The 121682-nt window shown below is 40.0% G+C and overlaps 5 protein-coding genes across 21 annotated transcripts in view; 1 reads left to right on the top strand and 4 right to left on the bottom strand.

The window, feature by feature from the left end:
• CLDN11 (claudin 11) overlaps positions 1–2303 on the bottom strand; it is a 10768-nt gene extending 8465 nt beyond the window's left edge. The window contains exon 1 of the mRNA XM_052804759.1: positions 1820–2303. Within this exon, the coding sequence (XP_052660719.1) occupies positions 1820–2045 (226 nt within the window). The 5' untranslated portion in view covers positions 2046–2303. The remainder of the gene's footprint in view (positions 1–1819) is intronic.
• A 3606-nt stretch (positions 2304–5909) lies between these two features.
• Positions 5910–25940, bottom strand: SKIL (SKI like proto-oncogene). Of its 2 annotated transcripts, none has more exons than XM_052803800.1 (7): positions 25781–25940; positions 23114–25048; positions 17558–17655; positions 15903–16135; positions 15443–15684; positions 14113–14337; positions 5910–11074 (listed from the first exon to the last, which is right to left on the bottom strand). In XM_052803800.1, exons 2-7 carry the CDS (start codon positions 24218–24220, stop codon positions 10913–10915), a joined length of 2067 nt encoding a protein of 688 aa, XP_052659760.1. In that variant the 5' UTR covers positions 24221–25048; positions 25781–25940; the 3' UTR covers positions 5910–10912. The 2 variants fall into 2 exon arrangements, with proteins under 2 accessions (XP_052659760.1, XP_052659759.1); XM_052803799.1 differs by having other exon boundaries at positions 15897–16135; positions 25781–25938.
• Positions 25941–32478: 6538 nt separating this feature from the next.
• On the bottom strand, positions 32479–65884 carry PRKCI (protein kinase C iota). 4 transcript variants are annotated; one of them, XM_052804353.1, is made up of 18 exons: positions 65799–65884; positions 54485–54606; positions 49802–49891; positions 48413–48463; positions 47137–47222; positions 45666–45806; positions 44744–44798; positions 43959–44017; positions 43326–43502; positions 42238–42335; positions 41109–41195; positions 40363–40498; positions 39273–39360; positions 37986–38111; positions 37804–37883; positions 36654–36743; positions 36243–36358; positions 32479–35105 (listed from the first exon to the last, which is right to left on the bottom strand). In XM_052804353.1, exons 2-18 carry the CDS (start codon positions 54597–54599, stop codon positions 35018–35020), a joined length of 1683 nt encoding a protein of 560 aa, XP_052660313.1. In that variant the 5' UTR covers positions 54600–54606; positions 65799–65884; the 3' UTR covers positions 32479–35017. The 4 variants fall into 4 exon arrangements, with proteins under 4 accessions (XP_052660313.1, XP_052660312.1, XP_052660314.1 ...); XM_052804352.1 differs by lacking the exon at positions 65799–65884 and adding an exon at positions 62269–62442; XM_052804354.1 differs by lacking the exons at positions 54485–54606; positions 65799–65884 and adding an exon at positions 50925–51032.
• On the top strand, positions 65880–105687 carry PHC3 (polyhomeotic homolog 3). 10 transcript variants are annotated; one of them, XR_008237603.1, is made up of 16 exons: positions 65880–65949; positions 69364–69511; positions 70276–70434; positions 71869–71946; positions 73539–73697; positions 75403–75501; positions 79232–79472; positions 80936–81813; positions 83261–83411; positions 85108–85361; positions 86209–86365; positions 90590–90704; positions 91938–92088; positions 92180–92411; positions 92569–92669; positions 96880–97040. XR_008237603.1 is itself a non-coding variant. In XM_052804345.1 (15 exons), exons 2-15 carry the CDS (start codon positions 69386–69388, stop codon positions 97032–97034), a joined length of 2955 nt encoding a protein of 984 aa, XP_052660305.1. In that variant the 5' UTR covers positions 65881–65949; positions 69364–69385; the 3' UTR covers positions 97035–105687. The 10 variants fall into 10 exon arrangements, 6 of the variants coding, with proteins under 6 accessions (XP_052660305.1, XP_052660307.1, XP_052660308.1 ...); XR_008237604.1 differs by lacking the exon at positions 92569–92669 and having other exon boundaries at positions 65881–65949; positions 92205–92411; positions 96880–105687; XM_052804345.1 differs by lacking the exon at positions 92569–92669 and having other exon boundaries at positions 65881–65949; positions 96880–105687.
• A 584-nt stretch (positions 105688–106271) lies between these two features.
• On the bottom strand, positions 106272–109675 carry GPR160 (G protein-coupled receptor 160). 4 transcript variants are annotated; one of them, XM_052804356.1, is made up of 3 exons: positions 109379–109675; positions 108800–108949; positions 106272–107755 (listed from the first exon to the last, which is right to left on the bottom strand). In XM_052804356.1, the coding sequence occupies exon 3, from the start codon at positions 107699–107701 to the stop codon at positions 106682–106684; it is 1020 nt and encodes a 339-aa protein (XP_052660316.1). In that variant the 5' UTR covers positions 107702–107755; positions 108800–108949; positions 109379–109675; the 3' UTR covers positions 106272–106681. The 4 variants fall into 4 exon arrangements, with proteins under 4 accessions (XP_052660316.1, XP_052660320.1, XP_052660318.1 ...); XM_052804360.1 differs by lacking the exon at positions 108800–108949; XM_052804358.1 differs by lacking the exons at positions 108800–108949; positions 109379–109675 and adding an exon at positions 109018–109108.
• Positions 109676–121682: the final 12007 nt, after the last annotated feature.

The raw sequence follows: 121682 nt of genomic DNA on the forward strand, positions 1-121682 counted from the left end.
AATATATTTTATATATATTATGTATATATAATTTTTAATATATATCAATATAAGATTTATATATAAATAAAAACAGGTCATTACTTGCATGCAAAAGAAAAAGACCAAGTGTCAGATTTGCTCCAGTGCCTGGTGAGCCTTCACACAGTCTCAGCAGAGCGAGTACGCTGGCTCTCTTTCCCCTCTTACTAACAAAACGAAGCTGCCACATGCAGAGATGGAGTTTCGTGATGCCTCAAATGATACCAGCAAACAGGGGCCTCAAGCAAGTCCCGCTGACATACGGGTAAGACACCAGGAATGAGGATTTTACTGTTCCTGGAAATGCAGACTCTACATATATTGAATATTTGCTTGATTTTTTCAAGAGGAAACTTAACAAACAAAGTTACCTGAGGAGTTCAGGGCAAAAGATGAGACCCTAAACAAAGGAGATGGCAGTGCCCAGTGTGGTTTCTGTGCAGTCGATCCCAATTAAACAAGAATACAAACACATTCATTTTAAAGACTTGACTGAGGCAATGTAAGACTCTAAATACATTTCATCTATTGGGCACACCAGGATAAACTTCCCTCTGATGGAAAGCTATTGGTATCAAATAGGTTACAAACAGAAGCATTTGTTTGTGATTTGTTTCTGCTGGAGAGAAGCATTGCTTTCTGCTGCTGAAAGACCTTTCATTCAATAGTGTTTCTTCAGGGCAGGCCTTTTCTCTGTCTCCTGTACCAGATCATATTGAACAATGTTAGCAGTAAGGAATGTAAACCTACTAAAATAAAAGTATACACACACAGAGAAAGGGAGAATAGGAGCTAGTCTGAGAGATTCAATATTGCTAAGCACTATGTGATACAGACTATGCTCTGTAACAGACAGAAATTCGGGAATAATCTTTCCAACCTCTGGTGAAATTATTTTCACAACAGCTTAAACAAATAAATAAGGAAACTTGAAAGAAAACTACAAGGAATGGTTATTTCTACCCTGTCAGCTCTCGAAGAGGCCTCTCTGACGTGCTAGAGGAGGTGCAATCTAAACTATAGCAGAATGAACAAGCGCTACAGAGTTAAGAGTGATTGAAACAGGTAAGATCATTAGCTAAACTTACAAGGACAAGACCACACAAGACTTTGGCAGGTTGAATTAGCTCAAAAGATGTATTAATACTGATTAAACACCTTGCTTAATTTTTGCTTTGCAGTAAACTAGATGAAAATCACTATATAATTAGAAAAAACCAAGACAAGTTAAGTATCGTTTCATCTGTTTGCTGTGTAAAAGTTCTGTCTTCCCTTACAACATGTGGGAAGCACAAGACCATCAAGACTAATGATGATCTTCCAAAGATTAAAAGCCATAGCAGCATTAATAATAGACGCTGCAAGATTCGTTATACTCAAAACCATTTTAAGGAATAGAACCTTAACATTTGTAATAGTTCATCAGCCTCTCAAAGCAAAAGTCAAAATACTCTATCATACCTCAATATACTATATATGTTTTGCAACGCAGTCTAGATACAAGATGTGAAAGGAACGGTGAGCGTTTACTAAGAGCAATGATTAAACATTAACCGGACTTTAATAGCCCCAGATAACGCGCGATACCTGGGTACAATTAAAACCAGGTATAATTTAATGAGAATCACGTTAAGAGCTACCATTCACATTCTTTAGCGTATTTAATGGACCATCTCCCGCGCTGACGAAGTTGAAGGAGCCTCACCATCGATTCCTCCGGCAGCAGGACCGGTGCTGCTCAGAGCAAGGCTTCCCTCCTCACCTCCGGGTGGGAAGGGGGAGGCCGGGACACACGTACCTGGCAGTATGAGGATGTCCACGAGGGGCTTGCAGTGATAGAGACCTGTCGCCATGACACAGTCTGCCCACAGCCCCTTGGATCCCAGCTCATCCATTTTCCTGCAGGTGGTAATGGTGTAGCCGCAAGTCACCACCCAGTCGTTGGTGGCCGTCGCCACGACCACCCCGATCCACCCGATAAAACTGCAGACAAATCCGGCCAAGTGCAGGCAAGTGGCCACCATCTCGATCCCTTGGAGGGGGCAAGCCGGACAGGAGAGCGCCCGCGGGGGTTCGGCAAAGCCGGCCGCCCAGCTCCCGGCTGCCGGGATCTACCGCGAGCGGGAGGGAACGGGGTTTTGGTAGGATGATGTCCCCGAGCAGACACTGCTGCAGGCGCTCGGCTGCCTCTGCCCTGCTCCCTCCCTGGGAGGGGTTAGAGCTGCCTCCAGCCCCATAACGCGTGGGAGGAGCGAGCGGGGAGCCCCAACTTCTGCCGGTTCATCAAGAGAGTCGGGGGGAAGGATTGTGCGGAGAGGAGGCGATGCAGGATTACACCCACCCCTGCTTGAAAAACAAAGCAGGCTGCTTTATTCAAATGCAGACAGCCCGACCGTTCAAAATGTAGCGTCAAGGGAGGAAAATCAAGGCAGTGTTTTCGAGCTGAAGACAAACGGTCACGCTGGTACCTCTTCTGGAAAGATAGGGCAAGAAACGTGGTGGACAGAGTTACTCGAGAGGTGGAATCCGTCGTCTCATCAAAGCCATCAGCACGGCTGCAGTAAAAGGACAAAATCAGTCGTGGGTCTTTCCTGATGTTTTCAGTAACTGCAAAACCGTAAGAGATCCATCACTGCATTCTCTGCTTGTGCCTGGGTTTTCAGAAGTATTAACTAACACTCGACGAGTCTTAAATACGTGTTTAACAGCACCTTATTTCCACTTTTGAATGCTAAAATTAAAATGAGCAGCTTTTTTCTCAGACTGATTACAGGTGTAAATTTTAGTCTACTTGACAGAACAAGGAACAGCCCACTTCAAAATGTCAAAAGAAGAGAAACTTCACAGCCCATTCTGCATCAGGAGAAACAGGCAGGCAGGATATTTTCCTAACTTTGCTTTGTATTTTCACAAACACATATACGTATATATGTTATCGGGTGCCAGCACATCCCTAATGAAATTTTATCAGTGTGCGTCCTCCAGTGCTTCGGATTTTGCAAAGGCGAAGCTTGGATCTACGCAGATAAAACATGCCTGGAGAGACCACTAGCGGAAAGCTGTCCACATTGCATGACGGGGGGGGGGAAACTGGACAAGAAAAGGACAGAACAATGAATTTGATTCATTCCCAGAGCTGTTAGTGAGAAGGAATTATTGGAAGCTACACTCCAGGATTAAGGTGCCAGGAATGAAATACATCCTGCTCTTCATCCAACGGTATTTTTTCCCATTCTTTAGCAAATAAAGTGAAAAACAGGAACAAGACCATCCTAAGCTTCATTTGTCGTGTTCCTTAGATTCAAAATTCAAGGACACGAGGCCACAGTTTCATTTTGTCAAAGCTTCATCTGAACACTGGAGTTACTACATAAATAGCTGAAAATTATCTTTGAAGGGGAGCTTTTATAATAAATGGAAATTTAATAGTTGTTTTCACCTTTGTTTGATATTGTTGGTTACTCCTCGGTTTTTTCTATACCTAGTTTATGGTATTTTTGTGAAGCCATGATGCCATTGACTTTCCTGATGTGATTCCACCTTTCTACATAGCTTATTCTTCCACTGCACCCACTTCAGGTGGAGCACGCTGTTACTTACATCCAACCACCATTTTCTTGTTGCCTAGAGTTCGGTTCTAGAGGGATTTAATCTTTCCCCAAACAATATTCCTGCTTATTTATTTTTCAGGAGATAAGCTTGTCACCTCGTGAGTGAAACTAGTATTGTTCCACTTCTTGGACCACGCAATTGCATCGGAGAGATCACACATCACCTCCTGAATTTGGAAGGAGACGAGCTGACTCAGTTTGCATTTTTTCAGTCTAGCCTTTCCTCCATCTAACCTTATAGCATTCCATAAATTAAACACCTGATCTGCTTGTATCAAGTATAAATGGACATAGCTTAATACTGCTTTTTGATTAATACCAGGCGTAAGGATACTTAACCACTTCGGGATGACTGATCCCAAGCTCCGTCATCTAACGATGCTGTCACCACACAGTCCTTTGGAGGTTAAAACCCATGCATACTCTCTAAATCACGCTAATACTTAGATTTCTAATGTACTACAAAGTATTTCATTTTTCTTCAAAATACCAGAAAAGTTTGCAACACCTTGATATCCCATTTCATCCCAAAGCTGAGATTAGAAGCGTTTTACATGGTGATAGTGCAGGTGCATCCTAATGCACAAATCCCAACATTTTTAAAGGTTTATGGACACGAATTTGCAGGCTGTGGACACATCCTCCTATAATTCAGTCTCCTATAGTTACGGTTTCTTTAACCACAAAAGTTTCTTACGCTGCCACAGCTTCCTTCACAAATGTATTGGTCAAAGAGTGTGCAGCAGCTCAACAGGCAAGAAGTAAATTTTACACTTCAGTAACTAGTACTACTCAACAGTACTCAATCTGGTGCCCACAGGGCACAGTTTGAATTATTTCATTAATGTCGACAGAGGCAGGAAACACTTACTATTTTGTCAGTGTTATAAATAACACCACCAATATTTAAGTGAATGTAAGTTAGTATGCTACAAGTAGACAATGATTCACAGGATAATAAAAAACAAAGAGTAACTTCCCAGCTATATGCTAAATAAACTGATACGCTTACGGCAATATTCTTAAAATTTGCCATTTTTAAAGCAAGTGCTACACATGCATTTATTTCAGCAACAGTGTGAACACTTTAAAAAATCAATCTTTTTACCCTGTCACTCAAGCTGTTTTTCCTTGATCAGCATTTTTTTTTCCTGACAAATGACACGTGTTGCAATTAGTCATACTTACACAAGCTATCAACACTCTATGACTTTTTTCATGCAAATGACTCACCTTTAATTTTTTCTTTGCAGGGTTTTCAGCCCGATAGCTTCTCCCTTGCTTAGAAATACAGCTGTATAAAAATATAACACGGGATGCAGAAAAAAACAGGGTTAACTCTTTAAGTGGTACAGCCAGTTGTTCATTTTCTTCCGTACTAAAGGCTGAGCTCATCAAAATATTACCAATTTCATCTTCATCCTGGTTAATACCGCTCATTTCTCTCTTCAGCTGTGAAATACAGGCAAGTTCATGGTAGCATTAAGGGTTTGCAATAATCTGAAACACAATCAGGATTTCCTATATGCAAGACCAGTACCTTAAAACAAGGACAAAGCATTTTTGCTCTGATCTGAGGGGAAGAAAAAACATCAGAGTATGTGTATGTGATCACGCTTGCTTATCTGTCAAAAACCCCCAAAACCTTAGTATGAATAAAATCACCTAAAAAATCTCCAAAATATTATAGTACAAGTTATATTCTTTTACTACAGTCTGGATTTTTTTAAGTGACCAACAGAATATAGCCTATTGTTATAAGTGAAGGAGGCTCAACCTAAATGGCAGACCCATTCCTATACAGCTTACAGGAACAGCTCCCTCTTTTCTTCTTGCCTCCTTGCTCTCTCTTCTGAATTTTCTGCTGTTTAAGCTCCCTGATGGCAGACAAAAACGTTAAGCAACATAATCACGATTTACATGATTTATTGCCAAATACACAAGTGGTTTTATTTACACATATAAATACCGAATTTATGTCAAGATACATAGAAATCCTAGTGTCAGTATCTTCACAGAGCCGTAAGAGCTTTAGAAAATGGACTCATGGTGAGGGAGGGCTGCTGTTCTTGTAGATTTTGCTAAAAATGACCTTTAGAAAACAGGGGACCTGCTGCAGGCAGCGGGAGTTGTACTAAGTTTCAGGGTAATCAGGGCTTAATTTACTGTAATCAAAGCAAGGAAGACTCTGTCCTCCTTAGAAAAGCACCGCTGCTAATCACCTTCCAAAAAGTCAAGTTTAGAAATCAGTATTCAAAAATATTACGAAGGCAAGTGTTCTGACATTACAGTTCTTTATTTGTTTTTGAATCCACATCTATACAGGTATTTACAAGGCATGAAAATGGATAACAGCACAAAATACAATTGAGGTATAAGCTAAGAGCACAGTATGTCATGTTTCAATAAATATAATTCAAAATTTGTAAACTAAGTGACCAGATAGATGCATCTTGTTTACTAAAACCATATAAAATATCTGTTAAATCTCACGTGAGGTAGAGGACAGTTTTGTGTGTCATGTAATGCAACCACAGCAACTCTAAAACAGTAAGACTGTACATCATTGGCAAAGTATTAAAAATTGTTGAATGCACTGATCGTTTTTCACAGGATTTTACTATGGTTTCAGAATAGTCATTCAACCTGTTGCCTTGAGCTAACACAGACTCCATTGTTTTGCAGCTACTTTCTGTAATTTGAGATAATTATACTGGCATGTCAACATCAATAAATATTTTTGAGAGCGAGTACGAAAACGCAGAACAGATTCTGTCAATCACAGAAAGCAACATAATGGCAACAAAATATTTTAAACCGACTTTTTATTATTTCCTAGAATTAGTTTAAATACAGTACAGCTGTGCTTTCCTTTAAGTGAGGTATCTATATTCAAAGAAAAAGAATTCAATTGACATTGTTACATTTAATCGATTTTCAAATAGCAAAATTTTATACCATTTGTTTGCTGTGCTTGATGAAGTGCTTAAAACTCATTTTTCAAGCATTCTCCAACTGAACCACTAACCCTGAAAAAAACAATTTTCTAAGTAATGGAGACACACTACAAAATTGTCGTGCAATTTGTAAGCAGTAACTGCTTTCACAAAAGCTAAAAAATGGATGTCTTTTTGAAATAGAAATATGCAACAAACAGAAACTTCTACAAGCTTTCTGTAATGAAAACTGATGAATACTCACACTACAGATGTAATGAGCAAAAGGAAAATTGAAATTCGCAGCTTTCTGCTGCTCACTATTGACAGCTTAAATAAAATAACTGAAATATTGCAAGCACAGATTAACAGGTAGGCGTAATTATGTCTTTTGTCAACTTCACGTTATAGAAAACTCTGTTGTGTGGATTAATTACATGAATTAAGTGCAGAAAAAATACAAAGTTGTTATCTTTACTGACAATCAAAATATATACTCTACAAACAAGTGAATTCTAGGAAGCTGACCATGACAGCATTTCAAGGCCAACTTCACGACTAATGCTAGGAAAGTTTTCCAAAAATTTCATAACACATTCTAGCTATCCCCTCCCCCAATATAAAACAAGAATGTATGAATAAAACATTGTGACTTCTAAAATATGGGCCAAGACTTATTTTTTCAGGCCACCAGTAGCTTTATGCTCCCACTCAACTTTTCCTACTTCACTAACTGCATTACGCCTTTACTATATACAAATGATTTTACACCTAAGCTATCAATATATTAAATATAGAATAAAAATAGTTTAAGAATGTGAAACGTAACTACATTTATCTAACTACTCAAACTAAACGATATGCTTTACAAAAACTAAAACACAGACTTAGTTAAGTTTGGAGATTTAGTTAAAATCTCTTTCGTCTAGGGATACGTAGCTACACTGCGAACCAGGGTGCTTTCAGACTGCCAAAATTACAAGAGTTTTACTCTCTAAGCTCTTATATTTTCTTGATTAAAGTACACAAAGCATGTGAAAGTTCTCTTTTAAAAAAAGCATAGGAGCAAACTAGATATTCACCTTGAATCCTACTTACTTTGTTCCAAAAGGTGCACTAGGCAACTTTGACCTTGGTCTAGGAGTTTAATAATGAAACTTTCAAAATTATGGACAATTTTAGGATTTTTTCCTACGGGCTTCACGTCACAACTATCTGGGAAAATGAATTCCTGCCTGAAAGATCAGCAAGCAATAACTGAAGGCAAAACAAATAATACATAAAATGAGCATGCTATGACTAAAAGTGAGGACCTAATGACAGAATTAGTTTCTACCATTAAGTGTGCACTTAAGTGAGGGCCCTTAAGTGTGCATTCCAAGTTCCTACATTAGTCTGTAAAATAAACCATCTCATATAACTAGCATAAGGTGGTGAAAAAAGTTCAACATATATTTGTTCTACAACTTATACAGTATTATTTACAACTTACTAAAAAACTATCTTTCAAAGACTGTGAACACACAAAATCTATGGCACATTTATGTATACATTATTACTTAAAATCAGTATAAAATTAAGTCTACGCATACGAAAATTATTTATGTTATGTAAAGAGCCTGAAAGTAATATTTAAGAATTTTAAGAGGATTACAATAATTTAAAATGCATTCTAACTTTAGAGTAACTAAATGGAATATTTACAAAGCTACTTTTAAAGTCATTTTAATAAATGTTCCATTAGCTTTTTCAGCCAGATGTTTTAAAAAGATTAGGAGGCCTTATCTGCAGCTGGAATTATTAAAAACTTCATATAGCTGCTTGAGTTCTTGCAACAGTGAAAATATTAGTACAAACTATGGCCACCAGCATTTTAATAGTCTACAGCATAAGCTGGTTAACAGCTGGTTAAGAGATGCTTGAAGTGCTGGTTGAGGCACAGGAACCCGGGCTATACTAGTACTCCACTGCAATTGCCACCGCTGAAGATCAACTGGTGACAAAAGGGGAAATTTGAGCAGAAGTCACATAACATAGACAAGACCCAAATGGAAACGGAATATACAGTATTCTAATATAATAATCCCATGAGGATTCCATACATTCAATGGCTAAGCTATAAATACTGCGGTACATTAGTTACTGCAGCTGTATTAACGAGTCTGTATGGCCTTATCTACACTGACAATCGAACAAGTCTGGTTCAAAACACTGATACTGAAAAGCAACTAGAAACGACACCTTTTGATCCTTTAATAATACCCGGATGAAACTTTCAGTTTCCCAGTACAGTGTTTTCTTACTTGCCCATCTAGCTAATCCAACGCGGGTTCTGTCAATCAAGTGGGACTACTTCAAGCTCCATTCCCTAATAATCACACTTTTACCAACATTCTTGCCTACTCTCCCCATAGCCATGTTTTTGGTGGTTGTTACAATGAAACATTGTGTTTTTAAAGCAAGTGGTGCATACACAACCAGAATTATCTATAGTCAGCACCTTTCCTTCCAAACCATGCTGCGAAGACAGGCTTTTTCCTTTTCGGTTTTTTTTAAAGCAAAAATTTGGAGATGGAGTTGAAGAAGGGAAAAATCTAATCTGGGTCTTCTTTTCGGATCACCACTGACAAAGAAAACTGTTTGATATTTTTTCATCTAACCTGCTTTAATCATGAGTGTAAATATGATACAGTTTGTAACAAAACTGTACACAGTTATAAAAGAGACATCCTATGCCTCCATGACATTTAATTTACCAACCCATTTCTCATTCAGTTTAAAGATATGTGCAATTTTATCTTTCTCTGTGATATTCAATCCTATTATACCACTAAAAGAGAAACAAAAAGGAACTCGAAAGTTTTCAGTTTTACTAGTTCAGGAAAAAAAATAATCAATGTAGGCTTTTACTAGTGGTTTCATCCAAAATGAACTGAATTATTAAGAGAATAATAAACCTAAGTACCTCAAAACCAGAAGCTAAAGCACACGTTAAAATTATGTAGTGAAATACTAGAATTACTAAAATATTCCTAGTCACTGATATAATCAGCTAACATCTGTCAGCTGTATCAAACTTCTTGGAGAGAAGTGCAAAAAAGCGTTTCTTCATCCAACTTCGTAGTCATGCGTTTAATCCACTAGGAACCAGACTTCTGAAGTACTCAAGTAAATGTTATATATACATAAAACAGTAATTCTGTACAATTACACATTTTCAAATGTTATAGCTTAACGAACATGCTGTATTTCTTAATTCATGGTAACATTACCATGCCATTCAAATACAGAGACTATCAAAATGATTTTCAAAGTGCCGTATCTCAGAATTTTATTTTTTAAGCTATTATCGCAATGTCAGTTAAGGCCTGTTCTACTTAATGAAAGAAAAATCCACAAGGTGGCAAGAAGCTTGAAGTGTGGAGGCTTAGGGTGTTAAAGAAACTAATACATATTTTTTAATAAATATTATTTTTCTTGAAAGCATTAGTATCTGAAAAACCAGTTAAGTGAAGGCTTCTCGGTTTCTAGAAGGAAAAGCTCCACCTTTAAGCCTTTTATTAATGTTTCTTTCATACCTACTATATAGAAGAAAACAAAAGAAAATATGCAAATTTTTAATTTCCAAAGATTCATTGTAATTGTAAATTTTTTAATTTACGAAAAAACCTAATGTTTTCTTCTTCCAGCATGGCAAGCAAATGCTGGCTCTAAAACTCTTTAGATTGATAACGAGTTGTTAAATAGAAAATACTGAAAAGATCAGCTTGACTTCACACAATGAAATTATGGGAAAAATTCACGCTGGTAAGTCACTTACGATGATCAATCATCTATCATTGTCACAATTTTGAGTATTACCCTACAGATGAAAAGCTGCCTTTACTTTCCCCTGTTCAAGAACACATAATTCTCACTGAAACCCAAACTATTTTGACATTGAAGAATTCAGAATTTTTTTAATGTACTTTTATAACTGAATGTGCAATTGAAAGCAAAATAAAGATCACCACATATATTTTAACAGACAATGTTAAAAGGTATAGAGTCCTCAAGACTGCATTAGAAATGGACAAAAACTGGTCACTCTAAATCAAGAGTTTCGTATTTTTCATTGTTTGAGAAAAACACCAGTACAAATAAATGCAGATTTTCATTGGTTAGGAAAATCTAAAAATGTATACCTATCTATTATTTATATATATGTATATCTTCATCTGGACTTGTCTGGGAAATAGAAATCCATAGAGAATACTTTTTCTTATCACACAGAAACTGCTCACAATTCATTAAAAACCAAAACACCCTGTTTGAAGGACGCAGTCATACTTCCTCCTCCAATTTCTATTTTCCTTTTCCATTTTTTGAAGATTTCAAGATCTGTAGCTTCAATTCCTTTATCATCATCTCTAACTTTTCCCTTGCCTCTCGTTCTTGTCTCAGTTCATCTTGAAGCTCTTGTCTATCTGCCTCTGCATGATCCAATCTCTGTCTCAATTCTGCTAGCTGTAAAATAGAGAGGAGAGACAGAGGCAGAGCAAATTTTAGCAAATTTATTTGTAAATGTCTACTATTCATTCCAAGATGCCACTAATGACCACCGTATGCATCAGATAAAAATATTTCTGTTCACCAGTATTTATTAGCTCATCTTCTACAGTTATCAAGAGTTATGCAGTTACCTATTACAACATTAGCAAGTGACATTAATATGCAAAGTTGCATAAACATCATACTATACTAAAAAAAATGGGAAAGTCTAATTTTTAAATACATATAAATTCTAGTTATATGAGCTGTCACACTAGACCACGTGAGTAATATACATAATCTGTTAGGAAGATTGTGAAGATGTCTGCATCAGATGTTTCACAAATCCCAGAATAAATAGCACTTTTTCATTTTCCAGGTTCATTTCTCTCACCTGACAAAATATTACCTCTTTATTTCAAAGCCTGAATGCATTTCTAGAACAAACAAAACCACCAACACTGTCTTCTGCTACCTTTTAGCATAAATGAAACAGGATTACCAGAAATGAGATTCGGAAAATCCTAAGCATAACTGCCTGTGCATTTATGTGTGTGTTCAAATATAAACATGAGTCCACCCCAATTTTTTGTGAAATATTTTGTGTTTCAAAACAGAAATTAAATAATTTTTTCATCTTTGGAGTACAGTAAAACTCAAACGTGCTCGAGTGTCATCAAAACTTATTTACAGTGAGATCTGGAAATGCCTGATGAATTTTTCAAGTGTGGGAAAGTTACTGTCAAATTGCTTATAGGTATACTACCAGCAGTTGACTCAGGGAGGAGACTGGTAAATAGTTATCTTCTCTACCATTGATTTAAGGGGTTCTCTCTACAAAAAGACCTCACTGAATCTAAAAAATTCATCTACCTTTATAATGATAGGTATCTATCTGATCTAAATCATCACTAAGCATACATCTCACTGAAAATGAGGAAGACAGCTCACGAGAATGAAAGAAGCAGGGGCATACAGGATCACTGGTGTTCGCCAATTGCTACAAAACGTACTGGGCAAAGGAACTGCTGTGCTGATTTTAGAGAAACATGACATTCAGTGGACTTTCACCTCTGCTTGTATAACTGGAAATATTTAAAAGGTTCTTCATATAACCAGAAATATTTAAGCAGTTCTTAGACAGCAACAGGCTATTAACACAAGTGTTCTGACTCCACTACTTTGATTAAGTAAACTGTTGCAGTATGATAATGCCCACTGCGTGCATGTCGCAGCACGTACTACATAAGCACGTCCCTGGTTGAGTTTTGACTTCCAGCTCTAAGGAAAGGTTCCAGTACTGGTTATACTGCCCTATTGTGATTGACAAGGTAAAGCAACAATTAAAACAGAAAATTCAATAAAGAACTGTCTAAAGGCGGAGAAGACACTTAGTGCGTCTTCACACAGGCCTAGAAAGAAGAACAGACATTTAAGCAAGTTGCAAATCCCAAATTACTAATTTTGTTTAATGTACAAAGAGGGTTTCTCCCAGTCCACAGTTCTCAGAGAGAAAGGGCAGCCTGGGCTTCTGCTTCAAGAAGACACTGGATTAAGGCTTTTTTTAAAGGCTGTATACACAGCTTGGGAAGTTGCCTGTTGCCAGGACCTCTGTTTAACTCGGGTACTTCTGATAGCTGCTTGGAACCTGTGGTTCAAAATCTATCGTAAGATGTGATAAATGGAGAAAAAGGTTCAAATTATATGTTGCAAATAGCTCTACCACACAGGTAATAACAGACTAAACTTTCATGCAAGGAACACATTTAGTTTTCAAAGTCTAACTTCAAAAGAAACAATCAACCAATCTCCTTGGGGAACAATCTATGGTTTTTACCCACTAAAGAAAGTGAGCTACACAACCCATATAAAACATGCTATCCATGATTATCTTCATAAACTAGAACATGTTGTTACTTGCAGTAATAGGGCTTGTACCAGATGTTTAGTAAATCAGGCCTTAGTCAGAGAGGATTATTTCTGGCAGCAAAGGCTAGGAATCTGTGGAGTGGGATGTCATGAAATTAAATTCATGAGAAGGATTTATGAGGCTAGCCTCTGCCCTACTCCCCCAAAATACCAAAACCTGTCTCTCAAGTACTGCCTGTTTCTTAGTTTGAGACAGTAAGAACAGGAAATATATACAGCTATGATCAAATAACCACAAAGCTTTACTAAGCCTAAGTTTTAGATTTTGTTTACTTTAAAAAAAAAAAAACACAAAGATTAGTTTTCTGTGACACAGTACAAAATACATCACTACACATTTAATCATAACTGCAGCTGATTTTGAAAAGGGGCATTCCAAGGCTCTCTGTGGCATTGACTATATTTTTCCCATTGGAATGACATGAGTAACTTCCAATATAATGAAGCAATAGTAAAAGTTAAAAGGAAAGCAAAAGAAAAAAAAATCTCCATAGGTTTTGACATATGAACCCTGGAGGCAGGAATGAGAGACAAAAATATGATTTTCATTTCCAAGAGAATTCTTGACCAAATGCTTTGACAGAGCACAGAAGGGGGCTCATCAGATAGTGCAGAAGGTTCAACCACCAAGGAACAGGAAGAGCAGCAAGGTACGCTACTAATCTGACAAAAAGGTGGTTGAGAGGTTTGGATTTTATTTTTTTTAACATAAAAAGGAAGAAAAAGAGGAATACCTTATTTCTGTAACTAAAACAAGAATGTTTTCATTCTCTAACATGGGCAAGCCTACATGCATTAAAAACACCATTTGTTTTAAATGAGGATGTAACAGACCTTATGTTAAAGACTACTATTTCATCAATAACATCATATGTTTCTGTAAGCTGCATTCTACCTCAGTTTCAATCAAGGAACAGGGAAATAAATATTGCTGTTACTGTGACCTATTTTGGTATTCGTCTATGGTATCAGAACACATGGAAAAGATGAAATCCTAAGGTGGCTGAGCAATAGCTTCACAATTTCCTGATAGACTAAATACCAAACCAAATAGGTTTGCTTTGAAACGAACTTTCCCTTCTCACCTGTGCTGCATATTCAGCTTCTTTGTCTTTTTCTAAATTGGAGTCACAGCTACACTTTTGCTTCATCACTTGGTCCAGTTTCTTCTCCAAGTCTCTCTGCTCAAAATAAAATTCTTCCATTCTTTGAGCATGCTCTGTCTGCAAACATTCAAGTTCTTTTTGTAAATTCTGCTGCTCTTCAGTTAGTTCCTTCATAGCTTTAGAGTTGCTTAACATTTCCACTTCCTGTCAAGAAAAATCAGGATCACATACACCTTGGTTCTAAGACCAGAAAAGTAAAAAACTGAATTTAAGTGTGTATCTGGAAACAATGAGGCCAAATAGAGCACATTTCTCTACTGATAACAATAGCCCAATAATGGTATTAATCTACTTATCAATGACAGCCTGGAATTCTGTAGCAAGCATTTCATTTTTTAAGAAATTATTTATACTTCCAAGTACATGGAGCTTCCAGAAACAGATTCACAACTTCCAGCAGTGAACCTCAGAAAGCAGCAGCACTGATTTGCTAAAATATACTTTGAAGATGTAAGAAGTGCATCATGAGAAAAGAGAATAAAAGTGTTTGATCTCTTTTTCCACTAGCATTTTGCTATTTTTTTGAAGTCTTAATTTTTTTTCAAACTTATTTACAAGCTTTACCTCCAACAGCAGAACAACTTAAAAGCAGCAGCACTAGGGCCCTATCTGAGCTCATAGATTCTGAGCTTAACGTTAAATAAACCAAACTAAATGAAAATATTAGGTTTGGTCTACGAATGTAAGAAGGAAAGATAGTATTTACCTTAATTCAGAAAACAGAAATGAGGCAAAATCACAAGTGAACACCAGCTTCTAATGTCATCCATTATTAAAAAAGCCTAATAAAATCCCCCTAAAAACAAGGGCTTATCAAATCGAAAAAGGGAGGTGGTGTTCTTTTTTATACAGGGCAGTGATAAGATCACTCCTAGAACACTGATGTCTGCATCTTTAAAATCCTGAAAACTGAGAAATTTTAGAGGACTTAAACTCTATTTGCCAAAATACTTAAATGTTTGGAGAACATTTTAAAGTGAAAGAAGTAGTTTTCATTTGGATAAAAAAAGAAGGAGCTGCTTCAACACAGTAGTTGCAAACTGAAAAGACACCAATTATTAGTGGACTCCAACCTAATGAGCATAAGGGGTATTAAAAATTTGGTGTCTGGATTCAAGCCGGGGGAAAAACTATCTGTGTGTTTTGGTGTTTCTAAATTAATGTAGTCTGTGACATTGATTCTAGAACCAACAAGCTAACATCAGTTTTCTGATGTCAAAAGTGAAATGCACTCAGATTGGCACTGTACCATTTGAAGCTGCTGTTTCCTTCGCAAAATAGTATTTAGTTTTTCTTGCTGTTTGATGTAGGTTTTCATTACTTCTTCCATGATCCTTCCCTTGTCATCTTCACAACTGATGTCTTTCATCAGAGTGGGGGACAAGGTTCGCACATCATCACCTACTTCAACACGGCTAGAGTCTCTAGTGATTTTGGAAGAAACACGTTCAGTTTTTCCACCTCTTGCAGAACGAGTTGACACAGGTGGATCTATAGAGAAAAGAAGAACACAGCATAATAATAACAGAAAATTAAACTTCCAGAGATGAAAAAAAATGCAAAGAAAACTGAAGATTATAAAAAGGTCAAAAGAATTTTTGGAAATCTGAAGTGACATCACAAAATACTAGCTTGGTGTTGAGCTTTCCAAAATTATATGGTATAAAAATTGAAAAGACTTCAATGTAATTTTCACTACTCACCTAAACGTTTATGGTGCTCCACGCCAGTTTTCAAGTCAATTTTTTCCTGTTCTTCAAGAGAAAGCTCTGGATAGGAGGCAGCTTTTTTGTGCTTTCCACTACTGAGCTTCTTCTCCAGCTGTCCAGGTGAGGATTTAATTACTTCTGAAGCTCTGACTGTTGTTTTTGCAACATCTTTATATTGTGATGCAAGAGATACATTTGGGGCAACCACTTTATCACACATATAAAGGTAGTAACTGAAACAGTAGAACAGTAAAATTAAGAATGAAAGCTAAGGCATAATAAATGATGACTGGTAGAGAGCAGTAAGTTTAATTTAACTTGATTTCAAACTGTAAAAAGTTCAATGAAAAATAAGCACGTCCTTTTTAAATTTTTCCTATACAAATGGAAATCCTAATGATCCACTTTATCTTTACTGAGTAGATTATCTAGATAAGGTTTTGAGGCTATCAAACAAGAGGATTTTCCAAACATGGCTGATTAAAAAAAAACCATATAGAAAATCATATGAAGTCTTCATTTAAATACAGAGTGGAATTAGATTGCCACTGCATCCAGACTCTCTAGCATTTTCATAATCCTTATATTAGCAATGGAGGATGGGGGAAGTGAAAAGTGTAGCGGGAATGAGCATATCACTTTAAATAGCAAAGGTGTGTACTGACAGTGCTGGGGCATGTCTGAGAAGAATGCTGGACCTTCCTTCCCACATATATTGAGCAACCCATCTGGATTTTCACAGTTCCTGGACTCCGGGGAGCATCCTTCTATACTGACCTAACCTAGCCACTCAGCTTTTGTCTAGTACAGAAGGAAAAGCGTGCGAAATGTGTTAAGGTCAGTGCCAAGATAATCAGTGTCACGATGCTGCAGTTAACATTGCTGTCTTCAATGCTCTCCTTTCTCCTAGTTCTGAAGGAAGGCACCGATAGAAACAGCAAACTGAGGGACCCTCACAGAGGTTCCACCATTCATGTGTTTGTGTGGGAACTAGTTTGATGTGCATGTGTTGCTTCCATGCACGCTGCTAGTCAAGAGAGTTTGATCTCACCCACATATGGTAAATGCATAATCACAGGGGGATAAGAGTAAGAGGGATGTCAAGAAAAGCTGTTTCCCTCGTTGATGCAGACGACAAACTTTGTACTATGTTAAGGAAATGCACTTGGTTTCTAAAACCAGGAAACTTATCAACAGACAATTCAGTTGTAGCCATTGTTCCAGTGTGGAAGAAAGCCTTCAAACACCTTTTACAGGCCTTTTTTGAAAGGAAATTAAGTTGCGCTCATGGTAAACAGGGCCTATGCAGCTTTCCACACATATGCATTGCATTATAATATGAAAGATTAAAAATCACCTTCTATCATTCCTACTCTGAAAAGGGAAATTGTAATTACATTTCAATTGTATTGCCTACTGAAGAACACTCACAGATCACAGCTTGAGTCTTGTACCAAAAACCACTCATAAGCAGTTCATTAATATTTACACTAAGGAATGCATAAAAAGTTAGGGTTCAATTATTCCCTCAGAGTTTTCCTAACAGTTCAGGTTGCAAGTACATTTTTTTCAGTTTGAATTACCTTTAAATAGCCAGAAGTATTTAAATACTTGTGCATACAGTGCTTACAGTTCTACACAGGAAATTCAGTTACCTGGGATGGAAAAAGGAGGGTGGCTGAGGATCAGTTTCTGCTTCTTGCTTTATAACTGGATACCACTGCGACAACTCCAGGCTCTGCTGTGAATCTGCCTAAAGAAAAGAAGATAAATTGGCAATTGGAAGATGAGTACATCTTATTTACATTTTCATCAACGCTCCTCAGTGGAATGGCATTTACACCATTAATACATATACACCAGAGAAACTGGGGTACTGGAAAACGGAGTGTCTTTGGCAGAGATGCAGGGTGATGCAAGCCACAGAAGTTTCTTTGATCTCCAATTTCCCATTATGGGCAAAGTAGCAACGAAATTTAAAGAAAATTCTTTACAAACCTATATAAAAGCTCTGTTGAGTTCCCAGAACTCTGCCAGAGGCATGCTAAAAATGTTTTGGAGAAACAGCAGAAACTAGGATTCACCAAAGGTTGTAGGAGCCTTTTGCAATAAAGTATCCACATCAGAGTAAGCACCTGCCAGATACTTTATTACAAAATAAAACCTGTGAATAAAATGTTCCAGAGATGTATTCCAGAGACAGAACTTTCTTCAGTTGTCACGAATTTTTATTACAGAAGTGGGCAAAGCTGATGCAGTAACATGACAACTCCATTCCCTTTCCAGTAACAAACAAAATGAATTCAGGTGCATCAGAATATATAATCTTAAAAAACTTCTGTGCATTTTGTATTTGGATAGCAATTCTTGTTCTGTCTCAAGAAATATTGTTTGAATTACTCTTTAGTCAAAGTTACTGGTGATACTTTGTGCTCCACTGCAAAGTTACTATTAATTTCAAGTGAAAGATGTCTCACCATATATTTAAACAAGACTCACAGCTAAGAAATTGGTTCTTAATTTCATTGTATTAAAATAGCCTTGGGAAGCGGGTTTTTGGGTAAGGTGTGGTTGATTGACCCCAGCCAGCAGTCAAGCACCCACGCAGCCGCTCCCTCACCACCACCCCCAGGGAGATGGGGACAAAAGCAAGAAAGCTCCTGGGTTAAGATAAAGACAGTTTAATAGGTGAAGGAAAGAAAAAAAAACAACAGAAGCAAAGGATATCGCTCACCACCTCCCATGGGCATGCTGATGCCCAGCCAGTCTCCCAACAACGTCCACCTTGGATGCCAAAACCCCCTTTCTTCTCCTTCTATTCCAGTTTTTATTGCTGAGCATGACATTATAAAGTACAGAGTATCTCTTTGGCACCTACCAGTCTCTTGCCCACACCCAGCCTACTTGCTGCAGGGGCCAAGCACAAAACAGAAAGCCTTGACGCTGCCCAAGCGCTGTTCAGCAGCCACCAGAACATTGGTGTGTTACCAACACTGTTTTAGCCACAAATCCAAAGCACAGCACCATACGGGCTCCTATGAAGAAAGTTAACGCCATTCCAGCCAGACCCAGTACCTTTGGAAAGTTGCTGAATTGATAAAAAAGCCTATAAAGCTAAAAAAAAAAAAAAAAAAAATCCTACTGTACCAAAAGCTTCACCTAGCATTCTAACATCTTCACAATTTCTTGTGTACAAGATACATTATCAGAAAAGTTTATATTTACACACCCTGAAATAAACTGTCACAGAACTTCATCTCTGGCAGTCAAGAGAGTACCCAATTACACAGGTGTGGCTTGCACCAAGGTCTGCAGAATCAAATGCCACTTGACCATGAGAGAGACCAAAGCCCATCTACAATATTCTGGTCAAAACTTCCAACCCACTAAATCTGGCTCTAGCAATGAAACTGAAATTTAACTCCACCCCTGCAGTTCCTCAAATGAGTTCCAACGCAGACAGAAAGGAGGGAGGGCACAAGTAAGCTAAGCTCCAGAATACTAAATTCATAATCAAGCCTCTAAATAATAAAGATTTGAATACAGCAAATAATCTCTAGAAAAATGGCTTCATCCTGACATTGGTCAAGTTTTTTCTACTTACTTTCATCATTCTAATAGTTTAAATAATGTACATATATTCTACTTATACTACAGGTAGTATACAGTAATCTGATTTTAACTTCTGAATCACATCTTGTCCATGTTTTAGGACTCACATTTTAACATGTTGTCCTGGTTTTGGCTGGGATAGAGTTAATTGTCTTCCTAGTAGCTGGTATAGTGCTATGTTTTGGATTCAGTATGAGAAGAATGCTGATAACACACTGATGTTTTCAGTTCTTGCTGAGGAGTGTTTATACTAAGTCAAGGATTTTTCAGCTTCTCATGCCGAGCCAGCAGGAAGGCTGGAGGGGCACAAGAAGTTGGGAGGGGACACAGCCAGGGCAGCTGACCCAAACTGGCCAAAGGGGTATTCCATACACCTTTGAGTCTAGTATATAAACTGGGGGGAGTGGGGCAGGGGGATGGCTGCTTGGGAATTAACCAGGCATCAGTCGGTGGGTGGTGAACAATTTCATTGAACATCACTTGTATATTCCAATCCTTTTATTATTATTATTATTATTATTGTTTGAGTTGTATTGCAAGAGGGGTTTTTTTTCTGTTTTATTAAACCGTTCTTATCTCAACCCACAAGCTTTACCTTTTTTCTGATTCTCTCCCCCATCCCACTGGGTGGGGGGGAAGTGAGTGAGCAGCTGCGTGGTGCTTAGCTGCTGGCCAGGGTTAAACCACAACACATGTTTATATATTTACATATGAAATTATCTATCAGGTAATCTCTATTTTCAAGTTATTAGGTCAGATTTTTACGTTCCTACCTATTTCAAATGGAAACTGAATTTATCGTCTACCCACTAGTGTGTATTTTGCAAACGAATTTCTTAACATTCAAATTTTTACTTAAGAAAGCAAAGGTAACCATAAATAAACATGAAGTCTTTTTCTAACACGATTCTTCCCAATTCATCCAGATTAATAAAATAGAGATAAAGCATCTACTTCAATATATACCTGCACATTTCATTACCTAACAATCTGTTTAGATGCTTTTAAATAATTCTGTAAACGCAATATATCCAAGTTGAATTGAATGACTTCTGCCCGAACTGTTTGAAAGGGCTACATCAAAAATGTCTTATTTTTCTTCTAAGCTAGTTGTACAAAGCTGTTCTTTAAGGAGACAAAAAAAAAAAAAAAAAAGATAAGTAGTGGTTTCAGCCTAATCATTAAGCCAGTAGTTTTAGCAGAGATGGGATTTATAAAAATACTCAGAAGAAATATTAACTCTCCACATGCGAGCTTTTCCCCACACACAGTCACCAACTTAAGGAATTGGTCTGAGAAGCAAGACAAAGTTTTAGTGCAGAGCAATTATCAGAAACTGTCGCAGTTTCAAAGGGAATGAGGATCTGACAGTGCAGAGATCAGTAGGGGCTTAGCGACAGCTGTTCCATGAAGAGCAGGTGGATGTTACACTGCAGTCTAGAACTCAACAGAAAATGAGAAACTCGGTGACAATCAAATATGCAGCTTACAGGTTTCTTATTAGCACAAAGAACAGAAAGGAATTAACCTTGCGAGTACATTGTCTGCTCTTAAAATATTGAAAGCAAAAGCGTATTTGCACTGCGAGGTGAATAAACTCACAAGTGAAATGCTAAGGAGAAAGGCAAGGCACAGGATCTAGGATGCTCCAAAGAATATAGGACTTAATTAATAATTTATTATTACTGGATGGACAAAGACCATCCTTTCCATTCTTCCCGGGCCCTCCAAGATAACCTCAAAGATGCGTCGGCACTTCTGAGGACTGACTCAGCAAAGATGGTAAGAAGGTGACAGAATAGCAAATGGAACATCCTGCAAATAAATTTCCCTAGGAGTGTAAGAAAAGGCAATATCTACACGTTGTATCTCATACCTCTCTCACACCACAGAAGTGAAGGAAAGACTGAAGCAGCCCAAGCTTTGCCAGGACAAGGAAACGCAGGCTGTGCTCCAACAATCCCCTGATAAAACTCTTCTAATCTTGTGTATTTCCAGACAAATATCCATGAGACAAAAAACCAACCCTCCCCCACCATTTTATCTTTGTTGAAGTTTTCACAGTTTCTCTCTCATTCTGATTTCATATGCTGCTTTCTAAGAAAGAACTATACAGGTCTGCAACGGAAGACTCCAGAAAGTTTTTGTATTTCATGTGCACCGGTCCAGTCCGAATTACTGTTACTGCTAATTTAAGCTGGTTTTTTAATCTGTACACATGAAACCGAAAGATCTCGTGGTCTGAAATCTGCTACTGTGAAAAGGGAAGCAGTATTACAGGTATGAACATGGAAGACTATTTCCACTGATGCATCCACCATACTATAGTTTATGACCTACCCTGGCATTGCAAGGATAAAGACTGCCATGTCTTTATGAGACGAAAAGCAAAGCTTCCTTGCTGTGAACTTACCTGCATCTTCAACTAATTCAGCACGTGGAAGCACGCCATATTGCAGACTTTCATGAAAATTTTCTGCTAAAATCCCTTAGTGTAGGCTGGCACAACTGTAAAAATACCTGTTACTACAGTAAGCCTTTCTGCAATACTAACTTTTCAGAAGTTTATGCTGAAAAGGCGTCAACTTACAGCATACCTTCTCGGGCTCAACCATCTGGACTGCTCTTGCTGCTATTTCGAAATCCACCACAAAACATCCAACAGGCAAAATGGATATATAATCAAACCAGTAGCTATCAAACAGACATATAAATGCCAAATGCACTGAAAAGAAACATAGAGGTGGGGCAGGAACCATTCAAAAACTGCGTAAGTTTAAATTATACCCCCAAAATTGTAAATTCTATGAATGAAAACATCTATGATGTTCAGTATTTATCTGATGCTTGTCTTATTATTTAAAGTAGAAGGTCTCTAGGGGAAAAATAAGCTCTGTATTTTGGAACCACAGTGCAGACTTGCAGCAGTATTTTAGGAAAAAATACGACATCTATTATTAACCATTGTCAAGATACCAGCCTACAGCTCATTACTTGGGCTGCTTAAAACCCCCTCTTTTTGGCATATTTCTTTATACAACTAGTTTAAACAGAAAGCTATTGCTGAACAAGCAGACTTTGGGCTTCTAAACAGCAACTTATCAATGCACCATTACCCTACATGCAAAGTCATGAGATGGGTGGTTAGCAAGCCAGGTCACCATACACCGCACGTGCGTGTGCTGGAGTAAAAATAACAAATGAAGAATTAATTTGTAATACCTGATTTTCAAGCTCCTTTCTGCTTTGCTCAGCTGCTGCAACACACACCGCATCAAACACACTTAAAGGTCAAACGGGAGAATGAAAATTCCCACAACAGCTCTGAATTTTCCAGAGACTGCATACTTCAGAACAGAACAAGAACCAACAAAGCCAAACCAGCTCAAATGAAGTTACTTACAGCCCAAAGAGGAAAGAAATTACCGCACCTTTTAATGAGCAATGTATTTCCATGGTGAAGCTCTCTCACAAATTTAACTTAGGCTTGATTTGACAAGCATTCCCATTTACAAAAGGCAAGCAATGCGCTTCCAAAACAAGTATTTACGTGTGAGCAGAAAGAGATTTGGGAGTTTTACAAGAGTAGGTGAACTTACTTTGGACCGAGTTCTTTTCTGATTTTTCTCGCTAAATTTCTCCTTCATTTCCTCCAAGAGATGCTTCAGTTCCCGCTCCTCCGACGTTCCTAAGTATTTTTGGTTAATATGCAGGTAGCAGTGCCACTTGGCCGATTCAAATCCCCAGTGGCAGGTCCTCTTGTCTGGGGATCTGTGTGAATGCATCACAAACGTCTGGGGTGAGAACATCCCGTAGCACTCCAGACACTGGATACATGGGTCATCCGGCGCAAGGTAGAACTGAGGTGCAAACAACCCCTGGCACTTGCCCAGGCATTCATGCTCTACTTCAAAGGCACTGCCAGTCTCTTTCAACTGGGCCAAGGTGTTCTTACCAGGGAGAAAACTGTCATTTTGTGGAAAAGTGCGAGGACGTAGTAAAGCATTGCATAGTCTCTGAGCATCAGTCAGCGTTATTAGCCCACAGGACGGAGCATTAAATGGAAGAATTCCCAAAACCTTCAGAATATGAAGCTGGTCGGAAGTGCACCTTGAGCAGTATATATACAGTTCGTCACACACCGTATTGATCTGTTGCAATGAAAAGTCTCGGAGAACTGAATTCAACACTTGAGGCAGGCAAAGTCTTTTTTCTCCTCCGACTTTAAAACAAGAGATAGACTCCCCCTCCAGTATAGTCTGGGTGAGTTCCGTGGAGCTGTCCGGAGGAATGAGCAGCGGACCAGAAAGTATTTGCGGCGATGGAAGAGGCAAGAAGACAGTGGGCGACATGCTTTCCTGGGAATAACGAGCCGAAAAAGCTGCCGGTCCACCCAGTGAACTCTGGCTGCTCAGGTGGAACTGTGCCAACGTGTGTTTCAAACCTGGATTTAAATTCAAAGGCTCAGATAGCGGCGCACTGTTTGGCTTGGCGGTTTCCCCATCAGCCTCCACAGGAGTTTCATCATATTCATCCAAGTTTTCCTTCTTTATTGTTGGCAATTTATTTATTACAACTCGTACTTTGCTATTTACATGCATTTCTGTCATTGCTTTTTTTAATGGAGGACTCCCATCCTCTTGGATCCCACTCCTTTTTTGGTCTGAAACTAGACCTAGAGGGAAGTTTATGTGTGGGCTTTCCATTGCTAAACACCAGAACTTCAATTAAGTCAGTCTTGAATGTGCATTTTCCTGCTTGTTCATACAAAAAACAATTTCAAGTGATCTTGATTACCTCAGGTACACCAAGTTTTGCGCTCCTTTCAGTAAAATGTTACTTCTTCAGCCTCCAACAGTAAAAACCGTAACCCATTTTGCATGTAATACCATGAAATTAATAATGGAGAGGTTAACTATAAAAGAAAAATTTATGTATTTGTTCAGTTTTCTAATCTAAAAACCCCACTGCATATGCATACAAAAGGCTTTTCTTCATACCCTACCCACTATTTTACGCAGCAGTCTTGTACAGAAATTTAGTAAAAAATGATGTGTTGATACGAGAGTGTCCATCCTTGATCATTTTCTTCCTTTAAAAAATATACCGTCTTTTCAAATAAGTGTCTATTTAAGTATTAAAATAGAAAAACGGTCTCCGTTTGAAGAACACTGATCTTAATGCAACTGATCCAAAACGTAGTTTAAGTTGCACGAAAATTTTATTCGGCACTTTCAGTTCTTGGAGATCAAACAGAATCTTAAGGGCTCGCTTTATTGTGCTGCCAACTTCATGATTTCACCACCACCACGAGAGTTACTATGGCAGTTCACAAATAAATCCCCAAACTAAAGGCTGATCCAGATCGCTGGCAAAACCTAAACGTCCCTAGAGAGTCACCTTTTGCACAGATGTCACTGGTGCGTGTCAGAATTTTCCCACCCCAAGTTATTAGTAATAGAGGTAAGGTCCAGGCCATCGGCTAAATTCATGTCTCGGGCTAACACAGAGTTCTGTCAGTCTTTCCAGATAACCTGCGAAAAGAGGAAGAGGTCAGTCGCAAGCAACCCCAAAAGGCGAGTTCGCTCCGTTTGATACGTTTCCCAATTAATTACCAAACACCAGCCCGCAGAGAGCTTTCCTTTAAAACCGTAAGCCCCATTACAAGCCCTGGCAGATGGGCGAAGCTGGCAGCAGCAGACAACTCCCGAAGCGCCGCATCCACCGCCCCGGCGAGCAGGCTGGCGGGGGAGGGGGGGGGGGGAGGCCGGCACCGGAGCGGCTCTCCCACAAGGACGGGGTCGCCGGAGAGACGAGGGCCGCCCTCCATCCCCTCCGCCCGGGAACCGGCCCCTCGCCCCGCCGCCCCTTCCCGGAAGGGCCCGGGACGCCGCAACCCGCCGCTCAGCACCCTCCTTCCCTCACCGTGACTCACCTCAGCCCCGGGCAGGGCTCACCCCGCCGCCGGTCTCGCCCCTCCGCCCTGCCCGGCTCCCCGGGGGCGCAGCCCGCCCCACGCCGCCGTACCCGCGCCGCTCCCTCCCCGTGCCCCTCTCCCCGCCGCCCCCGCCCTACGCACCCCCCTTCCCCCAACCCGCCGCCGCCGCCGCTCCCTCCCCCCGGGGACGGCGCGCCCCTCCCCCCCCGGCTCAGCCCCATCCCCCCCTCAGGCGCTCCCGCCCCTCCCCCACCGCGGGGCCTCCCGCGCTCCCTCCCCCACAAGCCCCCCCCGCCGGTAACTCCCCCTCCTCCCCTCCGCTCCTCACCCGCCGCGGCGGGGTCTCCGGCAGCCCGGGGAGCGGAACAGACGCCGCGCACGCACCGCCCACCCGTGACCTCACTGCGGCGGCGGCGGCGGCGGAGACAGCCGCGGAGACGACGACGGACGACGACGACGGACGACGGCGGCGGCGCGCGGGCACGAACCCGCCGGCGGCGCGCGCCGCCCCCTCCCGCCGCTGCCGCCGCCGCAGCCCCGCCCACTGTCTGGGGCAGCGGCGGGAGCCGGCCGCCCCTCCCCCCCCCCCCCGTCGCCTCAGCGCCGGGAAACACAGGCACACACACACACACACACACCCCCCCGCCGCCGACAGGAAAAGGGGGGAGAAAAAATAAAATAAAATTATAATAAAATAAAGGTGTTATTTCTGCCCGCCCTCCAGCCGCCTGCCCTCAGTCTACCCGGGTTAGAGCCAGCCCCGGGCCGCCTTGTCGCCGTCCCCGTGGTTAGAGACCGAGAGGGCGTGCGGGGCCGGGAGAGGCGGCCCCGCAGCGGCGGGGAGCGCCCGGGCGGCGCCGCTGCTGGGGCCGGCGAGGCGCTGAGGGCCGGGGAGGCGGGGAGGGGGGGGGAGAGCAGCCATGGCAGAAAGGGAGAAGGAGCCAAGCGGGAGCGCAGGCAGCAGCCAGGGCGGGAGAGGAGGGAGCAGGCCCCGACTGGGACAGGGAGCTGTCAGGCGTCACCCTCCCCTGAGGCGCGGCGGCCGGCAGCGAGCGTCCCTCATCAGCGAGGGTCCCTCAGCGACCCTCCCTCAGCGAGGAGACCTCAGTGACCGTCCCTCAGCGACTGTCCCTCAGCAAGGAGATCTCAGCGAGGGTTCCTCAAGTGACTGTCCCTCAGCGAGGGTCCCTCAGTGAGTGTCTCCCAGCACGAGGCCCCACGCAGGGTGGGCTCAGCTCCGAGACCCCACTACTGGGGGACGGGGAGACGCAGGGAAGGCGGGTGAGGGGGATGGTGTCAGTCCCCCAAGTAGTTTCATGGACCTCTCTTTCCAGTCGCGGGCTTATCGTGCAGCACTGCGAGCGAGGAGATGCTGAAGCACAGGAGAAGGTGTCGAGATGCTCACGGAGCCTGGCCGGGAAGCGGTACGATCCACTCCATGGAACCGCGTTTACGTGAGGGGCTTCTCCCGCTTCAGGCTTGTTGCTGGAAGGGGAAGATGCTCTTCAGGGACTGCTTGGTCTTTGTACAACTAGTTTATGTATTACACGTTTCTTCCGTCTGCAAGAAGCCTAAAGCTTTTTGGTTTACATCTTCTTTGCAAAGACAGCGCTTCAGCTGAGATTAAGGCACAATCCAATTTGCCGTTGCCTTTCATCCCGTACAGTTACATATTTTGATGCGAGTATAAAACCATAGCACACGAAAATGGGGCAGTTGTACAACCACCAGGCACCACAAAACACTGCCCACGGTGAGCGGGCTCCCTTCCGTGTCATCTCCCAACGCCCCGCTAGGATTAGCACAGAGCAAACAAAACCTGCCTGGCTGCTGAGCAGCTCATCAACAGAGGGGTTTGATACACTTGACTTCGCAAGTCTGATACGCTCAGATTTCCCCCCGGGGTTGGCAGGGCTTACTGATGGAGGGGCCCTTGGGAATCACTGCAAAGCTGCTTCGCGAGTCGCCTCTTAACTCGCTTTTAAAACACCACGTTAGTTGCAATATCTACGACAGTATCTACAACATTTCCTTCCGATGATGGCTGGGCAAGGACCGATCTGGGATTATTGATGTTATTTTGTGTGCAGGTTTTGCCCTTACTGCTAACCTTCGATGGTTACATCTGGAGGTAGGAGCTATTCTACTCTGTGTTTGCACAGCAGCTAGTGCAATCTTCGGGACCTGTGGTGCTTTATATTGCAAAAATAATAAATTGCTGACAGTTTTAGTAGTAGAATAGGGTTTAGAATAACGGTATAAATAGCAGTGCCTGGGCTTTTAATGGTAACTCTGTGATGACAAAGACAATAATGGTTATATTTATTTTTTAAAACCTGAAGAAAACCACTTGACCTTTCTACTATTAAAGAATTCAGGTACAGATGAAGGAACCATAAAACTGAAACAGAGCACGACCTCAATTTTTATACTCAGTGGAAGGTGTCCTAACAACAAGGATCCGTGCTTTACCATATTGCAGCACTGAGGCAGAAGGCTTTCCTACAAACGAAGGGGTACCACAAAGAAGCCTTAATTTTGTCGAGGGATGTAAACCTCCAAATTACTTGAAATTGTGCTCTTTCTTGCAGCCGCTTGAAATAGACGTTTCATAGAATGCCTATAGAAAATTGTAACTTCTCATTTCAAAGGCTACAGAAAACAGAGAAGGAAGGGAAGGCATAAATTCCTTCCATTCCACGTAGGCCAAAGCAGAGATAAAAGCTTCTGCAAAACTGGAACCAAGATTTAATATTGGGGAAGAACACAAGTAATGGAGAAATGCTTTTTTTTTTTCCCATTAATACTCTATTTGTCCTTTTCCATCTTCATTTTGTTTCCCCTTTTTTATTGTAAATCACTAAAGACTGACTCAGACTTTCCTCGGGGACCAGTTATCATAGTAACTACTGCCATTATGGGGAGGGCATTTTCCCTTCCTTACATTTACACCACTACTTTCTAGCTCCTTTTGCCAGACTTCTTCATCTGTGTAACTCCTCCATAGCAGCAGAATCACAGCTGAAATGTGCAGGTATAAAAACATCAGGCTCTGTGTGTTATTTGAGTTTCACGAACTGAAGGATGATCAGGACTGACACCTCTGTATTTTCCAGCCACTTGAGAGTCACCACAAATAGGATTTGTGTATTTAAGGAAATTTCATGGATGTTGGACCATGAACCTACTGTTGGCTCATGTTTCCATCCAATAGCATTCAATCTAATTTAGCAACACACAGCGGTTAACAAACACCGGTCATTCCACCTCAACATGCAGTTTTATATCTAGGCTTGTTGTTTGTACTTTTTGAAGCAGAGAAGTGTTATAAACATGTCTAAGTGAATGCCGGCATTGTGCAGCAACGTAGAGTAGTACCCTGGTGCTTTTCATAAATGCTATTCTTTAGCCCACAGCAACACAATTACGCAGGACTGCGCAAGCATCGTCTCACTCTGGCTGCGACATCAAATGCTTCTGCAGCATTTCCAGCCTCAGACAGAAAAGAGGATTGTTTCATGTAATAAGTCTGCAGAAGGATTTTATAAATATTGTTATTCTTCCTCCATTTACAGTTAAGCAAACAACACAAGGCAAAGCAGTTGCCAGAGTACAATCGCTAGCCTTACACAAAAATGTGAACTGCTTTTGTGCAGGACAGGGAGACTGAGGAAAGCGATGGAGAACACGGAAAAGTGCATTCGTGTTTGATCTCATTTGTCTGCTTAAATTCTGTTTAATTCTTTATTCTTCTGCAATAAAATGTTTGAGGGTAGGACAACAAAGAGCTTGATGGAAAAGTAAACACATTTGTAAAGCATACTAACACTCTGTACTTATTTATTAAGCAGATACAAGGTTTGCTTAAAAGCCACAACAATATAGCAGAGTAAAACAACACTTCTAAATGTACCAGCTTTTGGAGCTGATCCTGAAAGACATGGACCTGTGACACAATTGTCCAGACATTCTGAACATTCCTGTCTTCTCTACCCTCTAGGAATTTAGGATCTGATTTAAAAAAACAAAACAAAACAAAAAACTCTTCAAATACCAATTAGTGAAACGCACTATGACATATTTCCGTTTTAAATTTACTGAAGAAAATGCAAGATTTATAACACCAGAGCTGGACTGATTTATGGATGTAAGGAAAGCAACATACGTAGGCAGATATTACATCTTTTATTAGACCTACTGATGTCACAGAAGCTTAGGAACTCGGTGGCATTGTTTAATTTGGGGTTTTCAAGTTCTGCTGCACATTTTGCATTTCAGGTTGGAAATTCTAGTAACTATTGTGCTGTAATGATAGTGTTGCTATAGAGCTACAGTAATCAGGCAAAGGTTGTAGGTAGAGGATTGTCTAAAAAAAGATGTTAACTCTGCCTACAACTTCTACTGTAGACTGTGAAAAGCAGTTCCAAAGACACTGTGCAACTAAAACCTGAGTTACAGACCTTTGCAAGATGTAATAAATTACACTAACAGAGCATAGAAGGAATCTTTCCTTTATTATTAACGCCTCTGAATTTTCGAGAAGTGCTGAAGCTCTTTGAAAGCTTACAAAATTAACATTTAAGGTTGTCTTAAAATGCAGTTCACAAATAGCACCTTCACTGCTTAGTTTCAACACCTTAGGTTTAACACTGAGGCAGCCTTTACAGAATTTTTGTCTTTACTCTTCTAAGTCAGCTCTAAGGAAAAAAAGTTGTTATTATTATAAAAAAATTAAATTTTACTTTACAATTAAACAGTGACTACGGAAGTTTCATTTTCAGTTAAAAGTGAGGGATATATAATAATATATGGGAAACCAAGCAGCTCCCTAGAAAGTATATAATTTTTATTTCATATATTTCTAAAATAATACCAGGCAGGACACACTCAAAAACACAGACCTACAAAAATACCATGAAACAAAAAAATGGGTGTTTAAGAAAAAAGTCCCATCCTCCCCACACACATGCCCCTTTGAATTCTTGCAGGCCACCTTTGGCAGTCGCTGGGGTCGATACCTCTGCCACTCGCACACTAGGAAGAGTGGCAAGTGAGACAAAATAATCTGCATTTCTAAGTGCAAATAAAAATAAATCCTTTAAACTACTGCTTATAAAGTGAAGTGCCAAATACCATATTAGAACAAAATGATCTTTCAGTTGAGCTGGTTAACACAGATACAAAGCTGTTGACCAAACTGCTAAGTGTGTAAAGAACTTTGTCACAGTTTTATGAGTAAGATTCAAGTTGCATATTTATGAACAAAGAGGGGTTTCTACAGAAAGAAGCGTATTTAAAAAAAAAACCAAACCCTGTTTCCATACACACAGTCTCTGAAGATGCTCTGAAGATGCTGTTCAGTTAACACTGAACAGAGATCAAAAATTGTGCATTTCTTCTCTGAAGATGTTAGCTTGCGCATTTTTAAGAAAATCACTTCAGCAGCGATTTTTAATGCTAAGTTGTAATACTTAAGACCACTCTTGTGAAACATGCTATGACAGATTAAGTAACACAGACAAGATACTGTATGAGAGACACTACAAGACCTGTAAGCGGGTAAAGTGCAAAAAGCTGACAGATTTTAGCCTGCACCACATCTTACAGGACAAGTTGCTTTGGAAACAGTTCTGTACAAAACATGACAGCTAATGAAGAACCTGAGCTATGACTTAGTTTTTCCATCTGAAATCACAGTCAAAATTCAGCTGTTCAGCTAGATGCTTCACCACCCAACGCAAGAGGGGCATAAGCCCAGACACTTTGTTCAAGCTTAGAAGTCAAATGCGGATGCCAACAGATTTCTGGTTCTGTTTACGCCTGGAAAAAGCCCACCTTCTGCAAAAGCCAAACAGATCCAGGAGGTGGATGCTTCCCTGCCTTTAATCGTTGGTGATTAAATGGTAAGATCACACATTTCAAGCATGCAGTTTAGATCCCTTTATCATAAGCAGGAAAAAAAAGTCTTAAAATAAACCCTAACGGAACTCTTCTCAAGAAAATGCAAGATAGGATAAAATCCCTTTTCTGAAAGGGGCACCAATCCCCACCTCCCTCTTCCCAGGGAAACATCATTAATCTGTAGGCCATTTCAGATGCCTTTCTTGCTTAAACTGCTTATGCTGTCCGTCACGAAGCGAGGATGCATGCTTAACAGTTAAGGTATCAAGTATATATATAGATTATACACGCTATTAATTTCTTTTATAGAGTGTCTTAACATAAACAATTGCTCAGACTGAGCCGAGAGCAGTTGGCCACCAAACTGAACAGAAACAAGAAGCATGCGTGGGGGGAGGTTAAGCATTTAAGATATGCAACCATCTGTAGCATTTGCCTAGGACTGCCGATACATACTTTTAATAACAAGCCAGATCTCAAGAGGAAATCTCTTTTAAAATATCGATATGCAGACACTGAAATACAGATCTATTGAAATACTGCATCTGTAGCAGGGTATGAGGTAAGTGCCCTTGCCCTCCGTGTCAGAAATCTAAGAGAATGCAGGGGAGGAGTTGAAGAAACAAAGAAAGAAATCATGCAGAAGTAAGCACAGCAGATGAGAGTGTTGCTCTGAACTCCAAGTCCCCAGCTCTGGCCCCTGAAATAACGTCTTAGAAGTTCCAGCTGAAAGAAGTCCTTGGTCAAGCAAGCTAGAATTGCATTTTGTATTTTACTTTAAGCTTTCTGTATCTGTGCAGCTGACTGAAGCCTCACTACTTACTTTTGTTTCATCACTGGTGTCAGAACGAAAGACAGAACCTACAAGGATGCTTCTCCTCCATAGGGCATGATGAACGGAAGGCTGGCAAAGCACATCGGAGAGGGGCCTCCATTCTAAGACATGCTTGGGGAACACAGGCTGAGGGAGGTATTTCTTAGGTTGTTATGGTCTATCCCAGTGCTATCTTCTAAAAGAAATTAGAACAACGCTCCTGTGAGACTTGGATAGTTAAGGGTCAGACGACAATCCCAAGCAAAGCCCAGCATTTTGCAGTATTTGTTTTAGAGGTTAACACACAGAGGCCTAATATAAATGTTTTATTTAAAGTAAAAAGTGTGCACAAATAAAGGGAATGATCATACAACAATGTTCAAGACCATATTCCATATGAAACAGGAAAACAGTAGTGACAATATTAACTAGCGGAGCACCCATAAGAATCCAACTCGCATACAAAAAGGAGGTTACTCCACATAAATACATCATGCTTCTGATGCAGACACTTTCTCCAAAAGACAAAGCCTACTGCACTGGACTGTTTACACCCAATGTCCCTTCTGAATATTTTTGACAGTTGCTATACGCTTAACAATGAAAAATAACTGTTAATATCATGGCACTTTGGAGAAAATTAAAGTTTAAAAATGGATTTACAGTCATTTAAGATGTTTATCACTTAGCAACATTCTTAATGGTTAGATACGTAAATAGAAAAAGTATCTTTTCTGTGACATTAACTATAAAAAACCCCTAACTTTTGCTTTAAGCACAAAAGACAGTGTTTTTTAGTCCATTACTCTTCTGTGATGAATAGCAGAAATGCCCTTCCTTACAGAAAGCCATTTTACTTAATACCCCATATGAAATTAAGCCACTGTAGAGACAAGGACTTTCTTGTTTGCTTTAAATAACTTCTAAGTTTAGTATCAATTAAGTCCTGATGTCTAAACTAGTCATGCAGGTGTCTGAGTCGGAGGCTAAACAATTAATCACAATTTCAAAACTGCATGTAAGCAGTTCACTTGACATGAACTAAACGTGCTGAAGTTATTAGCTGCTCTTCAAAAGGAGGTTTACTCCGATATTTTACATTTGAAAATATACAACTTGAGTTTAAGGGAACCTGATTTTTAACAGTGCGGAGGTTCAGTGCTTCCCTGAAATTGAGGGCCCTCCAATCACTTCCCAGTTCTGAAAACTCAGCCCAATATTTAAGTTTCCTATTCATGTTGCAAAGAAAAATATGAACTAAATACTATACCATGACACTACTGTGTATTTGTGCAATCTCTCTCCTCGAAGTTAACATGTAAGTGAAAAAACATACACCGGAAGATTTGTGCTATGAATTTACAGTGTTGCCATACGAGGATTTTCAAGCAGAGACACTGACCAAGCAGAAGTCTTATTAAAAGCTTCAGATAAAGTTTGCTAATTTGTGCTTACAGATACTTAGATCTGCTTTCAGTAACGCTTAGCTTGCCTTACAGCTCTTACTTATATAACACAGATTCTTTTCTTCAATGTCTCTTAATCCCTTTTCCCAAAATAATAATAAAAAAGTGGTACATTTGGCATTTCTTCAGCCTAAGACATTCAAAACTATTCCTTAAACATTAAAAATAAGACTTATCTGTGCTGTATATTCCACTGTTTAATAACATGAAATGTAAGAATCACACCTCCCAAAAGTCCTAGTTTGAACCGTTCTTTCAATTTATTCCAATTGCTTTACTATCAACTTTGAGTCTACTACCAACATTTGAGGTTTGATTGTGATTACAAATCACCATCTGTAAGTGAAGTTAAGGGAGCCATTGTGGACAGCACCTATTTTTTCCTAGATGTGCTTTTTCCACTGGCAAAGTCGAATGCATTTCCAACAGTATGGCAATGAGATTAAAAAAAAAAAAAAAAAAAAAAGGGAAACAAATGCCCTTATCTAGGCCATAGCTGTAACATATGCAGTTCTGATACAGTTAAGACAGCAAGTGTAAAAGCCATAAATAATAGTATGAGGTTCTACATCTGTCAATATTAGCTGCCCATTACTGCTAAAATACACTCTACGGATTTTACCTTTTTAAAGTATTAATTGAATTCCATTTATTTAAACTGACACTTTATATCACATACAACCCTCACTGAAAGGGACAGGCTGAGAAAGGCACTCTCTGTGTATCAGTGTACAATTCCTAGCATATAATTTCGGAGCAAAGTCTATTGATTCTAATATTCAGTTAATCATCTCCTTTTGGATAGGATCCATATACCCCATGAAAGCAGCCACTCTTGACCTAGTCAGTTTAAAAATCTGGTCTCCTTGCCGTCATTTCAATCTGAAGGGCAGTAACACAGCTCTAAGTCTAAGGAGAACAGGGAAATCAGATGTTTAGAGAGATTTAGAACTACAGAAGTCGTAAGTTCTTACTTGTCTTGCTGGAAAAGTGGAAGTCCTTTAATAATATTTTATTACATCCCCTAATGCAATTTGTATTCTTAAAGCAGTAAGAAAACTTTCCTTTATCAGGATGCTGTATTGGCAGATTATACAGCCAGACCCCATTGTTCAGTCAGGAGCCCCAGAGACCAACCTTTATATTCAAGTTTGGCAAGACTGTTGGAAAGTTTTACATTTTAAATCTGGCAGCCAAAGGTTCAAGCATCACAACTGTCCTGGACAACAATTCATACAAAAAGAAAATTAGTGAGTAATTCACACTAGGTGGCAAGGGTAAGATGTTCAGTTACTCGTTTTATGCAAGTGCATCCAAATGAAGAGATGTTTACCCATGCAGAAACAAACTGAGTAACAATTGGCACAGTCCAGAAATGGAGAATTCAAACACATTCCTCAGCTGACATCAAAAGAGGATTTATATATTCAAAGCCTTCAAATTCTGACTGGTCAATCTTCTTCACAATATCACTATTAAAATTAAAAAACAGTCATTAGTTCAGCAAAATTTAAAAGGTAACAATACTAACTGACAGTTTGCCTTTAAATTTAGACCTGCACACCGGATTGCAACTGAGGACATTTCCCTTCTCTCTTTTGTCCCTCTCTATCCTTACAGTTACCACTGTTGGGGCTTTTTTAGTCCCTGTAATAGTAACAAAACACAAAACCACTCAGGACCAGTGACTGGGCTGCTCCCATGCACATATTCTCCCCACAAAGCAATCTGCAAGGTTTGCAGTTTTAAAACTTTCCCAAAACAGTCAGTTTTGTAGATCACTGAAAACATTGGGATGTGATAGATACCGCACTTGCATCGGCAACTCTTCTAAACTTTGTTTGTACATGATGCATTTACAAAGGGATGAAGAAGGAAGTTTGATCTCAGACCTAATTAAGGTGCACAGGTAACATTTAATACTCACTGTTTGTGTTTACATACTATATGAACATTAGACAAAGCTCCCCCAAAATTCCTAAAAGGCGAACAGCAGTGGCTCAAGTCAAACTAGAAAGGCCCTTCCCTCCTCATCCCAAATCAGGGCCCCTCAGGAGTGAGGAACCACAAATCCACTACCAAAATCAAATGCATTATCATGCATTTTATCAAGGGTTTTCAGCCAGGCTAATCTTGCTTGACTACTAACAATTTAAAATACCCGAACAAGCCAAACAAAGCATTTTGTTCAGAACACCCAAGATAAATTCAGTCTAAACCCAACATTCTAGAAATATCGTGGCTTAAAGTAATGCAAAAAATAAACCACTTGACAAAACAGGTCTTTTCCTTCACACGTTCATTTCTTGCAGATGATACCACTAAAACTTGTAAAATAGCACTTAGTCATTTTTCCCTGAACTAAGATTCTTTACATCAACTTTCCCACTGTTAGTTGATTTTTTACATCATGCCCCAGAGCACAATACTTAATCCAGCCACACTAAGTCTACCATGAGGACACATAACAGAATTTTCTCCAAACTAACACAAGAAAATGTTATTTACTGCTTTATGTATACTCTATATACCACAACTACAGCTATTAAATGAAGTTTTATAACTCCTTCACTGACCTATCAGAACTTCTTAAATTCTACATTACTTACTCATCATCTGGAGTGAGCTGCACAGGTTCATTGGTGAATTGGGAGTCAAAGTTATCCAGACCAAATTCTCCAGATATATTTGGTTTAAATGGAGGCACCACTTGCTTTTGCTCCATCTAAGAATAAATGCACTTAGTGACACCAAGAATGAGTTACAAGTTATTGAATTATTTTTAAACAAGGCTGGAAGTTACTATTAAGTTTATTTTGTGTACTTTCTACAATCATTCTATTAATCTAGTGTACTTACTGTGTGTAAAAGGGTTAAAAGATTCTGTATTGGCATTATGGTATATCCTAAGTTAAGAGCTTAAGGTTTTTGAAGTTTTTACATCATCTCTCATGCTCACAAGTTGTCAAGCTATCACTGTATATAAAGAAAATAAGCCAAGCCAGTGGGCATTCACATACCAGATCCCAATCGACATTGCGAAAGAACGGATGTCCCTGGATATCTGCAAATCCTGTTTGAGGATGGCAGCCTAAACGTTCCTTTGGATCCTGCATAAGGAAGAAAATATTTCTAAATGGGTGCTGTGGCCTACACATGAATATAATACAAATGTTACAAGTTCCATGAGAAATGAAACACCAGAGTTACAAAGGACACTGAAGAACTAAGTTAGCATTATTTATTTTGGAAACTGTTCCAACGTACTGTCTGTAATAGGCATGAACATAGGGAAGCCTTTAACGGAATTTTATATAAACAACCATGCCATCTTTCTTCATTTTTATTCAGACCTGTTTAAATATACCATAGGTTTCAGAGCAAACTGGGTTAGATTACAAGGGAATTTGATTCTTCCCCCTGCCCGCCCCTCCCTGAGCAGACTGACTACGCCAGGCAATCACACTGGGGTAGTAACTGCAGGTTACTGATAAATGCAGTGGAAAGAAGGTTATTTTAACAAGACAATTGCACCTCCATGTACGCGTATTCACACGAGCATACATTACCAGGGAGTTGCAACACAAGCAGTGTTCTTGAGCAGTACTGCTTTCTTAGAATAATTTAAACAAATCTGTTTTTTCCTGTACCTCTTTATCCACACTCATCTAACGCTCACTAAATAAAGGCCAGCAAGTGCTCGGACTAGTCCACTCCCACATATGCACCTTTTGACTCTCAGGCTAGTTAGCTACCAGCAAACGGTGAGCATATACTGCCTCTGCATTTCTCCCAATGAAGTCATCAGCAGTTGTCAGAGTGATTTGCTAAGCTTATTTTCATTCTTAAAGAGAAGAAATCTGGTAAGTTTGTCCAATTCCCCAGGTTAAAGAATCACTCTGAGCATTTCTAAGCCTTTCAACTTGAAATTTACTCATGTTCCCACCCTGAGAATCTGGAGCTTCGGATTCTAAGACAAGTATCTAGAATAGGTCCCCCAGCCCCACGGAAATTCTGCTTTAGGCTCACATCTTTTCTACCCTGTTTCTGTATATGGCAGATAAAGTATGTCTGCTACACATCGGTTTGTCAACAGGTTTAAAAAAAAAACCAAACAAAAACACCACAGCTGCTCTTGAGAAGTCTTAAATAGTCCCCTTTAGCTCTTACCTTATTAAGGAAACTCTTTAGAACACCTGCTGCTTTAACAGAAAGGGAACGGGGAATTCGGATCTGTTTTTCCAAAATTACTGCAAGAAAACAAGGTTCATATCAGCCTTTGCATCTTTAAAGTTAGATTAAAGGTAAGTAGAAACAAAGCACTAAAGTGCAGGAACACTCATGCTACTTACCTTGGAAAAGATAATCTTCTGTGTTCTGATCAGGATTGTCGGAACTCCCAACAATATCAAATGGTGACCGGCCCGCCATCATTTCAAACATAAGTACACCAAGTGCCCACCAGTCTACACTGAAGCCTAGAATTCAAAGGAGAAAACACCACTGAAGATATTTTGGAGCAAAAATACCAACAATTTGGGGGCTAAAGACAGACATGCTTTGAGAAGAAAGAATTCATTCAAAAACTTAAGTATTGCCAGTCCTTCCAATTATCTGAACAAAGGACAGGTAACTTATGTGTGCAATAGGAGGGAATGCTGTACAAAGAAAAGGAAATGAAAAAAGTTTAAAGGTTGGTGTTAGGACCTTAACAAAGGTTTAGATAACATTTAAGCCTAGTCATTACTAACCAACAGGAGGGGGTTGGTTATCCAGGGCAGGGGATGAGGACAAGGAGGAAGTATGTGATTCTTAATGGTAGCAAGACAGTCATGTATGGAGCTAAGCACATGTATTCTACTATTCACTTCTAAAGAAAGAAAAAAATCCAGTAGCCAGGCTGGGACTGATATAATCTGGTTGGCCTAGAAAGTTTGTGAAAAGCAAGGAAGATGTGAAGCCAGTCTGAAAGATACATTCGATTGAAATAAGATGGTAGATTTAAAAAATAGGTATACTTTTTTTTAAATAGGAACTAATGGTAGAATTTGTTAAAATCTTAAGGGCCGAAAACAGATCAAAGATCTGCTTGGCACAGTATTGGAAGCCTAGGAAGAAAGGGAAAGTAACACAGCAAGCCTTCTATACTCTTACGTCTCTTGCTTCAGGAATCTTGTGGACTTCCTGAACAAGCAGTTGCATAGACAATTTCATTGTTAACACTGAGATTTGTGAAAGGGATGTCTACTATCTAGGCCCTCTGCAATGCATTTATATCTAATACTATCATTGCTGCCAAATATACAGCTCCAAACCTGAACACAATTCAAGACTGCAAGTATATCATTAGTAGTAGCTAAAAATAGTTATAAACAATAAGAAATTTGGAAGACTCCAAGCTATTCTTGGTAAAATAAAATAAAGATAAAAAGAATTTAAAACTTGGAAGGTAGGGTATCTCATTTGCTTGGTGTGATGTTTTCTGCCCCTCCTTTGATGGGTTTATTTACTTTTTCAGACAGGATGCTGAATTAGACTGATGACGTGTCTAATGGAGATTTATCCTTTCTACTGCAAACAACTCGAGTAAGAAGAGACAAGGTGAAAGTTATACGGCAGCAGTGCAAAATTCAATTTACCATAATCCTCTCCCCGGAGAATTTCAGGTGCAATATAGTTTGGAGTCCCACAAAACGTGCTGGTTGTGTCACCAGGCCTCAGACCCTCCTTTAAGATAAGATGGGAAGAAAATACTTTACAGTTAGCCAAAGATCCCACACTCCCCCTCTGCTACAAACTTCATTTTTAGTTCATTTAAGCGTCCTGAATAAACTGCTTTCGTTTTAGTAAAACTATACTTAAATCTGTATGTAAATGAATAGAAAACACTACTTGTTTCAGAAGAAACAGAAGTAGGTTGCATCTAGAGTCTCAAGAGGATGGCACATACCTACTGACAACAACATCTTAAGGTTTTAGCTAGTAAGCTCCACCACATCTCCAACGATAGGCAAGTGGGAATAACTGAGGCATGGTGGAACAGCTTACATGACTGGCATGTTGCGATGGACAGATACAAGGTTTTCAGAGAAGACCATGGGATGCAGAATGGGGGGAGGTTACCCAAAGAAGTTGTGCAGTCTTCATCCTTGGAAGTTTTCAAGGCAAACTGAATAAAGCCCTTAGTAACCTGGCCTCATCTGCTTTGAGCAGGAGGGTGGATTAGATTTCCTGAGGCCCTTTCCAACCTGTGTTATTTTATGCTGCTCAGTTGCTTAGCCAAAATCATAGCATTTAAAATAGTTCTAATAGATCAGCATAATGGCAATTCCACAGCAAAGTCAAACCTGTGCTCCAGTGTCTTTGTAGTGACAAAAGTTTTCTAGAGAAAATGGGAAGTGTCATAGAATCCAAATGGCAGCAAGTGTGACTGATGTATTTCATTCTCTTCCTCTTTTTGAAATCAAGCTAATTTGACTATTTCAGCCTACCTTTCCCAGTCAAGTTGATACAGCAGCTTTATAAAAATATAAACAGTATATATATGTTGTCTGCACACTGTGGCATTTTCCTTTTCTCCATTTGTAGAAGTGAAATAAGTATACAGCCTATCTGCACTGCGTATAAACGCGTGCCTTGAAATTTCACATTTTTAAGTCTCTGCATCTTTTAATTTATGACAATTTTTTAATTGTTGATTTTACTGGTTAGCAAGGAACTAGAGCTTACCTTGCACATGCCATAATCTGTGAGTTTAATATGCCCTTCAGAATCTAGTAGCACATTATCCAGTTTTAAGTCTCTGTAGATTATCCCTCGTTCATGTAAATAGTTCAATGCTAGACTGATTTCAGCAGAATAAAACCTAGTGTAGAAAGAGATATTGATTACTCAAGTAATCAAAAGCCAAACCACAATAACATAGTCTTGGTAATATGATACTTTTCTAAATATAATCCCATGTATTCTATTATTTTTCATCAGAGAAGTGGTTAAGTTGTTTATAATCATACAAATGTTTCTAACCACAGTCACTTCAAAAATTATTTTTAATTAATATTAATGTCTACTGAAATCATCCCTTTCATCTCACCATCTGAGATGAAGCATATGCACCAAGAACTCAGCATTTGCCTGGACAGCTGGTAGTGGTTCTTGCAAGAGAAACACATTGGTATCATTAGACATTTAAAAAAAATACCACAAAAGTGTTTTTCTAGCAAAAAAATTCAGAATCAGACTGAAGTCATCTAGGGTAATGCTAATGCAAACAAGACCTAAGTGCTTCCTATTACAGTTCCTCCTTGAAACAAAAATATGGTAGCTTGCAGCATTAAAATGAAGATGCAGCTTCCCATTTCTTAAATCCTTAACATCTGGAGAGGATTTCCCAGCTCATCATCATAATCTCTGCACTACTGCACTGTGTCAGAAAACCAACTACTCTGATGCAAGAAATCTGAAATTAGACATACCTGGCATGCTCCTCTGGCAGCTTTCTCTGTCTCTGCATATGAAACATTAGATCGCCTCCATTTACGTACTCTATAACAAAGAATAACCTGAAACACACAGGAGATTGTTACAAATTACTGTATACAAGGCTGAAAGAGGTCTGAGGTGTTACAGGTTGTCTGTTATTGAACAATGTCACTTCAACTCCTCCCATCTCTATGGCTGGTTTCACCATTTTCCCTCCCTTTGAATAAATTCCCAAAGTTAAAAATCAAGTATACAGAGTTTCTCTAGATAATTCCTTTATTGCTAAAGGAAAGTAAGTAATCCTTCCCACATTCCTAATCCATTACAGCTACTGCTTGTCAGTATTACGTATGTGACTTACAGAAAATAGATTCACATCAGTTTCTATGCACAAACCACAAAAAAAAAAAAAATTTCTCATTTTCCTTCCCGATCCCTTTAATCTTCTTTGTTTGTGGTTAATACTATTAGTATATTACAAATACTCTTTCTTCTCACTTCCTTCCACTAGCTTCTCACCTTTTCAAACAGCAAGGATGTTGTTTAAACACGCAATAACTATATTTCAGATATACTGAAACTTATTACTGTATAGAATAGTAATTTATCCATCTACTGCAATCTCTTCTCCTATACATAAACACACAGGAAAATAATAATTTTCATCTCTATTACCCTGTTTTCCTTTTCAAAATTCAGGTACTATTTTCCGAGTCTTGCTCAGAGACTAGTCTTGATAGAGTCCATGCAAGTTCGAGATAAATTTCCTCATTTTTCGTACTTCTAATTTCTCTCTCCCTAAACCTTTTTTTCCTCCCACTCTAGGTTCTGTCTTCTACCTCATATTCTTAAGCCTTTTTTTACTGCTAACTGGACCTCTCTTCCTGTCCGGAATCCTTTCCATCATACCCACCGGTACTTTACATTCTTTTGCATCTTCCCAATCTGAAAAGCTTAGCTGATGAACACAGCCTTTTGCTCATAAAATGCTACTATGATTTACAGTACGTGGACTTGTGCTACCTACCTAACACTTAATGCTTTAAATAGGCCTTTGAGGTGCTTAACAGTATGAAATATTTTTTGAATGAGACTATCATCTTATCATGTTATGACCTTTACCTGCTTTCTGTCTGGAAGCAAGAGTGTAGTCCGACAAGAAAGGGATGATTTGAAGCCTGTTCAAAGACGTGTTTCTCTGTCTGAACCCAATCAATATCCTATTTAAGAAAAGTGACATTCAGAAAAGGACTGTTGCACTTCCTAGGTCAAGTATTAATGACAATTAGCAGAAAGATATTCAAGTGTTTTGCCATCCTCATTTTACTTGCAAGAAATTAAATATTATATAGTTCTCCAATGTGAAGTAAGACCATTTAACATACTCTTTTTTTTTTTTTTTTTTTTTTTTTTCCTGTCTTGAGTGTCCCATACTTTTAGCCTCAGTGTGTAACTACACTTGGGAACGCAAAAACACTCATCTATAAAAGATAAACTAGCGCAGACAAATGTAAAGTAGCATTGAGAAATGCCAAAATCAGTGGCAGACTGAGGAATAAATGCAAAAGCTCTTGGATAGCAAACCACAGTCACTCAAGTCTTTTCAGAGTAGCCTAAAGAAACACCAAGGAAATCTTCAGAAACAAGAGGTGTTTAGCATTTTAATACTGCAATTTCTCACAAGTTTCTGCTAATCACTGTACAAGCTACAAAAACTGTTAAGATGGAGGTCCAATGTGAAGAGCAATTAAAATAACATTGTGAGTTTTCCTTTGTGACAAAACCCCAAACTTTTAACATATGAAAACCAGACTCAACCCATTTCTTTTTCAGCTCAGCAAGCCAACATAGTAGGAGAGATATGGAATACTGCTCCAAAATAACAAAGCAAGACAGGCTTATTAACTTCAATTCTGCAGGAGCACTGCTGCAGACAGTGCTCATCACAGAAGGACACTGTCAACAGAGGCAATGAGACTCATGACAGAAACCACTGGCACAGGAGGGCAGCTGTGAGCTACCAGTCTGTCAATGAAGACCTCAAAACTGGCTATCTGTCTTGTGAACCTTCTGTAGTATAGTATGTATAAGAAACCGCATGCATAATTTTCAATTAGTGTTACAGACCCAGAAGCCTGGCTCTGACCTTGTGGTAGATACTGAAGCTTTTTGGAAGAGTTGCCTGATTTGTTGATAAAAAGCTTGCCTACCTCATCATCATTGACGAGCTCCTTCTTCACCACTTTCATTGCATAAATGCGTTCAGTTTTCTTCAGTCGAACAAGCAGTACTTTAGCATAACTGCCTCTTCCTATAACTCGGAGCAAATCAAAATCCTGAAGACCCAGACTGGAGGAAGCTTTGCCACTTTCTCTAATGCTCATTGCCTTTTGGTAAAGATAATTCAAAATCAGTAAGCAGGCTTGCCAATTTTAACAACTGCAAAAGTTAGCATTTCAAACGGAACACCAAAATTAATATAAACAACTGATTCAATTAACACTTGTTTTTCTTAAAACTGCACTGTCCTGGAAAGGAATGTGAGGGGAAGGGAAGGAGGCAGAGGAGACTTGGCAGATAAGGAACAAATGAAACTGGAGGAGTTTGGAATGCTTTCTAAGTCAAAGCACACCTGTACTTTCTAAATCGAAGCACATCTCAACTCAAGGTTCAAAATAACACAGCTTGCAAGCTGTACATGCGTACACCTGTGTGAGCAACCCACATGTGCTTTATGTACTAGTTTTCAGTTTGTGACAAGTTAAATTACTAAAAGCCTTTGTCTCTCTCCATTTCAAGATTTAAGATCTGTGAATACAGTTAGCGTGGTTACGATACTTTACCTCTTTTTCTTCACCAACATGGTCCAAGCTCTCATGACTTGAGGGATTGTACGGAATCACTAGAGGTGCAAGAAAAATTATTAGACCGATGCAATACAACAGTATTTTCTTTTGTCTTAAAATTTCCACACAAAAGAGCTCAGAGAGATACACAATTTAAATGCATCTGTTGTAAGTATTCAAAGCTGTTGGGTTTGGTGGCTGTTTTTTTTTAAACCATCAGAATCATTCTTTTGCAATACTGCATTAATAATCAGTTATGGCCAATGTAAAACCCTGTAATTATATTTGGAGATCTCTTCAGATTAATCTTGACTCCACACACAGAGAATCTTGTGCAGAACAGTGGTTTGTTTGGTATTTAACCTGATCATTGTCTATATTCAAATTGAAATGTTAGGACCATCACTCTGACTGCTACAAGAATGAACTTCTTTGGCTACCCATCCAGTAGAAACCCTGCTAATTCTGTTAAGGTTGGTTTGTTTGTTTGATCAGGGCATTCAAAGTACACAGCTTACTGACAGAAAAATGTAACTGACAGCCTAAATTCTTCCTTTTTAGCCAAGTTTCTTAAACTGGTAAGATACGGAAAATTGAGGAATTTTTATATTTATATCCCCCTTAGCATTAAGAAGCTGTCTTATTTTTCTTGTTCTATGGAAAAAAAGTAAAGAAGGGTTTTTAAAATAATTTTACTTAAAGTTACTCCGTTTCATTTTAAAACCCAACGTTCATGTTTCAGCAACTTACAGTAATTTAAAGAAAAAAATTATTGATCTGACCTGATTCTACATTATCTGGATGCACTGATGATGGATCCATAGGCATTATTGGTTCCTGCAAATAGGCACAGGATTTTTTAATAGACTGTCCAAGTGTGAGACATATTATTTTAGAGACAATAAAGGAAATAAATGATCCCTCAGGAATATAACCTAGCTACTTTTTAACTTGATCAGTCAACATAGTTACTGCTCTAATCCATACACAATAAAAGAAGCCACTGCAGTCCTTATTTTACCTATTTTCCAGAAGTTATGACACGCTTCCAGAAGCTGTTGAAGTGACAACTTAGTACAACAAGAAAAGAAGTACAGCAGATGAGAAATGAGACAGAATAGCTCACGTACTTCAGCAGTACATATATTAGTCACATGAATTCACAAAATGTAGACTTGTAGCTGTCTGCTTTTAATATTAAACCAGAAGCAGTAATCATCTAAATTTTTCTGGGGACTTAAGAACTAAAGATGATTGAATTTCTCGTGAGAAAAGTCAAAACTTCTGCACTTCATGTTCCTTTTCTGTAAAATGGGAAATAGTCTAACAATCTAACAGATACTTAGAGAATTTATTTTACCTGTACTTCACTTTGAAGACGTAAAATAGCATGTATGTATATGTATGCACTATGTAACAACATAGTTAAGGATGAGATAAATATCACTTGTACGTTTATATTTGACACAGGAAAAAATGGCAGATGTGAAAAATAAGACTCCTGCCTTGCCCGAAAATTGCCACTCTACTGAGTGAATCCCAAACTTTCTTGCGAAGTGTCACAGTAACCATAAAGAATGATGTTTCATCTACTGTGATTATTTGCAGACTGTAGTTTGAAAACCATTAGTATAAAATGAGGGTGGTATATGATTGGTTGGTTGTTGCTTTTTCAAGACAACTTTTCGGGTAAGTTTTACTTACTGGTTGTAGTGTGTGACGGCCACATTCAATACTGACAAGTTTGTGACACTTCTTGTGAACAAGGAGTTTGCAATTGATGCATTTATATCCCTGGCGACCCAGGCCCCATATTCGGTCAGTGCAAATGGCACAATGAGCTCTCTAGAATGACAAATCAACAAAACCGATTAAAGAGCAAAACTAAACAATAAAAACTATTCAGCCACATTTTCATTAACAAAAAACATAGCATAAGAGATCAGAGAGATCCCTACCAAACTTGCCACTATACCAAGAGTCTCTATCTGAAAACTTTAAGAGCGAACAGACAGATACAATACAGAGGAGCTCAAGAATTACAACTGAACAATAAGCAGCAACTGCTGTACAGAAGGTGTGCATCTACACGGAAAGGTAGAGGCACAGCCAGCCTCTTCCGCTGCACACAGACCCAGAGAGGCATGAGCCAACTCCAGGTCAAAAGCACTGCAGCTGAATCAGCAGGCTGCTATGACCAAGTTAATTTGCTATGTGTCTCGTCATCTCTCTGTGTAGATGAGTCCTTACATTTGTACAGAGGAAGGCAGGAGAGCAAAAGCTTCAACACATTAAACCACCAGATAACAGGAAATGGGAAGATCTCCACTCACTGAAGGACATTCACAAAACAACTCAAAAGATCCATGAAAACAGGGTGCCTACGAACGCAAGAGTGGAAAGCGATTAAATTACGGTGCCTTGGCAGCCTTTGACCAGGAAGAGGTCAAAAAAAAAAAGGCAGAAGTTAGATGTGAAGGATGCTTAAGATGAAGTTTAGTGGAGACGATCTCAAGCATTAAGCACACAATACACTAAGTTTAGAAAAGAAGGAAAGATTATTGAAGCTGTCAAGGAACCTGGCTTATTCAAATGTTTTGGGTTTGGTTTTTGCTGTTGCTTTTTCTAAATATAGCAGATAGCCTTCTTGGGCCCTAGCTAATTATATTTGACCATTGCTTCTTGAAAATATTACAAATGTTTTGTTATCTTCAGTTGATTACATGCCATCATAAGCAGGCCGTTTGGAGAAACATCTCAGGTTTTTGTTTAAAAGTCATGAAAGAAAAGTCTGTGCATAAGCAAGTTCAGACCTTTTAACTCCCAGAACTTAAAGAATTGAAAATGTACTTTGAGCTCATAGTCATCTAGTGCCAGTGTTCAAGTTTGCCCTCTTGGAAGATTTTAAGGGAACACGGGAGCATTTCTATAATTGCTATCATTGTTTCAGAGTATATGTCAAGTGAATTGCAACCAATTTTTTTTCTTCAAGTTCCTGATAATTTGATAATGATTAAGTTTCCTGAAGCTACAGGGTTACCAAGTCTCCATACCATAGACAAACAACAAAAATGAGAATAAAACCACCTTGTAATTTTTCAAGGCAGTGACATTAGTAATTACTAAAGTAAGACATCCCTGTACCATGATTTTAAGTACCCAACAAAAGTCTCACCCTGTTAAATCGTTTGGCTTGGAAAGTGTGACCATTTGCACAATAGAGCTTTCGCCACCGGCGGGCGCCTCGGCGATAAATGGATTCTAAGAGGAAAAACATATGATTATATCCATAAAAATACAAACACAGAACTACAACATCTTCTCATGGACGTTTCTGTGTAGAGCGATTTGCAGAGTAAAGTTTCACCCCTGCACCTTACAGAAACGTAGAGTAATGTTCCAAGTATCTTTTCCATTTTTTTAAGTTTTGGAGAAAATTTGAAGTAGAATATCCCAAATCAACTCAAAGTTAATTCCGCTTTTCCCAAGTTAAAAGAACAAGTCAAGAGTAGGAAAACTGCCCAAACAACACAAACACCTGCGTGCAAAGTATGCACCTACCTTACCTAAACTTGGGGAGGAGCTGTGGAGAAGGGGAAGGAGAAAGAAGGTGAATTTCAGGAGCATGCCCTGATTTATAAGATTGTTTGCACAAATCCTCCACTGTTTTAGATCCACAGCTGCCAGTGTTTGGGTTTTTTTTTTTTTTTATTTTATTTTTTACTACTAGAGGCACGTCAGGAATGAAAATTGAAAACTAGAATATTGAAAACTACGCTGAGTTGCAAATTTATTTCTGATTCAGTCCACAACCTCCTTTTTTCAGAAAAGCAGCATTTTCCAAACTGCCACACTTAACTTTTAAGCATGCACATTTACATCTGTCAGAGACATGGGTGTCAAGCTGACAGATGTGTGTACATAACATACACATGCTCCTTTATAAAACTTTAAGACAGAGGGAAAATTACCTCTTTAATGTCTAGTATATTAGCTAATGTAACTTAGAGGGTTTCGGAGAATACTCCTGATAGTACCTAAACATCACTTTAAAATTAATTAACCACAGATCTCTAAATGGTGATAAAACAAGTCATTACCATTGGTTACAAGCCTTTGTTCACATTAGCCAGCCAGTGATCTGGCAACTACCAAAAAGACAGGAATAGGATAAAAAACTGTCACGATAGAAGAGGCAAAAGCAAGGAAAGCAGAGTGACGTGGATAGTTAACAGGAATGTGAAATGCTTATTAACAATGATTCAGAAATGACAAATAACATTTCAGTTTAGCAAGACTTTCTATTCCTTTTAAATATTTAATTTTTAGAGATTTGCATTATGAATATTCATAAGTGTAGGATGCCAAACCATAGAATATCAAAATCTTCTAAAACAGGAAATCTGAACTCTTGATTTTTCTGTACTTCATAACTAAAAATGCCTACTTACTATCTTCTCCTGGACAAGGCATGCCAGGCCGTTCTGGTACACAAGGAAATACTGCAAGACAGACATAAACTTCTGATTAATTTTTATGTCAGACAGAAAATAAATCTTTGGGTTAAATACAACACTTCTGAAAGGCATTCAACCATTTAGGAAGACAGCACAGACTGCATTTTAACAAAACCTCGTGCAAGAGCAGGTGAGCTGAAAAGCTGCCACAAAACCCTTTTGCTGGACATAACAGTGATATACATGAGAAATACGAGCAAAAGGCAGAATAAACCAAGTTATTACCTAAAGAAAGTAACTAGAAAAAAGTAATGATTCTGGTTTCCCATGTGACCAATCATCACAGTCAGTATTTGGAAATCTTGACTATAAACACATTATATTACAGTGTCCTAACAGCTACATATGATCTTGTCTACATTAGCCTTTTTTTTCAGATTATTTGGCTTCAGTAACTGTCTGGGAGAGAGCACCCTGGTGCTGGTTTAATCAGAAGCTTATCAAACACAGAAATAAGTGGAGAAAGGGCAGATCAAAAAGCATACTGAAGTAATATATACTGAAACAGTGAAATATATTACAGATTACAGAAACAGAAACAGATTACGTTCTTCTTCCACTTTTTAAAAGTCTTCGTGGGAAGCTGAAAAACTGTCTCTTCCTTCCAAATGAGCTAATAGTGAACTATATTTTTTTGCATGCTTTTAGAGAAGGATCATGTTAAGACGCTGTAGTGTAACACACCCACTAACACTCTTTATGATGATCCCCTGCTTTTCTGCTATAAACTCTGTTAAATGGAAATCTATCTTCCACTTGTAAAAAGTCAGAAACAGTAAGAAAAATATACTGCAGAAGCTACAAAAAAAGGCATATAACCCTGAAAAAGAAAAACTGAACAATTACATATCAAATGGGCACGATATTGTTAGGTTCAAAACCGGTCTAAAGTACTTAATTTTAGAAAAGTCAAACTTTTGACTAATCTGGCATCACAAATGGAGCTCATCAACTTTTTCTCCTAATATAGGTGCTGCTCTAAAGCACTTATCAATAACAAAGTGTAGGACACTGTACTATGTATCTTCTACCATTCGTTGCCAGCAAGCGTATGAAGGCACTTGGGATGAATGAATGAGAGACAGGGGCCATCCTTCATTAATAAACTAACAGCAAAATATTTTTCCCTCCCTTAATTTAATGAAGAACATTGACAAAGTGCTGACAGCTAAAAAGCATGGTGCATGGTCTTCAGCATTCTTTTGACAGAACGCCACAACAGGCTTTGAGGAGTCTGTGCAAAAGACACAGATGATACAAGGCAAAAATTCTACTTATTCACAGGTACAAACACGAGAAGTAATATAATAAATTTCACCATACCATGAATTAGAAGCTCTGAATCCTTGTTTAGTTCATACAACCGAAAGGCCTCTTCTAACTCCAGCTGAGAAGAAACTGTACATGGATCTCCTGTAGAAAGAGAACAATATAAAACTCAATCCAATTAGTTCTGTACCATTCAACAGTTCCCTCACAGTTGGTTCTGAGATAATTAATGTAGCAAGAGAGAACAATATTCTCAAGTGTGGTAGTATTTATTTTTAATGCTGTTCAGAGAGTACATTTGAAAATACAGTCATATTGAATGCTTTCAGGGAAAATAGAAATATGAGATATTCCTAAGAGGCAAGCAGACCATAACCACAAAATGCCATTGGTTTGGTCTGCTACAAGCATGGTTACACATCATTTCAGTACAGGAGGTGCAGGTTATCTTCCTGCACCTAAAATCATTTTAAGATTCCTTTTTATTTCATGGATTTTTAATTAGAACTGAGTCAATTCTATTTTCACAGCTGCTTCAACATTGCCAAGACTTTAACCAGGAAGTGCAAAACCAGTTAGACCTCTAGTCTTCCCTCAGACCTCAATCAAGACATTGGACAAATCATGTAACCTAAGTGAAAACACCCAATTTTTCTGATTTTTAACTACTACTTTCACACTCACAGGACTATTTGAAGTAAAGTCCCTTAAAGAAAGGGCATCAAGGCAGGAAAAAAGTGTTGGTTGGTTGGTTTCGGGTTTTTTTTTCCTCTTTTATAAAACAATTGCAGCTTTTGTTAACCATTTGAGATGGAGCAGATTATCACACAAGCATTTGGCATGTACTTTCAAGTTCCTCTGACAAGACTGCGTTGGATTGCTTTAACAAATTTGTGCTTCAGAAGTAACAGTTTAGGACTAAGGTCTTTGTAGATATCTACTTTATGTTTCTAAAAAAAATAACGTGCATCCACAAAGGTATTTCAGAATCATTAAACAACACTTAATTACATCAGGGCAATTTTGGCATATGGTAGGTTTAAAACCTAGGCACAGGGGTGGGTGAGGATCAAAGGAGATCAAGCTAGAGATCTGCTGTATTCAGGATCAGGAGCAAGAAGGACCTTAAATTCTAGCCTTGGTTAATACTTCTTTGGACACACAGCCTGCACTTTACCTGCTTCTCAAGATTCATCTGAAGACTTCATCTGACATTTTAACTGATCTTCTGTATCTGCCAGCATTTGGAAACTGCTATAAAGACTGAAAAGAACAGCCATGCAACAAAATGTTTTCTTCAGTGTCTGATGCAGATTAGTAACATTATAAAAAAAAAATCCCCCTAAAAGAACAAACCTTGTTCAAAATAATACAACCACCAAAAAATTTTTAAAGCACTGTTGAATCTGAATCATCACCACCCCAAAGAAAGAAAATACTTCTGGTTATTAGTTAAACTTTTTTTTTCCCCTTCCACCTACACAAGATGTTCTGTGTGAGAACATGGGATTTATCTCCGCCTGCTTAAACTCCAGCATGTAAGCAGAACAAGCTTCTTTCTAGCCAAAATCCCCTACAGCAAGTCTACTGTCATATAACATTTCCAATTCTTAACAGAAATACTACTTTTCACACCCTTAAGTGGTAAACTGGTTGTGGGTAACTGAATTGAAGGCAGGCAGAACAATTTCTGTCTTAGCCTAACTGGACCCAGTCTGAAAGTTTTACTGCTTTGAGTCTTTGGTCAATACCATGGTTTGAAAGTTAACTAGCAACAGCCTATTAACTATTCTCTTCTTGGTTTGTACTACAAGATATCAAAATTAACACAGGCGTTGCTAAGGCTTTTCAGTAGAACCACACATCTAGCAGCCAGGGGAATATTTAAAACTCACCCTACAAAAGCTTTTCCAGTTAATTTGTTTTGTTTCTAATGTATCCATTCTTTTCTACTGCTAAAATATTAGTAATAAATGTAAACTGTCCATCTGCAGCATTCTGTCTTTATTCTTTTCTGCACGTCATAATCCTCAAAACGACTCTCTGAAGCCAGTGGTAATCATTTTTCATCATACCACCTCCCCGCTCCAATTAGCCTATCTGGACATCAAACTGCCTACCCACTGCACAAACTTATGCAGTGCAGAGCACGGGGGGAGGAGAAGGAACAACTGTATTTACTCAGACTCACTATGAGAATCAACAAACCAGTTTTTCTTCATTTGTTTCTGACACCTGTGCAAACAGTTTTGTGTTTCCTTTTGGCAGAAGAAAAGGAGGCTCTCAAGACCATACACCGTGCTTCAAACTTGGAACAGAAGGCTTACAGACATACTCTTTCAACAAATTTGGAGTAGTATGAATTTTGCAGCCAAAGACAGCTGGGATAAGTGTCATAGGAAAATATTTACTTTTGAGTTATATAGCAAGAAACAACAGACTGAACACAAACACAAGGCTAGCGTCCATCCTACCGCATGTTTCAGAAGACAGAGGTAAGACAAACTGACCGCATACAAACAAAATCAAAATTTGTCTAAAATCAAGTTCATTCTATTTTCCAGTTGCATCCGAGCATTTTTTGAAGTGATCCCACTCAACTAAACTAGGTCTGCCTTTGTTTGCCATTACCTCTATGAAAGAGAAGTAGTTATACATGACACTGCATCTTGCAAAGGCTAAAAAGACATTTAGTATATGACAAGCAAAAACCTTAGTGACTAGGTAAATCCAGTTTAGTCACATATCTGATCAAGCAGTTTAGTGAGGAAGTAGTGAAGAGATGGCCTAGACACCATCTAGGTGTCTTACACCGCAAGAAGCATGGGTAGTAGTATAACAAGTACCAGTCCACAGTACACACATTTCCTCATAGTACACACATTTCCTCATGCTACTATTAAATAGTTAACTTCAGTTTTAGTGAAGAGACTGCGATACAGCAATTTTCCAAGAAAGCAAATTATGAATTTCAAGAAAGAATATCAATTGAAAACACTAAAGAGTGGTGGAAGGAGAAGAAGAGAGGAGGCAGGGTCTTGGCAAGAAGCCACTGTAGATGCAAGAATTACTCATAATAAAGACGGGGGGGATTTTTTTTTAAACACACTCCTCATCACCAGATTAACTTTTTCTCCACTGACATTAAACTGGAAGTCAATGATTAAAGCAAAGACAGATTGCTTGTGAAAATTAAATCCTATGTGAATACATGAAAATAATTTAGTCAAACTGCAGCATTCCTTTTTTTTCCAGCCTATCTCTAATTAAACAGCAGAAATTGAGACAGAACAAACTGTTGCTTCAAGTAAACTATTGAATCTGCACAAAATTTTCTGCAAATGTTTTATTAAAAAATATATGTACTTGTTCCTATGACTGACACTGCACTCTTCCTCTTCAGTGAGAAGTCTATTATATTCCTCAAGATAAATCAAAACAGCCAGCTCACTATGAAGTAAATGTTCAATTCAAAGAGCACTGCTGCACAGTTCAGTCATAAACATTGTTCATTTTACTTTACTGCATCTGCCCAATATAAATAACTTTGGAATGATGAGAGGAAACAAACAAACAAACAAAAAAAAAAAAAGAAAAAAGAAAGAAAACCCACTCAGACTCCCAAAACCACATAATCTTCAACACACCTGCCCATACAGCACTTCCAAAAATCAGCTTTGGTCCATGTTTAGCTTTAAACTCTGAATAAACTGGCATTCACCCAATTTTGAATGGGAAAGCTGTGACAAGGGGAGGAAACAGTTCTATAAGCACCATTTATGCTGATCACTACATACAAATACTAACCACTGCCAAGAAATCACTGCATATTAGGGCCTTTTATGTATTGCAACAAGTACTTCACATCGTAAAGTAACTCAACGGCAATTTCATAATTCAGATGTCTCTTTGGTGTAGCTCAAAACCTATGTGCAGAATACACCAATTCCACAAAGAAAATAGGAACTACAGATAATCTTTTCGAAAAATTACTAATGTATACATACAGCTCAACTGGACTATATCTACTAAGGAGAAGGGATAACAGACTCTGAACTTTTTTTTCATCCAAGGTAAACTTTAACATGGATAATGTAAGTGCTAGAGATGACAAGAGTTCTCAGCCAAGGTTGTTACTGCGCTTTGGTGAAAAGTTACTATACATCATTCAGACAAGTAATGACTCTTTTAACATTTAGAAAAAGTTTCATTGGTATCTATGTGTTAATAGACTTTGGGTTGCTAAAGTAACAGCTGATACAAACACTCATAACATTTTTTTTTTTTTTTCACATACAACTCAACTGTATATTAAATTGTATCAATATTTTAGATAAATACTGTCATTTGTAATTTAAGGTTAGTTTAACTCTTTTCAAAGCTTTAAGGGGAACCATGGTCATCTTCAGCAGTAGAAAGGAATACTTTCTATTCCTTTCGTAAGAAATCCTAACATTGAATTCACGTTTTTATAGTCACTGAGGTTTTATTTGGTAAAAGAAAAAAAAAAAAAAAAAGAGAGCTCCACACTAAGCAGTTTGAAACAAGCTTGTCATAAAGATATAAGTACAAAGGCATTAGATAACCATTATTTTTTCAGTCAGATTTACTATTTCTAAAAATATACTTATGAAGTATGTTTTATAAGCGTATCTTATAAAGGCAGAGGGAAAGGAAAAGATGAAACTGAGAGGAAACCTAGAAAGCTGAGCAACATATTGATCAGCATTGATTTACCTTCTTCATCAATCCATTTCATGGTGAAAAGCTGTTCGTTGTCAAAGGAGCACATGTCTCGAACTTCACTGCACAGTCCCTCAAATGAGATGGAAGGTTCAAAATATGTTATCATGATGTCCCTGAGCAAGAGAAAAATAAATTTGAGAAACTATACCGTAATATGTAGGACTTGATCATCACCTCTAACACTTTCCATATACCACTAATATAAAACCCATCCCTGCTGCAGAGCCCTACAAAAATATTAAAGTAAAATAAAACACATAAGTTCCCTTCCTATAGCGAAGTCAGGCTCCAAGTGATTTTTATTACCAACTACCTGGCATTTAATCCTCCAGGTATCTCTTTAAGAAAAATTAAGAGTTAAATGCCCAAATAACTATGAAGTAAGTTGCAGCAGATATTAACCACACACAGAAATGAGATCTATTATACCAGTGGAAACTGAAGAATGAAATGCTGCAAAAATTTTGAAGGACGTTATTAACATACTGCTGGTTTTGCTTGCTCTTTAACAGTTATTTCGTTATTAGATATCAAAATTTTTTAAGAACTATACATCTTCTCCAACTAAATTTTGATTGTGTAGATGTTACGAAAAGTTAATGAAAAATATTAAACAGTGGATTAGGGGGGATGTTCCAAATACTGAAAGCACCTTTAAAAAAAAAAAAAAAAGAAAAAAAAAAGAGAGACCCATGATACTTCACTGCAATGCCGGGGAAGGCTGACAGAGAGGCATATACTCAGAATTAAAATTTACTACTTTACTGTTATGCAGAATGGGTATTTTGTTATAATTAAGATTAAAAGTTAGTTAACCTGGTGTTTTAAATATGTTAACATAAAATTCTGACCCATTGTCTTGGTATTTGCTGGGCCTTAAAGGGGAACAGGTGACTCAGGGTTGCATTCCTTTAAACAAAGGATTTCAGAGATACAGTTCAGAGGAAGGTGGAAGGCTGTTTACAACGCTACTCTTCAAACATCTCGTATAAGCCCAATGTTTGAGCTATGAGACTAATCTTCCCATAAAAACCTCAGCTAGCTGGGATTTGTTTCAGCTGGTGCCAGCCACCAGCAGTATTTGGTGGGGGAAAAAAAATAACTGAAGCAACAGACTAAGTTTATATCTGGTCAAAATTCACATCAACATACCTACCAGACTGAAGCGTACCATGCACCAAGTTAAACATCTTTAAATCATCTTGTGCATGGGCAGAGTGGTATCAAGAAGGTGACTTAACATACTGTGGTCACTGAACCTGAACCACTTCCAGGAGTGGCAGAGAACATGCGCGATAAACATGCTTGCCTGAGGCTCCTGGAAGTTCAGCAGCATGAATAAAATGAAGTAGCAATTTCTAAGCACTCTAGAAGAACAGCTAGCCTAATTCTGGATTTATGAGCATGATCAGAGTTAGTTTAGTTACGGGAAAGACTCCAGTAAACGGTTAGTATAGTGAAACGACATCTCTTCAATAATCTGAAAAAAGCAGTCAAAAAGCTGCTACATTATTTGGTTGAGGAATTGCTCCTCTTCTTTCCACACGAGGCAAAATGCAAGACAAAACAATATTTGGACCCCAGTATTTAGACACAGAACAGTACTTTGGGGCAAATGGGGCTTCGTTTGAAACACCTGATTGCACCCATCTGACAGGGCAAACTGCATTTTCTCTGATACAAAGGTCTCCCTTCGCATCGTCTCTCAAAATGCACAAACTGTGAACCCAATGCCAGTACTTGGCTCTACAAACTGAGGCAGATTTAACAGTGCATTACTGTTACAGAGACGCAGGCATCAACCAAAGAGAAACCCAGGAGGCTGTATTGGGAGGCAAAGTCTCAACCTGTATTTCCTGTTTTTCAGGGAAGGAAATAAGGCACTGCTTACTTAGCAACTTCACTGATGTAGTGCTAAAGTTTACCATCCCTTCATTTATTCACATTTTAGTGCAGATGTATTCAGTCTGGAATATTTTCTTAAACAAAAAGTTAAGTTCTGAAGGGCACTGAGAAGTCAGAGTTAAGTATTTCAACTATTGCAGTTTATTTTGTGATTGAACTAGGCAGTAATGGAACAGGGTATGTTAAAAGAAGTGGTGACTACATGACTACTATTGTCAGACAAGCAAAAAGAGTTAGGTGACCGACCATAATGTCAAGAGACTGTAATCACTGATGCTCTAGCAAAAATTGAAGATTTAAAAAAAAAAAAAAAAAACAAAAAACAAAATTAGCAAAATCTGTTCAGCAGGTTTTCAAATTTGATGATTCAAGTCCACTTAAAATAGATTTATCTGTACTACAGTAAACAGAAAAAGTCACTATGTCAACACGTACTGAACAGCCCAGGAATCCCTCCGTATCTACAAAGTAAAAGCTGGTACCAATTGAAAAAAAACTTCTTCCTACTTGTTGCTACCTTTAAGTAGCAAAATAGTTGCCCTTCAAATAAAAGGAGAGTTTAATTATTTTAGAATTTAAGCAAGTTCTCTATATTACTACTCTAATATCTCCAACAAGACATGCATCAGACAGTTATTAAATACATTTGGAAGATCTTAGCATCTCTGTTATAACAAACACTAATCAGTCTTTCAGAGAGCCCTAGCTAATAGCAATATATATATATAAAAAAGTGTATTAAGTACGAACAAGGTTCCACAAGCAACATCAGCACACTTTTCCTAGAGATGTGAAGCCAGCTTTACGTAACACAGAAACTGAAAGATTACAGGTCTTCCTACCAGCTTTATTTTGCCATTTTAACTATACTGATGATACTGATATTTTCCACTGAGACAGGTCTCACTTCCAGAGTGGTTCTGTTACCACACCTTTGCATTACGTGGTGTTTTTCACATTTCTTGCACCTAACACCACATTGATGTCTTCATTAGGAAAAAGCTGTATTCACTCAAGCTAAGACATAAAGCTAAACTCTACTGAGAAGAAATTTGGCACTTTAAACAAAAATTAGTAGGCCAAGTTAAAGAACAAAGGAAAGTTAATGTCAACCATAGCCTGCCGCCTTGCATGAAAAAATACAAAATGCCTTCTTTCACTAAGACGTGGGAAAAAAATTCTTGACAATAGCCCTTTCCTTCTGATGAAGATAAGCTTATGCACTGCTTTTAATAAGCATGTTTGTTATAAAGCTATTCTAAGGCATATCATCCTTATTTGTCTCCTCATGACACACATGGGAAATAAGAAGAAAATCTGATTCAAGCACACCCTTTGCACCACCACATCTGGATGTGTCAATTAACTCTTACTATGGTACCACCAGGTTTTTTAGAGTTTTAGTACTATTATAATAGGTCTTAATCAGGGTCCTTGCGTAGGAAACATACAAATAAACAAGACAGTACTTGTCCTGAAGTACTTTCAGCTAAAATGCTGTTGTATCTTCCATAATTATTAATAAAGGACCATTTTATTCATACTAATAAAAGGCCTGCCTGAATCAATACCCTGCAAATGTAAGAATCAGTAAAAGATGAATCATAGGAAGACTGAGAAAATGCAAATGGTAAATCTAAACACAAACACTAGAGAACAGATTTTAAATTAGAAGACCATGAACCTCATCACTATCTTCCCCACCTTTCCTGAGATCAAACAGCTTTTCTCATGCTTTTTCTTTTACAGATCAAGTCATAACATCCTTTAACAAAAAAAACCCAGAACGAACCAACAAACCCACCCACAACCAACCAACCAAAACAAACAAACAAACAAACAAAAACCCCAATGCCAACAGTTAAATGCAATTCAATATCCATACCTCATTTTTCACTTCTGAGCTTAAACTTCTGTGAGAGAACAATCCACTGTGCGAACAGAGACTACGGCTTTGGATTTTTCCACCTGCAGCCTAATGTAGCTATCACATATTACGTATGTGGAAATATACAGATACATAATCACGTATTATCTACATATGCATATATTTATCACACACCTAGGTCAGTCATTAAGGCTTTTGGTAATGTCTAATTATAGCTCACTGAAATTAACCCGTACAAGACTCGTGGAGAATTCTGCTGTTTGAGTATCATTTCAGTACCATAAGGTGTAGGCATTGCCATTCAGAACCATTTAAAGCATCTCTTTCCCCAGTAGAAGTATGAGGTCTCAAACTGCCTGCTCCCACAATCTGTTCTTCTGGAAAATTAAATCACTGTTGAAACAGCAAGAAGGGGTGAAAATATGTTCATAGGCTTAAAACAAAGCTTTCTTAAGCTGAACACTCTCCTATGCAGAGCTTGATCCTCAACAAACAACAAAAGACATTGAGCTGAAGAACTGATCAGAAAGTGCCCAAGATGAAGAATAATATAATGAAAGGATGTGAGAACTCAAAAATTCTTAAGAAATTAATTTCTTGGAAATATTTATGGAGGTACATGTTGATTTTACAATTAAACTTCCCCCCCCCCCTTTTCTCACTGACAGAAACATATTAAAAGTAAGAAAAGAAACAAGTTTAACATGTATCATGAGAGGACTGTCAGGAGTATTCTTCATTTGAATCAAATCAAACCGAAGGTGGGCAAACCATTGGTAACCTATGCCTTCAACTATATTAAAAGTCTAACCTACATCACAGCCTATACAGTTAAAACAGTGCAAAATCTATGTCAGGCACCGAAAGAATGCAAGCGAGCAGTTCTAATCGTGACAGAAAAATGGTTCTTCAAGTTTGTTGTTTGTTTTTGTTTCTTTTTTAAAATCAACAACATTAATTCTACAGGATTCCTAGAGCACAAGCAGTTTATTATTCCTACCTGTTCTCTACTGCTACAATGCAATCCTCCCCCACATTTATTAATGATATAATAGCTTCTTGTACTGAACTGACAAAAAGCATCTACAACAAATGAGATAAGACAAAAGGTAAACTTTTAATAATATCAGAAAGCTGAAATGGTTGTAATTACAGATGCTGTTCAGTGCCATACATTTGAAGCTGCTATACTTCATTACACCAAATGTTTGCATACATTTTGTTGATAAAGTAACAAGAGTAAATTCCGAAGAACTCACATAGGAACCTCTGTTACACACACTGCACAGATTACAGCAACTCTTTAAAACAGGTAAGACTATTTTCAGCATTTTAAACAACCAGCCTTATGAGAAAGATAAGCATGGCTTACCTGAGAGAAAGAAATACCTGGATAAACTCAACCTAACGCCCTAATTCCCAAGTCTGCGGGAATTCCCATCCCCTTACTCTCGTGATCTCTGTTCATCTTAGGAAAATTTTCCTTCCTGGTTTTACATATTCCATGAATTTAAGACAAAGAATTACCACTGCACGGTTGAATGAAACAAAGACCCTTCAAAGTGTTCTTCGTGGAAGTCTTTGTCTTGGCTGAGAAAAGCAATTAGGCTCTTGGCCAGAGTAAGGGATGTTTTCGGGATTCAGGTTCGGCTCTTTGCTCTTGGTCGGTAAGTGCAGCAGCGCTTCGAGCCCCAGGCGACTATCCTGCCTATCAGATTCCCAACTGTTTCAACAACGAATCTGTGCTTCTGAGTTGCTGGTTTGTTTTTTTTTTTCTCTAACCAGAAACACCTTCTGGAAGTTGAAAAGACCTTCCCAGCATGACTTTCATGATAACTTCGACAACCCACTTAAATGCTTCTATTAAAATGAAATTAAGAGAGATTAACTTTTCCTGATTAACACTATTTCCCATTAAATCCTCTATTCAGCTTTAATCTTGAGACAGTTTATTTGATGAAAGGGGAAAATGCTGCCTTTGATATCAGCATTTAGATCCCCGGTCTCCAACTCCTTTCAGTGTAAGTGCAGGTAAAGTGTTTTGCTTCGATACCCACTTCTTGACAGTGCTAGTCTGAGAAGTGGGCATGAGACCTTCTGCTGTAGGAAAGTGGACAGAATAATTTGTTTAGATCTTGAAACAAATCATCACTAAGGCATTCAGCTTGTTAGTTTGTTGGTATTCACAATGGTTAACCAACACCCTACGTGACTCAGTGTCATTATTAAAAGTAAACTGATAATTGCATTAAGAGATAAAAAGCCAATAGATGAGACTCAAAAGAAACATTCCAGTGTCTGTGAAATTATTACCTAATACTTAAAGTGTCATGAGCTAGCATTCCTGTACCATGTAGCAGTTTTCTTCCTCACTCCCACAACCCTGAGCGGCTTTCTCTCTGTTCTTGCACCACAGCCTCCCTGTCTTAAAGCAAGAATTCATGTGATTGCGTGTGGAAATGATCAAGATTAAAACTGACCCAGCAGAAGAAAAATAAATGGGTTTAACCCAGAACAGTTCCTACTTTAGTTCACTGCCTGACCAAATGAACACTTCTGCCAGCTGATAGCCAGGGGCATCTCCAAGTCCTTAAGAAATGGTGGATTAAAGAGACTGTAAAACAAAGAGCTTAGAATTTCACATACTGTTACCGTGACAGTGTTTCACACGGCCTTTGAAGCCACAGATTGTGCCAGTCTCTACAGTAATTCTATAGACTTCTGGCAAGAAAAGCCCCAAAGCAGACACAAGCCAGAAGTCAAACACAGTAGCAAATACCAAATGCTCAGCAAGGTTTCTATACCTGTCCTTAAAATTATAAAGCTAGAGATACCACATAGTAAATACTGTAAACATCATAAATCTTTTCTTCTACTTAATACAGATAACTAGAAGGAAGCTGTCGAGAGTATCATGTGTTCACTCTTAATCCAAAAATGCAACCTACATTTTTTTCTGTTTAGATCATCTTCTCTTAAGCTTAATGGCCCAGTGAACCACTGTCAACCTTTGCACTCAAACTTTTAAAAGTTAGGACCTGTAACTGTTACTATTTAATAGGGGGTCATGAACCCAAAGCAGAACACTTCTGCCTTATGTGTTATTGTCGGAGGGCCATTGAATTAGACCAGAAACATTCAGATATTCATTGTGCAGACCTCTAGTGTATTTTTTTTTCCCAGCAGAAGCGTAGCTGACAGTAGATGTGTCTTAGTTACCATCCGCAGACTCCCTCCTCAGAAGTCACTCAGGCCCTGGGAAACAGCCTAAAAACTGATGAAGCAGGTTTTCATCCAAACACCCTCCTCCTTTAGACCTGAATACCACTTAGCATGCAGAGACCAGGACCAAAGCTGGACCCTGAACATTTTTTTTTTTTAAATACGAATTTTACCATGTGTCCTGCAGTAAAGTGTTATGAAGGAACGTGCATCATTACTGACGGCAGGTAAACAACCGGGGCCTCGGGGTGCGTGGGAAGCAGGGTGAGCAGGGCAGGGGAGGCCCCTCAGGTACATCCGTGTTTACCGGCAAGGCCACACGGCAGGAGGACGGGGATCCGCCGGCGCTCAGCCCCTGCGGGCACCGCTCCCCCCACCCAGCCCCCCGGTGTTTGGGGTTTTTTTTCCCCCCCTTCTTCTTTTCTCCTACAAGTAAGTGGATACCACGGCTTGAGACGTTAACGTTACAGTGGCTGCACCGAAAACCCGGCGTTTAAAATGCGGCAGCCTAAGAACCACCACTGACAGAAACCCGCGGGCTCTAAGCCCCCGGAGAAGAGCCTCCTTCAGACTCCCGCGGCACCGGGCAGGGCCGGGCCGGGCAGCGCGGCGCCGGCCCCACCGCCCCTCGGCCGGGCCCGGCCGCTCCGCTCCGCTCCGCTCCACCCCGGGCTGCCTCAAACCTCTCCTCACGCCGGCCGCCGCCTCTCCGCCTGCCCGTGCCCCAGGCTCCCTCCCGCGCCTCGGCGCCCGCACTCACCCCTTGTAGTAGGCTTTCACCCGGACCTGGTGGGCGCTGTCCCCGCCGAGGCCGCCCCCTCCGCCGCCCGGAGCCGACATGGTGCTGTTGCCGCTGCTATCCCGCTGCGTCGGCATCCCCCCCCCGCTCCTCCTCCGGCGGCGGCGGCGGGCGAGCGGGAGGCGGCGGGGGTCGCGCAGCCGCTGCCGCCGCCTCAAGCGCGCCGCGCCGCCGTCCCTCGAGCGCGCCGCGGCCCCGCCCCCTCCTCACGGCGCCAGCCCGGGGCGGGTTGGGACCACGGGGGACGGGGAGGGGACAGCACCGGGAAGGGGCAGGGGGAGAGCGCGGAGCCGTGCGGGACGGCGCAGAAGGGGAGCACGGATCCCCCCCCGGCAGGAAGGCGGAGCCGCTCCGGGAGCGGCCGGTCGGCAGCTCCGCCGCTCGGGGAAGGCGGGCGCCACGCCTCGCGTGTCCTCCTCCCCCCCCCCCCCCCCGCGCTACGTGGGCTCTCCCCGCGGGGCTCCTGCGGAGCGGAACGCTCCACGCCGTAAGCGGAAGGGGGGAGGCAGCCGCGCTCCCCGTCGCGAAGCCGCCGGAGCGGCTCGCCTCAGGTCAGGCGGGCCAGAAGCCGCCCCGATGGCTCCTCTTCCCTTCCCCGCGCTCTCCCCGCTGCTTGGTATGGCCCGCCGCGGGGCACGCTGGGATCGCTTGGGCGGCAGCGCGGCCCTGGCGCCGGCCCGGCGGGGAGAGAGCGCCGGGAGTGAGAGCAGGCCGGCAGCGGGCGGCCCGCCGGCGCCTCGCGTACCGGGCAGCTGCCGTGGCTGGGCCGGGTCCGCCGAACTGCTTCTGGGGACTCCCAGGTGCCTGGGCTCTTTCGGCAGCGGCTCCTGCTGCAGGGCCTCACCACAGCCGGAGCTGCGCTCAGGGAAGGGGCGCGAAGGAGGAAAAATCGTCATTTTGCTTAGGTACAAACAGGACCGTCCTCCTTTTAAGGCTGAAAGAGCCAGAAGCGCCTGCGGGGGTACTCCGCGGAGAGCAGCTGCTCCGCCTGTGAGCAGCGGGAGCGCAGCCTGTGGACCAGGCTCTCTACCTGGGCTGTTACGTAGAACCGAACCCATCGCCACGGCTCTGCTCCTCCGCCATCGGTTTCATACCACGACTCCTCCACTAGTTTTGTCCGAAAATTCAGGATCTTGACACAAAACCGCTGCAAAAGTAGCATGCTGGCCTTCAGCAGCCGGCGTGGAGTGGACGGGCAACTGGAGCTGTTCAGAAGCAATGGCAACGCATTTCTTAGAACTGTCGACTAAAATACTTTCTGTAAGAATTCTAAAGAGTCCCTGCAATGCGCACTGCCTGCGAGACAGTATATACAGCTCAGGTGAAGCTTCAATTGCCATATATCAAATGGCTAAGATATTTTTTTAAGAAAGAAACAGGAAGGATGCTTAACTAAAGGGGGGTGAATGGGGATGGTTAATAAAAGGTATTTTATTAAAACTGTTAATCGTAAGCCACCTTATCACTGCAACTAGTATTTCCCTCCTGCTTTGCCTATTTAACAATACATCAACAGCTGCTTGGATAACATGTACTTGTATTGCCCAACACCTCCCGAAAAGACGGATGTTTCTGGCAAACCTAAGAAATAGGGAACCTTTGTTTTCTTCTATTACAGTAAAAGCAATTCCTTTTTCCCACTGCCCCCCTCCACGCTCCAATCAGCATCACGTCTGGATGTCTGCATTAGAGCAGTGTGGAGTCCAGCTTTTCATGTTCAGTTACAGGCTGCTACATGAGATCGCCACTTCCAAATCCACACACCCTGCTCCTTCTCGTATTGGTGATAAAATAAATTAAGGCGCCCTATTTGCTGTTTACCTTAGGCGTGGTTACAAAGTACAGACTTTTTTTCATGCTACCTGACCTTCCTGCAGTGGTTGGTTGTTTTTTCCCTCAGAAGAAAGTTATTTGCTCCACCCAGCTTCCACATAGTATTACATCCTTTCTGCACATCAGGAAGCATGCTACTGTATCTTAACTCACCCATATCTTGCACCAGGACTTCCAACGTTTTCTATTTCCTACTGGATCTCCAAGTGTATCTCAGCACAAGTCTTCATTTTCTCTACACCTCCTTCTTTTTTTTAACCTATGAAAATTCCTATTTTCTCTTACCGAATCATCATGTCAGCTTTCATAGAAACCAGGCATCCTCAGACCTGGTAAACTGTCACTACTTGTCACAGGCAGTCCATCCGCGGTCAGTGTTACTGCTTCACCCTTCAACGGTTTAAGCTCATCTACAACGCCTTGGATGGTGTTTGAGTTTCATTAAGATGCTTGCTGAGACTCTTTTCTTTGCAAAGTATTTATCTATCCTAACTAGCTGCTAGACAACTGGCAATTTATTTTCCCCCTTCACGTCCAATTATCACTTGGTCAAACTGTTATGTAAGGAAACAGCAACCTAACTGCAGAAAGAAGTACCGCTGAGCTACATTTTACTATTTGTTCCTATTGCTCTTTCTCAAGTTCTTAACCAAGGTCATTTTCATTCACACCACTGGTTCTCTATCAAATATTTAAAGTGTCATGAACCAGCACTCCTGTCCAACGTAGCAGTTTTCTTCCCAACTCTCACTGCGCTGAGCCGCTTTCTTTCTGAATCATTGGGAACACAAGCAACTTTGAAAATACTAGTATACCTGAAGGCTACGTAATAATGTTACATAATTCTAAGATACAGAAGATATTTCTTCCTCACAGGAAGACATTTCATGAAGAGGAGAGGGCAAGGTGCTGAGTTTGTCAAGGTGTCCCATGTAAGATCTGAATTAGGCCTACGTGCTATAGTGGCTACTTGTCTTTGTGGAAGTTGAGCTTTGCTCATCTATGCCAGGTAATATGCAGCAGCTGCTAATTTCAGACAGGAATTACTGGCATAATTCAGCTCTGATCGATTATGGTTAATTGAGAGGGAGAGGTGGTCTTTCCCATAGCAGGGAAAGGCTCAGAGCCAACATTTTGTAGGAAGGAACTGAAAGCTCAGTTAAGGGGGCTAAAAGACTCTTCTGTTTCATAGTCCTCAGAAAAGTTAAAAATTCACCACCAGTGTCCTGGTTGGAGCTACCGAGGTCCTTCAGCAGCCAGTGTGGAAAAGCACTACAAGCAGATACTTCCCTGACCTTAACCTCCCAACAGCACACGCATCACGTCCTTCATTTTCCTACTGTAGCCAAAGCATGAGTTAAGCTTCCTTGCCACACATCCCAGCAACATATCGCTCAACTCCACCGCTCCCGCTGGAAAATTAAAGTAGCCGTCGCGGCTACCGTGCTCAGCTAAACACGCAGCACCGCACACCGCTGCGGGCCCTGAGGGAGACCAGGCCCCTCATCCCCGCCGGGCGGCTAGCTCCCCACCGCAACCTTCCTGCGTTAACGTGATGCCGCTCGCTACCTTCACCGCGATCCGACAGCCGCCCGGGAGGCTCCGCGGGGAACCCCCGGGGCCGGCTTAGCCGACAAACCCGGACCCCACCGCGGTACCTCACGGACGACGACGCCGCGCTCCAACCACAACATGGCGGCGGGGGCCGTCACGTGCCCGGCGCCGGCGGGCGCCCACCGCGCCTGCGCGGCGCCTCCCCCTGAGGGAGGCGAGAAGATGGCGGAAGCGGAGTAGAGCGGCTTGTCCGAGGCGAGTCTCCCGGCGGGACGCGCGGAGGAGGAGGAGGAGGAGGAGAAGGGGGGGAGCGGCAGCGGCAGGCCCCGGCCAGGCCGCGGCGGGGCGGGGCGCGTAGGCGGGGACCCGCGCCCTGACAGCGGGCCGGCCCGGCTCGGGGAGCGAGTGCCTCCCCTCCCGCCCACCTTTCCTGCCTCCCCGGCGGCGGCTGGCGCCTGTGGGGCCGCCGGAGGCGGTGGCGGGGCGGGGGGCGGCGGGCGCTGGGCCGAAACGTGGCTGCCGGTTGTGGCGGCGGCTGGGCTGGGCGAGGCCGCGGCCCGGTGCTGAGGGGGCGGCGGGTCAGCCCGCCGGGCCCGGCCTGCGGCGGGGAGCGCCGGCCGCGGCCGCCGAGGGGCCCTGCGGCTGCCTGCCGAGCAGCCCCCGCGGCTCCTGGGTCGCTCCGTGTCGGTTGGCGGGCAAGTTAGTACCGCATGGCGTGGTTTGTATTTCCACAGAGCATAGTTTTAAATTTGCCTTTTTTGTTTTGTTTTTTTTTTGTTTAACAAGAATACAGAACCCTAAGGTTTGGGCAAGGTTGGCCTGTGCTGTAGTTGGAGAGAAGGGAGAGAGAGAGGATTTGTCTCGGAGCCTTCGGTCACGTACAGAAATGCCCGTAGGGGTTAGACTTGGAGGAAATTTTCATGTGTTTTCAGTAGTTTGTACCCTTGGAGTTGTAAGGAGAGGTCATGAATGGAAAGAATGAGAATAAACCATATATGTAAAAAAAAAAAACCCCAAAACAACAAACCAACCTCAAACTATTTTCAAATACCAGTTACGATTGCAGATTGTCAGCAGTGTTCGTTATTACCGTGACATTTACCAAAAGTCAGACTTTCTAAGTAGTGACACTTGTATCCCTTGTGAAGGTAGTTTAATGTTATTGGTATAGAATAGCAGGTATTTCTTTAGGTATTTCTTTACTTTAGGTATTTCTTTACTTTAGGTATTTCTTTACTTTAGGTATTTGCTTTGACCAAAAAATAAAGAGAACAAAACTTCTGAACGTTTACATTATGGACGGTGTAATTTGAAATTACATGGTGTCTCATGCTGTTACTGCTTGAATAAATACTTACTTTCAGTATAGTTTTCTGTTGTGCTTTGTGTTTTGGGCTTGCTTAAATGTGTGGTGGTTGTTTAAAGTCAGAGTTTAGTACGTTTTCTAAAACTTTGCATTACAGAGGTTCTTTTGAGTTAAAGTTGCTCACAGGCAACATCGTTGTAAGGTCTTCATACATTAAAATTAATTTTACTATGAGGTAGGAGTTTTGCCTTTTTGATATTGTTGAGTACTCAATGAACAATTTCAGAAGATTATTTTCAATTGTATGTGGGATTTTTTTTTAACTAGAAGCTGTCTCTGCATATGCAGCGTTGTAAAGTAAATGAAAGCAACGCTGCAAAGGCAGTCTGATTTTAAGTCGCTAATGGGTTTTATGCTTTCTGTCATAAAATACCCATCTGCTGAATTGCAATGGATTCTTGGTTTCCTTGCTAAAAACAACCACTTCTAAGGTATTTCCTCTTCTCCCTTAAACATCCCACTTCTCACTTAGAGAGGAGAGTTTTCTAACAAGTGTGATCTGTTGAAACACTTTACTAATCCCTCAGCCAAAAGAGGACACGCCATTTCCGCATGTTCATGCTGTGATGTGTGGTGTTTGTGTTGCGGTAGGACTGCGGGGTGGCAAGTAAGCATCTCATGCTGGCTCTAAATGAGGTGCTAGAGGAGGACTGGAGATACACCTCAGCTTCAGGCCATGCGGAACAAAAGTTTAGGGGCTCTTTCCTGTTTTGGTTGTACATGCATTGTGGCAACAACTTGGGCAATGACAAAATTATTTTTGAAAATGAGACACTTTCAGCTAAAGGATTAACAGTTCTCATGGGCTGAACTGATGAATAGCTTGTAGAGGGGGATACGTTGCACATCTCACTAATAATACGTCTAAAATGTGGCTGAGAACGAAGGAAATTAAACATCTGATGTTGTTTTCCTAGGCTAATTTAACCAGTTGCATAACTCTGCTAAAACTAGCTAGACAAGTTGTAGGTGTAAATATTTTGATATGCTTTTTTTATGTTGTCCTCTGGAGGAGACAGGACTTTTTTTCAAGGTACTTTTCATTAGCATTATGTGAAATTAACGTAAAGTGGTTTTAGAAGTGATGCTGGTTTTATTGTAATTGAAGTGGTTAACCGTGTATGTTAACTTGTGCTCTAATGTAGGTAGGCAAATGGCATCAATAAAGCACAACAGATCTGAATTTTTAACAACAAGGCCGTATTTTTTCTTCAGTTCTAATAGTAGGGGTCTCTGCTTTTAAAGTGTGCTGTATTGCCATGAATTTTCTTTGATGGCAAAACATAGACAAGTATACAATAGAATGATAGGCATGAGGTCCTTAGGTGACCACGTATATCTGTTAGTTATTCAAAATACTGAGGAGCTACAGCATTGTGTGCAGTTCTCTACTTGCAAAGTAGTCATGTTTTGAGAGGGGAAGGTAGCAGCCTGGCAGCATTGCATTCTGCTTTCAGCTGTGAGAGCTGAAACTCCTAATTATGTTTGTGTTTGATGCAGCATCCGATGGGCAGTGTGTTAAGCACTTGGCGATGCTGCTTTTTTCCTAGTACATTGCAGCGCTCTCGACAATTATTTTTCTGAGCCCTTCTTTACTGTAAGAAGGAAACACATATTCTCCCCACCCTTTTTTAACATCCTTTTAAAAGCAATAAACAGCAACTATGCTGTTTCCTGTTAATCATAATACCAATACTGAAAAAGAAACTAAAGTAAACGCCCCTCATATATTGAGGCATGTGATTGATTTCAGTTTTAAAGACGACATTTTGGGAGAGATTGTACTCTGCAGTAGAGGGAAGTCTCCTAAGGCTCGGGGAGAATCATCAGAGATGCTTAAATAGGTAGTTTCTTCCTTGGATCTTGCTGTATTTTGTGAGGTATTGCTGTAAAAAGTAAAAGCATTTTTCTCTACATCCTTTCCATCTCTTTCCAAATAGAGCATGCCACCAGTGATTTTTGGCAAGAACGTGTTTTACTCCATGTACAGAATGGTCATCCAGCAGTTTCAGTGCTATGCTGTGGGGAAGAGGGATGCGGCAGTAGTCCTGTGTAGCTTGCTGGAACTCTTGCATGTATTCCTAAATCGGTCACCTATTGCTACTCTTGATGGATCTTAGAAGATTGTAACCACATCTCTCAACAAATTCCATCAAGTAATAGCAAATACTACAAACTTATCCATTTGAAAATTGTCCATTATTCTATCTCAGTGACGCTTAGATTTTTTTTTTTTTTTTTCCTTTAAATTCAGTGTGTACTGGCCTTCTGTTTGTGAACCACTTTTATTTCAATTCTGCCAGGCCGGACGAACACTGCACAACTATGGAGAATGAACCAAACACAACAACATGTTCCGCATCTACAACTACTATCACTACCACCTCCACTGCCCGGACACAGCTACCACAGATATCCGTCTATAGCGGCTCTGACAGGCATGCCGTCCAGGTACTGGGCTATGAGATATTCTTTCCTGTCCTGTACGGTGCTTTCAAATACAGGCATTGCACAATACTTTTACACAAGATTAACTTTCCATTCTTAATCGTTGTCTTATTTCTCAGTATCTGATTTACTGGTTTTCAGAAGATGTTTTTTACTGATGGGTATCAGACCACTTAAGAATAGTGCAGGGTATGGGCCTGCCTCCCAAATAAGGGAGGGGGAAATGCTATGCTAGAAAGTTTGGTTTTTTCACCATTCCCTAAGGGTATGGATTATTAACATAAGACTTTACACCAAATAAAGCTGTATGACCAACATTGACTACAGGGATCCAGAGGTATCTGTGTGTGTTTAACTGCTGCTTTGGATCCAGCCCCCTCTTGCTGTTCTTTAAATTAGGTCTCCTCAAACTCTGTACGGTCCATTCTGTTGGGTTTGGTAATCGAGTCTCACACACTATCCTGATCTTTCAAAAAGCTGAACATTATGTAGGACTTGTTGACAAGAACCTAAGAGGCTTGGATGTTGTGTTATGAATGATGCTGTATTGTCAGCTGATTGTCAGGCTTGTCTTGAAAACATGAATGTATTTCTGTTGGCTATATTCTGTGACTTGGCTGAGAACAATGATGGAGCGAGTTCAGTATTATGTAATTGGTGTGAAAGCATTTATTTGGTTTTATTTCCTTGTAAAGGTAAACTTCAGCATCATGTCAGCATGGTGTGTACTTTGTAATTGTAATTAACTACCTACTGATTCATCACAGGTTATTCAGCAGGCCTTGCATCGTCCTCCTAGCTCAGCTGCTCAGTACCTCCAGCAGATGTATGCAGCCCAACAGCAGCATCTAATGCTGCAGACTGCTGCTTTGCAGCAGCAGCACTTAAGCAGTACCCAATTTCAGAGTCTGGCAACTGTACCACAGGTGAGAGCGAAGATTGCTGAAAAAGAATGGTGCACTACTTTCTAGAGTAGGACTACAATTCTAGAGCGTTGTCAAACATAATAACAGCTTAAGTGCCTGAGCTTAATGCCTCACAATAATTCACTGTTATATTTTAATGACTTTGTTATTTTAAATTGTACCTTCCTCCAAACTATTTGGAGGATTTTGTCCAGTGTTACAGATGCTCCCGTAGGCGACCATTCCATGCTTTATTGCATGCATTATAATGCATCATGTAAATCATCAAATAGTAATAAAATAAATATTAAAAATAGACTACTTCAATCTTCATCCCATGATTTTCACTAAAAGTTGATGGGGAAAGCAATGAATAGCAGTGTATCTTAGTGAAATCAAATAAAAATAATGAACATCTGGTATCTTAGTGTGTTTTGCCACACATCTGGCTGCATTATAAGTAATGGCAAAATTCAATTTTAACTCTGAGTGGAAATATAAGTAGTAAATGACATCTCATTTCTGAAGCACAGCTTTTAACATTAGTGCACAATGGAGGAGACCCATTTTGAAAACTCAAGCAGTGGAAAGGTTTCCTTTGACCTCAGTCAACCTTGGATTGAGAATACTATCTTGCAGAGATAGGTGGTTGTTAATGATTTTACACATGGAAATGCTAAAACGGAGTTAAAGACTTCAGGGATATAGCTATTTGTTGTCAGAACTGGGACTGACTCTTCTATGCTCCTGGCTTTTTCTTCTATACCTTTTCCATTAGATCACTGTAATATATTGATTTGTCGTATTTTTTTCTGTGACAGATTTGTGTGTGCATATACAGTTACTGAGACAGACAAGCTCAGATTGGTAAAGGCTAGAAAGTTTTGGTATAGAGTCTGTTAATATGGAAATCTGAATCACTGTCCCTGTATTTATCTGAAGGGCTGGAGTGGTGTACTGTTACAGACACTAGATGTGCATACATAAATAATTTTAGAATATGAGGGTGTTCTTTACAGCATTTATAAAGTTTGTTTTATTTTTAGAGGATTCTAATCATAATAAAAATTATGATGTGAGTTTTAATAATGACAGTTTTTAATGATGTCACATTTTAAGTTCTGAGCACCATAGGTAGTGAGCTGATCAGTTAACTCCATCATTAACAGTTTGATAGACTTTACCTCTGATGGTTTTTGTTCAAGTCTTGATCTGCAAGACTCTGAGTGCCTGAAATTGGGTAGGAATTCAAGGCATTTAGCACATTGCAGATGGCATTCCTTAGTGCAGAGTGCACTTTGCTGAAAACTAATTCCACTGAGTAAAGCATTTTTACTGTTAACTCAGAGAAGAGGTAACGGTAGAGAGGGATGTTTCTGATGTTCATATTATTGCATAAACCATCACTTAAACACTTTTTGATTTCAATATTTGACACATATTCTTGCTATTTAGGCAAGCCTGTCAGGTGGGAGGCAATGTACTTCCCCCACTGGGAGTGTCACTCAGCAGTCAAGCATGTCGCAGACGTCGGTACGTAACTGAACCAAGCCCTCCATCCATTCTCAACCCCTCTTGGTTATTATATAACTGCTTGGAAAAACAGAAATTATTTTAGTATTTAAATTTGTATGATTAAAATTAGTATTACGGAAACAGTAAATAGAAGTATGACAACTCTGTAGTAAGTGTTGGCTGCGCTTCCAGCATCCTCCAGTCATCCTGATGCATGTTGCCAGCCGCTATCGTTGCTGGCCAGTGTTGGAGGCTTCCCTGGTCCCAGCCCACTCTTGGTGCTCTGAGGGGCAGCTGCTCGCTCCGCAAGCACTCATGACTGTTCAGACCGCTGCAGGAGTCACTCCCTGAGCTTTCATCTCTTATGTGATTTCTTACTGGATTTTTCACATTGGTTTCTTTATTCAGGGCACTATTGTAGGTTAAAATCATAACTGTGTATCTGTGATTAAAGAGCACCAAATCTAAAGAATCGAAGTCGATGCTCACATATATATGTGAAACTGATTAAATGTTTGTAGCATTCATTCTTTTATTGATTATCATCTTTTATCATGCATCTTTTATGCACTTTCAATTATTTTATCCATATTCTAGGCATGTGCTCAGGTTTCAGTTATTAGCAGCTCTGTGTTCAGTCCATGCTGTATTTCTTCAGGCAGCATCTTCAGACATGTAATTTGCACAGTCTCTTATGTACAGTTCTGCAGTTGTCTTGAGTAGGACTTTGTTAGTCCTATAGACATCCTGCTTATTAATCATGCCCTCAAGCTGTTCATGATTTCAGTGCATAGCTTTGGTAATTTAACTGTATATTCTTTTTAAGCTCTCATAGCATTGCTTTGGCTTATAGTTGTTAGAAGCAAAATCATTCATTCATTAAATTTAGGAGGGAAAGTCGTTAAAGATGTCTGATGTCAAACTAACAGAATAATTGGGCTGGGATTTTTCAAGGAAATCTTTTGAGTAAGTGATGAAAAAGAGCTGGGCACTTAACTCTGTTAGAGCGGTTAGAAAAAAAAGAGAAAAAAACCCAAACCAAAACCACAACAGCTTTTCTTTGAGAAGATGCCAAAGAGCAATTGTTGAGGAGCATTTAATATGAAATTGTAGAAAGTTTTAGTCTCCAGTCATTTTTAAATGTGCGTATGTAGAATGAGGACTCAGAGTCCATATATGGTAGCACAAAGAAGTGTCCTGATCAGGTTGCATAACAAGCATAACAGAAGATATCAGTCCAGTGGGATAATATAAACATTTAAAGATGCTTAAATATTAAAAATTAGGTATTTTCCTTAAAATATTGCAAGCTCATGCTACATATTCTGTAAATGTGTATTTCTATGAGGTATATTTTTCAGACTTCATAATATCATTGTTTGTACTCGTAACTGCTTATTATTTACTGCAAAATGGCTGCTTGCAGTTTAAGAATGAAAATGCACAGTCTTGCCAAAATCCAGTTTTGTGATGATTGGCTCAATCTATTTTTGATATCTTTACAGTTCAGAGATTTCAACTGCCCCTGCCATTTTTGTCAAAGGCTTTCTGGCTTTAGACCCTAGGATGAATGAATTTCCATGACAGAAGCAATATTTTTGTTTCCTTAGATTAACCTCTCCACCTCTCCTACACCTGCACAGATAATAAGCCGTTCACAGACCTCCAACACCACCAGCAGCAGTATTACCCAACAGACAATGTTGCTGGGGAGCACCTCTCCAACCCTGAGTGCAAGCCAGGCTCAAATGTATCTACGAGCTCAAATGGTAAGTTTTGATTAAAATTCTTAAGTTTGGTTTTGGTCCGTCCCTGTCATCTCCACCCCCCACCACCTCACCCACAAAAAAAACCCCCACCCTAACCGTTTTGGGTTTTATTTTGTGTCTATAAATTATTTATAAATATATTTCTTTAGTTTTAGATAGCATTGAGAATTTAGTCACTAATTTTGTGAACATGTATCTTCTGAAACACTGTAGGCATCAGAAGTAAAAGGATTGCTGTAGCTTAGTTCTCTGGTGAAGTTTGCTCACGTGTTTTTAGTCTGGTCATACTACAGTTATTAAATTGATCAAATGTGGGGAAAAAAGTAGAAAAAGAGCACCTTTCTTTTCTGGCTATGTAGAAGGGCATACTGGAGTCTCTCTGTATTCAAGGTAGATTGTTTTCCAATACACTGGTAACATTCCAAGTTGCGACTCTTGATTAAAATTTTCTTAGATTTAACTAAGATTGTTCTTTGCATTATTGTCTCTAGAATTCAAGTTAGATACATAGCTTTCATTCTCTTTGGATTCACATGAAACTCATTAGATTCTTGCAATTTCCTGTCAATGTGGCATTTCCATTTCCTAATGGGCAACTTCGAAAAATCTGTTTAGTGACTTTTTTTTTTAATTTTATTTTTTTTAATTTAGTACTTTCTCTAGTGAGTTTCATATGAATTGAACCTTAAAATCTGTGTGGGTTTCCATAGAAATTACTGAAGTTGTACATGAATGCTCAGGTGCCAATCAGTACTTGGTAAAGGCCAGAGACTCTGTTATGGCTTGTGTGAGTTAATGACCAGAGCTTTCTAGTGTTAAGTTCAACTACATGAAATAGGAAGAATCACTGTTACACTACACTGAGATTCAGAGCCAGAGGTCCATGACTGCAGTGGTATATAAAAGTAGATGCAGGCGTGAGTTCTTGCAGGAATTGCACCTATGAAGTATGTTTCGGAAAAGGGATCCTTTGTTCTTTTTCTGAGATTTTTCTTAGGCATGCACAGCAATGCTGTTATGCTGTGTTGAGGTTTTTTTTCTTTGGCTATTGTTTTCCTACATGTTTATTGAAAAAGTAGTGTAACTTGAAGATAAGGATTTAAAGATCAGACACCTGTTTATCCATTTACCAGTGAAAGGATTTCCCGAGTCTCTGGTTTGTAAGCAAAGCTAGATGCTGAATGTACCTAGTACTATTTAACAGAACAGGAATTACGAATTCATTTCATGTCACTGCCTTTCAATATGTGTTAACAACTTAGTAGCTGAAGCAGTACGAGGATGACATTGCTGGGTTTTCTAGTAGCAATCTCTCTCAATGACGTGGAGTAATGATGCAGGGTTCCTATTCATTTATGCTACGTTTTCATCCAGACTCTCAATGTCAAATCCCATGCTTATTTGAATAACTGCTTTACACCCCAGTTTCAAGAGAGAAACTTACCCTGTTAGGTTCTGTTTAGAATGGTATTGCAAGATCATTTTGCTAGCCTCACTGGTTCAAACATCATACTTGTCTTTCAGTGTTTCTAGCTGACATACTAAAAGTCAGGTATTTTTCTTCATCACCAAGACCTTTCATTTTCTGTAAAAAGGTCAACTCTGTGTTAACTTGTGTTATGTATCTCTCTTTAAAATATTGCATTTCTTTCACATATTTTCAAAGTTTCAGTCTGTTACCAGATTTTTTTTTCTTGCTTAACAGCTTATTTTCACTCCTGCAACCACTGTGGCTGCTGTCCAGTCTGACATTCCTGTTGTCTCATCATCTTCCTCATCTTCCTGTCAGTCTGCAGCTACTCAGGTGAGCTTGTGTAAATTTATTAAAGGTATGTCCAGTAAGAGTGGGCCAAAACTGAAAAGTAAGGAAACATTGTGCTTAAGTTTACTTGCCTATAAAAACTATTAATGGGTACTGGTTATGTACAACTTCAGTGTCTTCTGTTTGCTGTCATCACACATTTAGAGATGATCATGTTATATGTAAAATTTGGATCCTGGATATGACATTTTAGGTGTTTGTAATTAGCTGTCATCTTTATTGCCTTGAATAATTTCATGTTACCAGCCGAACCTGTATCACCTTTTCACTGCTCAACATAGTTGTTTATCACCTGGAAAAAAAATATGTCATTATACAGATCGCTACAGAATGTATTAGTCACAGTCTTCCACTGTGAAAAGTGAACACTTGTCTAACAAATTGTGCTCTTAGAAGAGAAGATCTCTCACATCTTAACAGTTTCGTTAAAAGCCTTTGATAAATAGACCTTGTTTAGAAACCTTTTGGAAATCCAAGTAAATTATAGCAGTTGAACTTTCTCTGACCTTATGTTTATTGACACCTTCAGAAGATTCTAGTAGATTGGAAGACCTTAAAGATGTGTCACTGTTCTGAGATAATGGTATATTATTGAAGCTTGCCTTCTCTCTGCTTTTCCAGTAGGTATTTTGAGGCAGGCAGAGCTTGCTGGAGTCCAACTGTGTATTTATGTAGGATGTTGTTGAGCAAGCTCACAATGTTAAGTTCATCAGTTGAGCCTCCGCTGAAAAGACAGGCTGCTCAGACAGACTGCTCCTTCAGTCTTGGAGTTATCATGCCTCATTGTCCTTTATCACAGCTGCCTCTCCTCCAGATTCTGCAGATCAAATTTGAAAGTTGTATTGGGTTTGCATGGCAAGGTTTTGGTAGCGGGGCGGTTACAGTGGTGGCTTCTATGAGAAGCTGCTACAAGCTTCCCCTGTGTCTGACAGAGCCAGTGCCAGCTGGCTCCAAGATGGACCTGCTGCTGGCTAAGGCCGAGCCCATCAGTGACGGTGGTAGTGCCTCTGGGATAACAGATTTAAGAAGGGAAAAAAAGTTGCTGTGGCACAGCAACTGCAGCCAGAGAGAGTAGTGAGAACATGTGAGAGAAACAACCCTGCAGACCCCCCAGGTCAGTGCAGAAGGAGGGGAGGAGGTGCTCCAGGCACCGGAGCAGAGATTCCCCTGCAGCCCGTGGGAAAGACCACGGTGAGGCAGGCTGTCCCCCTGCAGCCCAGGGAGGTCCACGGTGGAGCAGATCTCCACCTGCAGCCCAGGGAGGAGCCCACAGCAGAGCAGGGGGATGCCCGAAGGAGGCTGAGACCCTGTGGGAAGCCCACACTGGAGCAGGTTTGCTGGCAGGACTTGTGACCCCACAGGGGACCCACACTGGAGCAGTCTGTGCCTGAAGGACTGCAGCCCATGGAAGGGACCCACGCTGGAGCAGTTTGTGAAGGACTGCAGCCCATGGGAAGGACCCACGTTGGAGAAGTTCGTGGAGGACTGTCTCCCATAGGAGGAACCCCATGCTGGAGCAGGGGAAGAGTGAGGAGAACTCCCCCTGAAGAGGAAGGAGCAGCAGAGACAATGTGTGATGAACTGACCATAACCCCCATTGCCTGTCCCCCTGTGCTGCCGGGGGAGAGGAGGTAGAGAATTCGGGAATGAAGCTGTGCCCAGGAAGAAGAGAGGGGTGGGGGAAGGTGTTTTTAAGATTTGGCTTTTTCTCATTACCCTACTCCAGTCGATTGGTAATAAATTAGGTTAATTTTCCCCAAGTCAAGTCTGTTTTGCCCGTGATAATTGGTGAGTGATACCTCCGTGTCCTTATCTCAACTTACGAGCCCTTTGTTGTATTTTATCTCCCCTATCTAGCTGAGGAGGGGGAGTGATATTGCGGCTTTGGTGGGCACCTGGTGTTCAGCCAGGGTCAACCCACCACAAAAGTGCAAAGAGGTTACTGGATGGGCTAGCAACTCTTTTTGCATTTGTATCTTTGTCTTTTGCATTCAGGGTAGAGATGTCAATAAAGCCTATCACTTTACAGTCTTGGTCCTTTTGTACCACAGGGTTTTAGAGGTCCACTTTGCACAAGTCTGCCCGGCTGTGCAATTTCATGAGGCATCATTGCAGAGGGACAGTAGAATCTCACACCAGACCATAGAGCATTATTCAGTCAGATGAGCTGCTGTGGTGACCCTACCAAGCTCAAACCGTTCCTCTCCCCTCTCAACGTTCACTACTGCCCTATTGCCAGATGTTGTTAACCTTGGTTGCCTGGTAGTTTCTATAGCAGCAATGACATTGCAAAGATCCAGTTTCATCTGTAGTCAGCGAGGCAATGGAAAAGCTTTAACACTGGTACACTTTATTTTTCTCACCTTGTGATAAATACATCCTTGGGGTTTCAGTCAGATGGGTTTAGAGAAATGTGTTTACCATATAAACAAACCTGAGCAAGTAGGCAATGCCAGTTCATAAGAAAAAAATGCATTTAGTTATGTACACAGATGTGTATATTACACTTAGCCAAGATGTTTGTGAAGGTACAGTATAGTGATCTCACAGTATCGCCTTCTATGTAGAAATACCAGAGAAACTCAGAAATTCATCAATGATTAGCAGTGTCTTAATGGCACACCTAACATGGCCTGGTAGGTGAACTGACGCTTCTCTCCTACTTACTCTTCTTCCCTTCTGCTTTCATACTTTTTTCTTTTCTGGACGTCTCAGATTAGTTACCTTATCTGTTAAGGTGTGCTGAAGGTTGATTTGTACTCACAGAGGTACAATTGCAGTAAATGCCTCATGCATGCCAATAAGGAAGCAAATACTGTTGTCTTCAGAACAGGATTTGAATGCATCCTGTGGTAACACACTGAACAGCGAGAAGTAAAATGTAAACTGGCTGTTCATTACACAGGTACTAACTGTTGAATGAGGAAGAGATTATGTAATCAAAATAGTGGATGGTGATAATAATTAGTCCTCTTTTTCATGTGAAGTATGATGTAAATTAGTGCTACAAGGGTAGTCTTTATCCTTGAAAATAAATTTCTAGCTCGGCATGTAGGATTGGAAAGCTGGGATCATTATGTACAGAATCTGGCTGTGATATAAGAGACATTAGTGAAAATAATCACTGACTGATTTACATTTCAGAAAGCAAACCTTTTGTTTCACGTGACATTGGAAGTGTCATGATGAAAAGGTACATTAATATCGCTGTAGATATAAAGGGCTCAGGTTTGTTAAGACATGGATAACATACAGCAGATTCTGGTCCCATTGACCGCCCGAGGCTCTGGTTTATGTTAGTCTCTGGAAGCATACTTACAGACCGCTTACACTTCTGTAGCGTTTGTATAAAAATAAAATTGCATTTGCTTAAGATGCTTTGTGTCATTCACTTCGAAGGCACAATAAAAGAGAAAAAAATGCAAGTTTTAATTCAAATTAATGTAATGAACAATTTCCATTTCTTTTAAAAGTTCAATACGAAAAAAAGACTTTCCTGTTTCTTTATCACTGAAGTAATTCAAGATCCCTATTCTTCTCTAAATTTTGTGGCCTAATAGATACATTGATATGCAGATTTTTAACTTCTCGTGTATTTTGATCACATAGGATGAGAAGCATTACATAATGTTATTTTTTGCTATTTTTGCCTGGATGTTTGTCATAGATGTTTCTTTGGTTTGGGTTTTTTCACATTTTGCTCATTTCTCAGGTTCAGAACTTGACATTGCGCAGTCAGAAGTTGGGTGTATTGTCAAGTTCACAGAATGGCCCACCAAAGAGCAGCAGTCAAACTCAGTCATTGTCTCTGTGCCCTAATAAACCTGTAACCAGTTCAAAGGGCAGCCAACCAGATCCCTCAGAAAGCAATAGAAAAGGCGAGAGCCCAACTCCAGAGTGTCGGAGTACACCAGTCACACGGACATCAAGCATACATCACTTAATAACACCAGGTAGGATGAAAATGGACCTATAAGAAAGTTATTTTAATTCGAGTTTGTATGTTATGGTTCTGTCAGAGTCCAATGCTCTCTGACCAGGTTCTTTTAGATATCCCACATGAATAGAGTTTTATGTTTAATAGTAAATTTACTTATTTGTTGATATTGGATGTTACAGAGGTTTTTGATTTAGCAGAGTGATACAGCAGTGTTCTTAAATCACAGTACAAGCACAATATAGCAATTGCAAGACACAGTTGAATCACAGTACAAACATGATTCTCATTACTGGTCTCTCTGTATGCTCATTGTTAGGACATGTCATCCTCAATCTTTGGGAAGCAATACATGGGCTGAAACCACCTCAGGCCTCTTGCTTTCATCAACATCTATTTTGTTGGGTGGTTTTTTTTTTTTTTTGCTGTCTTGTCTGTCATCAGAGTATTCTTATATCAAGTACTTTTGTATTTTGTATTAAAAGGTGAATCAAAATAAGCATGCAGTTGGTTAGATATTGCATGCAATATAAAAGCCTGTATTTGCATTTTAGCTTCCTTATTTTGGAAGAGTAAGGGTAGTCTAGACAATTGGTCTGAATTCTGTGGAATTTAGCTTGGCTTAATGGCAGCTTTTAGAGAAGGAGTAAGACTGCAAGGCAGACATTCCTGAGGCATTGAGCCCTGATGCTCCTAGAACTCACTTCTATAAGGAAAAAATCCATCTTCACTAGCAGAATAAATAATAAAAAAGGCAACATAAATGAGTTGTTTCTCAAGTGGAAAAGACAAAGCAAGAAGAGGTTTGCATGTGGAGGAAAATATGTGTGCGTGCGCTGTAAGGAATTACTAGTGAGTCACTGGTTCACTTAAAGGTGATGTGATATCTCTGGAAGCTGCACTATTTTTAAATTTGTACCTTTCAGCTTGTGTGTTCAAGTTCAGGCAAATACTTTGAAAGGTTTTAATTCATACTGAACTCTTGGAATTTTATTTAGTGTCTTCAAATCATATTACCTAAACTTTAACTTAGCAGTTTTGAACAAATCCTGTGGATTGTGACATGCTTATCTCTTTCATTCCAGTCTGTTTCAAAGTAAAGGTTAAATCCATTTAAAGTAGCATGAAATTTTTAAATAAGCAAAGGCTGGATCAGCAATAATCCTAGAACTAGCACCAAAAAGATAAGTTTAGATGCTTTTATGTAGAAAGTACATATAGGTGTATATATATGTAAAAAGCATGGCTATGTTCCTTTATTCATTGCTGCATTTTGCTTTGGAAATTGATATATTACCTTAATAAATGGTTCTTGTGTACTATATGCTGTCAAAGATGATATTTCTAAACATAGATCTGAAGGGTTGAAGAAGTTGGGGTGGTCTTACTTTAAAAACTTCCTTTCTTTTAATATTCTTATAATGTTCTCTTGACTTAAAGAAATAAATACTAATTGTGACTTTTTTTCCTCCCTCACAGCTTCATATTCTCCATTGCAACCTCATTCTCTAGTAAAACATCAGCAGATCCCACTTCATTCACCACCTCCAAAGATTTCCCATCATCAGCTGATATTGCAACAGCAGCAGCAAGTCCAGCCAATTGCACTTCAGACTCCTTCGGGTCAGGAACCCCCTCCATCACAGCACTGTCTACCACTCCCAAGCCATGGTCTTCCTCCAGGTCCCAGCAGTGTCCAGTCTCATTGCTCACCTATTCACATCCATCCTCCACCTCTAACACTATCTCCTACTCCATCCCAGTCAGCTCAGCAGTCAGTAGTGGTATCCCCTCCACCTTCTCACTCCCCTAGTCAATCACCCACAATAATTATTCACCCTCAAGCACTTATTCAGTCACAGGCAAACTCCCTCGTGCCAACAGCTCTTCAGCCAGAGCAGACTGTTCCTCAGCAAACTACTACCAATCCAGTTCGACCAATTGCACAGCCGCTTAATCTTCCGTCACATCTTCCACTTCCATCTTCCCCCGCTGTACATATAGGGTCAGTAGATCAGCCCAGCTTAGTTTCCCCGGGCCAACAGATTGTGTCCTCGACACCACACCAGCAATATTCAGCCTTGCAGTCCACACCTATCCCTCTTGCAGCTCCTCCTCAGCTGTCAACATCTTCAACCCAGATTCAACAACTGCCGTTGCAGTCTGTGCAGTCTTTACAAGTGCAGCCTGAAATTCTGTCCCAGGGCCAGGTTTTGGTTCAAAACACTTTGGTTTCTGAGGAAGAACTTCCTGCTGCAGAAGCTTTGGTCCAGCTGCCATTTCAAACTCTTCCACCACCACAGACTGTTGCAGTAAATCTTCAGGTGCAGCCATCGGTACCAATTGAAACTCCAGTGGTAAGTGGTAATATTGTAGTCCTTTATTCTTTATCCTCGGCTTCTCTGAAGAGCTGTAAATCTGGCCCATTGACTTCAGAGGGAGCTAAACCAGGTGCTAGACAGAGAACCAGAAGAAACCTGTTGATTACAGAAACAGACATTTTCCTTGTGATTTGCTTTTTGGCTTTTTGTAATGGATCATCAGTCAAGAATATCAACCAAGAATCATGAAAGTGCAATTTTTGGGCCTCAGATCTTATCTCTTAATGAAATTGCAGCATATCTATAAAGTTAAAAAAACAAGTAAATATATGTCAACGCTTTTGTCAAAATGAATTTTGATAAATATACTGTATGGACCATAAGCTTTTACCTCTATGTTAATACAAATATAGGCAATCGAAATTTTGAGTGGGAGAATCATCTCTATACTAGGCGCGAAGGTGTATAGAAGATTATTAAGATGATAGAGTTCTGGATAATTAATTTTGTACTAACATCAAAAAGATCCTCTTCATAAAAGAATAGGGGAATTTTTGATGCTGTCTTGGTGTTCCCCATCACTGCCATTTAATTTAGTTCAGTGTTAGTCTCAGACATCTACAGTTTGTAACTGAAGATTCCATCTTCACTCACACTGAACTAAAATCATGTGCAGTGAAATATCAGTTAAATAAAATGATATGCAAATAATGCTCACATTTAAGGTGGCATTTAATGGTAACATGCTAATGAGATTAATGTAAGTAAAAGAATCAACAGCTCTTGTAGGCTTTTTTCAGGCTACCAATGGGATAAGGAGGAAGGTGTGCTGTTTAATTTATATTAAGAGGGTAATAAGAATCTCAACTTTCTGATATTTCATGTAGAAATTTGGCAGAAGAGTAGAAGCCAGGTTTGCTTTTGACAAGGTGGTGTTCTACATCCTCATCTGCTAAACTGACTTGTCAGTAATTCATGTAAATTTACTTAATAGTTTTGAGGAAAATACTTCATAATCTCTTATAACCACTAATGCTTGATAGTCTTAGCGTACTCTTCTGAAATACTCAGTTTGATTACACTGCTTTATAAGATAGAGAACGATTTGCAGACTTGTCATTATGTTATAAAGCTTGCATTTTGCAGAAGTGTTTAAATAGCCACAAATGTGCATGCAAATAAAAATACAGTAAACTCTAAAGATAAGATATTGAAAAAGTCAAGTTCTCTGATCTATTTGATAGGAGAACTGTACCTCTTCATATTTTGCTATTTGTAACAAATAATTTTGCTCTTATAGACATTATGATGCCCCCATAGTTCATTGTTTTGTATGCAGTTTGGAAACTAGTATTTTATTAGGAGATCAGCATATTTTAACATTTTAACTGGTAATTTATTTTAAAAACTGTATTTATGTAACTCTTTTAAGGTATTAAGGTAGAATGGAAATCTCTCTAAAGCAATAGTTTGTTGGATGCAGATTTACCAAGTGGAGAATGTATGTGAAGAAGAGATGCCCGAGGAATCAGATTGTGTCCATATGGCTAGAACACCTACGCCACCTACTCTGTCTCCACCAGCCATAACCTTGGGGAACGGAGAGACACTTAATTCAGAAGATCCTTTGTCAGGTGAGAACAAATGTCAAACTAAGGTAGCTGTTCTTCTTAGAAACTTCTACTAGTTATTGATGTTTTAAAATAAAAATCTATTGTTTTGATCTTTTTTATAATTTAGTGATATCATTTTTTAAGTAAAACAAACTGTATGAAATATATTAGAAATCCATGTGATAGAACGAATAAATCAGTCCCGAAGGTGTAGCTTATATATATATTTGGATAACATGTAGCACAGAAAATGCTTATTTGAGCTCTTTAGCATGTACTTCTATACTAAAATTTTAGCAGGGGTGTCAGTCTCCAGTTAATCTTTAAGTGATAGCTGTGTGATATGGGCAAAATATGCTGACTGGTCTGGTGTGAAGATTGATTTTGCAGGATCAGGGTCAGCAATCGGAAGTTGCTGTTGGAATGGTTGACTGCACTGTATAATTCTTTTTGGCACCATTTTTTTTATATGCCACAGTGAAACAAAATTCACAGGTACTTTTTAAGGTCCGAATCTCCCCGTAGGGGAAATGGAGTATTCAGAGAGTTCCCTGAAATAAAACTCAATAGCAACGAAGTTACTATTAAGCAGGCATCCTTTATTACAGCACTGGGCAGCACTGGGGATGAGTCCACCACGAGTGCTCCAACGATTGGGCAAACCTTTAGAGGGTTATATACATTAAAGCTATATATATTCATAGAATTTCTGAGAACCTATTTACGTAAACAGGTTTTCCTGGTTTTTGAGAACTCATTAATATACGTAAATGTCTGATCCACATGCGCAGTCATCTTCTGTTGGTGGTCTTTTGGGGTCCTCTGGTGGTCTTCGATAATCTTCATCACCTGTCCGCTAGTTGACCTCTTCCTCGGATTCTGTGCAGGGGCACATTTTACATGTTTGGATAGCTTATCGTAAAGAATGTTCGTGGGCAACTCTACTGTTTACTCTTCCTTGATTAACATCCTTTTGATGCAAACCATACTGACAAACTAAGCTAATTTATCTGAAAAAGGGCTTAAGGTTGTTATCTTCTCAGAGAACAGAAGGAAACATACCATTATTTACAACATCCCATTGTCCTTGGGGCTTTAACCCTTTCAACAGTAAGGAGCTGTTCTAATGAAAATTTTTCTTCTTCAGTGAATTGTAAGATATACATGCCTGTATCAATTGTTGTCCTGCAAACTAATGTAACTTCCACAATGTGCTAAATATACAAATCTATACTCTCTCTCTATAGTATAGAGTGTGTGTGTGTATATATGCTATGCATATAACTGGCTGCTTAGTGCCTTGATGTTGTATATACTTGTGACCCTGCAGGTTACTGAGGCTCAAAGCATCCCTGAAAATAAATTCTTTCTTCAGAAATACCTCAGCTGCTCACTCTTGAGAATCCAATGTTTGAAAATACTGGTTTCTGCTTTTGACTTAGGATTTGTGTAGGTAATTAATAGCCAGCTATGCTTATAGTTAGTAGCTACTGAGTAAAGGAAAATGTTTACATGAGAACTGTTCATTTGTGGAAATAGTCTGTCAAGGAGAAACATCTTGTTTTGAAAGTAAAAACTGTAAACCATAGGGAAAAGCATGTGTTACAAGATGATGGGTGCAGAGATGGGTGTGTTTATCACCCCTTATTTCTAGAATTCTGAGCCAATGGTTGGACATAAGTGACAAAAACATAACGTAGTTTGTTGTTTTTTTCAGAACATGGGGGACTACCTTCAGTGACATCATCAGTCAGTGCCTCAGTAATTAAATCTCCATCTGATCCTTCACATGCCTCTATTCCACCACCACCTCTTTTGCTTCCAGCAGCAACAACAAGGAGCAACAGCACATCAATGCCCAATAGCATTCCTAGCCTAGAAAATAAACCTCCACAGGCTATTGTTAAACCACAGATCCTGACCCATGTTATTGAAGGCTTTGTGATTCAGGAGGGGTTAGAGCCGTTCCCTGTAAGTGTAAAAGTTGCTATGAATTTTTTACTACTAGTTTTTGAAACAAACTATTTTTAAGGGTGATGTTATTTGTGGCTAGTAGCTATTTAGATCTTGAATAATTTTTCAAATGTTGGTTTTGACCTTTTTTCCACTGATTGGTAACCTGTTTCTTATAGCATTCAGTATACTTGTATACTGTTTTTATTGTCTTACCTATGTAGTCGGAATTCATGTTACTGTTTGGCCTGCCAGTATCACTGGATGACAAGGTACTAAATGAGAATAGAGACAGAGTTGAGTAGATAGGCTATATGCGGAGATAACTACAGAGAGTGATTTTAGGCTACCATTTGCAATAACTTTGGTTTATGTTTGTCTGTCTTATAGATACCTTAAGTGATAATTTAAACCTGTGAGATGAGTCTGTGTTAAAATTCTAAAATGTTAACATTTTGTTGTTTAAAGCACTGGCAAGCCCCTTATTGAGCTTGGTGTGATTAGTACTGTATCTGGTAAGAATTACTGTTGAAGATTTTAAATCCACAAATGGACAGTTTGAAACCTATAAGCCTGCCTTATTAACTAATTTAACGTGTCTCTCATTTTCCTATTCCTTCACTTCTCTAGAAATAATGTGTTTCTTCCTTTGTTAAATGTAATTGCAAACTCTGCAGAGCCAGGAGTGAGTCTTTGTATTTGCTTGAGAAATGGTATTTAGAGCTTTGGTGCTGTATCATAATGATTCATTGGTACGGAATAGAAACTGTGATTCTAGTCTCAGTTACAGCTGCTAAGTCACAAATACTATTTTCAATTATTTATTGTTCAGTTAATCACTGTTGCTTTGCTTTTATTGCAATAGGTAAGTCGTTCATCTTTGCTGGTAGAACAGCCTGCAGAAAAAAGATTGCTAGTGGAGGGTCAAATCATGAGTGTTGTATGTGTTGAATCAGACTTGCAGAATACAAAACATGCAGACAACTCATCGGACACAGAGATAGAGGATATGATTGCAGAAGGTTTGTAGTTTTTGTTTAAATACCCATTTTTTCCCCCTGCAGTTCTGTATGTATTACAGAATCCCATCCTGTCTGTACTTCTGGAATCTTTCTCCAGCCTTTACACTATCTCTAATAGAAACTATTTTCAAATGTTTTTTACTAGCTGCACATCATAACAGCAGTTGCTGTAGATGCACACAAATGTCAAGAAACTATGCACTTGTCCTGCTTAAGAATACAGTGGTCTTAGGCACAACTCATGGGCTAAATTGAGTTCCCCGAGCAGTACCTGACATAATCATCATCATGGATTTTTTAGAACTTGGCAATCAACTATTTTGGCTGTGTTACACCACTATTACTGTTCAAGCCCAAATGTAGGTAGCCTCATGAGTGATGTGAAATGACAATTAAACCATGGCCTGGCCCAGAAAATCCAAGTTCTTCTTTAACTCACATTTTTGTATAAATTCATCCAAGATTTGAAAGTCCAGATTTTTTCAGCCACCTCTGTTTTCTCTTCCACAGCTTGAGCAATTGCACAGGAGCTGGTTTTGGTGATCTGTTTGAATTTGTCTTAATGCAACTCTTAGTTTCATTCTCTTAAGATAGTTCTTTTCCCTCTTTCATTATCAAAACTGTAGCGAGCAGGTTAAGAAGGGACAAATACAGTGCCTTCTACTGCCACAGGTCTGCATTGGGCAAGGGGCTGGAAAAAGCCAAGACAGCGTGTCCTGAGCAGTAGCAAGTGTCGTCATAGCTGTGCTTCAACTGTTTCCCGCTCTAGGCGTTGTAAATTGTCATTTTAATTAAAACAGTCCATCCCCCTGATCTTTTCTCACAGGAACTTTTGAGATAGCAACACCAATGGCAGTTTGTTAGTTACTGTGGTTTCTGCCCTGATGAATGGTACTGAAGTGCAATAGGGAAGTTGGCTGCATCTATTGTGTATCTCAGCAAACAAATTAGCTCAAAATTCAGTCTTTTAGATTATTAGATTCTGATACATTATTTTTTTGCTGCAGTGATTTATATCCATTACTGCTTATAAGTCTATTGGGTCAGACCCAAGTCAAGGATTGCGGACAAGGTAAAAAGCTTGCTTTAGAAAGCATTTTGAATTCAAGAAGAGTATTTGTTGGTAGTGAAGTCAAGTAAACATGGTTGGAATTTTTGCTTACACTGATTTACTCTACCGCTCAGGCAATATGTATCTCTGCTTAAAATTAAGAGTGTATTTTTACTTGCAGCACTGATTATTAGTAGGAGCTAGATTAGCTTGGAAGGACATCACTGAAAGGAAATATTGATGGGTTGCAGTCCTCCTACGTGTTGATAAAACATCTGTGCAAAGAAGTCAGAAACTGTGGAAATAGTGCCTGAAAATGAAACATAAAACAGGATATCCTGAATTATGGCTAATTATATGATTGCATTTACTAGTATATCTCAGTATAATCCAGAGCCCTGCATTTTGCAGTAAAAGCCTAGTTTAGGCAGTGGCAGACATTTGAAGTGCTTTGCTTTGTAACTGTAACTTTCTTTTGATTCTGTTGTAATTAAGTTGTCTACATGGAAAAATGAAGAAACAATTTTTACAGAGTCAATTTTTTAAATATATTACACAATATTCTACTGTAAAATAATTCGAGGCCCGTACTTTATTTTTCACAAACCTTTGCATAGGCATAGCAGACTAAATTTTAGAAGGCAGGCATCTGGCATATTAATAGTGGAGGGTTGCAGTGTGACTGGAAGTCTTCTAAATCTTTGTTTCATTTAATTTAAAATTGCTGTTACTTGTTTGGTCTCCCAGTAAGGGCTTCCATTTAACCAGTTCTTTGAGAGGGAAGTCCAGTGACATGAAAGCATCAAGCACAAGAGGCTTTAAAAAAAAAAAAAAAGTAATTGGGTAAATTGCATGACTTGTTTGACTTTTTTTTGTTATTTTACAGCTCAATGGAGTTATACTACTTTTATACACAGAAAATGAGATGTGTATATCTCTTAGGTCATGACTGTGCTTAGTAAATCGCTTCATAAATTGCTATTAAATAAACTTGCTTTCTTGATAAGACTACAGCTTTCTTTCAATACCTTGTTTCACCCAATATATTTCAAACAAAAGAAACTTCTTGCCATCTGGTGTATCTTCTAGACTATTTGAAGCTCTGTTTGCAATAGTTATTTTGCCCTTAATTTGTTACACTAGATCTTAATTCAGTTTTCTTTTCAATGGCATTCCCTAAGAACTTTTCAGTATTAACACTATGTTGTTTCTCAGATTTCAAACAGCTTGTCTGTTGTTTTATGGAATTATTCAAATGTGCATGGTTTTGGTTTTAGTTATTGTTCCTGACAGCTGGTGTTAGGTTTATGTACACAATGTGCAGCTACTCATTGTAAGTAAGTACTCATAGTAAGAAGCATCCAGCATTGAGAGACATCCACGTATGCAGAAGTTGAGCAAAGGAGATTTTCTGATACTAAACCAGGGTATGGTATGATTGCATGTATGGTAGAAACACCTAATATGCAAAAGAAAAGGCTTTTAGCATCAATTTTCGCTTCGCTCTGTTGTCACTTTTTTCCACATAGCATGACCTGGATTGGGAGTGAGGGGTGTTTTGGTTTTTTTTTTTTTAGAGTGAGTGTGATTTATTTGAAGGTTGCATTTCTGGTATTTAACTTCAGTTGCAAGGTTGGTCAGATCTGGTATGTCTCCCGTTGCCAGTTTTTACTTCTTGTGTGATACCAACTAACTAAGTTGGAGACTTGCAACATGGTAATTTTCAGTCTGACGCTGCTGGAGGATTTGTTGATTTCAGTTATGTCTTTGAGTCCTGATGCATCAGATTAGTTATTCAAATACCCTGTTCAGCATTTTCAGCCCTTTGCTGCACTAGTGCTTTTTTGTTACCTTGTCAGTACAATAGTTAGTGTTAGCAAGCAGTTTAGTGAGTTAACGTTGCTATAACAGACTTTTACAAATTCATAGTTAAAATCTTTCAATTTAATATCAATTGATACCTGCATTTGCATTAGCTGGCATCAGAGTTTAACAAAGAGTTTAGAACAAAAAGCTAGTTTGCAATCTTTGCAACTAATTGTGTAAAATTAAAAGTACGAACACAGAAGGTGAATAGCAAGAGGCAAACTAGATGAAACAGTGACGTGTGTAAATTAGAAATGTGGGAGAAATGTATGTTCGTTTAGTCCTCTGAATTTTTGAGCAATGTATTTTGTCTGTGATTGCAGCCATGTGGCATGCAGTTCTTTTACTTAACCTGAATGACCACAAAATGTTCCATTTCAGTTTGTGCCAGTTTCGCTCCTTCTCTCCTTATGATGTATTTCATGGATAGTGCACGGGGATAAGTTTATTTTTTGGTTGTGGCTTTTTTTTTTCCATGCCAGAAGTCAAGTTGGTTTGCAGATATGGAGGCATTATTCTAAACTATGTACAAACCGTGCTCTACCCATGAAATATGCTTCCAGCAGAAGAGAGCATAGTCATTCAGCATATCACATGTATGCTGCCTTGTTGCCTTGTACTGCCTTCTTTTGGGCTTTTCTATTTTTTTCTTTCACTGATCCTTCTCTCAGCTGGTGTTTAAATTCTTCATAAGGAGCAGGACAAGTGCCTCCTCATCTCATCAATAACAGAAAAATACTCTGCAACAGTAGACTGTAGATTGGTAGATGCTATAGTCCTTTTCTTTCTTATATGCAGTGTATCTTTTTAATAGATAAGATTCAGTGTTTTACTTGCTTTCACAAGTCCCTTTGGTTGTAGCGGTTGCTTATTCAAAGAAAGTATTTTAAAAGGTTAATGCATTATCTCATTATAGGAGAGCTTGAATTTAGACTGTGGAATGCCTGGTTGTCTTAATGAACTTTTTATAGGCAATTCATGAGGGCTGTAACACTTCTTTTTAATTGTTTGCTATGTTTGAGGGCATACTTGCTCATGGATGCCTTGAAATTTAACAAAAAAAAGCTGATTAAGTTCATTGAATAACTTAAATGAAGGTTCAGTAAGGTTCAGTTTGCTCAGGATGTTTTCTATAGAGAATGAAATCTATGACTTGCTTAGCTTTGCATAATTTCCTCTTAATCAAAGTATTTAATTAAATGTGTTAGATATTTCAAACTCTTCTGCCTGCCTGCTTGAGATGAGAAATTTGAACATAATTTTGTGTCATTGAAACTGACTTCTTTATGCCTCACTCCTTTCTTTAGAGGGACTGGATGAAATTGAAAATGATCTTCTGAAGTGTGAATTTTGTGGAAAAATGGGATATTCTAATAAGTTTCTACGGTCAAAAAGATTCTGCTCCACATCCTGTGCCAAAAGGTACTCTGTCTAGTTATTGCTTATCATTATCTGGTTAATGGAATAGCACCCAAATAGTATCTGATGTTGAAAAATAAAGAAAGAGTAAAACATGACTGCCTTCTACCCGAATTTGCAGAATATACGGGTACAAAGGACTATGGTAGATTATATTTCAAGAAGATAGACAAAGGAAATGACAGTAAAATCGTGGACTTCTTTCCAGAGGGTGCTGTGAGTGCTCTTGGCCTTATGGGAAGGTGATGGGTATCATGGAAAAGAAATCCATTAAGGGTTACTAAGTGTTTGGAAGTTGGTGCAGAGGTTCACGGGCCACAAATGGTTATATATTTCTCATACTCTTATTGTCTTTCCCTTGATGTTGGGCAATGTCAGAGAAAGAATGCTGGGCTAGGTGGGCTTTCTTACAGTTTTGTGTGATGCTGGGGGAAATAAACCCACTGAATTCATCTTGGCATAATTGAAATGCCACATAGGCAAAAAACATTCTTAAATGTTTTTAGCAACAGCGTAAAAATTCTTTATTTGTATAGAGTAAAATAGAAGTGCTCATAAACATAAATAATTTTGTGTTTTCTAAAGCTCCTTTTTTGAAAAGAATAAGTGGTGCCATTTGCTTGTAGGTGGTTGGCAGAGGAAAACGGCTAGTTTCTGTTTCTCTTTGGGTTTATATGCTATGTTTGTTTTGGTTTGGTTAAGAGAGGAAGAATTCATAGTCAACATCTGAATGTAAAATTTTCCATCATTACAGCTGGAAAATTGATATTCAATCCCAGATGTTTTAGAAATGGGGAATAGTTTCCCATTTCTAATCACCACTTAGTTTTTTGGGGTTGGTTTTTTTTTTTTTTTGCATCAGTGTCAGTGCGCCTTGAAACCACCTTTCTCTTACGTCTGCTGTTTTTTTAATCCCCAGTGTGAGACATTTCCATTTTCAGTAGTGGGAATGTATACATCTGATTTGGTACTTGTTGGGACTTCTATCATGGAAAATTTTTAAGAATGGGAAAGGCTGACGTCTTCCAGGGATGATAGAGATGTATTTGATCTTGCATCAAGACAAGGGGTTTGAGTAAATGGCCTTTGAGATACCTTTCTTTTGTATTTGTGACACCTGTTGTTGTCTTTGATTAGGCAGCATTTCTGTAGACAACAACGGAATGTTATTGTTACTTGATTGAATGCAGTCCAAAAAACTATTAGTGCATTATTGAGTATATCTTACTTCTTTAGGCACAGCCTTAGTTGCACTAAGAAATTTGGGCTGTTTACGTCAGACAAGACCAGTCGCTGGAATCGGAAATCAGATAGCCAAAGTCTTGGGCGACGCGGGCGTCGACCGAGTGGCCCTGATGGGGCATCACGAGATCATTTTCTTAGACAGGTCTGTGGAATATTTGCTTAAAACTATGGCATTGTTTTGGGAATTACAAATAAATTATAATACTGTAGTGTATTTGTACTACGTTTTCCAGCTTCCAATTACTTATCCATCTGCAGAAGAAGATACGGCTTCTCATGAAGATGCTGTTCCAGCTGCCATGACCACGCGTCTGCGAAGACAGAGTGAAAGAGAGAGAGAACGTGAACTTAGGGAACTAAGAATTAGGAAAATGCCAGAGAGCATTGACTTGTTACCAGTGGTGCAAGCTGACCCATCAGTATGGACTGTTGATGAAGTTTGGGCCTTCATACATTCTTTGCCTGGTATGTGCAATGACTTCTTCCATTTGTTTTAACAGTAAAGCTCCTTGTTTTTTAGCATTGGTGTGATGAGGAAGTGGTGTGGTAACAGCACTAGTGTACTCGTTAGTTGGTGATAGAAACTGGAATGTGATTTCTTTCCTCTTGCTTGTTCCTTCAGCACAAATCCCATGTTGATAGAACTAGTCCCACTTCTGCTGTTGCACCCCAGCTGATGGAGATTAGAGCTGTTCCTCCCTTCAGTCTGATTTCTCTCAAGAGGTCAGTAGAGAGATCAGACACACTTCCTCCCCTTTCCATTTCTTTCTTCTCTTCCCTCCTTACTTGCTGCTTATTCAGTAGAAGAAGCAAGAAGGGAGTTGTTTTCCTTTATACAACTGAAAAATTTGAAAGCCCTGTCATGATATGTCATTAAAAAAGAATAAGCAAATTTATTCTATAAAGCTGAATTTTGTTTTGCATAGCTTTGCTCAGTAACTGAAATGAAGAGAACTTCTGCATACTGGCAGACACAGTCTGTTCTCAGAAAAAAATAATGTTGTTTCTACTTATTCACAAAACTTTTTTCTAGCTCAGTATTCACAGTTACCTTTATATCATCTTCGGGTTATTTGGCATTTATTTATCATTTCCTAACTATCATAAGCTGTAAAGTTTCACTCCCCTCTTTCTCCCAAGGATGCCATTCTGTCTGATCAGATACTGTAATCCTTCCAGGTAACAAGGTAGGTCTCCATAATAGCAGTCATACAAAAATTTTTGTTCCTTACCCATGTAACTCACATGTCAAAACATTGAAACCCAGGTTAAGTTTGTTCCTAATTTTCTAGTTTAGAAATGCTAAACCATTTTTCTGTGTATCCCATTAGGTTAATAACCTGTAAGGAATGTATCTTCATTGCTAACTCACGCACATGGGTTTTGACAGTTAATCTTTTATAAAGTAGGTCAGGTAAAGAATTGAGTAAGGGATGTCTTAAATCAGCAGAGGTCATCCTTGCAGTACCTTTCTTCTGCTGGTTTATAAATTGCAAGTAAGTTACACTATATGCTTCTGGGAACCTGTAGTGATGTCTGTAAAAACAAGCAAAACTCCTTAGATTTAAGACATGGTCATTTGTGTTTCTGTACTTTAGCTGTGTTACTGGAGTATGACTGTATCACTGCTGGTTTTAGTTACTATTTTTATAGATCTGAGGCTCTAGTTAACTCAATAACTTCCTGATCCCAGGTTCTCCAAAAGAATAAATGATAGTTCCTTTCTAGAAAACTTAAAGTACCACATAAACACGATTCCCTTGCAAGTATGAAAACAAAAATATTATTCTTAACATGTGGTTTCCATTTTGAACCCATTCCTTGTAGAATGTTTCACCAGCTGCTGGATCTGGGGTTTTTTTGTGTTCTATAAACAAGGTAATCTTTGATTTTTAAACAAACTTTATATTTTTCTGTATTTAATGAAAAATTATTATAATTACTCATTCCCATCCATATTAAGGCCTAGTTTCTCAAATACTTTTTTAAAGAAGTTCAATAGGTATTTAAAATTATATTCACAATCTGCCAGAATTTTTATTGTTACATAGCTACATTCATGTTTTTTGGCAATTTTGGGGTTTATTCTGTTCAATATATTCTCAAGCCACTCTCTTGAAAAAATATTTTTTCAATGCTGTCAGAGTTGAATAATGCAAGAAATAATATAATTGACTTTCACTATACTATTTTGCAATATATACTTGGTGCAGTCCATGCAGACCATCTGCCATGTTGTAGGAGATGGTGATTTGTCAGCTTTTCATAAACATTAGGGACATCTGTTCTGATTTACAGCTTCCTCCATAGAGTCTGTAGCTGAGGTGTAACTGCGGAGTCGTGTCCTTGTGAGGTTTTCCGATTGCTCTGGAGTCTTTTGGAGAAATGAAGATTGTAGGACAGTTGTACTGTTACTTTCTTCTTCTGGGGGAAAGAGCAACAGTTTAAGCCCCAGCAGAGTTGTTCCTCCTTTCTTTCTTCAGTTGTAAGATTAATGGTCTTTCACCCACATCCCATCCTTTTTTCAGCTAAGTTATTGCACAACAACCTATTGCGAAAGTGCTTAAGAATACCCAAATGTGCTTGAATGGGGGAACTGAAATACATCAACTTTCACCCTTTGCTTTTCTGAAATGACTTTGAGAAAAGGTATTTTAGGAAAAGTTGCATGGAAATGCTTCATATCCTGCTTAAAGAAAAAAGCCTGCAACAACAACCAATTATCTATTTTAATAGGACTGCTTTTATTCCTACATGTAAAAACTTCTCTTGATCTCTCATTCTTTGTAAATGCTGTGCTCTGACAATCACCATGTTCAGGTCTCAAGTCAGACATACAGTGACACTTTTCACAGAAATACTTAGGACTTGGCTTACAGATGTTTTGTCTGTTGTCAACACGTAAATGAGAACCTTTATGATGATGTTAGAGCTGTTAAATCCTCCTGAGAATGGTCAGTTGTCTTAAGATTTTTCTTCATGTTACTGGCAACATTATCTTCACTTGGTAGCTGGAATTGGCAGCACTGTTCCAGGCGCCCTCTGACAACTCTGGGCTCTTGAAGAATGTTCTCTTATTGATGCACTGCGCTAGTGCATCACTGTACCAGAAATATTAAAAGTAAATGTTATGGAATACATGCAAGCCCTAAAACATTTTAATGGCTTTAGTGGCTATATAAATACTGGTTTTGACAAACTAATTTGGTTTTTTTTTTTCTCCAAAAGCTACCACTCTAATTTCTTGTTACAATAAATAATGCCCAAGAACTGGGTGTTTATCATGTATTAAAGCTGCGTTGTTTTAAATGCTATGGAAAATAGTCCTTAGTTCTGAGTAGAAGTTAGCCAACTGCTACAGAGTAACTGTTTTACTTTTGGGATTGCAGTTTATACAGTTGTAACCTGAGGTTCAGAGGTGTAGCCAGAGGCTACAATAAAATTCCATAATAAAACCTTTCTCTTTTCAAAATATCTTTTAATTTTTCCCTTTCCTTAATAAAGTGGCAGTTAATTGTTGCATGAGGTCTGCTTAACAAATCATTAAGGAAAAAAATCATGCTTTATTCTTTGTGAAAAGCTAACCTTTTCCAACCTTGAATGTTATGACCACTGCACAGTAATAATCCAAACGAATTAAGGTTTGGATGTCAATACTTTCTGCCACATTTCCTTTCTATTTTTCTCTTACAGATTTGTAAATCCATCAGAAAATTAGAGTATCTATTCTTTAGAATTTAAATCTGAACACACAAGAGGACATGAAATTAGTGAATTGCTCTTCATCTGGGGTGGAAAAGGAGTTTTTCACAATGTGTTCGTATCTCTGTAATAGTATACTTTTAGAACACGGGAAAATACAAAAATGCCAAAAACCAGGCTTTGCTGAGGAGTAATTGAAAGCAGGAATGGAAGGTGGAGCACAAATTAAACTGTGTCTGAAAGGCTCCGAGACAGATGAAGAGACCACTGGATTGAGAATATAAATACATGAGGAAAAAAAAAAAGTGGTTATGGGGAAAGAAGTTTCAAATAAACAACTGACAATGAGTGCTGTTATTGCCATTGTTAGAAGACCTTTGTCCATACAGCAGAGCTGCCATACAGCCAGGCATAACTGACTGTTTCTGCTTAACAGATGTCCAGAACATCTTTTGAGGAACCTTTTGTTTCCACAGTGTTCTTCAGTGGAGAGGGGCCCTCAGTTACTTGGGACAGTCCGACCCATGAAGAGTCCTTCTTCTAACGTTGTAGGCCTCAGTAACCTGAGACCATGTTATTTCATGTTCAGAAAAAGTTCATCATTTTAAAAACAACCCAACTAGTTTAAAGTTGCACTTGTGAAGTGAGTTACTGCTGCGTATAGAATATTCATTCAGGTAACTGATGATGAATGTCTTCGTGAGACAGTTATGGTAAAGCCCATAAATGAAAATTCTGTTTACTTAACCCGGTGGTGGTAACATACAGATGGAATCAACACCTTTTGGAAATTGTAGCTATGTTAATTTTCTCTTTGAGTTGTACATAGCAGTAGAGTATGCATATCTTTTTATTGCTGGAAAGAACCCACTTGAATTATGCTCTTATTTGATTGCTATTTTGGTGGTATTTTGCCAGTCTCTTCCAATTGTCAGATCATGGCGATTGTTCCTCTTAATGAATTGAGAAAGCTTTATTTGCTAGGACTTGAAATTTCCAATGAGTAATGCTCCAATAATTACAGTGTAATAAGAGGCTGTAGTAAAAATTACTTTCAGATTATCCTGGAAGTTCCCATTGTAATACTGAACTCTTGCATATACCTTAGGTTCTGCAAGCTAAAGGAATGAGCATTGGAAATTGTGTAGCTGGAAGGCTCTAGTGTGGACAGTCATTGCATCTCAGAGTGCACATTTCTACCCCAGTAATTCTTTTTTCTGTTGCCTTGTAGGTTGTCAAGATATTGCGGATGAATTCAGAGCACAAGAAATTGATGGACAAGCTCTCCTCTTGTTGAAGGAGGATCACCTTATGAGTGCAATGAATATTAAGCTTGGACCTGCATTGAAAATCTGTGCACGTATCAATTCATTGAAAGAGTCATAGGGGGTGAACATGAAGGTTTAAACAAGTTTCTCAGTGACAGAACTGACAGTAATATGCCAACACCTTCACTGTGGCATGAGTGTTACTGTGATGTTTTGTTAACTATATGGCGGTTTCCCCACATAAAGACTTAAAAATGTTCCTTTGATTATACCAGGTAGTCTTCTGTAGTTTCCAACGATTAATAGCTTCATGGTAAAGCCTGAGTAATACTTAGAGTTGAAGTGGGAGTTCATGGGAAAACATGAAGTGAAATATGCTGTGATAGGTTAAAGATTCCTAAATGTGACCTTATCTTGTAAGTTTAAGATTAACACCCCAGCACCCACCCCAATCTAAACACCATTTAAATTGTGTTGCTGTATTCTAAAAGATTTTTTCCCACATATACAGCAGTTTTTTGACTGAAATAACAGAAGTGTCCACAGACCGTGTGGAAGCACTAATAACAGTAAAATGCTATGCATTTAGTTGTGCTCTCTGATTTTCAAAATTAGTCTTGAGCAAATTGTTTGTAAGGGGTAGGTTGGCAGCCGGTTTTCCTTGTGTAGGCTTAGCCTCATCTCTGTCACTGTAGTGTTTTCCTGAAGTCTGGAAATACTATAAACCATGTAGACGTCTCATCAAAACCCTTGTCATCAGGCTACTGAAATGCAATGGCATGACACTCTTGCCAGAGGTAACTGAAGCACATGTTACTTTACTCTTTGTATGCTGCTATGCACTAAGAGGGCATTAAGTTGTTAGGTTTGTAGTTTTGCATGCTGCTAGTTAAACTAGACCAGCAGTTCTCAAATGGGGGTTGAGAGTGGATCCTGAGGAGGCGTGAGAACACTCAGGGTTCAGGTTCCTAAATTCCTAGGCGTGAGGGGCTGAAAACTGCAGCCAGAACTAGCTCATGTTAAGACAAGTGTACTTTAAAGACTGGAGGTGGAGAAGGGATAGCATAGCTCAGATGCTCTTTTTCTTGATACCTCTTCTAACTTGTCTTTCCCTGTAGTACATTCCCATTGCCTCACTGGAAGCTTCCAAGCACCTTTTATTTGTCCACTGGCTAGCGTGAGCTGGGCTTGCAGTAGTCTGAGGAAGGAGCACAGTGAGTTGCTCGATGAGGTCCCTTCAGAGCTCGGTGTAGGAGCGGCTGCTGCTGCGATGAGGGAGCCTGGAGCTGCAGGTCGGCAGGAGGAGTGCCACCGGTAGGCAACTCTGGGAGAAATCTCTAGGGCCTCCGCTTTGTCCCTCTGGCAGGAGATACTGACTTGCATCCTGCTGACCCAGGCGGTGGGATTTTAGTGTCCCCCTCCGTCTTCCCTCTCTTGCACTCTGTGCGGAACAAATATGAGTTTCCCCAGTTACTGACACTCTCAGAAGCTGCTTGGGCTCTGAGGCAGCAGCGCCTTCTCGGCCTTTGCTTCCCCATCACCTGTGTATGGATGTTCATGGATGTATTTTGTACCGTCTATTCCTTCCCTTTGCAGCTCCACTCCCCTTATGTACAGACCTGGGTCCCTAAGCTCTTGTATAGGGAAAGAAGGGCACTTGTGCTGATACAGTCGTTGTGTATATTTGAATTAATTATGTGTATGTGTCTGCAAATAATGTATTTAGTATTTTATGCAAATTAATGCATAATATATGATTGTGTAGGGAGATATCCAGGGGGACTGTAAAGTATTTCTGAAAAGAAGAGGAACTGATCTCAAGTTTGAGAACTGCTGACCTAGATCAAAAGGAGTCAATGCACATACACTGGCTGAAAGGAAGGTTTATGACAGGTAGATAAATATGTACATTATTTAACTGATGACCTTAAAGAGTAAATTGGGATTACAGAAAAATCTGTGCTTCACTTTCCTTTAATTAGACTATTGCTTTGTTTCTACTAACTGACTTTCTACCATTATCTTCCAGCGATCAACATTAGAATCATTGTTTTTAATTACAACTGTTTGAGCTTACTAATAGCAGATGTTATTAATATTTTTATTAACCACTGAAGCTCCAAGTTAGGACAACCCATTGCTGTTACGTGCTAGTCTGTGGTGAGACCCCTTATCCAAATGGCACCAAAGGCTTTAGAGAATTAATTGATGTCTGGGTTCATTTTGGAGGGAAGTTGCTAAGCTCTTTCTAATTTGTTTTTTCTGTCTTCAGTTACTGTTGTAAAATAAACTTCTTAGTTGAAGGTTCAAAGTTTGGCAATGTTAATTTGAAAGGTATTCAAATGATGGAGACAGTACGTTCCCATTTGTAGCATTTCTGTAAGATACACCGTGTAGCATATCTGTAACATATGTTCTAAAGAGTACATTCTGTTTTGATGAGCTAATTGAAGACTAAAGATATCTTAGATATTTATCCTTTGGCTTTTGTCTTAAAGTTTTATTATTTTTATACGAAAATTTCACTGGCTAATTTTTAATCTGTCTTCTGATTGTACTGTTCTTTGGCAATGTAAAAAGTAGCTATACGTAAATGTGATTTGATAATGGCTTAAGGCATATTTGAAAATGTGGACTTATGAGTCTTATTAGACCTGCAGTTAATCACAGTAGTGTTACATGCATGAGAATTTCACGGCCGTTTTAATTTTGCTTTGTTAGACAGCTTTCAGAAGACCTTCTACAGCTAGTGTTTATATATGACTCGGACATAATCACTGACAGATGCCAGGAGCGCAGAGCAGACCTGATTAATGCACGTCTGTTCTGGTTGTTCTGGTACACTACGTTTTCTGTGGTTTTGGGAGAGCCACAGATAGTGAGTTATGCTTTAAACATTCATGAAAGCAGCAACTAAGAACGTGGGCCTTATGCAGATTGAAAGTTTTTTCTCCCTCACTGATTTTGGCATTAAGCAGGAACTTAAAAGCAGACACAGCTATACTAACCTATACTGGTAGAAGTGCACACGTATTGGAGTGTTTGCCAGTATAGCCGTGTCAATAAAATCAGTTTTAAAAAAAATCACACCTGTATGTGAAAGTAGGCTGGAAAACTTCCAAGTGCAACTGAAGTCTACTTCAGAAGCTTTTGAATTTACTCAAAAAAGCAATATAATATGTAGAGTAATATTCCTCCAGAACCATTTTACATACCAGTTGCTTGTTTCTGTTCAGATCGGTGAGGTTTTCCCAGGATCATACTACCATTTCCCATGGCTTTCCCCACAAATTCAGCTAGACCCTCCTGCAGACGAGAAACTATTGCAGATTTTAATTGATTATTTTTTTCACACTTGCTCTTACTCAATGTGTGTACAAGAAATCCTTTTCATTAGCTTTATTTCCTGGAGTTTTGTTTTCTGTATTCAGACTGCTGCTGTTGTGGGCTACATCTCATGGTAATCCCTGCAATATTTCAATTCCTATAGAAAGGAATAGAGGATGCCATGGGATCTTAGCTCAAAAGGGAGATATGTTGGATGGCTTTTTCCCTTCCTTTTTCTCCACTAGTCTCCATCCTACCCTATTCCTTAATGCAAACTGCCACATTACCTCAGGGCAAAACCCTTTTGCTGAGCAATGGGCTGAAGGTGACTGTCAAGATTTCTTCCAATAGAATTACAACTATTACACTTGTCTCAGCTTCAGAATTTATTTGGGGTTTTAAAGAAATGCACCTGAACGATCAAAATGGGTATGCAGACTCCCCTGCTTAATCTGGCTCCTATCACTCAGCAACCCTGCTTTGCAGCAGAAGCAGAGAACTGCAGCAAGGAAGCCTGGCCATCTCCACTCACTAAAGTGCTCTGGGAGCTCGAGGCTGCTCCTTGTTCAAAAACAAGCATTGCCAATGAATTGCTAACTTCACCTAGCCAGCCCATATTGCCTCACATTTGGCACACTTGTAAGACTTTATCACCTTGCTTATGTAGAAAATAGACAATAACCATCTTGTCAAGTTAAACTGCTAGTTGTCTCGGATCACCAGAGAATATTTGAAGGGTTTTTAAACAGACTGCATAGTAAATCCATTATTTACCCGTTAATCCATCATATTTTTTTCCAGAAATGAAGTTCTTGATGGAGGGTAAAACCTTTGCTAGATTTGTGTCAATGAGATATCTCAAATAGAAGGTTTATGCCCTGCAAGCATCCATTTCCTCATTTCTTTCCTGTGAAAGCAGGGTTTTTCCCCTTAACTTCTTTTTGGACAAATCACAAGTGGGAATCCAGCCTTCTGGATAGAACAGATGGAGTCCATCGTAACTGCAGATGTGGCAGCAAGAAGAAAGGAAAGGGATAAAACACGTATTTGAGCAGGTTTACGATAGCTGTTGCATCACTTCCTTATCTTGATCTTAGCTGTAAGAAAATGTTCAGGTATAAAACCATTTCTTAACTGTAGTTTGAATGGAAGTTTATGTAGTGAGACTTTGCTGGGTGTAGTGTGTCTCTGTTTGGCATACCAGTTAAAACTAATGCCTATTCCAGATGACTGTTCTCATTTTAATATCACAATATCAATGCAGAAACTTACAGCTCAATAGCTTAAGAAATTTCTTACACATTGACAAATGTATAGCTCTAAGTGATCAAAGAATTCGATGACAGCTGTATTGTGAGTCCTGGTTTTGTGAATAATTAGACATCCACATAATTTATAACATGAGTACTTCTGATTCTGTTGAGACTATTCATATGAAAATTAAGCATGTGTATAAAAGCTTGCAGGGTTATTTTCTTACCAGTATTGCATAGAGATGTCCTGTTAGCATATCTTTAGATATAGAGTTGTCACTCATTAACCAGACTTACTCATCAATTGTTCTAGGCTGCAGATAATGACTCTGCAAAAGAGTCAATCTAGGATACTTTTTTTTAACATTTACCCAAATTACTTTATTAGAGATGGAGAGCAACTAACATTTTAAAGTATTTTGTTTTAAATATACTGTTTCTGTTGTGTGCTGAGTGGAACAGGAATGAACAGAGCTATAAATGCATAATGTCAGTGTAAGGTGTTAATAATTGCTCATAGTGAATTAATTTTTAAGTCACTCTTGCACAGTGAGCTGTAGTTTCAGACAGGAAATATTGTGAGGAGAAAGAAATTTAAACTCATTTAATGCTTAGCTCATTTAAACTGAGCCTAAATTAAGTTCATTTTAAAGGGATTTGCCTTTATATATGAGAATTTATTTAGACCCTATCGCTTCTATGTAGTTACATCCACTGGATGGCTTTGCAAATAGTGGCATTTAAAAAAGAGATGTACAGATAAGTGCCTGCTGCGTAGATGCTGCGTCTACTTTTTCAAAAAGCTGTCCCTAATGTAGTCAGAGCTGATGGACAGCCTGTACCCTGCAGTCAGAGCCTGGGACGTAGGCTGAGTACAAAAGCAGTTAGCACGTTACCCTAATCCATATGAATCAGCCTGATTTGTTTTTAGCATCTTCATAACTTCGGAGGAGGTCTATCAAGTGCCATTTCCTTCTCCATATAGATTTCTAAATGTGCTTTTTGCCCTGTTGGGTGTCAGCTGTGTTGGCTGGAGCATTTTGTGTCCTGAGTCTCATGCTCAGCACTTCCACATGTATTCAAGGCCCCCATCCTAAGCCGCTGCATAGGTTTGTGTAACCTCTACGTTAAAACCTATACACACCTGCTCATTCACTTGAAGGTTGTGTGTATTATTTACTGATCTCTTACAGCTAAGTACAGCTAAGTGGAAGGAAAAAACAAAATTCAAAGATGTGAATATGCTTGTAACTGAAGGTACGTAGTAAGCTTATAGTCTAGATTTTGTAACTGTTGATCTAACTTTTCCGAAGCACGGTTCTGGGAGCGTGACGGATGTGAACAGATTTCAGGTTAAAAACTCTTAAACTTCCAGCATGTATTAAGCTTCCTGCTGAATTATCCAAAATTACTGTGTACAGTAAGGAGCTAGAAAAAGGAGATCTAAAGAGGTTTTTTCCATCTAGAAAGAATTATAATTTGAGCACAATTGTGCATTCATAAAATAGTGATCATAAAAATCATTTAAGTGCAATACATAACACTTAAGGAGCATTTTAATTGTGCGTGAAAAGCACTGTATTGTTACGTGGGGTTGTTGGAAGGCTTATAGTGTTGTTCATAGGTACTAAATCAGGGTATCCTTGCTGATGATGGGATTAGGCTAGAAGCACAAATATAATTTACTCATGAGGCATATCTGCTTTGCGGGTGAAGTCTGGTGGGAAGACTCATGTTGTTCTCCACTACCTGGCCAGTGTACTGGCAGCCAGGATGTTGCCATCCTCTGGCAGCTTTTTGCAAAGTCGGTGTGTGAAAGAACCACGAGATATTCTGCATGCCCAACTTCCTTTTTAAGTAATCTTTGTGTTACAGTGTTAGCAAACCAGTACTGATCAGGAAAGATGTGTGTAAAGAATGAAGGGTTTTATTAATGAGTACCAAATACTTCTATTTAGAGTTGAAAATACATAGAATATCTCATTAAAATCAATGTTGATTTTTAAGGGATTCTTTATATGAGGAAAGTACAGAAGTTTCTCATAAAGGGTTAACACTTTAGCCGCTGTTACCATTAATATCAAATAATCCTATAAGAATTAAAGACTGTAAAGTATTTGAATGGTGTAAGGCCATTAGTTGCTGGCACAGCACAAGAAGTAATGTACAGAGTTGTCTGTAGTTCTTACCGTTTCAGATATCGGCACCTTCCTAGCATAGCTTCTCTCCTCTTTCTGTCTGGCAGTGAAACTGTAATCCTGTTGTACAGAGTAATGGTTTATGGTGATATGGCTGGACTCAAGGGTCAGCTTTAGGACTTCCCAGAAGCACCAGATAAAAGAAAACACACGGAGGAAGAGACTTAGTTGTTAGGAGTGTCATAGGATGAAGATTACAACTGGTATTCCCTCCATAAACAGTCAAGGATAAAAGTGGGCTTACAAAGAGAGCTACTATTAATGTACTTTAAAATAGTTACATAGCAGGCTCAGATGCCACAGTTGGATGCCATGTGGAGACCTGTAGTGCCACTATTACCTACGCGGTGGGTGTAGTGACAGCCTGAAGGTTGATGCTCTTTGGCTCTTTTCCCCAAAGAGTATGGAAGAACAAATTTGATAGTAATACAGTGATGTAACATCCGTACATTAATATTTGCTTTGGCTGCACGTTGTGGCTTCCCTGTAAAAAACAAAATTTTAAAAACTTAAAACAGCTTTAGAAGCACTGCAGCAACTATGGGAATTCTGCCATGTCAGGGCAGGTGGGGCTGTGTAAACTTTAATTATGGGTTGAGAAGCTGAACCACACTGATAAATAAAACACAGCAACAGCCTTACCCAACTTCTTGCAGTTCTGGTTTTGTAGACGTTAATGAATCAGAAGGGTGAGACCAACCACACAGAACAGAAGCATCTGAAATGTATGTTCCTGAAAATAACTTTGCCTTCATCTGGTGTTAAATGAATTTTAAATTAGGAATTTTCCCTTGCCTGCTGAGTCTGTAGGTATTAGTTATTTCATGATCTTCTGAAATGCCTGGTGCATTACTATATTTGAGATATTTGCTGGTTTTTAAATGGAATTAGGTTTTGTAAATATTTCGTCAACCCCATTTCAGTGGGTGTCCAGTTTATATAAAACCTGAAGAAATGCTGTGTCAAAAAACTGTGTTTAGACATGGTTTATCCTATAGCATCTCAAGCGCTAAGTAACAGCAATTACAATTTGAGAGAGCAGGGAGTGATTGCTTAAGATTGTTTTTCACATTAATATTGTATGTGCTTCCCTACTTTTAACACAGAAATAGCATTTCCTCCAAATACATTTTCCAGCATAAAAGATGAAATAATTTGTGGTGCCAAACACTTCAAACTATGTTGCTAAGCATTGCCTCCTCTTATTGCACTAGTTTTAAAATTCAGTTTTTGATCATTTACTGTCCTTTTGATGGCCTTTTTAACAGATTTTCCCCAAACCATTTTCTACTGCTTAAAAATGCTCATGTCCTTTTGATTACATCACTGAAACCTCAAAGAAGTTCACCACAGACTGTGGGTGAAGTAATAAATCAGAATGATAATTGGACTTTGGTATATTGCAGAAATGTAAGATTAATATATGATTGAGATGTGAGTGTGTATTCTTACGGAGTGATATACTGGAATATTCTTTTATAAGAAATTTTAACCCATGTAGGATTAAATTCTGCAATTAAATCTATGTCTACAATTGATATATAATAATGTAAATTATAACCCCAAAATTAAATTTTACAGCTGAAGAGCACACAGTGAACTATGTAAAAATATGATCTTCACTTTGTGAATCATTTTTTTTAAAAAGCACTTTCCTATTACCAACTAGCATGTGAATGAATTTTAGATTTTCTCATTTGTTACAATCTGTAGAAGTGAAATTTCTTTAATCTGTCTGTTAATGGGTAAATTCATCATACAAATGCTGAAACAAAGCACCTTATACTATGCTGCTTAAACTTGCTTGTAATTGCACCTTTTGTTATCTGCAGATTTTTCTTAATGAGTATTCTTGTGTGGTATCATTGTTCCCTGTAGGTCTGGGTGAATGATTAACCAACCTACAGCATCATTTACTTATAGAGTTTCTATTTCAATACAACATTGTATTGTGAGTTCAGTGCTTCAGAAATAAATGCTACTTCCATTTGTCTGCTTTGGTTGTGTATCATTTATTTCTCTTCTACAAAATTAAAGCAAGACCTTCATAAAACTGTAAGAATTTGAAAATTAAGAGTATTTTCACTAGAAGCCTGACTAATTCTTCCCCTACTGAAGTAGTCCCACTTCAAGTTTAACTATTTTAATTTTAAAGTCATTTTGGCTTCAAAATAAATTACGTTTTAATTTAAGCCATTCTTTGACTTTGGGCATGTATTTATGTATAGCAACCAACCTTGCTGCTTATTGCTCTGACTGTAATTATTTAATTTTTAATATGTACATATATACATTAGAGGAGCAGTAGCAAAGAAATAATGAGACATCACCACCTTTCCTGTAGCTGTGGAAGTTGCACATCTTGCACTATTTTTGTACTATGTAAACAAAGTTTATATTTCTGTAGGAGTTGTAGTTTTACATTAACTAAAACAATTTATTTCTCATTAAACAAACAACCCTTAACTTAAACTGACAAGATGTCATACTTTAACAAGAAAATACACTCCAAAAAATGCAGAAGTTTTTTGAACTTTTGACAGTAGTTTAACACATGTACATAACTGATAAAAGGGCTCCAGCTTTGAAAAAGACTTTATTGCAGTTTGTACTATAAAACCTGAGATCATTTCCATTTAAAGTAAGTGTAAAATTCGAGTAATAAACATAAGGTTTAACTGAAAAATTGTTTTTTGTAAGTAGTGGTCTTTTCTTAAACCCGTACTTTCAAGTTAAATTCTCTGAACTGGCAGGTGCTCACTGCCCACTGGAACCCAGTGTGGAAGTGCACAGTGTCCCACAGGCTGGTGCAATATTTGTTACAATATTGCTGGATGCTGGACTTTTTTCCATGAGTTGTAGCTCTTTTCCTTGTATTTCCTTGAGATGTTTCCTTGTATTATCTGTAAGGACATGGTCGCAGAACGTCAGAGTACACACTTCTGTCACACAGCACTTATTTGCAGTCTTTTTCAGTCAGCAGCTCATTAACAGATTACAATTACTGTGCCTGGTTTATCAGCTGGCTCTGTGTTTTCATTGTTAAATGGCATAAAGCAGAATTTCCAGCTGACAAATGGATCTGTAGACCACATCTCCTCTGTCAATTCAACATCATGGCATCGACACCAGTATGCTACTGCAATGAGAAAGCTGTTGATGAAGTACAGCCAGGGGACGTTCATCTCCATGTAGGCTGGAATCCGAGCACCAAGAAACAAAATGATAATTTGAAGAAGAACAAAAGGTGCCCAAGTGCCAAGAAAACAGAGGAGGAGTCTGGTCAGGAGCTGCCACTTCAAGCAAGTGCCCTTGTTGTTAGACACATAGGAGAACATCAGAACAGGCTGATCGGCAAAGGAGACCACCCTCACAGACAGCAGCATGGCTATAAGCTCCTTCCAACAAGCCAGGAGAGCTGTGCCTATGAGCAGCACCATGGCACACGAGACCAAGTAGCTCTGCACGCTGGCATAGAGAGGACACTGATAAGGAGAAAAATGGTTCTGAATTTCTAGTTCTTCATAGGTAGCAGGAACTTTCAGAATACAAAAAAACCCTGAAATCCATATAACAGCCACAGCAAATACATAAAGTAATCTTTGACCTCTTCTAGGAAATTGAGAAGTTTGTGCTATAGTCATGTAATAATCCAGACCAGCCGCAAGATACACCGGGTAATGCAAAATACCGTAGGTAAGAGAAATAATCTGCGTGAACAGGCAAATGTGGTACTTTGTAAATCGCAGACCCCAGAGTGCAAAGTCCTCAAAATAGAAAATGAAGAATATACTCATCAGCAGTGTAAAATCAAGAAGTGCCAGTGAAACACAGAAGTATCCCATAAAACTAACTTTCACATTTTTTTGCTTAACTTGCAACATGAAGAAATCAAGGAACACTTTTCCGAGCATGATCAGGAGCAACGTGCAGCTGATTTCAAGAGGTTGGTTGACCTGGGTGTAGTGGTACTGACCAGAACAATTTTCACAGTGTATGGCAGCCATCCTCCAATGGTGACAACCAGCAAAATCAGTATCGCAGGGCACAGTGCTTCATCTCTGAAAAGAAAAAAAAAAGTTTGTAAAAATTTATTCCTGGGTACCTCTACCAATTAGTTAATTCTCCATCACAGCAGCTACGAAATTTACATCTGATTTTTCCAGGCTCCTTAATTAAGACTAAATAGCTCCACTAACACATCATTAAATTGTCAAGAAGTGCCTAAATTTTATGTTCTTTGAATTACATTCTTGAGAGTTTAAAGGTCAACATAGACCTTATAAGGTACTTTTCTAGCTACTGTCCTAAGGAAAGGTTTAGGAAATAAGGTTGATTGCGTTCCTTTCCTTTAGAAAGCATGGGCGTCTTTCTGTCCAGCTGGGCAGAGGGATGGATGTTTCAGAGCCTCTACATATTTTGAAGAAATTAGACAGCCACATAGGACAGAAATCATACAAGACACAGGAGATGTTACAGCATGGCCTCACAGTTCATTATGCTCATAGAATCTATATGGAATTGAGACTGCAGAAATATCCTGAAAGGAGAAAAAGCATCAACCCAACTCATGCTTTTTCAGTGCTAAAATCCTGGAACTCTGAGGCAATAGAAAGCACACACGCTTCATTAGTTGATCGGGCTTTTTTGTTCATCCTTCAGCAATGTAAGTACTACAACGATAGACAGCTCAGAATAGCTGTTTTTTCCCTTGGACTTCTGTAAGTTTCCTTATGATAGCTCTTTTCTGTGTTAATTCCTAAGGAAAAGGAACACAGGATGGCTTCGTGTATGTCAGCAAGACGTATTGGACAAAGCTGTACATGCTTTCTTCTCTCTCCCCTGAAGAAGCGGGATGGTGTCAGCATTCTCAGCAACAGCAGAGAAAAGCTGAGAAGCAAGGCAGCTGTAAAAAGGAATTGCCGCTTCGGATCTCTCTTAACAGCGATTCACTTGTATCTAAATAGATGCCTACATTTTATTACCAGCTTGCCAGAGTTAGTGAACATTTGAGTTAGTGTCTCCTGAAAAGCAGACTAGGAACAACTAGAAGTACTCGGTGGTACAAGTGGAGATGTATCTGCTGAACTCGGTTACGAGCCTACCTGAGCTTGCTGCTTCACTCTTCATCCGCACCAGTACATTTCGTCCTCTGAAACGTAACACGTTCTACAGTACAACTCCAAACAGCCTTCCGTGTGTCTTTTGTCTTCATCTGCTGGATGCTGCACTTGCGCGTGCAGAAGGGAGGAAACCTGCACGCAAAACTGGGTCGCGCTATGTAAGCGATCGCTCCATTTGTATGACTGCAACGCAAACTCACCTGGACGCAGGTTAGGCCTTTCCTCCCCTGCGCCGAGACCGGGGCAGAGCAGCAGAGGCGGGAACAGCGCTCATCCCGCGGGCACAGAGGGGACACAGGCTTTCCCCGGGGGCCCTCAGGACCTCCACGTCCCTCGCCCCCGAGGAGCGCTCCTGCACCCCGGCCCTCCCCACCTCCGGAGGGTTTCCGTTCTTCCCTCCAGCGCTCCGGTCCCCCGCCGGGCTGAGGGAGGCGGCGGTGGCCGCAGGGGGGGGTGGTGGCGGTGACGGGACGCGACGACTCTGAGGCGAAGCCCGGGCTGGGAGCTGCTCCCGCCCTGGGTTCCCGCCCGGGCCGTCCCCCTCCTTCCCCAGGAACCCACCTGCTGCGGCTCGCCGCCCCTCCGCGCTCCTCTTCGGCGTGTGCTGCGGGGAACTTTCCCCGGCCTCCCCCGCCGCTCCGCGCCGCCTCGGCCACCTCAGGCGGCGGCCATCTCCGCCCCTCCGCATCGCACGGGGACCCGGGCGGGGTGGGGAAGGGAAGGGCTCGGCTCGGCTCGCCAACCTGCCCTACCCTACCCTACCCTTCCCGCCCCTCACCGGGCCGAGCCGAGCCCGGCCGGTCCGGCGGCTCGGCGCCCGCCAGTTTCCCGCCGACCCCGGGGCGCCTCAGCCGCCCAGCCCCGGCCCTTCCTCACGGCGGGCGGGCGTGCCGCGGAGCTGGGCAAGGCGGTGAGGGGGCTGGTGTCGAGGGAAACGTAACCGCCTTGAGGAAAAGGGTTAAATGTGTTTAATCCCTCCCTCCACACACGCTCGCCGCGACTGAGGGAGGTGAAACGGCTCCGGGCGCGGGAGGTGAACGACCTGAGGGGCGAAGGCAGAGCAGAGCGGCCCTCCTGCGGCCGCCCAAATCATTATAGACGTGGCGGAGAAACATTTTCTGCTCTAAATGACTGACGTGTGTGGGCGGAAAAAAAAAAAAAAGGGCAGCAGGGCGATGGCGGGGCGCTGAGGGGCCTTCAGCGGGTGTCGGTGAGAGCCCGGGCCCTCAGGGCTGGATGGCGATGCCGTGTGGCAGCGACCGGGAGACGCTTCGTTCACGAAGCCTTGTGCTCACACGGCGTGTCTTCACCCACCCACGTCGGCTTTGCTTTGGGACTCGGCCCTGTTGGTCACCGACGGCGTGTCTTCACCCACCCACGTCGGCTTTGCTTTGGGACTCGGCCCTGTTGGTCACCGGTTTCACCCAGCTGGAGTTAAGTCCCAAGGAGCGGGGATGCTGATCCCCTCCCAGAGGTGTCCCTGAAAGCACCCAGCGGAATTCGGAAGAAGGAATTTCTGTTTCTTTTCGGCTCTGGCAGCTGGAAGGACTCTCGGTGCGTGCTGTGTGGGTGTTTGCCGTCCCTCCAGCCTGGCAGCGGATCTCCTGTCCCCGTCCATGGAGCCTTCCGTGGGGAAGTGCGTGGGTCACCGTGGGGCATGATTGCCTGTGAAATGCCCTGGCCTTGTGGGCTTCCACATGCACGTCACCTGCCCTGTACTGAACACAGTATGCCTCTAAAGATGTGACAAACCACCTTTTTGCAGCGTATCTCTCTACTTTTACCGTGGATTCAGATGTCAAATAAATCTGAGTGCTGCAGAAGTCAGCCAATGGTGTATTTGCAACACAGTTCCAATTTTTAACATCACGTAATGGTTTTATACACCACCTCTGGTTTTGAAATACAACACGGAATTGTACAAACCCCTCAATACTGGATATTTATTCTCTTCCACAGGGCAACTTAATATTTAACTGGCAACTACATTCTGGTAATGATATAGTTAAAGGTCTATACAGTAAATATTAAGGAATATTTTACTGAGACTGTTATCTTGGCAAAAAGATTTTTTACAAATAGCTCTCTCAATTCTATCCTCTTTAGAGATTCTTAACAATTAAGAAGAGTTTAGGGGAGAGGTTAGGGAATACCCATTATTTGTTTTAAGATAATGATGAATTAAAATAGATTATCCTGAAAGTATATATAAAAACTTCTAAATGAGTTGGCTTTTTGGCTTGGCCATCCTGTAGCAGTCTCCTTAATAGAATTTAAAAATTCACAGTAACAGCTTTTCACCTCTTCCAGATCAAAGTACTGATTTAGTTTTCCATTTGTTGTTTTAATTCCCATCTACCAACACGTGGGATAGGAGCACATCCCACTGCAAGAATGTCTTGCTGAGGGACCTGAGCTGTGCTTCTCAAGTTAATTAGCAGTGGTTTCCTGATCGCTGTATGTATGCAATATAGCTGTAACACTATGACATAATGTGTTTATGGGTTTGCGTGGCAAGGTTTTGGTAGTGGGGGGTTTACAGGGGTGGCTTCTGTGAGAAGCTGCTAGAAGCTTCCCCTATATCCGACAGAGCCAACACCAGCTGGCTCCAAGATGGACCCGCCACTGGCCAAGGCTGAGCCCGTCAGTGTCAGGGTTAGTGCCTCTGGGAGAATGTATTTAAGAAGGGGAAAAAAAACACCTGCACAAATGCAGCTGGAGAGAGGAGTGAGAACATGTGAGAGAAACAACCCTGCAGAGCCCCAGGTCAGTGCAGAAGGAGGGGAGGAGGTGCTCCAGGCGCCGGAGCAGAGATTCCCCTGCAGCCCGTGGGGAAGACCACGGTGAGGCAGGCTGTCCCCCTGCAGCCCAGGAAGGTCCACGGTGGAGCAGATCTCCATCTGCAGCCTGCGGAGGACCCCACGCCGGAGCAGGGGGATGCCCGAAGGAGGCTGGGACCCCGTGGGAAGCCCACGCTGGAGCAGGCTCCTGGCAGGACCTGTGGATCTGTGGAGAGAGGAGCCCACACTGGAGCAGGTTTGCTGGCAGGACTTGTGACCCCGCTGGGGACCCATGCTGGAGCAGGCTGTGCCTGAAGGACTGCACCCCAGGGGGGGGACCCACGCTGGAGCAGGGGAAGAGTGTGATGAGTCCTGCCCCTGAAGAGGATGAAGTGGCAGAGATAATGTGTGATGAACTGACCCCAACCCTCATTCCCCCTCACCCTGTGCTGCTGGGGGGGATAGGTAGAGAATCCGGGAGTAAAGCTGTGCCTGGGAAGGAGGGAGGGGTGGGGGGAAGGTGTTTTAAGATTTGGTTTTATTTCTCATTACCCTACTCTGGTTGATTGGCAATAAATTAAGTTAATTTTCCCCAAGTTGAGTCTGTTTTGCCCGTGACGGTAATTGGTTGATTGATCTCTCCTGTCCTTATCTCGACCCACAAGCCCTTTGTTATATTTTCTCTCCCCTGTCCAGCTCAGGGGGAGATGATAGAATGCCCTTGGTGGGCACCTGGCGTCCAGCCAGGGTTAACCCACCACACATCTTTATTTTTTCCCTTTATGCTTTTGGTAATTCAGGGCTAAATCTAATGAAAGACTTGGAAGCCTGTGAGTTTGATGCTGCAGCACCTGCCCCGTCCAGAGCCCAGTACTGCTGCTCCTCTGCCTTCACGGGATGCTTGTCCAAACTCGTTTACTGAGCAGTAGCTGCTAGTGTGAATCTCTAGATGTTCTGGGAACAGGTAGTGTCTAACATCCTGCCTTTCTCAAAAATGAGGCACTGGCAGGAATAAATGACATCTTTTAGATGCTTCCTGCAGGTGGGACTGCTGGAGAAATTTAGGCAGAACACCTGATTTCTGGGACCTAATGAGGGGAGCTAAACCTTTGGGAGCTTTTGGATTTGTTGTAGGTTACTCAGTTTAACCTGTCTTTTGTTGGGTCTAAACTTCCTTTGTTGATCATAGACCAGCTACATTTTTAGCATGTCTAGTGTCTGTTGGGAGGGAAACATTTTTTATCATCTTTCTTGCAGGGTAGGTTGCAAATCCGTGTTTGATCTGTCTGTGTGTACAAAAGTATCAAGTGGCTGGTAGGACCTCCTCCTCTCTAGAATTAAATTCAGAGGTAAGTAGAGCTTTTTATTTTTGCCCTTTTTTTTTTTTTTTTCCTTCCATGGTTCATCTCAAGGATTAAATAACTTCAGGAAAAGAAAAGGGGTTTTTTTTGGGGGGGGGGGGTTGGTGGAAAAACAAGAAGATCAATATTATGTTCCGAAAAAACGTGAGAGCTTAAAGTAATCTCAAGCAGCATTCACACTGGCAATATTTACTTATCCAAACAGTACTCTACTAGGACCGTTGCACAAATTGCAATATGGTAAGGAAATGTTTACACCTGAGATGGGTATTGTACATTCTGAGCACCCAGTCCACAGTGTGGTCCCACTCACAAGTATCTGAATGGTGATGCTTTCAATAGTCGCTAGTTTTCTTCTTCTTACTTCTAATCCAAAGTAAAGCAGCAAAAATGATTTTCCTAGTGGTAGCTAATGAATTGTTTGGATGGTACCTTTCTGATGTTTTTGTTTGTTTCTGATCATGTCTGTCTTTATGACTGCACAAATTACTGTCCTGGCCTATGTCGGGAGATACCTGGATGGTGGAAATGAGCAACCAGGAGGGGATGGGGACAGTTCAGACATTTTTTTCTGCTGATAAAAATCCTAGTGAGCGTGTGACCTCCAGAGTATGCAGCACAGTATGTCAGCTCCGTGCTCAGTGAGCCTTCCAAGCGGGCTCCTCAGCGAGGCCCGCAGGAGCACTGTGCTGCCCAGGTTACATCCTGAGTTAATGTTGGGACTACTTCTTAGCTTCCCTTTCCCTCCACCAAGGCCCTCTGTGGTGCTTGTTTGAAAGTTTGCTTATTACTCACCGATTACTGTCAAGTGATTGTATTCTGCTCATGAATACTACATTTCATCTTCCTGTTTTTCAGAGAAATGATGATGCAAGACGGGATGCTGTGGAAATCAAATGCATTGCTTAGTGTTGGCAGGTCCTTGTCACTGTGTTAGGAGCAGCTTACACTCAGTCATGAATAAGGTCAGGCTCTTCTTTAGCATCGGCTCAATTTGCAACTTCACAGGAAAACTTGCAGGTACTTGACAAATACCATACTCTGTAAATAATGATTAAAGAGGCTGCATTTATATTCATGTGCAGCTATAGAAACGTTTAAGAAATTACTTTATATTTGCACGCAGGCAGCTGTGTGTGAAAATAAGACAGGAGACTGCCTCCTCCAGGAGGAGAGTACGTGCAATAGTACAGCAAATCTCTTGCAAAAGCCATTTGTGTATTCTTCAGATGATCGTGTTGTGTTTCTATGTCTGCTGGAGTCGCAAGATACTTGCGTAGATGCTTCCTTCCTTCTTCAAGACTGTTTCCTGCTGCTGGTTGCTCATATTTTGGGTTCTGTTGTGGAACTTAACTGTAAGGGTAGGATTTTAGGACAAAGGGGAAAGGAACAAGAAAAAAAAAAACCAAACAAACTAATTTCAAATCTAACTTGATCAGTTTCTGAAAGAAAGAGAGTGACTGAACAAAGTTAGTGTCCTCACAGAACAGGGATTGATCTCTACCCTCTCCTCCCTTCTGTGAGGGAGCTCAGCACTGCAACCCCACGGTTCACTGCGCCTTCTGAAGTGACTTAGAAAAGACCCGTGGGGAATAGTAGAGTTTCTGCATGTTGCTTCTACTTCATCCTCAGTGCTGCCTGATTTAGGGCCAGGAGGTTTCCTTCAGACAGGGGTAGGTGTAGATAATGAACACAACTTCTTTACCATCATGTGAAGGAGTGTAGGGTGTGCTTCCTATCTAGTTAGAACTGAATCTTTGCTTTTCCCCAGTTCTTCCTGTCTGGGATGTGTTGTGCTTCAGAAGCTGGTTGCCATCTGCCCCTTTATTCAGTTGAGCAGAAGGAATAAATTTAAACCTCACCTTTGTGCATTTCAAGACATCTTATGTTGACCTCTTGGACACGTCAAGCCATGTGGGAGCAAGACAGGGAGATCACATGCATATTTATGCATTTTGATGTCACGTGGGGCAAAGCTATACACTGAAAAGTGAACTCCTGAAAAAATTGTTATGAAAAATCAATATCCTGAGCAGCAAGGAGATGGGTGTGACTTGGTTTGGAGAAAAAGGGACGTAACAGCCGTGAGCAGAGCTGGCAGTGGACCGCAGTGAGTGCAGAATGTCGTCTCTGGAATGTATTTGTACGTGGAGATAAGTGCCAATCTGATACAGCCTTTCCTGGATATGCCTTTAACCGGGTGTCGCCTAGCAGAGCATGTTTAATACCCTATTAGATTTTATGCCTTGTCAGCACAGGATTAGCAACTGGAGTTTTGCAATGGCTGATGAGCAAGCGGTTGTGGAGTTGCTGTTCCTGAAAGGCTGCATGTCTCAGAAAAACAGTATGGTGTTTATGAGGATTTTAAATTTTTAACAAAATGTTTTATTAGTAAAATATTTAACTAATGAACTATTTAACTAACTTTATTTTTGAAAGAAGAAAATGCTTGGTCGGTGTCCCATTTACAAGATGTTTTCATTTACTTTTTAGGAATCTTTTAAAAGCACAAACAATGCATATTTGGATCTTGATTTGAACCATTTGAGGTGTTCATCTTAAAAGTAACAGGTTTGTTCTTAGGAAGTTCTTGTTGAGAAGAAACTCTAAATATTTCCACAGTAATTTTAATTTGAAGGCATCTTGTTATAGAATTCTAACTCTGCTTATTCAGAGAAAATCTAGTAAATGCAGTACATAGTTGATGCCAGCCTTGATGCATTTTTCAGTAGTAGTGTTTCCTTGATTTGTGTAACTGCAGCGTGCTTTTGCTGTACAAGGTGTAACCTTTCCCGGTGCTCATGATGACATTGCAGTCTTTTTTTTTTTTTTTTTTTTTGGCTTGTCTTTGACACAAAGAATTTTTCAGGGAATTAGAAGAAAGATGGGAAGAGCAAGGCTCAGAAAACTACATTATATGAACCAGTAATTTATAAAGCCCAATTCATGGCTTGCTGGTCACTGTGACAAGAAACTAAAATTGTTAAGACTGAAGCCAACATGGAGTGCAAGATATGATCCTACTCATTATGTTGCTCACAAACAACAAGACATAGTAATCTTCTGTAACCTTTTAGTATATTGCTACCTCCCAGTAGACTTCAATTTTAAACAAATTCTGTAGTGGCACTTTCATTTAAAAGGAAGCTAAAAAGGGGGGAAATGTGATTTCAATCCCACCCTAAATCTGAAGAATTCAAAACTATTTCTTCTGATTCCCAACAAACATTCTTTCTTAAGTATTGGTTGAAGACTCATATGCCAGAAAGAGAAAAAAAGAATTTACTGCTAAGGCTAGTGAGAGCCACTCAAGACTCCTCTCTGTGTTTCATTTATTGACTAGTAAAGGTAAACTGCAAGAGTGTCTCATAAGCACCTGCATCCTTTACTGGATCCAGGCTACAGAGTACTTTCAGGGATCATAAGCTTAGCCTTTGCCCTGTTTGGTTTCTGTTTCACATGATGAGGATTAATGGCAGTTACCACCTGTAGAGAATATTTTGACCTTTATCTAAAGCACAATCAGTGTTTACCGAGTACTGTTAGCTCTCTCTTTACTTTAACTTGCATTGAAACCATTTGCGTAGTGCTATTACTAATTCCTCTCTCAAAAGTCTTTTATCATAAAACAATTATTTTTCTGAGTGATCATTATTTTCACATAAAAAAAATACACATGGCAAAACGAATGCCTACTGTGTCAGCCAGTAAGTAATGGACTCTTTGTGGACACAATCAGGAAATGTGCCTTTTGTTTTCCTGCACCTGTTGCTGTATTACAAATAAAAATCACCCAATGTTTTATTAAATAAAATGAGAAGCCCTAATGAAATTGTACCAGCCATTACCAGGAAGTCTATTGAAAACATTCAGCAGCTGCTTCTGCCTCAGTTCACTGACACTGATAGGATTGTTTTGTCCTTCTCCTTACGCTCTAAGTGAGAAAGCTACAGTGCCATGTTGGCATACAGCAGAGCCTTGGACCATTTCACACCACTCTTCTCTAACTCCCTTTGAAGTATTTGATCAGAACCAGTATCAAATCATGCTCAACAGTTAAGCACCTATGACTTGTAGAAGTTTGTTAGAAGTCAGTGTCCTGGGTCTTACAGCTAAGTGTTTTGCAAACACCAGTTTATATACCCTTACAGCACAGTGGTAAAGCAGGCAAAGATCTACTGTATTATTCTGATTTTATAGAGAGGGATTGATCAGAGAGGTTAAGAATCAAATCAGTCAACCCTTCTTTTTAGACGAAATACCTAGGCAGCCTGAGGAATCTTCTGGAGTGAGCTGGGGGTCAGCCTTGTTCAATATCGTTAAATATCATCACTCCTTCTCTAAAGGTCCCTAACGGAATTGATCTCTCTGTCCCTTCTGTATTTAAAAGTCAATATCTATCACATAGCTGTGCTGGCAAGGAGGTGGAGACTCTTCCACGGAACAGACTGTAGTTCCTAGCAAGAGTTGCCTAATTTAAAAGAAAAGATGACCCTAGCAATAATCTCCATGCTAAATGCTGAGCAGTAGATCTTACATTAAAACTGCTAAGAAGTTGCATCATAACCGCTTTGGATATTGGAACATGTTTGATAAAAGACTTTCTGGTAGAAATAGCATAATAAAGAATTTTGTTCAAACTTGCATGATTCAAACATTTCTAGGTTTGGTCTTAAAAATGTATGAGAAGTAGTCAGGTGAAGCGTCAGCCAAGCAGTAAAAGATACAGCCCTCCCTTCCCACAGCAGCTAGGGCAGGAATAGCTACGCCTGTGGGCAGAAGGCGCAGTACGAGGAGGCGCAGCCCCTGAGCATCTCCTGCTGGAGCGTTCCTTTCTGACCACAGAGCGTGAGCAGAAAAATTACCACTGGAGTCCGACTGCTGTCCTGTTTTTTGTGATGTTACGAATTTGTGAATCTACTCTGGATTTATCCCAGTGTAACTCCATGAAGAATTTAGACTCAAATATAAGGCAGGCAGGCAAATACAAGCTTTCTAGAATTCAAAGAAATAATATGTATAGACTCTTCCTATCTGAAAAGTCGATCTGAAATTATATGCTGCAATGTGCCTCAAGCAGTTGGTGAATGGCTTTGGCATCCCCGGTCTGGCCTGCCACGAATAAAGTCAAGCCAGGGACACCACTCGCTCTTAGGGTCCTGTATCTGCTCCACTTTGCTTTATTTCACAACCGGTCTTCTTGAGCGGGTCCTACTGGTGTTTTCAGCCACCTTGAGATGGCCCGTCTCTCCTTCTCTCTTCAAGCACTAACCTGAGGAGGAGTGAAAGAGGGAAGTGAATTTGGATGTTAAAAGGACTCAGATCTCCCTTAATAAGTAAGTAAGTTAAGGCCAGAGCATCTTTCATGAGCTGCTTAAGGGCCAGCACCGTTTTAAAATCACCAATTGTTGCCATTGGATCCATGCATTAGGATTCTGCACCTCTCTGCCTTACAGACTCAACGCCTCCCTGGTGCCAATACCAAAAACTTCCTAGCGCCTGGAGCCAAAGCCGTGAGCTCCTTCAGCCCGGCTGGCCCAGGAACGGGCACGTGCCGGGAGTGCCCCAGGGCTCGCGTGGATGTGAAAGGCAGGACGTAGGGTTACTTGAAAAATCCTGTCTTTTACCCCAAGCTAACGGCAGCGCATAGCGACGTGGGGCACCTAGATCGGAGTAAGGTGGATTTGGGGGACAGGGAAGAAGGGAAGGATACATCCCTGTTGTTACAAACAGCTGGGCTGTGGCATCTACAGTCAGGCTCACAAGGACCAAAAGCTGGTTTAGGCTCTGGGACACCCTGTGATGGGGAAGCCAGTCTTCTGTCCTCACTGTGGCACCTCCAGGGAGGAAAACAGTAGGTACTGATACTTAACTCTTGCACAGGGGTCTTTTGTCAGGGTGGTATTTAGGTGTATTTTATTTTGTAAATTGCTTAGGTTTGCGGCTGGAGTATATAAATTGTGGCGTGGGGATAGCAAGGGATAAGCAGCTCAGCAAATGCACGAGGGAGGAAAAGGGCAGGGCACAACAGCGAGGCGGATGAAAAGGGTTCACTCTGTAAACAGCTCACTTGAACTGAATCTGCCAGCAGATCCAAGAGGGATTCTGACGGGGACTTCCAACTGCTGCCGGTACAACAACGGCAGCGGGAAGAGGATGTTTTTTTGTTGCCCAGTGCTTTTGATGCCAGCTGTGAGGTTTGAGTGTTACTTTGCTCTCATTGTGACCCTTTTAGAAAAGTGTTAAATGCTCAGAGGAGCTGGAGAGCAACCCTGCAAGGCTCTCGCAGCTTAGTGCCACAGAGAGAACCGCAGGTGGCTGCAGGAAGGAAAAGAAGGGGCTAAGCCAGGCAGCTATATTTTCCACACTTCTACATTTAATGTTTATATCATCTACATTGAATGTTTACATAAGGCAGGTGCTTCTGTCAGCCTTTCTCCTGATCTAACAAAAGGAAGGCAAGTCCTGGTTAAAGTATAATTCAAGAGTTAACTGAGGAACTGACACGTGCTCCATTTTTCTTTATCTGCCCTTCATGCTGTGTGGTGCTCTGTGAACTCCATCCAGTACTGATTTCAAACAGAAACTAAAACAGGCCTAAATAAGCAATGTGTATATACATATATCTTATATGTATTAAAAAAAAAAATCAGAAAAATCTGCTATATGATATATAGCAAGTGAAAGTAAATGTTTCCCCGAGCGGCTGCTACAAAGGTACTTTGCTATTAGAAAACTGCTTATCATCACAGATACAAGCATCCCCACCAGCACAGTAACATTTCTACAGATAAAGAAATATGCGAGGTTGTCAAAGAATAATTTTTAATTATTTCTTAATTGCTAGAGAAAGATCTGCCTTTGTTTAAGAACACCAGAACACCGCAAGTGAGCTCAGGTTGTATCCACACCAGAGCAGAGCACACTTGGGTGTGACACCTCCACTAAATACTGATCTGCATTAAATACTCATTTGTGGTTTACCAGTAATTATTTAGTTCCAAAAAGTTAGGAATAATCATATTTTCTTGCAAATAAAAATAATCAGAAATTTATATTGGGTATATAAAACACTGGAATACCAGTAAGACCACTATAAAATTTTATTGCAGGAATGACATTTTAGTAACTAGTTATTTCAGTAACTTTCCACTAAATATATATATGTATATACTTGTTTCCCTAAGGTCACCCTCTGGAAATTAAAAGTCAAAATCAGTAAGAAGAATTTTGAAACACCTGATACAAAAGTGGCCTGTTAACTAACTCAATGTGGCCAAGTACCTTTGTGATTTTCTCTCCTTGGACTGGAAGCGTTTGTCAGGATACCATTAAGTCCACTTACAATTTTACTATTACTGGCACATTGTAATCACTTCTCTCATTATCTCATTCCAAAATAATTCTGAAGTATTTGGGGAATATTTGTAGAAAATGCTAGATTACAGGAATGGGTCATGGAGTCCCGTCCTTAACCACAGAACAACTCTGACAAGATCTCTTTCTTCACACTACTTCAGACGATTCAGTTGTTCACTGCAGATCAAGTAGAGTTTAAAGCCAATTCAATTTCTACAGCTGTGTGAGCCTGGAACTCTATTAAGGTGACAGTACAAATTTTTGATTAATTTTGAGATCCAGACACTTGTCCCCAGGCCACAGGTGGATAGCGCTGGTGTATCACCCACATCCACTTAACAGGAAGCAGACGGCGACATCACTTAAGTATTTATTATTGGACCATTTCAACTTTATTTTCTCAGCAAGGCCCTCAAGACATTATTTCACGTCTAGGAGGAAACGTACTTGAAACGTAATTGAAATCCACTGCATTGGTTGCTTTAAAAAGTGGCAGTGGCTCAGCTGCCTGCTGTGAACCACTGCTAGAGACGCTGCCAGCACACGTGTTCTGCCCTGTTCAGTGTGTACTACTGCTCTCCCCCGTGCTCATTTGTAAATGGCTTCTGAAGACAGGTATGCAAAGGGTCAGCCACCCTTGTTTTGGCTCCCACTGGAATTAGCAGGAATCTAACGTAATGAACTGTGAGGATGCCTTCCGTACGGAGATTTTTGTAACTTTGCACTTGCACGGTAAAAAGCAAGAGTTACCACGCAAGCTGTAGTACTAGCTCTTCAGGTCAGAGGTACCGTGAATGACAGTGCCAACGAGCTGAAGATTCTCGCACAGAAAGAGAGGCAGCTCTGTTCTCAACGCTAGACAGGAAGATGTGAAATGCAAGCACCAAGGAAACCAGCTTCTGTATGAGCCAAGTGTCGAGAGCATCTAAAACCAGCTGCCTGAGTGAGTGAAAAGGCAGCTGTTGGCCAAGATGCTTCACCATCACAGAATGCATACCCCAGTAAGGTATGGAAGGCAGCAACAGGACTTCGTTAGCTATTTTCATCAGTGATAACACACAAGTGTCCAGGAGTCAATCCTTTTAGGTAATGGGTCCTTTAATTTTTTGCTATATTAATAAAAAAAGTGATCCAATTTATCTGTTTCTTTATGGAGTAAATATTCAGGAGATTTAAGAAGCAAATACACCATATCCATGAAGTGTTTATCAACGCACCCATTATGATGTATATATATCTATTTGCATGATCCAAAAAATTAGTATCTTCATCCAAAATACTGATGCTGGAAGGAAGGGGAAGCAATTTAGGATAGGAAAAAAAGTTCTCCAAGTCAGTTATTAAAACGTCAAGCTTACCCTTATC

Source organism: Harpia harpyja, chromosome 12, assembly GCF_026419915.1.
Source record: "Harpia harpyja isolate bHarHar1 chromosome 12, bHarHar1 primary haplotype, whole genome shotgun sequence".
NCBI classification, from domain to species: Eukaryota; Metazoa; Chordata; class Aves; order Accipitriformes; family Accipitridae; genus Harpia; species Harpia harpyja.

What these genes read in the sequence shown, in the direction of transcription:
- PRKCI (XM_052804352.1), bottom strand. Translation starts at nt 62,384, where the DNA reads ATGCCGACGCAGCGGGATAGCAGCGGCAACAGCACCATGTCGGCTCCG. An exon ending in TGCTTCCAGACAGAAAGCAG is followed by an intron (nt 41,196 to 42,237) that starts GTAAAGGTCATA and finishes TGTGTGTTTCAG; the next exon opens with GTTATTCTTTGTTATAGAGT. An exon ending in AGAAGATTATCTTTTCCAAG is followed by an intron (nt 37,884 to 37,985) that starts GTAAGTAGCATG and finishes GTTTTCTTGCAG; the next exon opens with TAATTTTGGAAAAACAGATC.
- SKIL (XM_052803799.1), bottom strand. Translation starts at nt 24,220, where the DNA reads ATGGAAAGCCCACACATAAACTTCCCTCTAGGTCTAGTTTCAGACCAA. An exon ending in GGAGCACCATAAACGTTTAG is followed by an intron (nt 15,685 to 15,896) that starts GTGAGTAGTGAA and finishes TTTTCTCTATAG; the next exon opens with ATCCACCTGTGTCAACTCGT. An exon ending in AAGCTGAATATGCAGCACAG is followed by an intron (nt 11,075 to 14,112) that starts GTGAGAAGGGAA and finishes TCTATTTTACAG; the next exon opens with CTAGCAGAATTGAGACAGAG.
- PHC3 (XM_052804345.1), top strand. Translation starts at nt 69,386, where the DNA reads ATGGAGAATGAACCAAACACAACAACATGTTCCGCATCTACAACTACT. An exon ending in CAAGCATGTCGCAGACGTCG is followed by an intron (nt 71,947 to 73,538) that starts GTACGTAACTGA and finishes TTGTTTCCTTAG; the next exon opens with ATTAACCTCTCCACCTCTCC. An exon ending in ACATCACTTAATAACACCAG is followed by an intron (nt 79,473 to 80,935) that starts GTAGGATGAAAA and finishes CCTCCCTCACAG; the next exon opens with CTTCATATTCTCCATTGCAA.
- GPR160 (XM_052804360.1), bottom strand. Translation starts at nt 107,701, where the DNA reads ATGGCTGCCATACACTGTGAAAATTGTTCTGGTCAGTACCACTACACC.